The sequence below is a fragment of the Macaca fascicularis genome, chromosome 5 (assembly GCF_037993035.2).
Source record: "Macaca fascicularis isolate 582-1 chromosome 5, T2T-MFA8v1.1".
Classification (NCBI taxonomy): domain Eukaryota; kingdom Metazoa; phylum Chordata; class Mammalia; order Primates; family Cercopithecidae; genus Macaca; species Macaca fascicularis.
The window spans coordinates 14,912,020-15,056,198 of NC_088379.1; the positions used below are offsets into that span (position 1 = coordinate 14,912,020).

Below are 144,179 nucleotides of genomic sequence, written 5' to 3' on the forward strand. Positions count from 1 at the left end.
AGTGAAGGGAGCCAGGTTCTGAAGAGGGCAAGTGTCCTCTTGCAATGCAAGGCTGTGCACAGTTTCCAGGCAAAGGGAGCTGCTATCCTTCAGTAAGACGGGGAGAAAGCGACTCCTGCCAACTTACTGGGGGGTCATGGGAATCTGGGGGTTCAAGGTTAGCCATTACATAGGCAAAGATGTCGCTATCCCATCTCAGAGTCTTACTCCTTCCCCACCAAGGCCTTGACTTTAATGAAGGATATCTGCCAGGGCTGGGAATAGGGAGCAAGTTTTCTTGATTATTCTGCCGTGATCACAATGAACATGCTGTGCTTGTAGGATTTTCAGTCTACCCTCTGGCTGCAGGCGGTGAGGGCTCGTTCAGTGTTGAGGGCCATTGAGGTCTTCTGACTTCACACTACACCCGAGTTGATAGTTGGTAGTTGATCTGATCCTGTTATTTTCTTCCCTCAGCACATGATGGTAGTGGAAAGCAACAGCTAATTCCACATTCCTTATCATTACCATTTTATGACATCTCTCAGTTGCTGTAAATAGCATGTGAGTCAGTGCATCTCTTCCTTTTTTTTCCATCATAGTTCACTTCATGCAAGAGTCACAGTAATTGAAATGCCACAGCACACCAGAGGAAGGGAGGATTGAGACAAGGGAGGGAAGCGGCCCATAAAGGATGCATTACCAAGCAAGTTGTCACTGAGGGCAACTGGAGCTTAATCCTGTGGGGACCTTTGGCTGGCAGTGTAGCACATTTCTCAGAGTTAATTAATCAAAGGCATGGGGAAGCTGAGGCCTCTATCCTGCATTCCTGCCAGTCATTGGTTGCTCCCAGGGAGGATATTAATTCCTGACACTTCCAGGCTGCCCTGTGTGGGGGCAGAACAGGTGTTGGAAGTCAGAGAAGGCTCTCAGGCAGTCACAGGTGCTTCCTATTGGAAGCCGGGAGGATGTGTCCAGAAATGGCCATTGCCAAGATGGATAAGCACGAGACACCAGCACTTTCTGCTACAAGTGGGTTTTCTGTCACTTGATCCAAATGCTTCCCAGTTGAGAGTCTGGATTTTATTGTTGTTGTTGTTATTTTACTTTATTCAGGGGATCTTTTCTGGGATCCTTTCAATTTTGCCTCTACCTCACAATTCATTATTGCTACAGATCTGCCTTCATTAATGAAAGAGTTACTACTCTATCACTCTCCTGGTCATTTTTTTATTTTTTCAAAGCAAAGAATACCTCTGGAAATAACTTCTTCAATTAGGACTAAAGAGCTTCCCTGTTTAGTAGCGTAACAAACCTGAAAGGTAGCAGATGTGGCATTCATGAGCAAATGACAGTAAAGAGTATTTTTCATTATTTGAAATTTCTTTTTTGTGGGTACATAGTAGCATATATTTATGAGGTACATGAGATGTTTTGAAACAGGCATGCAATGTGAAATAAGCACATCATGAAGAATGGGGTATTCATCCCCCCGCCGAGCATTTATCCTTTGAGCTACAAACAATCCAATTAAACTTTGTAAGTTATTTTAAAATATACAATTAAGTTATTATTGACTATGGTCACCCTATTGTGTTATCAAATAGTAGGTCTTATTCATTCTTTTTTTTTTTTGTATCCATTAACCATCCCCACCTACCTCTCATCCCCTCACTACCCTTCCCAATCTCTGGTAACTATCCTTCTACTTTCTATGTCCATGAGTTCAAGTGGTTTGATTTTTATTTTATTTTATTTTTGGAGACAGAGTTTTGCTCTTGCTGCCCAATCTCCACCTCCCAGGTTCAAGCGATTCTCCTGCCTCAGCCTCCTGAGTGGCTGGGATTACCGGTGCCCACCACTATGCCCGGCTAATTTTTGTATTTTTAGTAGAGACGGAGTTTCACTCTGTTGTCCAGACTGGTCTCAAACTCCTGGCCTCAGTTGATCCACCAGCCTCAGTCTCCCAAAGTGCTGGGATTACAGGAGTGAGCCACTGCGCCCAGCCTGGTGTGAATTTTAGATCTCACAAATAAGTGTGAACATATGATGTTTGTTTTTCTGTGCCTGGCTTATTTCACTCAACATAAGCAAAGAGTATTTGAAAATCCATTCCCATCCCTTCAGGTGGAAGACTTTTAATATGTCTCTGCTTAGAACTAGAGAGATGTTTATTAATTAACTGTGAAAGAGAGCTGGGCGAATAAGACAGATGTTGCTCTCAAGGAACTACTATCCAGAGTTATGCTGTCCAGTATGGTAGCCACGAAACACTTGCAGCTACTGAGCATTTGAGATATGGCTAGTGCCAGCTAAGATGGGCTGTAAGTGTACAATGAACACCGTATTTCAAAGACTTAGTACAAAGATAAAAGAATATAAAATATCACATTAATAATTGTTATATTGATTATGTGTAGAAATGATCATGCTTCTTTTGGATATGTTGGGTTAATTAAAATATATTTTAACATTAATTGTAACTGGGTTTTTTTGTTCCTTAATAATATAGCTACTTATAAAAATGTAAAATTTTATACATGGCTCACATTATATTTCTATTGGTCAGTGCTGATCAAGAAAAAATTATCAGGTGGTCCACCATGAATTATAATATCAGTCAAAACTCATTATAGTAGGTTCTGGAAATACAAAGGTGAATCCACATGATTTTCTATCCTGTAGTAGCTCTCAGCCTAGTGTTTGGAGAACACAAACAGTAACATTTAATTGAGAAGACAGGCCTACCAGAGGTGTGAATCAGGTGTAACAGAGTTCATGTTCTAAAGAGACTTACACTAGGGTGGGGGTGGTGCATGGAGTGGATAGGCAGGTGGGTGAGCAGGTTAGAGAAGATTTTAAAGAGGAGGGGATATATGAATTAATTTGTCGCAAGAGTGGGGTTTTACAAGGTAGAAAAGTGTGTAGTGTGTGTGGTGTTAAGCCTGTGAGTTGAAATAACTTCCCCTTACAATCCCCTTTAATTGAAAAAAATCTCAGGGAACATTCTGATTGGCAGGGCTGGAGTCACATGATCACCATGGGCCAATGACTACAGCTAGCTGAGTTGACTATTATAATTGACTAGCTATGACCAGGAAGGTGGTACCATGAAAGAAGACAGGTATTTTTATTCAGAAGAGAAAGAGAAGAAATTCCTCAAAAGAAAGGTAGCACTGGTCCAAAAAAGGAGGCTGCTGGGAAGATTCAATACTCTTGCTACATAGTGGAGATCTAGATATATACATTATAGTCACTACTGTGTATACAGTATATATAGATATACACTATATCCATGTATGTAAATCTATGTGCATACACTATATGTATATCTATAGATCTATATTTAATTACTGTATGTTTATCTTATAGATATACATAGATATAATGTATACATCCACATATAGTATGCATACATCTATGTATATACATCTATGTATAGATGTACTGTGTATAGTGCATATAAATATACACTGTAGTCACTATTTTCTTTATCTTAATATGTTTATGTCTTAGTCTCTTTTCTCATCACAGCACACAAAATCCAGCACTTCTTCTCCTTTGTGTATTATGACAATTTATTTCTTGCAACGACTCATGGCAGTGGGGAATGTGGCTTGCGTAAGACTAGAAAATGAATTACTGCCGTTTTATAAACATGTTAAGGAGAGTTAGTTTTGTCCTGAAAGCAATGGAAAACCATAAAAGATTTAAAAACTTTGACAAGAGAGATGTATGATCAGATTTGTGCTTTGATCCTTAATTCATTAAACAGATATCATTGTTTGTTTATGAGTTCCAGGTGTTCTTCTAAGTGCTAAGATCTACTCAGTAAATGGGCAATTGTGCATATGTTCTTATAGGGCACATACTAGTGGGTGGAGATAATAAATAGCTTGTATAAGGAATAAATTGTATTTTCGAAGGTGATGCATGCTCCAGGAAATAATACAACATGGAAAGCTAGGCTGGGGGCTATGGTTTTAAATGAGAAGTCTGGATAGGCCTCATCAAGAAGATGATGTTTAAACAAAGATTTGAAGGAGTGAAGGAATCAAGCCTTTTTTTTTTTTTTTTGGAGACAGAGTTTCGCTCTTGTTGCCCATAATAGAGTGCAATGGCACAATCTCGGCTCACTGCAACCCCCGCCTCCGGGGTTCAAGTGATTCTCCTGCCTCAGCCTCCTGAGTAGCTGGGATTACAGGCGTGCACCACCATGCCCAGCTAATTTTGTATTTTTAGTAGAGACAGGGTTTCTCCATATTGGTCAGGCTGGTCTCGAACTCCTGACCTCAGGTGATCCACCGACTTGGCCTCCCAAGCCATTCTTATATCTGTAGAATGAACATTTCAAGCAGAGGGAGCAGAAGCAAAGGCCCCGTGGTAGCCACGTGTCTGAACTATTTGAGGAACGGCAAGGAGGCCAGGATGGCAGGATCAAGGTGAGGGAAGAAAATAGGCTAGATCAGGTCAGGCCTTGCAGTCTATTTCACTGTCTTTTGTTGGAATGAGATGGAAAGCCAGTAAAGGCCCATTGGAGACAGCCTTCTGGCCACTGTACATTGATGCTGGTTGACAATGTAAATAGTAAATATAAATCACTAAGAAGATATAAATCACTAAGAAGATAAAGTGATTTAAATATAAATAACAAAGAAATATTTAAATATAAATCACTAAGAAATATAAATATGAATCACTAAGAGATATTTAAATATAAATCACTAAGAAGATAAAGTGGCTATTCTCTTAGCATGTCATCTGGCAATATATCACCCTCCATCTTCATCTCTCTGATATAAATGTCATATCCAAAATACACCACACTGCATTCTTCTCTAAAATTTCAGATTAGATATGTTCCGGCCTTTGTCTAAGCTGTCTCTATCTCTGGGGCTCAGATACATCAGGGCTGATAGCATGGGGCTTTCAGAAGTCCATTTGTAGGAGGGACAATTTTCAGATAAAGGCGGTCTGGAAAAGGGAGAAGAATTAGAAGGTATCCATCATATCTGTAGCAGATATTTGTTATGTATGTGTGTGCTCCTGTGTGTATATGTAGAAACCAAACATCCTGAATGGCTCCTGATCGCGCCAGTGGGTGTCCTCTGTCCTTGCATCATTATTAGTAGCATCCCTCTCCATTAGGTGAGGAGATGGAGTAGGGTCTTTAAGAATGTTACGAGACACAGAGCCACAAACAGCATTGGAATAAAACCCGGCTCTCGAAGTGTGGCCCAGCCATGGCACAGCTGGAGGTTCACAGAGATGGTGCCCATCCAAGGCAATGATGGGACATACATAAACTGCCTTGCAGGCAGGGAGAATCCAGTTCGGTCAGGCCCTATCCAGACACACAAAAGGCACACTCAAATCAGGAAAATTGGAGGAGGTTTAATAGGGACTATCTGCAAAGCACTGATGTGTGCAGAGATGCACCAACGCCTCACGGAGTAAGGCATCAGGCAGGTCGTGGGAATCTGGAAGGAGAGAGTCCCACGGAGAGGTTACCTCGAGAAGAGCAGTGGCCTCTGTCAAGGAACCCAGTGGCCTGAGGCAACCCTGCAGGGAGGAAGCCAGCTGAGGGAGTGGATAACGGGACTTCAGCCACCTTCCTTCCTCTGGGAGAGCCTGCTGGGGCTGGATCCAGGGCAGAGAGCCAAAGGGAGAGGCTGGAGGATCTGGAAGGCCAAGCGGGGGGTGTGAGGTCACAGCTTCTTCATGTGTATCACCAGTGGGGATTGAGAGGAGAGGAAAACCACGATGGAGGCCATGGGACTGTGGGCAGCTTTTTTGAGCACAGGTGAGATAATCCCTGCGATGACCCCCAGAAATATTGAGAGGGAGGCTCTTTGAAAGGGGATGGTGTTCTGCAGAACAATACAGGCTTCATGAGTCACTGAAATAGAGGTTGTTGGATTAGTGTGACCCCATTGTGAACCCTGGCCTAAAGGGACCCAAGGAAACAGGGGTATGTTTAGTTTAGGAACATTGCTGAATTTCCAGATGTTCTTCTCTGAAACATGCACAGATCTATGATTGTCTCCTCTCTAAGGGTTGTGTGCAGTTTCTTACCTTCTGTGAACCGGCTGTGAACTCAGTGCCCCTGGGTGGTAGCAGAAGCATGAATGCTGAGAGGAAGGATGTGGCCGTCAGCACTGTGTGGTTTTGAATGAGATAAAGAATCAGCGACGGATGTAGCTGCACACATACTTTATTTTGTTGATTTTCCAATTGATGAAGTATTTGATAAGCATGCCTGATAAGATGGATAAAACGGGCTCTTTCCCAATGGTCCATTTTTGTAATTTAAGTACATCGATTTGTTTTAGATTACATTTGGTGATTTTTATGTTGTTTCTGAAAAAGGTAATATAGACACATGGCTTAAAAATAAAACACTATGAAAAAATCTCATTCCCACTCCTGTCCCCTGTTCTGTTCCCACACCTCTTATTCCGATGACCATTTGTTTAAAGATTCATGTAGATCCGTCTAGGGTTTCTTTGCAAAAAGGCAAGCACATAAACACATGTTATTACTCCCTACCTTTTCTTACACAGAAGGAAGCATTCAATACAAAATACTTTGTACCCCTTAATAGTACATCCTGGAGATTATTCCGTATCAATACATACAGAGATCCCTCACTTTATTTCTTACAGCTGCATAATATTCCATGGGAGAGATGTTTTGTAATTTATTTAACCCACCCCGTTAGGAACATCATTCAGGTTGTTTGCAATCAGTTTTTCTCTTTAAAAAAAATTTTTTTTGAGATGGAGTCTCGCTCTGTTGCCCAGGCTGGAGTGCAGTGGTGCAATCTCGGCTCACTGCAACCTCCGCCTCTCAGGTTCAAGCAATTCTCCTGCTTCGCCTCTTGAGTAGCTGGGATTACAGGCACGTGCCACCATGCCTGGCTAATTTTTGTATTTTTAATAGAGACGGGATTTCACCATGTTGGTCAGGCTGGTCTCAAACTCCCGACCTCTCGATCTGCCCGCCTCAGCCTCCCAAAGTTCTGGGATTACAGGCGTGAACCACCGTGCCCAGTGCCAGTTTATCTTATAAACAATGCTGCAATGACTAATCTGGTATATTTATTATCTTTCATGTGGGCAGAGATATTTGTAGGTTGAATTCCTAGAAATGGGGTCAGTAAGTCAAAGAGTAAATGCATTTACAATATTAATGTATTCACTTTTCACTGAATCTCTGTAGTTTAGCAATGAATTGAACAACTGCATATTATTTATGGGTGAAAATCCCCAAAGAAAAAAGAAATGCTGTGTCCAGATGTAACTTTCAGTCAATGTAGAGTGATGGTTACCACCAGTGATGAATGTCTCGGAGTGTTTGTGCATCTGTGAGGGTGTGTGTGTGCTCACTTGTGTACTCTGAAACCCTATTTGGAAAAAAAAAAAAAAACACTTCACCATCGGGTTATTAGACAGATAATCACTTCACTCCACTTTCCAATCAATGAGTTTCTTATTCCAGCTTATATTCCGATAGTCCAGAGTTTCCAGGGAATAAACGTAAAACAATCCGAGAGCTCTGAAGTTCTCCACAGGGCAAGTACCATGTAAACTGATAGATGATGTTAAGGTTCTCAAGGTGGAGACTAAACAGTTCTCCCATTCTCTGCGACATAAACGTAAACTTAAAAATTACATGGTAAGCTAGATCTTCATTTTGAAAATAACCATGGAATTTAAAAAAATAAAACTAAAACAAAACATACCACCATGAACAAAAAAACCCACAACAAAACAAGGGGAAAAACCGACTTTCTGGTGTTTTTGCTAAAAGACAGCAGGGTGGATTTGGGGAAGCTCTTCTCATAAAAGTGCTAGACAATCTGGCCTTTTAAAGGGTCTTGAAACAGAGTATGCAGTAAAACTGAGCTGTCGAAGACCCTCAGAGATGGTCTCACCTGGCTAGTTCTATGAAGCGCCTAGCAAGAGGAAAGTTTTTCTTTCTCATTTTCGCTAATGTGGTTTGTGGTTAAAGAGGTGCATACCAACAGCAGGTCTGGGATGTGAGATGTGTTCGAAAAATTGTTGAATTTATATTTTACAATACCAGCCTGACTCAGGAAATGACACTCAACTGCATTTTCTTGACCTGAGTGGAGATTAGTTGAGGATATGTTTGATAGGTTAACAAATGTCGAGAAACATTTTGACATAGGCCGTGTTACATGTAATTAGTTTTGTGAAGAAGATGCCCTTAATGGGTGTATTTTCTCTGAATGACTCAGGCCTTCATCATGGGCTTGGGTTATTGTAACATCCAGCAGGTATGTTGGGCTGTGGAGAGCTGTTTTTCCCCTAGTGGCCTTGGAGGGTGAGGTTTGGAGGGCTATTCACATTTTTCTGTGCACGGCACAGCTGTGCAGTGGCCAACCATATCTTTCGAAGATGCTCATTTGTTGGGGTTCAGGATGCACCACCTCAAAACATACTGTGGGACATAAGATGTGCCACCCCAAAATACACTTCTTGGCATATTTCAAGCTGGTTACTCAGATAAACTGCAGACGCAGGAGTATCTGAAAAGCTGCCCTTTGTAAAAGAAATTTATGCCTATTGTAAATTGAAAGTTACGTTTCTTGTAAAAGAAATCTACATTAGTAAAACTAGCTGTATCAGGAAGAGGGCTGTTCCTAGATAATTTTTATTACCTGAGATACTTCATTTGCATAACAAGACAAACTTTTACTCACCTTATATTTCCTCCCTCCCCTTCTCATAGCTTGTCTCTACCACCCCGGGAAGCCCCAAGCTCCTCCTATTCCTTTCTGTAGCTCAGGCTACTATATAAGCTTCAATCATCTGGTCTTTCTTCAACTCTCACATTTTCATGGGATCCCTGTGCCAATGTATGTAGTTAGACATAGTTTTTTTCTTGCTAATCTGTTATATGCCGATTTAATTCATAGCCCTGCCGAAGAACCAAGGAGGGTGGAGGAAGACAATTTGGTTCTCCCTGCACGAACTGCAGTGTATTTTTGTGGGCCCAAGGTCAAATACCAGCTCCACTGTCCTAGACCTGTGACCTTGCCTGAACGGAATAATAATCCTCCTGTCTAGAAAGAGGACAAAAGCACACACCTCCTAGACTGTTCTGAATAGTGGTCCCCTGTTAAAGAAAACTTCTTCTCAACCTCACTCCCTCTTCACCACTTCTTTCCATTAATATTACAGAGAATCCTTTACAGGGAATTTCTTTTTTTAAAAAATTATTTATTTATTTTGAGACAGAGTTTCACTCTTGTTGCCCAGGCTGGAGTGCAATGGCGTGATCTCGGCTCTCTGCAACCTCCATCTCCTGGGTTCGAGCAATTTTCCTGCCTCAACCTCCCAAGTAGCTTGGACTACAGGCATGGGCCACCACCCCTGGCTAATTTTTGTATTTTTAGTAGAGACAGGGTTTCTCCATGTTGGTCAGGCTGGTCTCGAACTCCCGGCCTCAGGTGATCCGCCCTCCTCGGCCTCCCAAAGTGCTGGGATTACAGGCATGGGCCACCACGCCCGGTGGGAATTTCTTAAACATTAAATGTTTAATGTTTTAAAAACCCAATAACATCAGCATTTTTAATAATAATTTTTATTGTAAATTGATAATTTATAATTGTGTATATTTCTGGGGTACAAAATGATGTTATAATTTATAAATACAATGTAAGAAAATTAAATTAAGCTGGTTAACATATCCATCACCTCAAATATTTAGCATTTTTTTTTCAACTTTTATTTTAGTTTCAGGGGGTACATGGGCAGGTTTGTTACACAGGCAAATTGTGTGTCACTGGGGTTTGGTATGCTACTGATCTTATCACCCAGGTAGTAAGCATAGTACCTGATAGCTGGTTTTTCAACCCTCCCTCCCCTTCCACTCCCTCTCCTGTAGTAGTCCCCAGAGTCTATTGTTTCCATCTTTATGTCCATGTGTACTCAATGTTTAGCTTTCACTTAAACGTGAGAACATGTGGCATTTGATTTTCTGTTCCTGCATCAATACACTTAGGACAATGGCCTCTACTATCCTAAGCTGCATCTTTTGCAGCTGTATCCATGTTGCTGCAAAAGATGTGGAATACTATGCAGCCATAAAAAAGAATGAAATCATATCCTTAGCCTTTTTTGTCATGAGAACATTCGAAATTTACTCATAGCAATTTTGAAATGTACAATACTGTTTATTAACTATATTCACCACACTATGCAATAGATCTCAAAAAAACTTCCATATTCCTCCTGAGATTTTCATATCTTATTCATCATCTCCCTAATACCCTTACCCTCCAGCCTCTGTAACCACCCATCTATTCTCTGTTTCTATGAGTTTGATTGTTTTAGATTCTTCATTTAAGTGAGAATATGCAATCTTATTTAAGATCAATTAGTTAAGTTTCAGTGTGTATAAAGTATTTGGTGTCAATGCCTATACATTTCTATAGAATGAAACAGGACAAAACCTTTCCCACCTGAGCCACAACCTGAATGCTGGTGTTGTCTTCACTGCAGGTGGGCCATGGAGCTACGGCCTACACACCTCACTGCCTTTTGTAGGGAATCATGGCTAAGAGTCAATGCTTGGAATCAGGTGCACAGGGATCAAGTCCCATTTCCACCACATATATGTGTGTGTCCTCAGTTAAGTTACCTGACCTCTGTCTGCTGTAGGCAAAATTCTTAGTTACAAATTCTTAGTATATCAAAACCATCTCCTGGTGCATATTACAGAATATTAGGAAGCTCAAGCATCTCAGGGATGGGGAAGGACTAAGGAAATAGCCAAGAATAACATCCAGATTATACTACTGGTCCACTACAGAGCCCACTACCCAGATTTCTGGGTGAAAGAACATGATGTGCTGCTCAAGGTCTGACTGGTAGAACTCCCAGCAGTGGTACCTCTGAAATGCTGTGTTCACCACGCTCAAGTTTTCAAATCTGTAAAACGGGTATAGTAATAATATTTACCTCATGGGGTTATTTTGAAGCTTTAATAACACGGTGTACAGAGACCTCAGTATGGTGTTTGGCACTTAGTCAATGCTCAGTTAATGTTTCCTCTTCATTTCCTCCTTCATTTTCTTCTACCTAAACTTCTCTATTTTCTTTTTTCTGCTTTTCTTTTTCTTTCTCTACCTTCTTCCTCCTCCTCCTGTTTTTCTCACTTTTTCACTTCTCTTCCATCCCCTTTCTTCTTCCTCATTCCTTCTTTCTCTTCCTAAGAGTTGGTAAGAGGCAGCGTATGACTATTCTGCCAATGGAAACAATTTTCCCTGTTTCTGTGACAGGGGGTGTCATGGGGTACAGCGCCAAAGAGCTACTATTTAGTTGGATAGTACCATAAATTAATAAATGCTCAATACCCCGCTTTCTCCTTTTCTTTCCCCCCTCCACTCCCAGTATTTACCCACTGGCATCAAATCTGGAATGGGCTATCTTCATATCAGAACCAGGAAAAATGGTAGGGAGTTGCACCAGAAACTATAAACCCTATGCGAGGAGGGATTTTGTTTAACATCTTTTTTTGAGATTGAATTTACAAACATAAAATTTACCCTGAAAGTATATGATTCAGTAGTTTTTAGTATATTCAGTTTTGTGACTATCACACACGTTTACAACATTCCTCTCAACCCCAAGAAAATCCCATTCCTGTTGGGCTGTCACTCCTCATCCACCACCATCCAGCCCTAGGGAACTTCTAATCTACTTTCTGTCTCTATGGATTTGCCTATTCTGGATATCTCACGTAAATGGGATGATACAATATGTTACTTCTTGTGACTAGCTTCTTACACTTAGCATGTTTTCGAGGTACGCCCATGTTGTGGTATGTGTAAGCACTTCATTTTTTTTTTTTTGGCTCAATAATATTTCACTGTGTGGGCAAATCACATTTTGCTTATCCATTCATCAGTTAAGGACATTTGGGTTGTTTCTGTTTTTCAATTATTATAATTCCTTTATGAACCTTCATGTACATTTCTGTGTGAACATATGTTTTCATATCTCTTGGGTAGATATCCAGGGGTGGAATTTCCAGGTCATGTTCACTCTGCTTAACATTTTGAGGAATTGCCAGATTATTTTCCAAAGCAGCTGAGGACAGAGATTTTTGTCTGATTTGTTCACTGCTGATCAAGTGCTGACATACGGTAAACTTAAAACTATTTATTAAATAAATTGAATAAATGAATTAATAGTTGTCTGCTAAAGATATTATTTTTCCTTATAATATGTAAGCATGCATAAACGAATATATACATATATAAATATAAATGTAAGAAATATAAATACATATAAATATATATGTATATATTTATTTATTTTTCCAGATAAGATCTCCCTCTTTTACCCTGGCTGAAGTGCAGTGGTGTGATCTTGGCTCACTGCAGTCTCCGCCTCCTGGGCTCAGGTGATCCTCCTCCTTCAGCCTCCTGAGTAGCTGGGACCACAGGTATGCACCACCATGCCTACCTTTTTTTTTTTGGTATTTTTAGTAGAGATGGGGTCTCACCATGTTGCCCAGGCTGGTTTCAAATTCCTAAGTACTCTGCCTGCCTTGGCCTTTCAAAGTGCTGGCATTACAGATGTGAGCCCCTGCACCCAGTCAACATATTTTTGTTTAAACGTTACATATGGCATATAGTTTTGTTTTGTTTTGTTTTTGAGACGGAGTTTCACTCTTGTTGCCCAGGCTGGGGTGCTGTGGCGTGACCTTGGCTCACCTCAACCTCCGCCTCCTGGGTTCAAGCGATTCTTGTGCCTCAGCCTCCTGAGTAGCTGGGATTACAGGCATGCGCCACCACGCCTGGCTAATTTTCTGTATTTTTTAGTATAGACGGGGTTTCTCCATGGGCAGATAGTTTTTTAAAGTGGCAATTGCTGTTTGTTAAAAATGGAGTTTTAAAATTCTACTGTAGCTGTGCATTTCTAGGAAAGAGGTTTTTTTTGGCATGTTGTCCTGAGTGCCACCTTCTCACTTGGAAAGGAAAAGAAATTAACTGAGCATGAAACTTAAGTGAGATAAAATTGTATGTGGCAATACATGTATACAATAAAACAGGGAATGTATTGAAGTGCTAAAAAATAAGAAAGTAGTTTCTTTATTGTTATCTTCCAGTCTGTTGCTAGCTTGGTAGCTAGAAAACCAAGCTTTAGGACATAAAATATGATAAAATAATTTATGAATGAGAATCTGGATGAAGTTGTAATTTTAGTTCATTCACCATTCTCTCACGTTTGCCACCACATTTCTGTGCTTGAGCTTGCATGATGGTGTGCACAGTGATAGATTATTTTTATGTGATAGAAATTCCTTCTCCTGGATAGAATATAGACATGCACAGAACAGACACCTTGTCTTGAAGGTCTTTATATTCCTGGAACCCGGCCCACAGCCAGGTAAATAGCAGAGGCTCAACACAGGTTTTGAGTGTATAAATGAATGAATGAGTGAGCTTTTGTTACATGATTTTCATGTTTATGTGCTATTTTCTTTTTTTGTAGATGGTTTTAAGAACTTAATTTGGCTGGGCGCAGTGGCTCATGCCTGTAATCCCAGCACTTTAGGAGGCCAAGCCAGGCCGAGGCAGGCAGATCAGGAGCCTGGCCAATATGGTGAACCTCCGTCTCTACTAAAAATACAAAAATTATCCAGGTATGGTGGCATGTGCCTGTAGTCCCACCTACTGGGGAGGCTGAGGCAGAAGAATCGCTTGAACCCAGGTGGCAGAGGTTGCAGTGAGCCGAGATCGCGCCACTGCTCTCCAGCCTGGGCGACAGAGTAAGACTCCATCTCAAAAAAAAAAAAAAAAAAAAGAACTTAATTTCAAAACTGTGCATACATATGCGTGTGTATGTATATATACAACTTTCCTTTCCTTTTATACACATATACCCATATATACATATATACACACACACACATAAGTAGAAGGATAAGTAAAAACATAATTTTCTCTAGGTACTATGATTATGGGTGGTTTTTATAATCTTATTTGTAACTGCTTATATTTTATTATATTTAAAGTTTATTTCATTTAAAAATATTTAATTAAAAATAAAGATTGAATACATTCAAAGCATACAAGCTTACAACAATCAAATGAACACATCCATCACCACCCATGTTGTATATTAGATTCTCTGAACTTAGAACTGAAAGTTTGTACTTTTTGACCATTTCTCCATTTCTGCCAACCCCAACCTGCTGACAATCAACATTCTACTCTCTGCTATGAGTTTGGTTTTCTTAGAGTCCACATATGAGTGCAATCATACAGTATTTATCTTTCTGTGTCAGGCTTATTTCACTTAGCATAATGTACTCCAGGTTCATCCAAATTGTCACAAATGGCAGGATTTACTTTTTTTTTTAATGGCTGAGTGATATTCTATTGTATATATGTACCACAATTTTTTAATGTATTCATCCCTTGATGAATACGATGGATACTTAGGTTGATTTCAAATCTTGGCTATTGTGAATAATGCTATAATGAACATGAGGTTATTTTCCTATTACTTTTCAAAAAACCACGCATTACACTATTGATCTGGAAATGTATAATAAATGCATTTTTGAAAAGAAAAAATGATTTCTAGGTACTTGATGATGTTTTTGACAATCTAATTTAAAGAGCTGAGTTACTTTTTTCTACATGAATTTTAAAGATTATAGCTTTAGAATATGTTTTTAAATCAAATAAATAAAAATGCTATTTCAGAAGAATATTTGTCCATGTATGTATAGAGGAGGAAAAACAATCAAAAAGGAAGGATATTTAAAGATAAGCTAAAATATGTATCATATAATGTGGAGTTAAAATCTTAGGATATAAATTCCAGGAAAAATGTATATATAATACACCAAAATATTAATATTAATGCTATTGATTTCTGATTCTTGAAGTTACAAGTAGTTGTATTTTTTCTTTGTACTCTTATTTTTCAAAATTATATGTAAGCACACAATTGCTGTTACAACCTGAAAAATTATTTGTAGAGCTTATTACTTTTTACAAAGGAATGTCTTTCTGAAATATACATTTGAACTTTGCTTTGATTACTAATTATTTAGTAAAATATTAATAAGCAGAATTTTACAATTTATTAGAGTAAGAAAAATTTACTGTCAGGAAACAAAACAAAATAACCAAGACATTCTTCAGTTGGTAAGTGGATAAACTGTGGTACCTCCAGATAAATGAACATTATTCAGTGCTAAAAAGAAATGAGCTCTTAAGCCATGAAAAGACATGGAGGAACCTTAAATGCATATTGCTAAGTGAATGAAGCCAATCTGAAAAGGTTACATGTTGTGTGATTCCAGCTGTATGACATTCTGGAAAAGGCAAAACTGCAGTGACAGTAAACAAACAAACAACAATGGTTGTCTGAGGTTGAAAAGAGGAAGTGATGAATGAGCAGTTTAACAATTCTGTATGATACTATAATGGTGTGTGGAAGTCACTCTACCTTTCTTAAAACCTCTAGAATGGACAATATCAAGAGGGAGTGCCAGTGTAAACTATGGGCTTTGGGTGATAATGACATGTCAATGTTGGCTCATGGATATTAACAAATGTACCCCTCTGGGTGGGATGTTGATAGGAGGGGAGACTGCATGTGTAGGGAGAAGGAAGAACAGGAAAACATTCTGTATTTTTTGTTGGATTTTGCTGTAAACCTAAAGCTGCTCTAAAAAAATAAAATAAAAACACAGTGAATGATATTCAGTATCCTTATTTTCAATGAATTATACTTGGGGCTTTCTTTTGGAATTTTTGTTTGCGTTTGTTTTTCGCTTGCTCTGAAAAATGCTGCATTGAGAAAGCATTGCACAGTCGCTTCTTAAATATTCAAGAATGTGTTCCTCCCCTCAGCTGAGGTATTTGACCTTCAGCCTCTTTGTGTTAGAATATAAGAATGGCAAGTGTAATTGTCTCAGGGAATCAAGTAAACATCTTATTAGAAAATCTTTTGAGAAAATTTTGGCACAAGTTGGTGTTCTGGGTGTGTTTAAAATGCATATAAAGAATGGATCATATATAAACTTTGTCCATGTGCTATGATGGGCTAAATTGGATATCAGAATGGGTTTTAAGAAATAGATATATTCAGCATCTATTCACCCTATTTCTGGTGACGACACCCTGATTTTCCTCTGGACAGCTGCTCATTACTTTACTCTCAGCCGATGTGAGGCTCCACCCCCAAGATCAGGCCCACAGAAAGTGACTCGGACCCAATCTAATTAGAGCACTCCAGTCCCTTGCCACAGTGACGGGCTCATAAATGGGCTCAATGAATGCTCATGGCAAGAAATTTATTAAGTGACTAGAATGAGGTGGTGTGTGTGTGTGTATGTGTGTGTGTTTTGCAAAGTATAGAAGAGCATGAATTCCGGAGCCCTATTGCTTAGGTTTGAATCCCAGTTCCCCACTTCCACCACCAACCAGCTAGGTAAACTTGGAAAAGTCACTTCTCTGGGTTTCAGGCCTCAGTCTCTTTCCTGTAAGATAGGGTCAAAAATACTACTTATCTCATGGGGTTCTGATGAGGATTGAACAAGTTAACTTTTGTGGAGCACAGCACGGTGTTTGTCTCAACATTTTCACTTGGATATGTAACAGGCATCTTAAACTCGACATACCTCAAATGAATTCTCCTTTCATAGTCTTTCTCCACTCAGTAAATGACAACTCCATCCTTTCAATTGCTCAAGCCAAAAATCTTGGAGTTGTATCTGACCACTCTCATTGTCTCTTTACTCCATCAGTAAATCCTGTCTGTTGTACCTTTAAAATATATTCAGAATTTAATTGCATCTGCTGATGCCAACCCAGTTCAAGGTACCATCATCTCTTGTCTGGATTATGGCACCATGGCTTCCAAAATGGCCTTGTTGCTTTTGTCCCCGCCCCACTTCCGTTTCTGCTCAATAAACAGCCAGAGTGAGCCTGACAAAACACGTCAGGACATGTCACTCTTTTGCACCAGTGCCTGTCTATCTCCGGGTCCCAAACACACAATTACATCTCTATCCTTATCTCCCACATATTTCCTCCTTGTTCTTCCTGTGCCATATACCTGTTACTTGACTTCTGCTGTTCTCTGAACACACCAGGCTTGCTTCTAACTTAGGGCCTTCGCAATTCAGAAAGCATTGCATAGTTGCTTCTTAAATATTCAAGAATGTGTTCTTGAATACATTCTTCTGTCTGGGGCCCTCTTCCCCCAGATTTCACCTCACCTTCTTCAGATTCTTACCCAAGTGCCACCTTCTGAGTAAGACCTTCCTTGGTCCTTTACCCAAAATTGCAACCTTCCCCCCAGTCCTTATCCTGTTCTCTGCTGAGTTTGTTTCTTAGCCCTCACCATCACCTCACATGTGCTATGGTTTACTTATCTTGTCTATTATATGTCTATTTCCCTTTAAAACATAAGCTTCTGGCGACTGAATTTGTTTAACTGCTGTAAACCCAGTACTAAAATAGTTCATGGTGCTCAGTAAATATTTAATGCACAAATGGCTGAATAAGGGGATGCAAGTAAAAAGAATAGGATTACAGTGTGATACTCATCAACATATAGTTGTGCAGTGCCCTCTAAGCACCAGGGACTTGCTTGCCACTGAGGATGTACCTGAGACAAAGATTGTTTGGCATCCTTCTACAATGTAGTTGGGGATGGAGGTGGGGTGGAAAAACTGTCCCAAAAAATCAGGAAGTGTAGGATGCATATGTTTATCCATGATATAAGCTTATAATCCAGACATGAAGGGCTGTAAAAGATGTCTCAGATTTGGAGTGTCTAAACTGTCACCTGAAGGTTAAGGAATAGCAGCTGGGTGAAGGAGGTGGGGCAGTGGGAGAGCTGAAAAGTCACCAGCTCTGTTAAGCTGTGGTCAGACCTAAGGGAGGATGTGGCTGAGAAGTTGACTGCTGATGAACTATCTTTACTCTGATGAAATAAACAAGGAAGCCTAGAATGAAGGGCAGGCAGCCCAAGTGAATTAAAAGCATTCTGAGGCATCTTGCCAAGTTCTATTTACTCTTATTTCATTAAAAATACAGAAAGAGTAGTAAATACAAGATTCAGCCTTGCTCAGTTTCAGGATGTGGGAGGAGAAATCATGCAGCTGTCTTACATGAATCTGCTAGAAAGAAGCAGGTCACAGGTGCTCTGTGTGGCATCAACGAGCATGCTTTTCTGCTGTTTTTGATATTCAGCATTTATCTATTAGTCTTTTCGTGATTGTATCCTGCATTTCAGGAGGCACAAAACATATTAAGGAGACAAAGACCTCCCTAAAAAAAACCAGGTTAACCCTGAGCTTCCTGGTGACACTCAAAGCCTTCTGACCAGGAGAAGTGTGAAGAAAAGGCGAGAACAATCCCTGGACCAACCAAAGCCCACACGCTGCTGCATCTCGCGCCCAGTGGCCACGTCCCACCGCCATTGCCAGCATGCCCGAGAGAATGGCGGAAGGGGATGCTATAGGAGATAAGGCCAAGGTGAAGGATGAACCACACAGTAGATCTGCAAGTTGTCTGCTACGCCTGCCCCTCCAAAGCCAGAGTCGAAGCCTAAAAAGGCCCCTGCAAAGAAGGGAGAAAATGTACCCAAAGGAAAAAAAGGGAAAAGTTGATGCTGGCAAGGAGTGGATAACCCTGCAGAAAATGGAGATGCCCGAACAGACTAGGCACACAGAAAGCTGAAGGTGCTGGAGGTGCTGAGGAAGTGTGTGCATTTTTGAAAACTATGTACTTCTGGTGGCTGCACAGTTTGAAATGCTGCTTTTTATCTTTTTTTAGGTTTTTTTTTGAGACGGAGTCTTGTTCTTTCGCCAGGCTGGAGTGTAATGGTGTGATCTCAGCTCACGGCAAACTCTACCTCCGGGTTTCAAGCGATTCTCCTGCCTCAACCTCCTGAGTAGCTGGGACTACAGGCACGCGCCACCACGTTCAGCTAATTTTTTTGTATTTTTAGTAGAGACGGGCTTTCTCCATGTTGGCCGGGATGGTCTCAATCTCCTGATCTCATGATCTGCCCACCTTGGCTTCCCAAAGTGCTGGGGTTACAGGCGTGACCCACCGTGCCTGGCCCTACTTTTTTTTTTTTTTTTAAATCCAGTTTTATAAAAATCAGAATTTTGTTTTACTCTTTTAAAGCTATGTTGTTAGTACACAGAACACTTTATTGTCTTTTGGGGAAGGGGCATATGTCACTAATAGAATGTCTCTGAAGCTGGATTGATGTGGGGAAAACATCTTTCCCTTCTAGTTTTTAATTTTTTTTTTTAATCTTTAGTAGACATGGAATTTCACCATGTTGGCCAGGCTGGTCTCGAACTCCCGACCTCAAGTGATCTGCCCATCTCGGCCTCCTCAAGTGTTGGGATTACAGGCATGAGCCACCATGCCCAGCCCCCTTCTAGTTTTGAAAGATTTCCTCTTGGCTGCCAGGAGGAGGGATTCCCTGACTTTGACCACATGGTCACCTTGGCACAAAAGCCTTGTAGTGTGGAAAAACAAATTCATTCATATTTAAGTCCTCTTCTTCCTTTCCATCTTTCAGCATAGACTTATCTCCCTTAAATCCAGACACCTGTTGGGACCTGGCCCCCAATAATTGGTTACCAGTGTGTCAGGCAATCTGAACTTTCCAGTGATGCCACTGAGATGGTGCCCCTCAAAAGAGCAGCGGTTCCGATTCTAGATTGTGGGTCTTCAGATAACCCTGACTTTTAGGAAGTGAAATAAAAATGACAGAATTCAAAGTTGTTAAACAATGTGCTAAATGTGAAATGTCAACCCTCACTCTAAACTTTCTCTGTGCAGAGCATCAGTCGAAGACTTCATGGGTTTTACAGTGGCTTTCTGATTTTTGGTAGTCCATGGAAGAAGAGAGTTTGAAAGTTGTTGCATACTGTTAATGACTGTCTGCCCATGTGCTGCTGAAATACCATGAGTGCTGATGGACAGTATCTTTAATAAAGCTGAATACAGTTTGGCTTGGGGGGAAAAAAAGGCTTCCTGAGAGCTGCCACAGATCTGTACCCGAGAGCATGTTTCCAGAAGTTCCTACTATGGACCGTAAGTCCCATTTGAGAACAGACTGAGCCTGTCAACTGTAAGCCTTTGTTTTCACATTTACAAGATGAAAATCATCACATGTTTACATGATGGCAGTGTTGTGAGGGTACCGTTCACAAAGGACCTGACGCTCAAAGATGTTAGCAATTATTGTTGAAAGAATAAAACAAGAATTATGTATGAATTGTAGCATCTCCCTTTTCTCCCTTTAACATTGTGCTTTATTCCTCAGCAAATGAGCCAACAGATTCTTGTTGATAGATGGTTTTAGCCGGTGAATCCGATGAAGACCTTGGATCTGTTGGTGAATGTCCAGCCTGTTGTCACTGAGTTTGAACTGTGGGAGAGGGAGTTGTTTATTCCGCCGGCATTGCTTGAGTGCCAACCACATACTGGGCACGGTTCTGGTGCTAGGGACAGAGAACTTGGTATTTCTGGTGAACAAAGCCAGGCAATGGCCCTGTTGGCATGGAGTTGACCTTCTAGTAGGGGAACTGAAGACAGGAGGCTCCCCCATTTCTAGAGGCTTTCCCAGGGACATTGGCTGCTTTTTGCTTGACATATACACTCACATATTCTTGCAGCAAGCCTGAGCCACAGGGAGATTACATGAGATGCTCAGGCTCAAAGAGCTAGTGGGGGTGGAGAGCTGGTATTGGAGTCTGGGCTCTGGGTTTTATATGGACTGGCAGGAGCCATGTATACACAGTGAAGTAGAAAGAACAGAATTTCTCTCTCTCTCTCTCTCTCTCTCTATATATATATATATATATGTATGTGTGTGTGTGTGTGTGTATATATGTGTGTGTGTATATATATATGCCTCTTGTCCCCAGGTGTCCCCAGATCTGTTGTTCTCCCCACCGTTCTGCTTAAATGCTGTTCCCTCCTTTCTGCAAACCTTGCTTGCCCTTCAACAGCCTGCTGTGGTGTCACTATATTTTCAAAGACTTCCTAAACACTACTCCAGGCCAGGTGTGGTGGCTCACATCTGTAATCCCAGCACTTTGGGAGGCTGAGGCGGGTGGATCACCTGAGGTCAGGAGTTCAAGACCAGCCTGGGCAACATGGTGAAACTCCGTCTCTACTAAAAATACAAAAATTATCTGAGCACAGTGGCACGTGCCTCCCAGCTACTCAAGAGGCTGAGGCGGGAGAATCGCTTGAGCCCAGGAGGCAGAGGTTGTGGTGAGCCGAGACTGCATCATTGCACTCCAGCCTGGGCAACAGAGTGAGGCTCTGTCTCAAAACAAACAAACAAACAAACAAACAGCACTCCGATTCCTTGTGATTCCCCCATTTTCTACATCACCACTGCAATATTAGTGCTTATTTGTTGAATACTTGCCAGGGGCCAGACATTCAGCTATGTTCTCTATACACATTACCTGATTCAACTCTCAAAAGAATTCAATGACGCCCACAGATATTTTGCAGCCTGTTCGACAGATGAGAAACTTGTCCTTCAGAGAAGCTTTATTATTTGCCCAAATAGCAAAGCCTACCCAGGTCTACCTGACCACAAAGTGCTCTTAAGTGCTGGGCTATATAGGGATTCCTCAAAGCCAGTTTATTTCTGTGCTCTCAATACCCAACACAGTACCTGGCCCATAGTGGGTCCTTACTATTTGTTGAATGAATGAATATCAGAATATGCCATTTTTCAAGCCTCAGTGCAGTGTAACTATGTACAAATAAGTCTGCAATAATGATACTACCATATGTTGAGTGTCTAGCCTGGTCTAGGTGTGTATATTATCAATTAATCCCCACTTCAAGCTGATGAGTAGACGTTGCACTGTACCTATTTTACAGATGAGAAAATAGAAATTAAAAAATATTGATAACGTGCCCCAAATCATACCACAGAAACAGGGTGTGGTAGGAGGATCTGGGTAGTTTCTTGTACATTGTTATCTTCTTACTTCCCAAATATACCAGAGTGTTAGAAGCTTGTAACCAAGCTTCCTGCTGCAGAAAGAGAAAATGCAAAATGAGAATATTCACAAACCAAGTAATGCAGCAGAAGTAAAGGGCTATAGGGTTCCTTTAGATTTTATTTCCTCAAGTGTTTATTACATTTCACAGAAAGAGAAACTAACATCTGTAGTTGCCCCAAATCCCTGATGATTAATAATCAGAAATGAAATCAAAACAAACTTGAAACTGTAACCGTGTGAGGGTTGAAAAACCAACATTCTCAGGCACCGTCAGTGAGAGGGCCAACTAGTACCACCCCTTTGGATGGCAATATATTTCAAAATTTTAAGTGCTTGTGTCTTTTGACCCAGGGAGTCTACTTTTAGGAGTGTATGTACTTGGACACCTAAAAAATATGCCGCCACAAGAATATTTGTTGTAGTATTCTGTGCTTATTTATATAGGTCTAGTTAAGTAAACTCTAGTATACTATATGATAGAATTCTAGGGGTCATGTAAAAGAATTGGGTAAACAATACATGCTGGTATTTAATGTCTTCAACACACATTACTATGTGAGGAAAGCTAGGAAAACAACAGGATATGTCTTACGCTATAATTTTAATGAAACAATGAAGATCTCTCTCTCTCTCTCTCTCTCTCTCTCTCTCTCTCTCTTTCTTTCTCTGTGTGTATATGCTGCTTGTTCATTAAAATGGGAAGAGGGGAGTTCAGGGAAGAAGAAAGAATCATTTTCTGAATCTAGCACTTCGATCTATTTGACATTTATTCCATGTGTGTTTATCATATTTATTGTCAGAAACAAATAGCCCTTTCAAAGGGGTGTGTTTTGTGGCAGGTATTAGATGTTTCATTTCACAAGCTGGAAAGCTATAATTTCCAACGGTTCAGTTTCATAAAGAGCAGGTGGCAAACCTTCTTGCATGGTAACTGATTTTGAACCTTGCACTACAGGGATCATGAAAGAAAGCACATGCCCAAGAACAAGAGAGTAGAAGAAGGCAGGGAACACAGTAAGGTCAGAAATTACAGAAATGAATCCAGAGGCAAAACCCACATTTCTGTCATTCACTAACTGGTTTGTTCAACCAGCATTTAGAGACATCAACTTGATCGCAGGATACTTAGAGAATAAATTTCAATTGCTGACAACCTAGCCTTGTGCAAACTCCTAGTTTCCTGAGGAGGAGACACCTTGAAGAAATTCTCAGAGTGTGCATTCCCGGGCTAAGTGGTCCAGACCAGAGCCTCTGAGATGGGTATTGTCTCATGAGATCTGCTGGCATCTATGTTATTCAGCGAGAAGAGTGCACAACAATTTGCAGATCGAACTTATCTTGGGAGGTGAGTGGGGTTAGAAAAGGCTTCCTAAGGATGTCTCATTGAAGTTGAGACATGAAGGGTCAGTAGGAGTCAGCAGGGTGAAGGCATGGCATCTGTGAAGGCCCAGAGGCAGAGGAGAGCTTGGGCTCGCTGGGGGCAGAGAGAAGGCCAGCAGGAGTGGAGAAGCATAGGAGCTGTTGGGGACAGAGGTGCCCATGGAGGCTGGAGAAGCAGATGTGGGCTGATGACAGGCTGCTTGCCACGTCCAGAGCAAGAGGGGAGGGAGTCAGAATTATGTTGTAAAAGTTATGTCTTTAAAAGGAGTGACTTGGAAAAAAAAACCCCCCACCAGCCTATACTAGTGGTACAGACAATACATGGAGGAAGGTGGAAAGAGTGGAATCAGGAGAACGCTGGGGAAACTCTTCCTAGGGAAGAAAGGAGGTGAACTTTTTCTTGGACTAAGGTAGTGGTAGTGGAGATGAAGAAATGGATATTTAATGAATAATTTGCAGGCAGTAGGAACTGTCGTCCATGTGGATACGTGGAATGAGGGAGAGGGAAGAGTCAAAGACTGGGAAACTTCTAGCTTGAGTAACTGCAGGAGATGTTGGTTCTTATCACTGAAATGCAAAGGACCAGAAGAGGAGCTGGTTTGACGCAGAAAGATTAACAGTTCAGTTTTGGACAGAGTAAATCTGCATCGCCTATGAAAGCACTCGAATGCAAATGTTGTCTTTTCTAACAACTCTTTGGTCCCTTCAGGACCTCCCAGCCATGAGCTCTCTCATCTTTTCGTGATCTCTCACCCTTCTTTTGCCCCTGCTTCAGTTTCTGTGGGTCTTAGATGCCACGGATCATTATTAAAATCCTATCCTTGAGGTGAGTGGATGGCTTGAATCCAGGAGTTTGAAAACAGCCTGGGCAACATGGGAAAACCCCATCTCTGCAAAAAAAGACTATAAGTTAGACAGGTGTGATGGTGCACACCTGTAGCCCCAGCTACTCGGGAGACTGAAGCAGGAGGATTGCTTGAGCCCAGGAGGTTAAGGCTGCAGTGAGCCATGGTCTCAGCACTGCTTTCCAGAGCCTGGGTTACACAGCAAGACCCTGTCTCAAAAAAATAAAACAAAACAAAAACAAACAAACAAACCAAAAACCAAAAAACAAAGAACAAAAAACAAAAACAAAACAACTCAAAAAAACCAAAACCAAAAACAAAACCCATTCTTGCTTAAAGTTTCTGCTTCCTTGACCTTTTATTCTCCATTATACTTACCAGTGTTAGGGGCTGAATGGTGTACCCCCCAAATTCATATGTTGAAATCCTAACCCTCAGTGCCTTAGAATGTGACTGTATTTGAAGATAGGGTAATAGCTTTAAAGAGGTAATTAAGTTAAAATGGGTCATTAAAGTGAGCCCAAATTCATTATGACTGGTGTTCTTATAAAAACAGGAAAACTGGACAGAGGAGTTCACAGGGAAGACCATGTGAAGACAGAGTGAGAAGACAGCCACTTACAAGCCAACGGGAGAGGCCTCAGAAGAAATCAGCCTGGTGACGGCTTGATCTCGTACTTCTAGCCTCCAGACCTGTGAGTCAATACATTTTTGTTGCTTAAGCCACCCAGTTGTGGCACTTTGTTATGGCAACCCTGGAACACAAATACATGCAGCAAATCCCAACCCTGTCAAATCCAACTCTGTTCACTTTCACCCTTTTGTTTAAACAGTGGTGAGTGGCTGGGCAAAAGAACACAACCTACTAACTGACCTTTTAAAAAATTCCTGACCACTTGATGATACCCTGAGAACCCACAGTCCATTTGCTCTCCTGGTCTCCTTCCAGGTCTACCAGCACCCCACCAACTCTTAGAAGACAACTTTTTTTTTCTCATTTCACTGAGAAGCAGCAGAAAAGTACATCCACATCATCATCATCAAATCCATGAACTTCCCAACCCTGAAAGCTGTTTTCCAAATTTCTTCTGTGAGGTGGTGGAGCTCCTACCCACACTCTCACCTGTGCTTTGGATACCTACCACCAATATATGAGTCCAGGAGTTCAAGACCAGCCTGGGCAACATGGTGAAACCCTGTCTCTACATAAATAAATAAATAAATAAATAAATAAATAAATAAATACAAAAAATTAGCCAGGCCCATGGTAGTACGTTCCTGTAGTCCCAGCTACTTGGGAGACTGAGGCAGGAGGATCACTTGAGCTCAGCAGGTCGAGGGAAATTACTGGAGCAATTGTCAGTTGTTGCCTGCCTACTGAGTCATCCCAGCATCCTGCAAACGTACTGTGATAATCTCATCTTAGAACAAAATATTCTCTCCTGCCTTGACTGCCCAGCATCCTCTGGCTATGGCTTTATTTCTTGATTCCATTTTACAGAAAAGCTCTCCACACACACACAAACTCCAGCTAACTTACTGATACCACTTACCTTCTCACATAGTCTCCTAAACCTACTGTGGGTGGGCTTTGTCCTCATCATTCCTCTAAAATTATTTCTCTTGTCAATATCATCAATAACTTTCAGGGTACCCTTCCTCTTGTCTCAGGGATCATCCTTCCCAGTTCTCTTTGCTGAAGCTCTCTCATCTTTCTGACCTCTGCCACAGGAGTAGCCCATGGCTGAGCCTCTGGAACTCTTCTGTTTCTGCACACACTCTTCACATGATCTTATATATACTCTTGGCTTTAAAAACTGTCCATAGCTAAGACCTCCCTTATTAGTGTCTCCATCATTAATCCCTTGCTCAAACTCCAGAAGCTTATACCCAAGTGGCTCCTTGATGCCTCCTGTTGGGTGTCTAATAGACATCTCAAACTTTGCACATCAAAAACCAAATTCTTGATTCATGCCTCTTCCCAAGACCAAATCTACTTCACCTCCCATTTTCTCATCACTGGAGATTGCAGTGCTTTCCTTCCTTTGGTCAGTTACACAAATAAAAAATCTTGGCATCATCTTTGACTCATCTCTTTCTTGCAAATGCTACATCCAATTCATCAGCAAATCCTGCTACTGCTACCTTCAAACTCTATTCAGAATCCATCTTTTTTTTCTTTGCCACCTTCATTACTGGTATTACAGCCATTGTAACTGTTGTCCATCCTTATCCTCCTACAATTTATTCTCAATATCAAGCCAGATTGAGCCTTTAAAATAGTATGTCAGATCAAGTCATTTGGTGACCTTGTATGGGTTAAAAATAAAATGCACACGAATGGGTTAAAAATAAAATACAAAAACAGACACACAGACCAATGAAACAGAATAGAGATCTCAGAAATAAGACTTCACATCTACAACCATCTGATCTTTGACAAATCTGACAAAAACAAGCAATGGGGAAAGGATTCCCTATTTAATAAATGGTGCTGGGAAAATTGGCTAACTATATGCAGAAAATTGAGACTGGGCCCCTTCCTTACATGTTTTTCAAAAATTAACTCAAGATGGATTAAAGATTTAAAATATAAAACCCAAAACTATAAAGGCCCTAGAAGAAAATCTAGGCAATACCATTAAGGACATAGGCAGTGGCAAAGATTTCATAATGAAAATGTCAAAAGCAATTGCAACAAAAGCAAAAATGACAAATGGGATCTAATTAAACTCAGGAACTTCTGCACACCAAAACAAACTATCATCAGAGTGAACAGACAATCTGCAGCATAGGAGAACATTTTCACAATCCATCTGACAAAGGTCTAATATCCAGAATCTACAAGGAACTTAATTTACAAGAAATAAATAACCCCATTAAAAAGTGGGCAAAGGACACGAACAGATATTTCTCAAAAGAAGACATTTACACGGCCAACAAACATATGAAAAAAAGCTCAACATCATTGATCATTAGAGAAATGCAAACCAAAACCACAATGAGATACCATCTCATGCCAGTCAGAATGGTGATTATTAAAAAGTCAATAAACAACAGATGCTGGTGAGGCTGTGGAGAAATAGGGACACTTACACTATTGGTGGGAATGTAAATTAGTTCAACCATTGTGGAAGACAGTATGGGGGATTCCTTAAAGATCTAGAACCAGAAATACCATTTGACCCAGCAATCCCATTACTGAGTATATACCCAAAGGAATATAAATCATTCTATTATAAAGATACATGCGTGCATATGTTCATTGTAGCACTATTCACAATAGCAATGACATGGAATCAACCCAAATGCCCATCAATGACAGACTGGATAAGGAAAATGTGGTATATATACACCAGGGAATACTGTGCAGCCACAAAAAGGAACGAGATCATGTCCTTTGCAGGGACATGGATGAAGGTGGAAGCCATTATCCTCAGCAAACTAACACAGGAACAGAAAACCAAGCACTGCATATTCTCACTCATAAGTGGGAGCTGAACAATGAGAACACATGAACACAGGGTGGGGAACAACACACACGGGGGCCTGTTGGGGAGAGGGGAGGGAGGGAGAGCATCAGAAAGAATAGCTAAAACGTGGGGCTTAATACCTAGGTGATGGATTGATAGGTTCAGCAAACCACCATGGCACGTATTTACCTAAGTAACAAACCTGCACGTCCTGCACATGTATCCCAGAACTTAAAATACAATAAAATAAAAATATAAAATATAAATAAAACGCACAGTCCAAAAAAGTCATCCTGTCCTACAGGGCCATGGGTGATCTGGCCTCCTGCTACTTTCCGAACTTCTGTTCTGTTTTCCTCAATGCTCTAGCCTAACTACAATTGGCCTCCTTGCTGCTCCCGAACAGGCAAAGGGCTTTTCTGCCTTAGAGTCTTTGCACCTGCCATTTCCTCTGCTTGGGAAATGTTTGTCCCAAGGGAGTTGGGTAACTTGATAGCTCACATTACTTAGATCTCTGTTTGAATGTCACAGATGTTGTCTTAACAAAGAAGAGGCAAGAAAAGCCACTTTATTATTTATTAAACTCCCACAGAGTGCAGTATTACTGTGTGCCAGACCCTGCTTCAAACACATTTCATGGACTATAAAACTGCAGGCAACTCCATGGAGCTGGTAGGAAAAACTTACACTTAATGGGTGATTACCATGTGCCAGGTATTATGCTAAACACGTTGTAGATATTAACTCACTTAATTCTCGTAACAATCTCATGAAGTAGGTACTGCTACCATCCTGGCTTTACATCTGAAGTACAGAGTTGGGTAACTTGCCCCATGTCATCCCAGATGAACTAAATTTGAACCCGGAGCTTAGCCACTGATGCCACTTCAGAGAAGGAGTCAGACTTGAGTCTTGAGTCTTTAAAGGTGGTTGACCAGGCATTTGTCAGAGTTAAGAAGAAGACGTACGACGACACCCTTTTCCAGGCAGAGGGCATTGTGTACACACAGGTATAGAAGCGGGCAGCCCGCCCTCATGCGTTCCAGGAAGCAAATGTGGCTCAGGTGTAAAGTGCCCAGTTGATGAAAGGAATTAGGGGAGGGAATATAAGGATGTACTGGCTGCCCTCTTACCACATCTGCAGAGGATTAAGGTGGCTATTTCTCCCTAGAGGTGGAGTGGGTGGGTCACTGCACAGGAGCCTTGGTCTTTTAAACTCTTATTGGTGTAACCAGCCACTGAACTCTGAGGCAGGGGGTTGGGGGTGGGAAGGGAAACAGAGAAAAGGCAAGTGAAAGAGAAGGGGAGGTGCAGTTTCAGAACCCAGCCAGCCTCTCTCTTGCTGCCTAGCCTCACGCCGGCCTCATCTTCGCCCAACCGACCCCACCTGGAGTCCTATGGCCAACTGCGAGTTCAGCCCGGTGTCCGGGGACAAACCCTGCTGCCGGCTCTCTAGGAGAGCCCAAGTCTGTCTTGGCGTCTGTCTCCTGGTCCTCCTGATCCTCGTCGTGGTGGTCGCGGTGGTCCTCCCGAGGTGGCGCCAGCAGTGGAGCGGGTCGGGCACAACCAGCCGCTTTCCTGAGACCGTCCTGGCACGATGCGTCAAGTACACTGAAGTCCATCCTGAGATGAGGTGGGTTGGCGACTAATGCCCACCGGTGGGCACTGCGGGGACAGCAGGGCTCGGCGCGCGGGGGAGGCGCCCAGATCGCCCGGAACCGAGCATGTTCCGTGGCGGGTCAGCCGAGAGCCCGCTGGGTGGTGCTGAGTAGGGAGTCCCGGGCTCGGGGCTCCGCGGGCCGCTTGCAGGAGCAGCTGACCTTGGCATCGAGCGTGCCCACGGGGGGGAGGGGGGCGCTGCTCGGTGGCTCTGCTGCGTAGCCGGTGAACACCTGGCACCGATGCCTGCCTTCTGGGCAAGGTGCCCTGAGCCCAGCCCCTCGCCGGGCTGCAGCCCACCCTCGGCACGCTCAGCCCCACTTCACCGCTTTAGGGACAGAAAATAACACGCAGACGCAGGCGGTCGCTGACATTTTCAACTTTTTCTGCGGTTTGCGCCCTCTGTCTCTGACCCGAAAGTGCCAGGACTGTTGCAGAGGACACTTGATTGTAGCTTGCAAAGCCTGTGGTCGGAGAGGAGGGTGTAGAAGGGCTAAACCACGGAAGTTAGTTTTATTCATTTACATAAAACAGCATTCCGATTCTTTTTGCGCGGGCTGAAATACATGTGACCAGAGAAGTAATTAACAAAACAATGTCAGCTTCTAAAAAGTGAGACATTACTTATATGATAAGGCGCAGCAACTCGGTGAATCTGTACAAACCTCGGGAAAAAACCACCACATGGGACCTTCCAGTTTTCTCATGCTTCTTCCCAGCTACTAACCTCTCCTAAAGGGAACTGCTTTTTAGATTTGATTCCCAGGGCTTGCTTTCACAGGCAGGACTCATTTTCGTTTCTTGTAAAACAGAACAAGCCGGGAAGGGGGGAGCTGCTACTTTAGGTTGTGTGCTTGTGATAGCAAAATCCCGCATTTAAGCAATCCCAGGAAATGAGGGAAAAGACCTCCCTCGCTTCTCCGAGCACACGCAACGGTTCCGGTTGCAAAATGTTCGCCTTCTGGGATTCCCAGCGTCCCGTTAGTTGTTCTATTTACACATAATTAGATACTTAACGGAGAGAGAAACTAGAAGTTGAGGCGTTCCTCCAGGCTGCATTGTAAAGTATGAAGTGAAATCCAAAATGAAATGGTAATGTCAGAAAGCAACCTCATGCCAAAACAAACAAACAAACAAAAAAGGAAACTAACACTGGAAAAGGAAACTAACACTGGTCTTGAAGATCTTTCAATGTGAATACATATAGATTTATCTCATTTCTTTTAACAGCCCATAGTATTTCATAAACTAGATGTAACCATTTCCTATTGACAGGAAATTAGCTTATCTCCAATTTTTCAATCCCACTCATCCAACAAGTATCTGTTGAGCACACACTCTGTTCCAGGCAGTGATCTAGCTGCTGATGACACTAGTAAATGACAAAGTTCTCGCTCACGAAATTTTCACCTTAGTTGGGAGAAACACCATGTAATGAAAATCTTCATACATATATTGTGTGTACATATGGGAGTATTTCTGTAGGATAGATCTCTAGTGATGAAATTGCTGAGTAAAAGGGAGAATTAGGCTTATTTTAAGTTTTGATTTTTCCAAATTCCAGGTATTCCAAATATCCTCCAAAATAGTTGTGCCATTTTACTCTCCCATCATCAGTCTATCAGAGGGGATGCTTTCCCACAATCTCTTCAATGCTGAATATTTTCAACTTTTTTACGTAAGAGAAAAAAAAGCATCTAATTGTTCCCTCAGTATCAGTGAGTCTAAACATCTTGTGTATGTTTATTTGCCACTTATATTTTTTTCTGTGATTTTCCTGTCCAGATACTTGATACTTTCTATTGAGCTGCTTATTTATTTCTTCTTGTGGGAGCTTTTTATATATTTTAGATAATATTCACACACACACACACACACACACACACACACACACACACAGAGTCTTAGATCCCTTTTGGGATCTTGGGGAGGATTCTGCTGGTGAGAGAGTGTGAACTTCATCTTGGCCTGTCCACACCTGGACCTTCTCAGCACACAAGAGAGTATAAGGGTGACTATTTTGCACAGGACAGAATTCCAGCATGTTTGCCCCCTGGAGTGATGGAATGGCCACGTGCTCAACATCAGTGTCCCCACTGAGACCATGAGATTCATTAGAGCACTGGAAAGCATCATGCTCACCTGTGCTTCTCAATGCTTAGTGTTATGATTGAAGGCTTCCTTCAGTCCTACCTTTTGTTCTGGGGTTCTAAGAATCTTAGGTGCAGGCCAGGCACGGGGGCTCACACCTGTAATTCCAGCACTTTGGGAGGCCGAGGCAGGTTGATCACGAGGTCAGGAGATTGAGACCATCCTGGCAAACATGGTAAAACCCAGTCTCTATTAAAAATACAAACATTAGCCAGGCATGGTTGTGTGCACCTGTAGTCCCACCTACTCAGGAGGCTGAGGCAGGAGAATCGCTTGAACCTGGGAGGTGGAGGTTGCAGTAAGCCAAGATCATACCACTGCACTCCAGCCTGGGTGACAGAGCAAGACTCTATCTTAAAAAAAAAAAAAAAAAAAAATCGCAGGTGCATCTGGGACAGATTGAATGTGGAAGGGGAAGGCCTTCGAGGTGTGGGGCCTGGGTGCTGCTGTGGTAACAAACGGGGAAGTGAGACCATAAGCCTCAGTTGTGGAAGGAAAGGTGGAGTACTTATGCAAATTAGCTGATTCTAGGGGCTTAGGGTGCTACCACCAGAATATCAGGGAATAGAATCTTCTAGAAGCAAAAGCTATTTGGAAGCCCCCAAAGTGGATGAAAAAGCTGAGTGGGAAACAACAGAGATTTCAGGAGAGGGAGAAGAAGATACCTACTTCTGTGCCTTTTGGCCTCGTGTTTTACTTCAGACATTGTTCCCAGGAAGGTCAGTGGAACCCACTGCTCAAGACACACACTTGCTCCTTGTTCTGGTGTCATAATAGCTGCAGAAAGTGGTGGTGTTTAGCCTGGAGAACATTTCTTTCTTTCTTTCTTTCTTTTTTTTTTTTTTATCACAATGAACACTCATGGCTTCTCTGCTTCCTCCTTTTCTCTTTATCTTAGGACTCTTGAAAAACAGCTGCCAAATGTCAGTTTAGATATTTTGGAGGGAAAAAAGTTGAGAATCAATGTTTACGGGTTGCCTGCAATGTACTGAAACTACATAGTTGGTTCTTTTCAAACTTTCTCCTAATCCTGTCAGGAAAGTCCCAGGAACCACATTTTAGGGTTGGGGAAATGGACCCCGAGAGAGATGAAGTAACTTGGTGATATGCTTTAGTCCGGCTGGCTATGCAATTTATGGAGCCTAGTGCAGAATGAAAATGTGGGGCTCATTTTTCAAAAAGCAGGAAACAGCTTTTCCTTTCTTCCAGGGTCTTTTCCTCCAATTGCCATGGGGGTGTTTGGTTGCTATTTAATGTTGAGCCCCTTTGGGCACAGTATGTCCGGAATTGGTGGGTTCTTGGTCTCAGTGACTTCAAGAATGAAGCCAAGGACCCTCGCAGTGAGTGTTACAGTTCTTAAATATGGTGTGTCCACAGTTTGTTCCTTCAGACGTTCAGATGTGTCTGGAGCTTCTTCCTTCTGGTGGGTTCGTGGTCTCGCTGTCAGGGGTGAAGCTGCAGACCATCAGGGTGAGTGTTACAGTTCTTAAAGGCAGCGTGTCTGGAGTTGTTCGTTATTCCCGGTGGGTTCCTGGTCTCGCTGGCTTCAGGAGTGAAGTTGCAGACCCTCATGGTGAGTGCTACAACTCATAAAAGTAGAGTTGACCCAAAGAGTGAGCAACAGCAAGATTTATTGCAAAGAGCAAAAGAACAAAACTCCCACAACATGCATGAGGACTCAACCGGGTTGTCCTGGGCTGGTGGGGGGTAGCCTGCTTTTATTCCCTTATCTGGCCCCACCCACATCCTGCTGATTGGTCCATTTTACAGAGAGCTGATTGGTCTAATTTACAGAGAGCTAATTGCTCCATTTTGACAGAGTGCTGGTTGGTACATTTACAATCCTTGAGCTGGACACAGAGTCACAGAGTGCTAGTTAGCTAGATACAGAATTAGCTAGATACAGAGCACCAATTGGTATATTTATAAACCTTGAGCTAGACACAGAGTGCTGATTGGTGTATTTACAAACCCTGAGCTAGACACAGAGTGCTCATTGGTGCACATACAATCCTCTGGCTAGATATAAAAGTTCTCCAAGTCCCCATCTGGTTCAGGAGCCCAGCTAGCTGGCTTCACCCAGTGGATCCTCCACTGGGGCTGCAGGCGGAGCTGCCACCAGTCCCGAGTCACGCCTGCACTCCTCACCCCTTGGGCTGTCGATGGGACCCGGCGCCACTGAGCAGCGGGCAGCGCCCGCCGGAAGCTCAGGCCTCGTGGGGAGCCCACCACAGGGGGAGCCCACCACAGGGGGAGCCCACCACAGCAGGAGGAGCTCAGACATGGCTGGCTGCAGTTCCCAAGCCCTGCCCCGCCGGGAGGCAGCTAAGGCCCTGCGACAATTTGAGTGCGGCGCCGGCGGGCCGGCACTGCTGGGGGACCTGGCGCAACCTCCGCAGCTGCTGGCCCGGGTGCTAAGCCCCTCACTGTCCTGGGCTGGCCCGGCCGCTCAGTGTGCGGGGCCCGCCGAGCCTGCGCGCGCACCCGCGCCCGCCGGAACTCGCACTGGCCCGCGAGTGCCGTGCGCAGCCCTGGTTCCCACCTGCGCCTTTCCTTCCACACTTCCCCACAAGCAGAGGGAGGCAGCTTCCGCCTCAGCCAGCCCAGAGAGGGGCTTCCACGCGTGGCGGGCTGAAGGGCTCAAGCGCCGCCAGAGTGGACACTGAGGCAGAGGAGGTGCTGAGAGGGAGGGCTGCTAGCACTTTGTCTCCTCTCAACAGGGATACTTGCAGGGACAGGGTATCTGCTCCTTGTTCTGTAGACCTCAAAGGTGAGTCCTGAGGCTTCAGGGTCACTGGCCTCCTTTTAGGGAGCCACAACGCCTTGTCTTTGTACTTCAGGAATGATTACGAATTTCTGCAGGTAAAGCAGCAGAATGCCATGTCCTCTCCTGGTTGCCAGGACGTATGTTTGCCGGGTCTGTCCTGCAGACCCTGACTGAGCGACAGATGAAAGGAATACTCAGACACAGATATGCAGTGAAAGAGTGGCTAGGGGACTGCCTGATGCTGCTCGCTTTTATTCAGTACAGACCTAATGCCGAAAACCTGGAGCCAACCCAGTCTGTGGGTAATTAACATGGTTGTTCCCCCTTGCAGGGAGCAGTCTCGCCCAAGGGTGACCAAAGGTCGGTTTCCGGAAGTAAACAAGCTTATGTAGACAAACCCCCTACATTCCCTTGTACCTACTCCTCGCCCTCTGCCTCAGGGTAAGAGAATAGCTGCCTTCAGCTTATCCTCTCCAGAAGCTTTGCAGAGCCTTCTGACCTTTCAAAAGGTCTGCTTCTTTCCCATAGCTTCTCCCACCACTCTGACCTATCTCCTATATTTGATCTCACGTGTTTAACAATAACTTCTTAGAGCTGGGTCAGAAAGTATGCAGCATGCACCTGGCACTCCTAATACTGTGCCCATGATGGGCATTGCTGATTGTTCAGAACATGTTGGATGAGCCTGAGTCTGCCTAAGAATCTTCCACCCAGCGCACCATGGAGATGCTACCAGTTGGTTGGCGTTGCTCTGAGGTGACATTTCTTTGTGATTCTGGGTTAGAATCATGTTGTTTGTTATCCGAGACAGGGAAACCTAACACATTATCCGCCCCCAGGAAGATCCCATCATCATTCCATGCACCTTGAGTCCTGGGAGCTTACTTTAAAAAAAGTGACCGACACATGAATGCAGGTCTCCAAACAGAGGGGCGGCAGGATGAGGAGCCAGATGAAGAGAGTCAGGGGCCTGGGGCTGCTTGGCTTGGATGAATCTGATGGGAGGTGGGGTGCATCCAAGTGTCCTCTGCTGATGAAGAACAGACTTGTTGCAAGGGGGTAGGTGTGTGCTGTGTAAACAGACACCTCAGAATCAGGACCTCAAATAATAAATAGGCAAGAATAACAGCTGAGTTTGCCCAGCTCATCACAATTTAAAATCGGTTTTCAAAAAGTTAAGAGCATGGCTTTCATAGTATGCAGAATCAACACACATCAAAGATTTATTTACTCATTTATGAAAGAATCAGCAAAATGACAAACTTAGTTCAAAGAATATTTTGAGGCACTGAGTAGATATAAAACTGGTTAATGTTTCTCGGGGCAATAAAAAGCCATAAACTTTGGGGATTTCTTTTTTATCAGACAGAAATTATTTGCATCCTTAACAGAAAAGATCTCCAAGTTACCATCTAACTTCGTAAGGTTTGAGTTATTAATCAATGGTAAATAGAAAAGACAAACAAATATATGTTTTGCCAGATAATTAAATAGTTCTTGGTAAACCTGGCAAACAGTGCCCCAGTGTGACTCTGAAAAGACATGCCTGCCCATCTTTTTGCCTTATTTCCATGTTTTAGGTATTTTTGTAACATATTTATTCAATAAATATGTATTGAGCTCCTATGGTGCCCCAGAAACTCTTTTAGATCCTGGAGATATAGCACTAAACAAAACAGATGAAATTCTTGCTCACATGGAAATTGTATTCTAGTAGGGGAGACAGACATTAAGTGAAACAGAAAAATATATCGTATGGCAGATGGTGGAAAGTGTTAAAAAGAGTACTGTGTGGTGTTTACAATTTACCCATTTATGAAGGAATTTGCAAGATGATAAACTCAGTTCAAAGAACATTTTGAGGCACTGAGTAGATTTAAAAGTGGTTAGTTTCTCAGGGCGATAAAAAGTGATAAACTTTGGGGATATCTTTTTTAGGTATGGTAGTAAAATAAAGAAGATGCTATGGTTTGCACGTTTGTCCCCTCCAAAACTCATGTTGAAATGTAATCCCAAAAGTGGCAGGATGAGAGATTGGCCCTTTAGGAGGTGATTGGGTCATGAGAGATCTGCCTCATGATTGGATTAATCCATTCATGGAATGCTGATTAATATGCTAACGGGTTAATGGATTGGGTTATCATTGGAATGAAATGGCAGGCTTTACAAGGAGACGAAAAGGGACTTGAGCTAGGATGCTTACCCTCCTCACCGTGTGATGCCCTGCCCTGCCTCAGGACTCTGCACAGTTCTGGTAAGCAAGAAGGTTGTCACCAGATGTGCCCCCTAAACCCTGGATATTTTGGCCTCCATAACTTTAAGGAATAAATTCATTTTTAAAATAAATTACCCAGCTTCAGGTATTCTGCTATAAGCAACAGACAGAGACTAAGACAGAAGGCTTTACTGGAAGGTGGCATTTTAGCAAAGACCTAAAGAAAGAAGGCGAGCAAAACATAGAAATATCTGGGGAGAACATCCTAGGTAAAAGGAACAGCATGTACAAAGGCCCTGAAAAGCAGCAAGCCAGCCAGTGTGTTTGGAAAAATTTTCTCTTATGGAAAATTTCAAAGATATGTAAAACTGGGGCTAATAATACAATTAACCCCTACTTACCCATTACCCAGCTTCAACAACTATCAACATTCTGCTGTTCTTATTTCACCTATTTACCCATTTTTTAAAAAGTGTACTTTAAAGCAAATTCCAGGGTTTATATAATTTTGTCTGTAAATCTTTCAGTCTGTATCTCTAATTCTTTCAGTCTGTAAATCTTTCAGTCTGTATCTCTAAAACGAACATTAAAAAACACGACTATCATACCATCCTCCTACCTGACACAACTAATTTTTCATATCAAACAATATTGCTCATGTTTAATTTTCCATGATTTTCTTTAAAATGTAGTTTTATAACTGATTTGTTCTAATCAAGATTTGCACATTGCATTAAAAATAAATGTATCTTACATTTCCTTTAATTTACAACCATTTCCCTCCCCCATTTAAGAATGCATATTAATTTATTAAACAGAGTGGGCAATTCATCTTGTAGAATTTCCAACCTTCTGGGTTTGGCCAATTACATCCTTGTGGTGTTATTTAAAAATCCTTCTCTATTCCCTTTATTATCTGTTGACTGAGAGCTTGGCCAATCAGAATCACTTGAACGAGCTGATTACACCCCCTCTTTCTGAAATGTTTTCTTCCCTTGAGTCTATACACACTGTTGACTTCCAAATTTATATTTCTAGCCCAGACCTCTCTCCAGTACTTCTGCTTGCTACTGTGTTTTTCATAACTTTCTGATTTTTTTTAGTATCCAATGCTAGAAAATACATCCATTTCGAGAAAGAGACACATTATGAGCTCATATTGATAATTTCATTTCAAAGTAAAGGGCACAGAGCTTTTATTTAACATTTTAATTTTATGCTTGTTTCTCCTTTACACTGAAAATCTTAGTTCCCAATGACATTAATGTAATTATGTATTTACTTCCCATATATATGTTGTATATAATTGTTTTATATATACATATGTGTATATATACTATTGCTAATGAAATGTCTACTGAATGATGTAAGTTTTCTCTGTGTTTCTTTTGGTCCTTGGGATACAGGACTTATCCCAGTAATGATGTATAGTCAAAATACTATGTACCAGTGTCTGGTACCTTAATTAAAGGATCTCTCTGTCTGCTGCATTGAGAACAGGTGGTAGCAGGACAAGAACATCAGCTTGGAAGCCATTTGGAAGCTCTTTAGTAATTCAGATAAGAGGTGATTTTGGCTTGGATGGTGATGGATGATGCTGAGAAGTGGGTGGATTCTGGATATGTTTTGAAAGTAGATCCCATGTGATTTGCCATGGGCTAATATATGGAATGTGAGAGAAAAAGAAGAAACAACAATGCTTCCAAGATTTTGGGGCAGAGGTGCTGAAAAAAATGAATTTCCATTTATCAGAAAGAGAAAGACTGTGGTAAAGCAAGTTGGGAAGGAAGCAGCAGCTCGGTTTTCCACATTCAGTAACCCTCCCTTATCTAGGGTTTCACTTTCTGCAGTTTCAGTTATCCATGGCCAGCCACGGTGTGAAAATATTAAATGGAATATTCCAGAAATAAACAAGTCATAAGTTTTAAATTGAGCCCTCTTCTGAGTTAGCGTGATGAAATCTCATGATATCCCACTCTCTTCTGCCCTGGATGTGAATCATCCCTTTGTCCAGCATATCCATGCTGCATATTTTACCTGCCTGTTACTTGCTTAGTATCCATCTCAGTTATCTGATTGAAAAAGCAGTACATATACACAGGGTTTATATGTACTATCTGCAGTTTCAGGCATCACTGAGGGGCTCGGAACATAACCCTGGCAGATAAGGGAGACTACTGTTTTAGTGGAGATGTTGATCAGAAGACTGGTTCATATGAATATGGGAGTCCTGGAGAGAGGTCTGGGCTGGAGATATAAATCTGGAAGTCAACAGTGTATGCAGACACAAGGAAAGAAAACATTTCAGAAAGAGGGGGTATAATCAGCTCATTCAAGTGATTCTGATTGGCCGAGTAAGATGAAGATTGGAAATTGACCAATGGATTGGTGACTTGACAAGGTCAGGTTGGGAGGAGTGGTAGTGATGAAAGCCTATGTGGAACAAATTCAAGAAAAAAACAAATGAGAAGAGAGAGGAATTAGAGACTGTTGCGCATAGACAACTCTTGCAAGAGGTTTCGCTGGCCAGGAGAACAGCAATACAAGTGAAGTAGTGGCTGGATGTTTTCCAAAACATGCAACTTAGTTTTCATAGAAAAGAAATGGTTTTTCTTTTTCTACTTATTCAGTTTTGTGCACAATTTAATTAAATTATATAAGTAAAAACCACAAGCATGAACATGTTTATAAACAGGTAAATAAATAACAAAGTAGATAGAAACAAAAATTCTCAGGTGTGCAAAAGAGTAGTTTATTAGCTGTGTAGAAGATAGAAAACTTGCTTTTATAGAGGGAATGAATAGTGTTGATTAGTGTAGTGAGTCAGTTAAATAGGTATCAGTTGAATTTTTGAGGCAATAAGTACATTTAGAATTGGCTAGGTATTATTCTTACCATTAAAGGAAACTCTTAAAAATAGATCAGGTCAGAAAACCACCAAGACAGTTTTCTTAAATAAGGGGGTGGTGGAAAAAAATGGATGTAAGATGCTGAGAAAAAAACAGGAAACTCAACAATAGGTGAAATCAAGAATTAGTTTCGTGTGTGTGTGTGTGTGTGTGTGTGTGTGTGTGTATTTCACAGAAAGGGGCTGAAAGGGGAGGAATGGTTATATTCACAGATTTTTGTGGCTGATCTTAGTAGGGAATAGGAGATTATCTTTTTTCAGCAAAATATTACCAGCAAATGTCTATTCTGGAAAAAGAGGATAAGAATCTTGTATTTAAATACCAAAAAGGTGAAAATTGAGGTCAGAAATTTAAAGAATAAATGTAGCAAGATGCTAACATTCTTGTTCCATCTAATAACTCTTCTTTTTAAAAAATTATAAAGTAAAAACATGCCCATTGAAGAACATTTGGATGAATACAGAAGTATAGAAAAGAATGTAAAATCTCTTAAGCCTCAAAGTAGAATTCTAAATAGTGGAGAAACCCACAATTTAAAAAAATAAATAAGGAGATCCACAAAAGGAAGATATATACCTGCTTAAATGGATGGCCTCAACATAAGTAGTCTTATAGATATAATTAATTTTTTTTCTATTACGTGATATTTTTAAAAACTGCTAAGCTCAGTTGTCTACTCCCTGTTGGAATATATCAAACATGGTGCATCCACATTGTGGACAGTTATTCTACATTTTTAGTCTTTGGATGTTTTGAAGCAATTAGCTAAGTTTGATTTGAAGAGACATTATAAATTTCCCAGGGCATATTTTCCCTGGTTATGATCCATATTCGCCTTGATATTGTCCAAATGTTCATTTTCTCTTATGACTGTCAAGCAAATATTTTAAAATTATTTGTGAATTTGGCACTTGATAGATGAAATATTGTGAAATTATGAATAAAACTGCTTCATTGATTATCTTGGTTCCTAAGAGAGATAGTATATGAGTCAAATTATCTCTAGCAGTGTCTAAGTTGGGAGTAATTAAATCTCCATGGGAATTCTTCAAAGGCAAAAAAGGACTGAAAACACCTTGTTGAAACTGAGAGAGATTTAAAACCACACACAAAAAAATCTAAGATTTGGTTCACTGTTCACGTTTTGGGGACTTGCTTTTATGTGTTAATACTTCCAGATAAAATTTTTTCAAAGGTACTTTTGAACCCTAGGAGCTGAACATATTAATTTATTTATTTCTGAAAACTGCACACTTTGTATTTCCCAGGTCTGGCTTTCTTCATTTTTCCTACTTGAGGGAACTCCTTTTCCTCCTTCAATATCTTCATATCCTCCTTCAGTGCTTCTCAGTCAATGTCTCCTCTCAATTTTTCCTTTTTAAAATTAAAAATGTTAAATTATTTACATTTTAAATACACTGAAATGTTAATGGAATAGTAATACAAATACCCATTTACCCACCACACAGCGTTAACAGACAATAAAAATTTGCCATATTTGTTTTACATCTTTTTTCTAGTTTTTAAAGAAATAACGTTACAAATAAAATCAAAATACTCCTTCCCCCAATTTCTTTGTCTCCTCTCAAAGAGGCAAATAATGCTACTTGCTTCTCTTGTATCTTTTTAGAAATATTCTCTGCATATATAAGCATATATCCATGTATTTTTCCATACATAGTATCTCTTCCATGTCTTACTTTTTTTCATTCTACAATATATCTTGATGATCAGAGTAGCTTTGTTTCATTCTAATAATTATATAGATTCCACTTTACAAATTTACTCTACTTTAGACTTGTATCTATGAACATTTAGATTGTTTTAAGCCTTTGGCAACATTACCGACAATGCTGCAATGAAATCTTTCTGTATGTATGCATACGTGGATCTGTGTATAAGATAGAATTCTGGAAGTAGAATTGCTAAGTTAAAGCATATGCTGCTTGCAATTTTGAAAAAATTGTCAAACTTCTCTTCACAAGGCAATTATCTTCTTGAGGTAATGAGAACTCCTATTTCCCTGTACCCATGCTACATAGAGTATCTTCAAATGTTCTGATTTTTGCCGGTCTGATAAGGGAATGTTACCTCAGTTTAATCTTTATTTGCATTTACTATGTGTTCTTGCCCTGTAGAGTGAACTTTACTTTTCCAGCTAACAATATATTGTTGGGATTTTAATGACATCACTTTTGAGATTTACCCCTGCTAACATATAAACTCTAGTTCATCAATTTTAAGTGCTATATGGTATCCTATTGAATGACCATACTACTCATTAATTTATTATTATCTATTTATTAATTAGTCTTTTATCTTTTTTGTCAGTTTTTGCGGGCATGAACAATGCTAAAGCATACATGTCTACTTGTGCATATGATTTTTTCCCAGTGTGTTTAATAGAATGACTAAGGTAGAATGACTAAGGTTGTGAGGTGTGCCATCTTCACCTTTACTGGGTATGCTAGTGTGCTGCAGCTGCTGTGATAAAGTACTGCAAGCTGGGAGGCTTCAACAATAGCAATGTACTGTCTCACAGTTCTGGAGGCTGGAAGTCTAAAATCAAGTCAGGAGGGTCAGTGCCTTCTGAAGGCTGTGAGAGAGAATCTGCGTCATGCCCTCTTCCAGGCTTCTAGTAACCTCAGGCATACCTTGTGTTGTTGATGGTGTTGTCCCAGTGTCTTCATATTGTCTTCTCTCTGTTTGTGTTTGTCTCAATGCCCAAATTTTCCCTTTTTATAAGGACCCAGTCATATAGGATTAGGGTTCACCCTAATGATCTCCTTTTAACTTGATCATCTGTAATCTTACTTCCAAATTAGGTCATATTCTGAGGTACTGGGGGTTAGGATTTCAGCATCCTTTGGAGGAGGGTAAAATTCAATGAATAACAACAGGTATACTAATTAACATGCTTTTGGCTGCAACTAACAGAACACTCAACTGAAAAGGTTTAAAATATATTTTAAATTTTAAACAAATGTTTTATAAAGATGAGGTCTGACTGTGTTGCCCAGGCTGGTCTCAAACCCCTGGCCTCAAGCAATCCTCCCACCTTGGCCTCCCAAAGTGCTGGGATTACAGGCATGAGCCATAGAGCCTGGCCACTTTAAAATGTTGTTGACACACATAACAAGACATCCAGAAGTGGGGTGGTCATAGGGTCGGTTCAGCAGCACAGTGATCGCCAAGGCTCTTTCCTTCCACTCTTCCATCTCCCTTGAGTGGCTTTCAGCTTCTTGTCACAAGACGGCTGCATTATGCCCTCATATACCTGGAACAGAGGGCAGGGAGGGGGGCAAGAGCACACCCCCACTTCAAGTCTCTTGAATAACATATTTCCCAGCAGCCCTCTTTCAACCTTCTCTAGGCTTCTCCTTAAATTTCACTGGCCAGAATCGAGCCACATGGTTACCCAAAGCTATAGAAGAGGCTTAAGAAGTGAGAATTTGATATTTTGAATCATAATAGGAGACATGCTTTGCCAATAGGAAAGAAGGGTAAAAGAAATCTTCTGGAGTGAGGGAACCAACTGCATCTGCCACATTGCATATGGCCAAATGGTCACCAAATTTGTTATATCACTTTATTTTCACAAAAGCGGTGTAAGGTCCTCATTGCTATTCATCCTCGTTATCATTTGGAATTCTCAAAGAAAAAAAAAAAAGCCCATTTCCTTGTTGTTTTATCTTTTTAATTCCCTGATCATTAACACAAGTAATTATCTTTTTATGTGTTTATTTGTCATTCAGGTCATTCTGTGAAAAGCCTGTTTCTGTCTTTTGCTTGTTCTTATGTTGAATTGTCTCGTTACACGTTCAGGATAATCTTCTGTCAGTTATGTGGATTGCAAATATAGTCTCCCAGTCTATGGCTTAACTCTTGACTCTATATTTATCATGTCCCTTATTTACTAAAGATTTAAATATGATCAAATTTATGTTTTCTTTTATGGTTTTGCCTTTTGTATCTTATTTAAGAACTGATTTCTTTAATGTGAGATCACAAAAGGGTTATATATATTCTAAAAATGTTAAATGTTTGCTTTTCATAGTTAGATCTTTGATCCACTTGGAATTTTTTGTGTGTGGTGAAATTAGGAAGCCCATTTCATTTTCCCCCAGATGGATAGTCAGTTGTGTGAGTACTGTTAATCAAATAATCCATCCTTTATCGAGGGCTTTCGGATACCACTTCCACTGCATCTTGTGTTTCTTTATGTATGTCAGTTTATTTCTGGACTCTCCAATCTGTTTTATGGTCTGTTTGTTGCTATACCACTGCCACGTTGTTTAAATTACTAATGCTTTGATATCCAGTAGAACATGTCTGCTTTCTGTTACTGGAGATAAATTTACATTTTTAAGAAGTTTATATAAATGGAATACATATCATGTACTCTTTTGTGTCTGAGTTGTATGTCTTTGTCATGATGTTTTTGTGATTCATCCATGTTGTTGTATGTATTAATAGCTTGTTTCTTTTTACTTTTGAGTCTATTGTGTGTATATATCACAATTTGTTTATTTACCTGTTGATAGACATTTGGCTTGTATTCACTTTTTGGATACAATGAATATAGGTTCATTGAACATTAGTGTACAAGTTATTGTATGGACATACTGGCAGAGCAGGAGCACTGTCATCGGACAAACACTGCCACTTTAAGTTCCAGCTCCATTTTTAGCCTCATGCATCTCAAGGAAATCACTTCTCTTCTAACTACAAGTAGCCAGAAAGAGCAAACAGTAAAACACAGATAAAACAGCTCAGGCACAGAGGGAGGTGGGAGAAAAATCTCTTGGGTAACTGCCAAACTTCACCCTCATACAGTGGGCCCCAGTAAGACAGTGGGCGTTAATAAACACATTCTTTTCCCTTCAGGTGCACTAAAATAGGGAAGCGAAAAGCAGACTCGGGGGGTATGCCTGCAGCTACAGAAAATGTATAAAAACAGACACAAAACTCTCCCTCCCAGATAAGCACAACAAAAAACACAAAAGCAGTCCAAGCTTCTAATAAACTCTCCCATCCTAAATCCTTAAAAACTCTTAGTCTGTAAGAGAGTGTGCCTCTTACCTAGCTCGGCCAAGAGCTCCTTACGGGTTTTCTCTAAAATAAACCTGTCTTAACTGGCAAGCTACCTTTCGTGTTTCTTTCCTCTTTCTTTAATTCTTACACATACGGTTTTATTTCTCTTGAGTGAACACCCAGAAATAGAATAGCTGAGCCATATGGTAGATAAGTTGATTAACTTTTTGAGAAGCCATCAAACCATTTTATAAGGCAATTGTATAGTTTTACATGTGTAGTATCAGCGTGTGGATATTCTGGTTGTTCTATGTCCTTGTTAACATTTGGTATTGTCAGACTTTTACATCATAGCCATCTAAAAATTTATAATGTTATTTTATGGTGGTTGTAGTTTGCATTTCCCCCATGACTAATGATGCTGAGGATCATCTCATAGGCTTTTTGAAATATGTGTTCAAATCTTTTGCCCATCTTTAAAAATTAGGGTTTTTTTTTTTTGGACAAATACTTGGAAATTAAGCAACATACTCCAGAATGACCAATGGGTCAATGAAGAAATTAAGAAAAATAAAAAAACTTACTGAAAAATGATGAAAACATGCCTACCAAATAAAAATGGATACACAACGTACCAAAATCTATGGAATACAGTAAAAGTAGTACTAGGAGAAAAGTTCATAGTAATGATTGCCTACATCAAAAAAGTAGAAAGATTTAAAACAAACGACAGTGAACCTCAGGAAACTACAAAAGCAAAACAACAACAACAGCAACACCCCCAAACTCCTTAGTAGAAGGAAGTAAATAATAAAGATCAGAACAGAAATAAATGAAATAGGTTGGAAAAGTAATACAAAAGATCAACAAAATGAAAAGTTGTTTTTCAAAAAAAAATTGACTAAGCATTACCTAGACTAAGAGAAAAGAGGGAAGAACCAAATAAATGAAAAAGGAGATGTTACAATTGATACCACAAAAATATAAAAGAGCATAAGAGACTATTATGAACACCAATAAATTGGAAAACCCAGAGGAGATGGATAAATTTCTGGGCACCTACAATCTACCAAGATTGAACCAGGAAGAAATACGAAATCCAAACACAGCAATAACAAGGAGGAACCTCAATAATAATATTTATTAAATAACAACAAAATGTTTCCCAATTTTTTTAAAAAAAACAACTCACGACTGGATGGCTTTACTGCTGGATTATACCAAAATTTAAAAAATAGCTACCAATTCTTCTCAAACTATTCCAGAAAATTGAAGGGAAGAGAATTCTTCCAAACTCATTCTATAAGGCCAGAATTAACCTGATACAAAACCAGACAAGGATACAACAACAAAAAAATAATATTGCAGGCCAGTATCCCTGATGAACATAAATGGAAAGTTCCTCCACAAAATACTAGCAAACTGAATCCAACAGCACATTCATAAGATTATTTAGTAAAACCAGGTGGGATTTATTCCAGGGATGCAAGATTGGTTCAACATATGCAAATCAATAAACATAATACATCCCATCAACAGAATAAAGGATAAAAATCATGATCACCACAATAGATGCAGAAAAACAGTTGATAAAATTCAACATCCCTCCCTGATAAAAACTCTCAAACAATTAGGTTTAGAAGAAGAAACACACTTTATCTTAATAAAGGCCATATGTGACAAATCCACAACTAACATTGTACTGAACAGGGAAATGTTGGAAGTTTTTTCTCTAAAACTGGAAGAAGACAAGAATGCTTACCCTCACTACTCTTATTCCACGTAGTACTGGAAGTTCTAGCCAGAGCAATTAGGCAACAGAAAGAAATAAAGACATCCAAATTTGGAAGGAATAAGTCAAATTGACCATGTTTGCAGATGACATTCTCTTATATATAGAAAAATCTAAAGACTCCACCCAAAAACTCTTAGAATTGATATACAAATTCAGTAAAGTTGTGAGATACCAAATCAACATACAAAAATCAGTAGCATTTCTATACACCAATAATAAACTATCTGTAAAAGGAACCCCACTTATAATAGCTACCCCCCCCCCAAAAAAAAACCCACCTAGGAGTAAATTTAACCAAAGAGGTGAAAGATCTCTAGACTACAGAACACTAATAAAAGAAATTGAAGAGGACATAAAAATTGGATAGATAGACTACGGAACACTAATAAAAGAAATTAAAGAGGACATAAAAATTGGATAGATATCCCATGTTCATGGCTTGGAAAAATCAATACTGTTAAGATTCCATACTACCCAAAGCAATCTACAGATTCAATGCAATCCCTATCGAATTTTCAATGGTATTTTTCACAGAAATGGAAAAAAAAAAAAACCTCTTAAATTTGTTAGGAACCATAAAAGACCCCAAATAGCCAAAGCAATTGTTTGTTTTATTTTATTTCATTTTATTTTTGAGACAGTCTCCCTCTGTCACCCAGGTTGGAGTGCAGTTGCATGATCTCATCTCACTGCAATCTCTGTCTCCCAGGTTCAAGCAATTCTCCTGCTTCAGCCACCTCAGTAGCTAGAATTACAGGCATGCACTACCATGCCCTATTTTTAGTAGAGATAGGGTTTCACCATGTTGGCCAGGCTGGTCTCAAACTCCTGACCTCAAGTGATCCACCTGCCTCAGCCTCCCAAAGTGCTGGTATTACAGGCATGAGTCACTGCTCCTGGCCAAGCCAATGCAATTCTGAGCAAAAAGAACCGGAGGGATCACACTATTTTACTTTAAAATATACTATAATGCTATAGTAAAACAAGATTGTGTTGGCATTAAAGCAGACACGTAAACCAATGGAACAGAATAGAAAACCCAGAAATAAATTCACATATTTATGGCCTACTGATTTTCTACAACAGCACTAAGAGTATAAACTGAAGAAAGGACACGCTTTTCAGTAAATGTTGCTGGGGAAACTGGATATTCATATGCAGAAGAATGAAACTATGCAGAAGAATGAAACTGGAGCCCCATCTATCATAATATACAAAAAGTAACTCAAAACGAATGAAATCAAAGACTTAAATGTAAGGCCCCAAATGAAACTACTAAGAGAAAACGTAAGGGAAATGTTCTGAGCAAAGATTTTCTGGATAAGACCTCCAAAACACAGTCAACAAAGGCAAAAATAGACTAATGGGATTATGTCAAACTAAACATTTCTGTGCAGCAAAGGAAACAGTCAGCAGAGTAATGTGACAAACTACAGAATGGGATAAAATCTTTGCAAACGATTTCTCTGACAAGGAATTAATATCTAGAATATACAAGGAACTTAAACAGCAAAAAGTCAAATAATCTGATTTTTAAAATTGGCCATTGATCTGAACAGATGTTTCTCAAAAGAAGACATAAAATGGCCACTAAGTATTTGAAACAGTGCTCTGTGTGACTAATGATTAGGGAAATGCAAATCAAAATCGGTGAGAGATTATCTCACGCCAGCTAGAGTGGCTATTATCAAAAAGAGGAAAAAATAACAAAGCTAGCAAGAATGCAGATAAAATAAAACTTTAAAAAAATTCAGCTTTTACTTTAGATTCAGAGGGTACATGTGCAGGTCTGTTACAAGGGTACGTTGCATGATGATGAGGTTTCAGAGTATGACTGAACCCATCTCCCAGGTAGTGAGCATAGTACCCAATATGTGGTTTTGCAACCCTTCCTTCCTCCTTCTCTCCCTCCTCTTATACTCCCCAGTGCCTAGCATTGCCATTTTTATGCCCATGTGTACCCAATGTTTAGCTCCCACTTATAAGTGAGAAACTGTAGTATTTGGTTTTCTGTTTCTGTGTTAACTTGCTTAGGATAATGGCTTCCAGCGCATTCTTGTTGCTGCAAAAGACATGATTTCATTCTTCTTTTTATGACTGCATGGTATTCCATGGTACATACACACCACCACATTTTCTTTATCCAATCGGCCATTGATGGGCATCTAGGTTGATTCCATGTCTTTGCTATTGTGAATAGTGCTGTAATGAACATATAAGTGCATGTCTTTTTTTTGGTAGAACAATTTATTTTTCTTTGGGCGTATACCCAGTAGTGGGATTGCTGGGTTGAATGGTAGTTCAGATTTTATTAACAGTTCTTTAAGAAATCTCCAAAGTGATTTTCACAGTGGCTGAACTAATTTACATTCCCACCAACAGTGTATAAGCGACAAAGAAAATTCTCACACAGGAAGGAATGTAAATTAGTACAGCTATTATGGAAAGCAGTATGGAAGTTCCTTAACAGGCTAAAAATAGAACTACCATATGATCCAGTAATCTCACTACTGGACCTATATCCAAAGAAAATAAAATCATATGTCAAAGAGATACCTGCACTCCCATCTTTACTGCAGTTTCATTTATAATAATGAAGATATGGAATCCACCTAAGTGTCTATCAACAGATGAAGAGATAAAGAAAATGTGGTATATATAGACAATAGTATGCAGCCATAGAAGAGAATAAAATCCTATCATTGGTGGCAACATGGATGAGCCTGGAGGACATTATGTTAAATGATATAAGCCAGGCACAGAAAGACAAGTTTCATATATTCTTACTTACATGTGGGAGCTAAAGAAGCTGATCTCAGAGAAGTAGAGAGTAGAACAGTGGTTACTAGAAGCTGAGAAGGGTAGGGAGATAGAGGTTGATCAATGAATACAAAATTATATATAGATAGGAGAAATAAGTTTTAGTTTTAGTTTTCTATAGCATTGTAGGGTGACTATAGTGAACAATAATTTATTGTATGTTTTTTTTTAAGAAGTACCACTATTTTATGCGTTCTATGAAGGTAACAATTATAATAGCATAAATTTAGTGACAACTTGCAGGATAAAAGGAGAAAAAGTACTACTACATTAAATGTACACCAATGTTAAGAGGTATCCTGATTACAATATGAAAATGTGAGAAAAATACACCTCAGAATGAAGGAAATACTACAATTGTTCTTTCAAACCACAATCCTTTTCTTCCCCCTTAGAATGCACTCCCCTTGTGGCATGAAGTCCAGCTTGAAGAACATCACTTTAACAAACTATAAGACCAATTTCTAAGATGTTCAGTAAAACACTTACAAATAGCAATAAGATATTAACATTGTATTAAATGCTGTAAATTCGGACACAAACTAAGCCTGTAAGGACTTTTCTATAACCCTTTCCAGCCTCTAAATCATACTCCCTGGAGAATATCACTCACCTTCTAAGTCACGACTATAAACAAGTTTGTTAAGTCAAACAGAAAACAGTATTTAAATGGAAAACCTAAGCTGCATCCATTTGCTACCCAAGTTCTTCTGACACGCAGAAATCAATTTGAAAATATTTAAGAAAACGTGAGCTTCAATCAATCCCCTTGTCATCCTTGTTCTTCTGATACATGGATAATTCATAGTATGACCTGCTTTATTTCACTTACTTATTTATAAAATAATACACCCATCCAATGACTATTTCTAGAGCCATATCATGTCAAGCATTGCTTTAGGACAAAGATATAGCAATAGTTAAGGACCTATATGTCCCTGACTACACTAAGGATACCTATGTCTCTGCTTTCCAGGGCATCACATGATCCAGGTATCTCTCCCTAGTATGGTCAACGAGGAATAAATAAGATGCATTTCTTGGTTAGAACTGTTGAAGCTTACATCTGCCTCTTCCTAACCCCTTCTCAACCAACCCAGCTTAATTCTAGCACAGTATGCAAATCATGCCAAACATGACTCCATGCAGAGAACTATCAAAATGACACCACAGTGTATCAACCTTAACTGATTTTAAGGGTTCTTAGTTTCTAAGATTCTCAAGCAGATCAGTATAATGTCCTAAAGGTAAATAAACCATTCTTGCTACCTAAAGAAAATGTAGCCCATATTCAGATTCACAGCACACAGTCTGTATTCTGATAGAAGTAGTTTGAGATAACCACCTACGAGTGGTGGTTCCCAAACTTGGCTACATTTTAGAAAGCCTGGAAAACTTAAAAATCACATTGTTCAAGTGCACTCCAGTAAGCAGCCAAGTTTGAGAACCACTGATGCAGAAACCTTGGGAAAGGAGCTGCTTTCCAATGATCTATGGATTAAAGGTACACTAACATTTCCTTCCACCATGAGCAGTGAGCTTCCAGAACACTGCTTCACTAAGAATTATTATGGACCTACTTGGTATTTAAGGGAAGTGTCAAATGTAGGGGAGAAAGCACAAACCTGAACATATAGAGGGCCAAATATTATCTCAAACTAAATGCCAGAAAATAAAAATAATAAAGCTTTAAAATTTTATCTCAAAGTTTGTTAGAAATTGATGTTATCAAGAGTTAAGTTCCCACTCCTCAGTATCTGAAAAGTAAGAGACAGAGGGAAAATAACAACCCTCAGGCTGGCTTGTGGAAGGTTTTTGTTTGTTTAATACATCTGAAAAGAATGCATATACAAAGAATTGAGACACGAGAAAGCATTGGTTCAACACTAATGAATCTACAAGAATTAGGATTGGGAAGGTGGGAAAGATTACCTCAACATTTTTAAAAATTGGAAACTGCAACCAAAATAAGCTGATAAAATCCCTATTAACACTTATTAAGAGTCTTCATTAAGACCCTTTCCATGATTTTTATTAAACTAGAGAGCCTCACCTGGCTGCTCTAGTGTTCCTCATATGCAAAACAGAAATAAGGGGATTCCCCTGACTGGTCCCCATGTTGTTAAGTGTTCTCCCCACCCCCACCCTACCCCCAGCTTCTTAATGAAGCAGGCCTCTATCCTCCTAACTTGAGAAGATGTGAATCATTCCACAGATGTCTGTCTTCTAGCACCACCCCTCGTATTTCCTCTACATACCAGGTCTTCAGCTGCGTTCTAGGAACACCATATACTACTGAGCTGCAAATCTATGCTAAGCATATAAGATAATGACTGAGAGGGAAAAAAATTTTTAAATTACAAACTCAATTCATTTGGTGCATTTCAAAGGTGCAATACTTTTCTTCATTTATCAGTGAAAGAAGTTAGAAATCAACTTCCCCAAAAAAACAGTGAATGGCAAACAAATTGTCCTTGAAAGTCACAGTCACATATAGTGTGTCCTAGAAAAGAGGAGGGGCAAGACAGGCTCCACCCACTTTCATGAGTTTCATCAAATACTGGATCTACTCAAGGGTGGAGAGAAAAGGCAACTTTCAAAAAGGAGTATGTTATTAAATGAGGCATTTACTATACTCCTTCCTAAGAGCACCGGATGGAGAACCTGTTTTCTAAACTAGATCTAGGAAGTGGAGTGTGGAATCAATCCATCCTCCTCCCCTTAAGGGCTATCCACTGGTTAATGAATTAAAAAAACAAGACTAAAAAACCCCACACACACTCCCCCCCCAAAAAAAGGAGAAAAAAAACAAAACAAAACACTAAGATGTGCCAGATGTCTCCAGAGTGGAACCAGGGAGCAGCTTCAACAATTCCAATTAGTCTGTTACAGTCATCCACAAGCATGCCTTGCTTTTAAACAAAAAAACAAACAAACAAACAAACAAACAAAAAACCCTTTTTTGTTTTGAAACAACAAAACAGAAACTAGTACTAATCACTTTTCTGACAACACACAATTACTCAAAGTTAACTAGTACTGGGAGGGGAAAGGGGGGCCATACCTATGGGCCTTGCGTGTGGGTAGGTGCAGGGCATTTGTCATTATTGCAAAAACGAATTTTAATTTTTAATCTTTAGTTTGATTTAAACATTGCTTTTAGTATGATGCTAACACCAGCTGTGCAGAAAGGGCTCTGGAGAGATGGTCATAGCAGCACACACCTGCGGCTCTTCGGTTCTGGAGGCTCCAGGGCAGCCAATATTTCTTCGTCAAATACATTCTTGAGGCCTTTCTGTGTAAGTGCAGAACATGCCACATACTTGACAGCCTTCAGGTCACGGGCCAGCTTTTCAGCAGTCTCTGGAGGGATAGGCTTCTGTTTGTTCTTGGCAAGTTTCTCAATAGTGGAGGGGTCATCTCTGAGATCAATTTGAGTCCCAACAAGCAAGAAAGGAGTCTTTGGACAGTAGTGAGTTATCTCAGGCACCCACTTTTCTTTCACATTTTCAAATGAAGATGGAGAGAGCACTGAAAAACAGACTAGAAATAACATCTGTTTGTGGATAACTCAGCAGTCATAATCTGTCACCATCCTCTGGCCCTGCAGTATCAAAAAGCCCAAGAGTATATGGTTCTCCACCAGTCATAACTGTGACAGCATAGTTATCAAAAACAGTTGGTACATATTCCGATGGAAATTTGTTTGTTGTGTAGGATATCAGGAGACATGTTTTACCAACAGCACCATTGCCCACAACACCACACTTAATTGTCTGCATTGCTGAAATAGTTTTGTATCCACTTTAAATATTTCAAATCTGATGTTGACCTCAGCTTCTCCACCGGGGCGTATTGTATGTGTTCAAGTACTGAGAGGAGAAAATTTTGTACGTTACCAGCACAAAGAAATGATAAACCTTTGAGATAATGGATATGCCAGTTACCCAAATTCGATCATTATGCATTGCATGCACGTATTGAAATGTCACCCTTTACCCCATAAATATGTGCAATTACGTGTCTTTAAAAGTGATAAGAAAAATTAGTTTTTTTGATGTTATTATTGACTTGTAGGAACCTTATATATTCTGAAAACAGGTCCTTTTTCAGATGTGTACTAGAAATATTTTCTTTCATTTTGTGACTTACCTTTCTATTTTCTTTAATGGAAACTTTTTAAAACTCTTAAAAAGCAAAGTTTTAAAAAAACCTACTTAAGGTCCAATTTGTTAATTTTTTTCTTACATGGTTTGTGATGCTTATTCTGCCTAGAATGTTCCTGAGATGTTTGTGGAGCTAAGTCCCTCGCTTCTTTCAATTCTTTACTCAGATATGTCCCCCCTATTTAATGTCAACTGTCCACCGTATTTAATGCCACCCTATTTAATACCACTGACACCTCCTCCCCCATCACTCTTGACATTCATTCTATTTTACCTTTTTCCAATAGAACTTATAAATTTCTAACATGCTTTATAACTTACATATTAATTATGTTTGTTGTTGATTGTCAGTCTTTGTTCCAGTAAAATGTCAACTCCTATAAGGACAGAGACCTGCGTTTTGTTCACTGATATACCCTAAGTTCTCATAAGTGTTTCTAGCACCTAGTATGTACTCAATAAATATTTGCTGGGTTGATGACTTCTAAGCTAATTAATGATTTCTAAGCTTTCCTTCAGCCTGAAGAGTTTTCTGATTTTAAGATTCTACTTAGATAATACTAATTGTCTCAGTGACTCTCACCAATCATTCACTTCTCCCACAAGGTGGCAGTCTTTACCTTAAACACAGGTTCTGATAGCCTTAAATTTGAGAATTAATAGCTTTTAACCTGCTTGTTTTCTTTGAGCCCAGACAGCCTGCTCTATGGGAATTGACAGCTGTAAAATTCAAAGGATGAATGTAATTACCCTGCAAGATCTGAGTGCTTTTAGGCAAGAGGATTTAGGGTGTGAGAGTTTTCCTGGAGAGGGACACATTATGAAGGTGATGTTTTTTAATTGACAGGGATTTTGAAGCATAGTTGCTCTTTGTGAGAATGGTACAGGTTTAGAGAGAGGTGTCAGCATAGCACTATGACACCTGAAGTAGGCTGACAACAGACAAACTGGATGTAACCATTGAATAGATCTGTTTTCACCGCTTCCTGCCCTGTGCCCTCTTGCCTGACTCACTTTACCCCAGCACTGGGGAATAACTCTGCCCTATTCTGGTCTTGAACCTTTCGTACCATCTAGGGGAACGAGAACTCTTGGAGTCTCAGATCCTCATTTCTGTTAGAACCAATCCTATTCTGCGGGTAGGGCCATGATTGTAAATTTCCTGTGGGAGGCAGCATTGCTTTGCAAAAAGAACAAAGTTTGGCATGTAAGGCAGCTCTGCCACTTGGACAAGGTAATAAACTTCTCTAGCTTTAGTCTCTTTATTTCGAAAACAGGGGTGGTGCTAATACCCCGCCCATGGACTAGTGTGAGATTTAAATGTGGCAGGTGGTGAATGCTCTTTGGTGATCATGACTTTCCCTTTCTCCTGGTAGTGCTGCCTCCTCCCTCTGAGCACCTGGAGTCAATCCACCTTGGGTAGGTCAGAGAAGGTAGAAGGAAGTGGTAGGAGGTGAACTCGAGGGAATGATGCACAGGGGGATAGGGTGAGTGAGAGGTCTGGGATCTGTTGGCAGGAGCAGAATGGTAGGAAAGGGGAGAACATGATATTGACCTTGAATCTTGACATTTATGCCCAGCCTATGCTGTGTTGAGCCTCAGGTCACCGTTTGAGGAGGTGAGCAGAAAACTGCTAACAGATGAAGACTTGTCCAGTCTTCCAGGATGAAAGTCTTCCAGGATAACTTTCATCAGTGGGTTAGTTGTCTTGTTCAGAAGGTGATCACGGAGTTTTGGCCAAGCATAAACACTGATTATGGCAGTCTGATTGTCATAATCCTTTTGATTCTTAAATATCCCATTCAAGATTGTTTGTTATTGTCAATGCCTCCACAACCTAAGACCACCAGGAACACACTGTAATTGAAAAAGATGGGTTTATTGCTGTCTGCAAGAAGGGAGGACACTCAGCATAGGGACCCATGAGGGTGGGACAGGTTTTATCTGATGACATTAGAAGGACTTACTGAGGATTTGGGCTTGTTTTAGGAGATGTGGGGGAAAGGTTCAAGGAGGCTGGCTTTTCCTGGATGCTGCTAGGAAGTAGGGGGATGGTGGTAAGTCTGCGGTAGGATGTTTAAATAAATTTCCTCTACTGGGCTGCAAGAATGAGAAGGCTGAAGCTGTAATAAGTAAAGAAGCTGCAGTCACTCCTACAGCTGTGATAAAAGGATGTTTGGCTGTTACTTTGTGGTTTGGATGCCATTTTTGCTTGTGTTCACATCATGGCCTATCATGGTGACAGACCACGTACACAGTGGCCTTGTCTGATGCTAGTGTCCCACGGAGTTGATTATGCTCAGGTGGAGAACACTAACGCCCAGCTGTGGGGACCAGGCCAGCTCCTGAGTGTCGGGGGGTTGCACTGCTTTGTCATTACCAACATCTCCACTTACAATACAACCCGTGCATGTGAGGTTCCAGAAGGAAGGAGCTAAAACAGCTAGACTGGGATCACTTTACTCAATTTGAGGAGAGAGAGAGAACTCGAGGGAACCAGAGGAAGGCAGGTGAGCTGGTCTAATCTCCTTTTCTATTGGAGCTCTAGGCAGATAGACTGAAAATATTTGCTAAAACAAAGAGATCCATCTCTAGAATACCCTTAGCAGGATGTCCTTGATTAAAGGATTATTTCTGAAAACTAAATACAGAATCCATGAGGCATGATTCCCTGGAAGATCACGTAAACTGTACAATTCTCTCTGAAATAAATTGGAGACTTCATCCCTTAGATCCCTTTGACTGTGTGAGGAACCCCACGAAACCTCACTTAGTGGCCATATTCATTCTTCTGGGCCTGAACACGTGTCCCATGCAGGAAGGAAGGCAGGACCAGCGGGGCTTTGCAGGTCGTGCCATTCTTTCATTCTCTGCTTGCTTTGTTTAAGCCTCTTTATTCCCTGTCTCCCTGACGTTATTCGTACTGTGATTCTGGGTATGTTCTGTGATTCTTGTGTGATTTGGTATCCAATTTTGCTTAAGGATGCAAGGAAGTGTTTGGGGAGAAAGCTGTATTGGAAGAGGTCTGTAGTCCTAGCCTCCCACTCCACTCCACATTTCACATCATTAGACTTCAGCACATGGGTCTGGGGCACCAACATTGTCTTACCTGGTTACACAGTATGGTCTTTATCTGGATGAGGGATGCGAAAGGATATATCATGGCCAAGAGACCTGGGAGAGGCACAGAAATAACAGGTGACCACCAAGGGTGCTTGGACCTGAGATGTTCCCATTTCCTAAGACCTTACCGCCAAGATTCTCCAACATTTGGTATAGTTGTCCAGGCAATTTAACAAGAAAATCAAAGTTTTGTCATGACCCCCTTTGTAATATATGCTTATCACAGAAAAATTGAGAATATAAGAAGGAGAATAGAAGATCACAAAACAACTCTATACTACTGTCCGGCGATAGCTATTCTTAAAACATGGATTGATCAGTGTGGGGTGATTTCTCCAAGTTTTTTTGTTTTGGACAGAAAATCATTGACGATGCCCTGGTTTTAAGGTATTAGGATGAAGGAATTATAGTTGAACAGTTCAAAATGATGTTATGAATTACTTTCAGATTTGTTTGCTTGATTGCATTAGCCTTGTCTGGGCTCTCTGGTAACTATTTGGTTCCATCATGGTGGCTGGGTCAGGTGGCTCTGGAAAAACAGCTATTTAAAAAAGCTTTTCTTTCTCTAAAAATATTGTAGAGGGCTCCTCTCTGTTCTTGGAAGCAGTGTTTGGGATGGCCTCTTGGGAGGCTGTCTGATGAAGTGTTTAAGGGTATGTGGTCTGGACTTGGACAGTACAAGATGCAAATTCTGGCTGGGATATTCTAGTTGTAGAGTGTTGGGCAAGTTATTTGGTCTTCTGAGTTTATAGGTAAACTGGAGATAATAGGTTTGTGTGAATGAGGACCCAATGAGATGCCTGTAAGACGCTTAGCCAGATGGCTACGTGAAGAAAGCACTTGGTAAATGTTAATCATTGTGGTTGTTATAATTGTTACAATGATTAGTCATTGCTGATTGTTGGCTAACTGGTTGTAAGAAATGGAAGTAAAGTAAGGCAGTAGCAGCGGAGGGAGGTGGTGGAGGGAATCAGGAGACACTTGTGGGTTCTAGTCTGCCTAAGTGCTGGGGAAAACTCAGTTGAATAACTGGTTGTCTAACATTTAACAGCTGTGTGACCTCGGGCTAGTCACATTTCCTTTGTAAACTTCCTTTTCCTCATTTGTGAAATGAAAGGGTTTCATTAGGTTACTTGTCATCACCCCTAGTTGACCATTAGAATCATCTGGGAGATCTCTTTAGAAATTCTTAGTTCTGGGGTCTTCCACTTTCCCCATTCTGACTTGGTGGGTCTGAAAGCAGGCACTGCATCTTTTCCAAAGCTCTTCAGGTGAACTTGAAGTGTGGCCAGGGATGAGAACCTCTGACTTTCAACAGCACTTCTGGTTTAGGAAGAAGTGAATCACAGGCACAGAATGAGCTCTCAGGAACGGCTGCTGAGCTAACAATTCCCATGACACTGTCTCCCCGTCCCAACTGCAGGTATTCCTAGACCTCTCCTGATGAAGGTTTCCAATTTTGGAACAGAAGAATCTTTGAAGAAAAATATTATTGAACTTCCAGAAATGACTCAGTCCTTCTCTGCTGCTTCTTTAGTCGGAAAGATCTGCCCCCATCCCTGTCTACTGCAGTCCCAATCCCTTTTTATTTCAACATATATATCTAAACCAACAACAAAAAATTGACTTGCACAACCAAGGTGAGGTGTTTGGCTTTAGGATAAAAGAAATAGCTTCATAAAACCTGCCCCCAGATTTCTCATTGGCTCTCCTCGTTTTCTCTAATTTGTAGGGCACACTGAAAGCTTGGATTCATAAGATGTAGAAAGGGCAAAGAGTTAAGTTACAAACTCTTCCGAGGTCTGTTTCAACTCTAATGCTCTATAGCTCTGCTCCATCTAAACAAGGAATTCTGTTAAATTTGTAACCTGGACTTTTCTTGAATGCTGAGGTAATGTTTCTTGAAGTAGGGTATATATACCCAAGAAGAATAAAAATAATTTTGGAGGTTTTTTAATTCTCTGTGGGACTCAATACAAGTTTTGGTGATTATATATGAACACACTCTTGAAAGCATCTGGTACATGTAGGTGCTCAGTGCACATGAATTTCTCTTTCCGGCCAGATCTTTTATAGCAGAAAATTATCTTATTCTTCCATCTTTGTCTGCAAAGATGCTGCTAAGGAAAGATGTAGAAGAGTTTTATGAGGGAGTTGGAGTATGGGAACAGGAAGTTCCCGAGAAGGCCACTGCATTAATTAATGGAATCAAAACAAGATCCCCTAAAGCAAAATTGATGCCAAATCTCTTTTCTCTAAACTATCCACAATGGTGCCCCATAAAGTTTGATTGACATTGAAATACAAAATGTAATAAGCTTTTTTTCCCTTAAATATATAATGTACAGAGAAAACCAGGTTAATAATGGTTTCCTGGCAGGGCTGTCAAAGGCGAGTGTGGATCAAGTAGAAATATGGTGCTCAGATATTGGAAAGAAACCACTGTTGAACTCTTCACATTTTCGTGTATAACCCAATGATTCTCGAACCTAAACTTGCATCAGAATTGCCTGGAGGGCTTATTAAAACATGATTGTTGGATGCCACCCTCGCATTAATTAATTACACCTGCAACTGTTCTATTTTTAAACGGTCACATTTTAAGGTACTGGACTGAGGACTTCATCATGTGAATTTCAAATGGGACATAATTCAACCCCTAACCCAATCCTAGTGAGTGGGTAAGTGGTATCTCTTGGTTTTGATTTCTACTTCCCTAGTGACTAATGATGTTGAGCATTTTTAAATGTGTTTATTAGCCATTTTTGTATCTCTTATAAAAAAGTGTATAAAATTATTGGCCTATTTGTTAATTGGGTTATCCATTTATTATTGAATTATAAGAGCTCTTTATTATTCTGGATGCAAGTCCTGAAACATAAATAATATTTGCAAATATTTTAATCCATTCTGTGAATTTTATTTTCACTTTCTTGATGGTGTCCTTTGAAGAACATAGGATTTTAATTTTGATAAAGTGTAGTTTATATATTTTTTCTTTTGTTGCTGTGCTTTTGATATCATATTTAAGAAATAATTACCTAATCTAAGGTTATGACAATTTCTTTATTCTATGTTTGCCTCTAAGAATTTTTAAATTTTACCTCTCATACTTAGGTCTTTCATTCATTTTGAGACAATTTTTGTATGTGATGTAAAATAGGGGTCCTAATTTATTCTTTTGTATGTGGATATCTTGTTGTCCCTGTACCATTTGTTGAAAAGTGATTTTTTTCCCCCATTGAATGGCCTTGGCACTCTTGTCTAAAATTAATTGATGATAACTCTTAAGACTTTATTTCTGGACTCTTTATTCCATTGATCTATATTTCTGTCATTGTTACTGAACAATGTGCTTGCTGCCTGACAGATAGAGAAGCCAATATTATGGAACTGGTTTTTGAGAAAAGCAAAACCTTTATCGTGAGGTTGGCTTGCAAGGAATTAGGAGGCAAAGTTCAAATCTGTCTCCCCATCTGGGATCTGGGACAAGTTTTACGGGTTAGGGAGGGTAAACTAGTATGCAGAAGCACTGGTGGGGCAGGTTTCGATTAGAAGGACTTTAAACAGGACCATTTATGGTAAGGTTTGGTAAGGGGTCTTAACACTGGACATGCTTGGGCTCAGGTTTCTTGCTTTTAAAAATGTTTGGGCCCTCAGGTTCCAGTCATGTCTTGACCATTTGCTTCTGTGGTGGGGAGGAGAGGAATTTTTCTTCTGGGTGTTATTCAAGGTTGACGTCTTCTTTTCTGCATTCTTCGGCTGCATGACTTACAACTTTTTGGCTTTGTGCCTGTAGAATAACTTGACATACTATTATCAACAGAGTAGGGCCAGTTAGAACTGGTCCTGTGATTACATCATTATGCCAGTACCAATTGTCTTGATTACGAGCATTGTAGTAAGTTTTGAAATCAGGAAGTATGTGTCTCTTCAGCTTTGGTCTTCTTTTTCAGGATTTTTGGCTCTTCTGTGTTCCTTACATTTCCATATGAATTTTAGGATAAACTGTCACTATCTGCAAAAGAGGGAACTGGGATTTTTATGCTTATTGCTTCGAAGCTGTAAATCAGCTTAGAGAATACTGTCATCTTAACAATATTAAGTCTTCTGGCCGGGCGCAGTGGCTCACGCCTCTAATCCCAGCACTTTGGGAGGTCGAGGCGGGTAGATCACGAGGTCAGGAGTTCGAGACCAGCCTGGCTAACATGGTAAAACCCCGTTTCTACTAAAAAAAAAAACAATAAAAAACTAGGCATGGTGGTGTGTGCCTGTAATCCCAGCTACTCAGGAGGCTGAGGCAGGAGAATTGTTTGAACCCGGGAGGCGGAGGTTGCAGTGAGCCAAGATTGCGCCATTGCACTCCAGCCTGGGCAACAGGGTGAGATTCCGTCTCAAAAACAAAAACCAAAAAACAAACAAAAAAATACTAAGTCTTAAGTCTTCTGATCCATGAATGTAGAATGTTTTTCCATTCTTTCAGGTCTTCTTTACTTTTTAACAGTGTTCTGGATTTTTCAGCATTCCCGTCCTACAGTTCTTTGTTATATTTACTCCTGAGAATATTAGTTGTTTTGCTGCTATTATGAATGGAATTTTTTAAATTTCAGTTTTATATTTTTCATTGATAGTATATAGAAATGCAATTGACTTTTGTATACTGATTTTGTAACCTGAAACCTTGCTGAACATGTTCATTCGTTCTAACAGTTTCCTTTTTGTGGATTTCTTAGAATTTTCTATATACAGTATCATGTCATCCATTAAGGGGATAGATTTACTTCTTCCTTTCTAATCTGGATGAGTTTAGTTTCTTTTTCTCACCTAAATTCCTTGGCTAGAACTCCAGTACAATGTTGAATATAAGTAATGAAATCAGACATCTTTGGACTGTACTTGATCTTAAGGGGGAGCATCCAGTCTTTTGCCATTATGTATAATGTTAGCTGTGGGGTTTAATAGATGAATTTTATCAGGTTGAGGAAATTTCATTTTATTTGTAATTTTCTCACTGTTTTTTTTTTTCATCAGAAGAGTGTTGGATTTTGTCTAATATTTTTGTGTGTCTCTTTAGAGATGATCATATGGTTTTTGTCATTTATTCTACAAAATACAGCATATTAAATTGATTGATTTTTGAGTTATCTTTTTTTAAAGTTTACTTTAAGTTCTGGGATACATGTGCAGAACGTGCAGGTTTGTTACATAGGTATACATGTGCCACGGTGATTTGCTGCACCTATCAACCCATCATCTAGGTTTTAAGCCCCACATGCATTAGGTATTTGTCCTAATGCTCTCCCTCCCATTGCCCCCAACCGCCAAATAGGTCCCAGTGTGTGTTGTTCCCCTCCCTGTGTCCATGTGTTCTCACTGTTCAACTCCAACTTATGAGTGAGAACATGCAGTGTTTGGTTTTCTGTTCCTGTGTTTTTTTAGCTGAGAATGATGGCTTCCAGCTTCATCCATGTCCCTGCAAAGGACATAAACTCATTCTTTTTTATGTATTCCATGGTGTATGTGTGCCACATTTTCTTTATTCAGTCTATCATTTATGGGCATTTGGGTTGGCTCTAAGTCTTGTAAATAGTGCTTCAATAAACATACGTGTGGATGTGTCTTTATAGTAGAATGATTTATACTCTTTTGGGTATATACCCAATAATGGGATTGCTGGGTCAAATGGTATTTCTGGTTCTAGATCCTTGAGGAATTGCCACACTGTCTTCCACAGTGGTTGAACTAATTCACACTCCCACCAAGAGTGTAAAAGCATTCCTATTTCTCCATAGCCTCATCAGCATTGGTTTTTTCCTGAGTTTTTAATGATCATCATTCTAACTGGCATGAGATGGAATCCATTGTGGTTTTGATTTGCATTTCTCTAATGACCAGTGATGATAAGGTTTTTTTCATATGTTTGTTGGCTGCATAAATGTCTTCTTTTGAGAAGCATCTGTTAACAACCTTTGCCCACTTTTTGATGGGGTTATTTTTTTCTTGTAAATTTGTTTAAGTTCCTTGTAGATTCTGAATATTAGACCTTTGTCAGATGGATAGATTGCAAAATTTTTCTCCCATTCTGTCAGTTGCTTGTTCACTCTGATGATAGTTTCTTTTGGTGTGCAGAAGCTCTTTAGTTTAATTAGATCCCATTTGTCAATTTTGGCTTTTGTGGCAATTGCTTTTGGTGTTTTAGTCATGAAGTCTTTGCCCATGCCTATGTCCTGAATGGTATTGCATAGGTTTTCTTCTAGGGTTTTTATGGTTTTAGGTTTTACATTTAAGTCTTTAATCCATCTTGAGTTAATTTTTGTATAAGGTGTAAGGAAGGGGTCCAGTTTTTGCTTTCTGTTTATGGCTAGCCAGTTTTCCTGGCACCATTAATTAAATAGGAAATCCTTTCCCCGTTGCTTGTTTTTGTCAGGTTTGCTGAAGATCAGATGGTTATAGATGTGTGGTATTATTTCTGAGGTCTCTGTTCTGTTTTTTTTTTTTTTTTTTCTTTGAGACGAGATCTTGCTGTGTCACCCAGGCTGGAGTGCAGTGGCATGATCTCGGCTCACTGCAACCTCTGCCTCCCTGGTTCAAGCAATTCTCCTGCCTCAGCTTCCTGAGTAGCTGGGATTACAGGCACGCACCACCACGCCTGGCTAATTTTTGTATTTTTAGTAGAGATGGGGTTTCACCATGTTGGTCAGGCTGATCTTGAACTCCTTACCTGTGATCTGCCCGCCTTGGCCTCCCAAAGTGCTGGGATTACAGGCATGAGCCACTGTGCATGGCCAAGGCCTCCATTCTGTTCCATTGGTCTATATATCTGTTTTGGTACTGGTACCATGCTGTTTTGATTACTGTAGTCTTGTAGTACACTTTGTAGTCAGGTAATGTGATGCCTCTGGCTTTGTTCTTTTTGCTTAGAATTGTCTTGGCTATATGGACTCTTTTTTGGTTCCATAGGAAATTTAAAGTAGTTTTTTTCTAATTCTATGAAGAAAGTCAATGGTAGCTTGATGGGAATGGCATTGAATCTATAAATTACTTTGGGCAGTATGGCCATTTTCACGATATTTATTCTTCCTATCCATGAGCATGGATTTTTTTTCTATTTGTTTGTTTCCTTTCTTATTTCCGTAAGAGGTTTGTAGTTCTCCTTGAAGAGGTCCTTTATGTCTCTTATAAGTTATATTCCTAGGTATTTTATTCTCTTTGTAGCAATTCTGAATGGGTGTTCACTCATAATTTGGCTCTCTGTTTGTCTATTTTTGGTGTATAGGAATGCTTGTGATTTTTGCACACTGATTTTATATCCTGAGACTTTGCTGAAGTTGCTTCTCAGCTTAAGGAGGTTTTGTACTGAGATGATGGGGTTTCCTAAATATACAATCGTGTTGTCTGCACACAGAGACAATTTGACTTTCTCTCTTCCTATATGAGTACCCTGTATTTATTTATTTTGTCTGATTGCTCTGGCCAGAACTTCAATATTATGTTGAATAGGAGTGGTGAGAGAGGGCATCCTTGTCTTACACCACTTTTCAATGGGAATGCTTCCAGCTTTTGCCCATTTAGTATGATATGGGCTATGGGTTTGTCAGAAATAGCTCTTATTATTTTGAGATATGTTCCATCGATACCTAGTTTATGGAGAGTTTTTAGCCTGAAGGGATGTTGAATTTTATTGAAGGACTTTTCTGCATCTATTGAGATAATCATGTGGTTTTTGTCATTGGTTCTGTTTATGTGATGGATTATGTTTATTGATTTGTGTATGTTGAACCAGACTTGCATACCAGAGATGAAGCCTACTTGATCATGGTAGATAAGCTTTTTGATGTGCTGCTGGATTCAGTTTGTCAGTATTTTAGTGAGGATTTTTGCATTGATGTTCATCAGGGATATTGGACTGAAATTTTCTTTTTTGTTGTGTCTCTGCCAGGTTTCAGTATCAGGATGATACTGGCCTCATAAAATGACTTATGGAGGAGTCCCTGTTTTTCTATTATTTGGAATAGTGTCAGAAGGAATGGTATCAGCTTCTCTTTGTACCCCTGGTAGACCACATGTGAGATGAGATGATAGGTATGGACTACCTGGCATATGATAGATGCTTCCTAAATGAGATTCTAAAAAATAATTATGCTCCAAAAATATTTTTAAATAGAATAATTTATGTTTTATTTTCTGTGTTTTATCTCACAGACATGTAGACTGCCAAAGTGTATGGGATGCATTCAAGGGTGCATTTATTTCAAAATATCCTTGCAACATTACAGAAGAAGACTATCAGCCACTAGTGAAGTTGGGAACTCAGACCGTACCTTGCAACAAGGTAATTGGGGGTATGCCATTGATTTTAAAACTGGGGATAAAAGCCAGTGGTAAAAATTCATGGGTCCAAATTTTGATTAGAATGAAGGAAGAGGAAAAATCCATACATTATAGTGTGAGTGTGGTTGGTAGGAATGGAATTTGCAGGCCATTGAGGGGCCATGATATAATCAAGATTTAGTACTTCTGGAGAAGGGAGATAAGAGATAAATGGGGATAAGATAAATGGGGATACAGAAATAGGAAAGGGGCTTTGGCCAAAAACTAGGCAGAAAAAACCTAACACCAAACCCAACTCAAACAAACAAATTAACACAACCTATATAATAACAAAACTTTCCCCTGACTTAATGATAGTAGTAGTAGTAATAATAACAATGCCAAATTACACTTGCAGAGTGCTTTTTTTCTTTTTCTTGCTTACAAAAGACTCTCCTAATCCTTATCTTCTTAGGCCTTCATAGCCATTCTGTGGAATGGGCAGGTCAGGTGTCAGCATCCCCATTTTACCAGTGAGAAAACTGAGGCTTGGTGTGTTTAGGTGACCAGTGTTGCCCAAGTGTGGCAGGCTTGAAAGTGACCAGTTTAAATGTAAGTAGTATGAGACTTGGAGCCACAGAGGCCTGGATTCTAATACATTGGTTATATTGGAAAAGGTCTATCAGAGTGCACCTTTTCTATAGTCGATGTTTAAGGCAAAATTCCGCATGCCTAAAATTTTCTTTGTGAAGCCCTTAAAACCACCCAGAAATTTCAGCCTCTCATTCCATTGTTAGTGAGCTGGAGTCATTGTGAAACTTCTCCATTCACCAGGCATGATGCCCTATGCAGAAAAGGTGTTTGGCAAATAATAACCCAGGCTGACATTTGTCAAATAAGTGACTATGCGATGGATAGTATGCTAAGCAATTTACTTGCATTTATCTCAGTTAATTTCCCTAGCACCCCAGTAGTTTATTTCAGTCATTATCGTTACCATTTTACAGGTGTAGAAAGTGGGGCTTAGTGATGTTTTGGTTGCTCAAGGTGAAACATGTGATAAGTGATGATGATGCTGGGCTTCAATGAGGACTGGGGTTTTCGGTCCCATGCTTTAAACCAGTATCCTTCACTGACTCCCATTAAGAATGAATAGGGGGAGGAGCCAAGATGGCTGAATAGGAACAGCTCCAGTCTGCAGCTCCCAGTGAGACTGATGCAGAAGGTGGGTGATTTCTGCATTTCCATCTGAGATCAGGAGGTTTCCTCATGTGTCTACACCACCAGGGCCCTGGATTTCAGGCACAAAACTGAGCTGCTGTTTGGGCAGACACCAAGCTAGGTGCAGGAGTGTTTTTCCTACCTCAGTGGTGCCTGGAACCCCAGTGGTGCCTGGAACCCCAGTGGGACAGCACTGTTTACTCCCCTGGAAAGGAGGCTGAAGCCAGGGATCCAAGTGGTCTCGCTCAGCAGGTCTCACTCCTACAGAGCCCAGCAAGCTAAGAACCACTGGCTTGAAATTCTTGCTGCTGGCACAGCAGTCTGAAGTTGACCTGGGATGATGGAGCTGGGTGGGGGAGCAGCATCCACCATTACTGAGGCTTTAATAGGCGGTTTTCCCCTGATAGTGCTAAGGAGGCTGGGAAGTCTGGACTGGGTGTGGCAACGTGGCTGTGGCCAGACTGCTTCTCTAGATTCCTCCTCACTGGGCAGGGCATCTCTGAAGGAAAGGTAACAACCCCAGTCAGGGGCTTGCAGACAAAACCTCCATCTCCCTGGGACAGAGCACCTGGCAGAAGGGGCGGCTGTGGGCGCATCTTCAGTGGATTTAATCATTCCTGCCTGCCGACTCTGAAGACAGCAACTGATCCTGACAAAAAGGATTCTCCTAGCACAGCACACCAACTCTGCTAAAGGACACATTGCCTCCTCAAGTCAATCCCTGACCCCTGTGTCTCCTTACTGGGGGAGACTGCCCAACAGGGGTTGACAGACACATCATACAGGAGAGCTCTGGCTGGCATCAGGCCGGTACCCCTCTGGAATGAAGCTTTTAGAAGAAGGAGCAGGCTGTCATCTTTGCTGTTCTGTAGCCTCCACTGGTGATACTTTCAGGTGTGGGAGGAACCCAGGTGAATAGGGTCTGGAGTGGAACCCCTGCACACTGCAGCAGCCCTATGGAAGAAAGGGTCTGACTGCTAAAAGAAAAAACAGAAAGCAACAACATCAATGAAAAAGACCCCACAAAAACCCACCCAAAGGTCAGTAGCCTCAAAGATCAAAGGTAGATAAATACATGAAGATGAGAAAGAATCTGTACAAAAATGCTGAAAACTCAAAAAACCAGTGTGCCTCTTCTCCTCCAGATGATTTTAACACATCTCCAACAAGGGCATAGAACTCGGCTGAAACCCATAAAAAAGAATGAGTTCATGTCCTTTGCAGGGACATGGATGAAGCTGGAAACCATCATTCTCAGCAAACTATCACAAGATCAGAAAACCAAAGACCACATGTTCTCACTCATAAGTGGGAGTTGAACAATGAGAACACATGGATACAGGGAGGGGAACATCACACAACAGGGCATGTTGGAGAGGGGAACTAGGTGAGGGATAACATTAGGGAGAAATACCTAATGTAGATGATGGGTTGATGGGTGCAGCAAACCACCATGACATATGTATACCTATGTAATAAAACTGCACATTCTGCACATGTAACCCAGAACTTAAAGTATAAAAAAACTAAAGATACTAGCTACATTTACCCAATGTTAAAAAAAAAGACCTGGGCTGAGGCTGAGATGGATGAATTGACAGAAGTAGACTTCAGAAGATGCGTAATAATGAAATTCACTGAGCTAAAGGTGTATGTTCATACCCATTGCAAAGAAGCTCAGAACCATGATAAAACACAGGAGCTGTTAAAGAGAATAACCAGTTTAGAGAGGAACATAAATGACCCGATGGAGCTGAAAAAGTTCCAACATGGGAACTTCATGATGCAAACACAACTATCAATAACTGAATAGATCAAACGGAAGAAAGGATATCAGAGCTTGAAGACTATCTTGCTGAAATAAGACAGGCAGACAAGATTAGACAAAAAAGAATGAAAAGGAATGAACGAAACCTCTGAGAACTATGGGATTATGTAAAAAGAACCTATGACTGATTGGGGGTACCTGAAAGAGACAGGAAGAATGGAACCAAGTTGGAAAAAACACTTCAGGACATCATCCAGGAGAACTTCTACAACCTAGCAAGACAGGCCAACATTCAAATTCAGGAAATCCAGAGGACCCCAGTAAGATACTCCATGAGAAGATCAACCCCAAGACACATAATCATCAGATTCTGCAGGTCACCTATATAGGGAAGCCCATTAGACAAACAGCAGACCTCTCAGCAGAAACCCTACAAACCAGAAGAGACTGGGGGCCAAAATTCAACATTCTTAAAGAAAATAATTTCCAACCTTGAATTTCGTATCTAACCAAACTAAGCTTCATAAATGAAGGAGAAATAAAATCTTTTTCAGACAAGCAAAAGGTAAGGGAATTCATCACCACCAGTCCTGCCTTGCAAGAGCTCCTGAAGGAAGCACTAAATATGGAAAGGAAAAACCATTATCATCCACTACAGAAACACACCGAAGTACACAGACCAATGACACTATGAAGCAACTACATAAACAAGTCTTCAAAATAACCAGCTAGCATCATGATAACTGGATCAAATTCACACATAACAAAATTAGCCTTAAGTGTAAATGGGCTAAATGTCCCAATTAAAAGACATAGAATGACAAGCTGGATAGTCAAGATCAATTGGTGTGCTGTATACAAGAGACCCATCTCACATGCAAAGACACACATAGACTCAAAATAAAGGGATGGAGGAATATTTACAAAGCAAATGGAAAATGGAAAAAGCAGGGGTTGCAATCCTAGTTTATGACAAAACAGACTTTAAACCAACAAAAATCAAAAAATAAAAAACGGTATTACATAATGATAAAGGGGTGAATTCAACAAGGAGAGAGAATAATCTTAAACATGTATGCACCCAATATAGGAACACTGAGATTCATAAAACAAGTTCTTAGAGACCTACAAAGAGACTTAGATACCCACACAATAATAGTGGGAGAATTTAACACCCCACTGTCAATATTAGACAGATCATCAAGACAGAAAATTAACAAAGATATTCACGACCTGAGCTCAGCTCAGGATCAAGTGGACCTGATAGATAATCTACCAAACTCTCCATGACAAAGCAACAGAATAGACATTACTCTTGGTGCCACATGGCATCTACTCTAAAATTGATCACACAATTGGAAGTAAATTACTTCTCAGCAAATGCAGAAGAACTAAAATTGTAACAGTCTCACAGACCACAGCACAATCAAATTAGAACTCAAGATTAAGAAACTCACTGAAAACCAATTACATGGAAATTGAACAACCTGCTCCTGAATGACTCCTGGGTAAATAATAAAATTAAGCCAGAAATTAACAAGTTCTTTGAAATTAATACGAAAAAGACCATGTATCAGAATCTCTGGGATGCAATAAAAGCAGTGTTAAGAGAGAAATTTATAGCACTAAATGCCCACATCAAAAAGCTAGGAAGATATCAAATCGACATCCTAACGTCACAACTAAAAGAGCTAGAGAACCAAGAGAAAACAAATCCCAAAGCTAGCAGAAGACAAGAAATAACCAAGCTCAGGGCAGAACTGAAGGAGATAGAGACACAAAAATCCCTTCAAAAAATAAATGAATGCAGGAGGTGGTTTTTTGAAAAAAAAATTAATAAAATGGATAGATGACTAGCTAGACTAATAAAAAAGAAAAGAGAGAAGAATCAGATGGATACAATAAAATGATAAAGGGGATATCACCACTGATCCCACAGAAATACAAACAACCATCAGATAATACTATAAATACCTCTATGCAAATAAACTAGAAAATCTAGAAGAAATGAATAGATTTCTGGATACATACACCCTCCCAAGACTGAACCAGGAAGAAGTTGAGTCCCTAAATACACCAATAACAAATTCTACAGTTGAGGCAGTAATAAATACCAACCAGAAAAAAAAAAAAGCTCAGGACCAGACAGATTTACACCTGAATTCTACCAGAGTTACAAAGAAGAGCTAATACCCTTTCTTCTGAAACTATTCCAAATAATTGAAAAAGAAGGACCCCTCCCTAACTCATTTTATGAGACTAGCATCATCCTGATACCAAAACCTGGCAGAGATAAAACAAGAAAAGAAAATTTCAGGCCAATATCCTGAAGAACATCGATGTGAAAATTCTCAATAAAATACTGGCAAACTCATGATCCTATAACTAGAAAACATGTCATCTGCAAACAAAGACAATTTTATTTCCTTTCTTCCTATTTGAATAGACTTTATTTCTTTCTCTTGCCCGATTGCCCCAGTCAGAACATCCAATACTATGTTGAATAGGAGTGGTGAGAGAGGGCATCCTTGTCTTGTGCCGGTTTTCAGCCCCAAAGCTTTTTAAGCTGATAAGCAACTTCAGCAAAGTCTCAGGATACAAAATCAATGTGCAAAAATCACAAGCATTCCTATCCACCAACACACAGGCAGAGAGCCAAATCATGAATGAACTCCCATTCACAAAGGGAATAAAATACCTAGGAATACAGCTAACAAGGGAAGTGAAGGACCTCTTCGTGGACAACTGCAATCCACTGCTCAAGGAAATCAGATAGGACACAAACAAATGGAAAAACATTCCATCCTCATGGATAGGAAGCATCAATATTGTGAAAATGGCCATACTGCCCAAAGTAATTTATAGATTCAATGCTATTCCCTTTAAACTACGATTGACATTCTTCACAGAATTAGAAGAAACTATTTTAAAATTTATATGGAACCAAAAAAAGCTCATATAGCCAAGACAATCCTAAGCAAAAAGAATAAAGCTGGAGGCATCATACTACGCAACATCAAACTGTACTACAAGGCTACAGACACCAAAATAGCATGGTACTGGTACAAAAATAAACACATAGACCAATAGAACAGAGTAGAGATCTCGGAAATAAAACTGCACATATACAGCTGTCTGATCTTTGACAAACCTGATGAAAGCAAGCAATGGGGAAAGTATTCCCTATTTAATAACTGGTGCTTGAGAACTATTTAGCCATATGCAGACAATTGAGACTGGACCCCTTCCTTGCAACTCATAAAAAAATTAAGATGAATTAGAGACTTAAATGTATAACCCAAAACTATAAAAACCTTAGAAGAAAATCTACGCAATACTATTCAGGACATAGGCACAGGCAAAGATTTCATTATGAAATTGCCAAATGCAATTGTAACAAAAGCAAAAATTGACAAATGGGATCTAATTAAAGTGCTTCTGCACAGCAAAATAAACTATCATCAGAGTGAAAAGAAAACCTACAGAATGGGAGAAGAGTTTTGCGATCTATCCATCTGACAAAAGTCTAACATCCAGAATTTACAAAGAACTTAAACAAATTTACAAGAAAAAAATAAACAGCACCATCAAAAAGTAGGCAAAGGACGTGAACAGACTCAAAAGAAGACATTCATGTGGCCAACAACATATGAAAAAAGCTCAATATCACTAGTCATTAGAGAAATGCAAATCAAAACCACGATATCATGCCATTCAGAATGGCATTATTGAAAAGTCAAGAAACAACAGATGCTGGTGAGATTGTGGAGAGATAAAAATGCTTTTACATTGTTGGTGGGAATGTAAATTAGTTCAACCATTGTGGAAGACAGTGTGGCAATTCCTCAAAGATCTAGAACCAGAAATACCATTTGACCCAGTAATCCCATTACTGGGTATATACCCAAAGGAATAAAAATCATTCTGTTATAAAGATACATGCACGCATATGTTCATTGCAATGCCATTCACACAATAGCAAAGATGTGGAATCAACCCAAATGCCCATCAATGATAGGCTGGATAAAGAAAATGTGGTACGTATACACCATGGAATATTATGCAGCCATAAAAAGGAATAAAATCATGTCCTTTGTAGGGACATGGATGGAGCCAGAAGCCATATCTTCAGCAAACTAACACAGGAACATGCAAGCACCACATGTTCTCACTTATAAGTGGGAGCTGAACAATGAGAACACATGGACACTGGGAGGGGAAAAACACACACTGCAGCTTGTTGGGGTTGGGGTGAGGGGAGTGAGAACATTAGGAAAAATAACTAATGCATACTGGGCTTAATACCTAGGTGATGGGTTAATAGGTGCAGCAAACCCATGGCACATATTTACGTATGTAACAAACCTGTACCTCCTGCATGTGTACCCTGGAACTTATAAAAATAAAAATAAAAAAATAGATTCATAAAACAGAATATAATTCTGAACTTTGACTCTCTGTACCTTTAAGAGGAACCCTTAAATACAAAAAATCTATTGTATTTTTTTTTTTTTTGGTAGGGGTAGGGAATATTTAGGGAATTTGGAAGGGGTTATATAGTTCTTTAAAAATCAAAGAGCACATCTTCTTGAAAACAGCATGTAGACAAAGTTTTTTTGGAGATAAGCTTAGGAATATTGTAACTCTCTAATGCCACCTCCAGATGTGATCCCATGTTGATTATAAGATTTTGATCAGTGACTTTCAGACTTTTTTGACTGCAACCTAGAATAAAAATGAACATTTACATTATGACCTAGAACACACGCGCACACACACACACGCACACCCACACTCTCTCTCTCTCCCCTACACTCTCGTGCACTCAGAAATCATTGATGCATACAACAATTCTTATTCATACTATGGGTGATTTACTTTGATATGCTCTGTTCTCTTTTCGTTTACAAAACCATGGATTTATTTTGTTTTGTCATGCTAAGTTGATCTCAGTAATAGATTGTATTTATTCTTCCTTAGACTCTTCTTTGGAGCAGAATAAAAGATCTGGCCCATCAGTTCACACAGGTCCAGCGGGACATGTTCACCCTGGAGGACATGCTGCTAGGCTACCTTGCTGATGACCTCACATGGTGTGGAGAATTCAACACTTTCGGTGAGGCTCTGGGCCCTGTGGGATTGCCCAGGGATGTCTAGGGTGAACAGAGTGAGTTCTGCTGGGGGCCCTGAACGGTCAGTGTGGAGGACAGAGCCACAGGTACCCACCCTGATGCCATCTATACTTATCTTAGTCCGTTTGTGTTGCTATAAAGGAATACCTGAGGCTGGGTAATTTATAAAGAAAAGAGGTTTATTGGGCTCGCAGTTATGCAGGCTGTACAAGAAACAGGGCACCAGCATCTGCTTCTGGTGAGGGCCTAAGGCTGTTTCCATCATGGAGAAGGGGAAGGGGAGCTGGCATGTACAGAGATCACACGGTGAGGGAGGAAGGCAAAGAGACGTCAGGGGAGATGCCAGGCTCTTTATAATGACCAGCTCTCCTGGGAACTAGTCGAGTAAGAACTCACTCATTACTACAAAGACAGCACCATGACATTCATGCGGGATCATCCCTATGACCCAAACACCTCCTACTAGTCCCCAGCTGCAACACTGAGGATCCAATTTCAACATAAGGTTTAGAGAGTTAAATATCCAAACTATAGCACTATCCTTAATGGCATCTCAGGCTGATGTAAAGTAGCATTCCCTGTTTTCTTGAAAAATTGACTTCAGAGTTTGGGATTGCCCATGCCCCCTAATTCCCTTCTTTTGAGTGCTCACATAGCCTGCTTCTGAATTCTTGGTATTTTGCTCTCTATAAGGTCATCATTCAGGTCCAAAGAATTCTAGAACGGGATGAGGTCTCAGTGGGACCTAGACCAAGGTTCTTGTTCTTCAGAATTATCACAGTAGCCATGGACTGGACTCTTCCATCTCAGGCACTGGCTTTGCCATCATTTTTCAAATGTAGCCTTATCCTGCCCAGAAAGTCTCAATACCTCACCATGGGAAGGGATTTCCTACAACCAAAACCCTATTGCAGTTTTCACTTCTTTTTTTTTTTTTTTTCCTTTTTGTTTGTATGGTGGATATTTTTACTTTATATAGTTTTATTCTTATTTTTACAACTTTTCATTGTTTGTTTTTAAAAGCTTATCTTATTATAGCTTCTTCGTCCCAGGTTTGCATTATTTTCAATTACAAAAATAGACCATGATTATTTGAAAAAAAAATACTTGCACATTACAGAAATGCATAAAAGAAAAAAGCAAATGTCACTCTGAATTTTCCCTTCCTGTCCTACCTCCACATCACTTCTCAAAGCATAACTATTGTCAACAATTTGATATAGATCCTTCCAGACTTTTCCCTATGCTAATGTAAGCATGTATGTTTAAAATGTACACATACTGTTGTGCAACTTGCTTTATTCACTTAAAATTAGTAGGTATAAAGATAGCTATACTTTTTAAAAAGGCTTTATGGTTAAGAATCCTATTAATGGATATTAAGTTGCTTTAGCTTTGGTTGCTATTGTATCACTGTTGTAAGAAACACTTTTGTGTACACACACGCACACACATACTTGAATGATAAATTTTTATAAATGAAACTTCAATGTTAAAGGATAAATTGTAATAGAAACTGATAATGTATAATTTAAAAGATGGTAACTATACCTTCATCAAGAGTATATATGAGGCCAGGTACAGTGGCTCATACCTGCAATCTCAGTACTTTGGGAGGTGGAGGAGGGAGGATCACTTGAGCCCAGGAGTTTAAGGCTGGCCTGGGCAACATAGTAAGACCCCATCTCTATTTTATACTAAAAAAAGAAAAATAAAGAATGTATATGCGATAGTTTATTTACCTATATGCCCACTAACACCAGATGTTGTTACTTTAAATTTTTTTGGCTCATTTGAGAAAAAAATAATACCTCAATTTAGTTTGAACTTCTTTGATGGTGAGGCTACTATATATACATAAATGGTAGATTTTCTGTTTCTTCGGTGAGCTGGCAGTTCATATATTTCGACCATCTGTACTGGGATATCTATTATTTTCTAATTAGTAGAAGTTCTTTATAAATTAATAAGAGCTACTATGTATTAAGTACTTAAAAAGAGCCAGTGTTCCACGTGCTATGTATGTAGTCACTCATTTAATCCTCCACGGCCCCACGAGCTCATATGGTGATCCCATTTTAGAGATAGGAAGTCTGAGACATGGAGTTAAGTAACTTGCCAGCCAGTAAGTGGCAAAGCACGAAGCAAACTCAGACTAACTTGAGAAACGTTGCTCTTAACTGCCACGTTTTTCTGCCCACTTTCTGGCTCAAGGTGGAAATCTGTTTTTCTTACTCTGGACTTTACATAGTGTTTATGGTCTGTCTTTTGCCACCCAGAAATGCAGAAACCCCCCCCCCACCCAGGGAAAGGGAGACTCCCTTTCCTGGTCTGCGCAGTAGCAGGTGTTTTCCTTGGCACTGACGCTACTGCTAGACCACGGTCTGCTTGGCAACGGGTGTCTTCCCAGATGCTGGCGTTACCACTAGACCAAGGAGCCTTCTAGTGGCCCTGTCTGGGCGTGACAGAGGGCTCACACTCTTGTCTTCTGGTCACTTCTCACTATGTCCCCTCAGCTCCTATCTCTGTATGGCCGGTTTTTCCTAGGTTATGATTGTAGAGCGAGGATTATTATAATATTGGAACAAAGAATAGTTGCTGCACACTAATGATTAATGATATTCATATATAATCATATCTATGATCTGTATCTAGTATAACTATTCTTATTTTATGTATTTTATCATACTGGAACAGCTCGTGCCCTCGATCTCTTGCCTCAGCACCTGGGTGCTTGCTGCCCACATGGCTATTTTGAATTCTCTGTCTCACATAGCTCTGTTTCTTCAGGATTGATCTCTGATGTCTTATTTAATTCATTTGGTGAGGTCATGTATTCCTGGATAGTCTTGATACTTGTAGGTGTTTTTCTGTGTCTAGGCATTGTATTTATTGTAGTGTTTACAGCCTGGGCCTGTTTGTACTTGTCCTTGGAAAGACTTTCCAGATATTCTAAAGGACTTGGATGTTGTGATCTACGCTGTATCTGCTGTAGGGGGGGCCCTGCAAGCCTAGTAATACTGTGGGTCTTTCACACACTCATAGAGGTACCACCTTGATGGTCTTGGACAAAATCTGGAAGAATTCTCTGGATTACCAGGCAGAGATTCTTTTTCTAGTCCCTTTACTTTCTCCCAGAGTCCCTCTTTCTGTTCTGACCCACATAAAGCTGGTGACACACTCCACCACAACTAGGACTTTGCTGGGTAAGACTTGAAGCCAGTACAGCACTGGGTCTTGCCCAAGGCCTGCTGTAACCACTTCCTGACTGCCATCTATATTTGCTCAAGGCTCTGGGGCTCTACAATCAGTAGGTGAGAAAGCCAGCCAGACCCGTGTTCTTCTCTTCAGGGTTGGTCCAGAGGTACCATCCAGGAGCCAGGAACTAGAGTAAGAAACCTTAGAAGTCTACCTAGTATTGCACTGTACTGTGACTAAGCTGGCATTCAAACCACAAGACACAGTCCTTCCCATACTGTCTTCCCCTTTTCTAAGGCAGAGGAGCCTCACCTCATGGCCACCACCACCACAGGCCCACAGGGAGTACTGCCAGTGTACTGCTAATATTCCAAGGCCCAAGGGCTCTTCAGTCAGCTTGTGGTTAATGCTGCCTGGCCTGGGACTCACCCTTCAAGGCAGTGGGCACCCCTCTGACCCAGGGCAGGCCCAGAAATGCTATCCAAGGGCCACATCCTGGAATCATGTACCCCAAGTCCAGCTAGTGCTCTACCTCTCTGTGGCTGTACCTGAAGCCAGCAAGTCACAGAGTCTTACCCAAGGCCCATGACATACTAATTGGGTATCACTTCTGGTTTTTCAGGGCCCGAGGGCTCTTCAGTTAGCTGGCGATGAATCCCGCCGGGTCTGGCTGCTTCCCTTCAAGGCAGCAGGTTCTCTTCTGGCCTAGGGTGTGCCTAGAAATGTCATCTGGGAGCCAGGGCCTGGAAATGGGGCCTCATAATTCTGCCGTATCCTGCTGTGCCTGGAGCTGGTATCCAAGAATGCAAGACAAAGTCCTCCCCACTTGTCCATCTCCTCTTCTCAAGCAGAAGGAAGGGGCATCTTTTGGATGCATGAGCTGTCCAGCCTGGGGATAGGGGAGGGGCAATGCCAGCACTCCCTTGGCTACCCTGGCTGGTGTTTCAGTAGGTCACATGTACCCCTAGTCCACTGGCTTTGGGCCCAGTTCAGCATTATGACTAGCCTAGGAGTTGCAGTCGTTGTGGCCTAGGCTGCCTTTTAAGTTTACTTAGAGCCCCAGGGCACTTTAGTCTGCAGTAGTAAGGCTTGTTTCTAATGCTGGGATTGATAATTCCTTTCTGGCTAGGGCTTATTTAAATGTTCCCTCCGGGGACAGGCATCAGTTGAGTTTGGTCTGGTATTGCTTTCTGCTATAACAGGGCAGCCCTGAGTTCAATGCCTCGGAATTGCTATGCTTTCCCTCTCCCTGGCACACAGAATCACTCTCCACACGGAGCAGCCACTGCTTGGAGGGTGGGAGAGGGGTGGCATTGGTGATTTCAGACTGTTCTTCCTACCTCTTCAGTGCCTCTTTCAGTGATAGGAAGTTAAAACCAGGTACTATATGTGCCCCTCTGATTCTTGGTTCTTATGAAGGTGCTTTTCTTGTGTAGATAGTTGTTAAATTGGTGTCTTGTGAAGGGGATGTTTGGTGGAGCCTTCTATTACTCCATCTTGTTCCACTCTCAAGTCTGAGTTCCTTATATATTTTGGATATTAACCCCTCATCAGATGTATGGTTTGCAAATATTTTCTCTCAATTCATAATCCCAAGTTTGTCTCTTTATGCTGTTAATTATTTCCTTTGCTATACAGAAGCAATTTAGTTTGATGTAATCCCATTTATTAATTTTTGCTTGTGTTGCCTGCACTTTAGGGGTTAAATCCAAAAATATCATAGCCCAGACCAATTTTCTGTAGTTTTTTCCCTATGTTTTTGCTGTAGTTTAGATATTTGATCCTTTAAACTTCATGTTGAAATTTGATCCCCAATATTGGAGGTGAGACAGCTGGAGTCTTTAGTAGGGTTTTTAAGTATATAAAATTATGGCATCAATAAGCAGTGGCAATTTCACTTTTTTTTTTTTTTTAGTTGGATGCCTTACCTTTCTCTCACCTAATTACTCTACAAGAACTTCCATTATTACGTTGAACAGTAGTGACAAGAATGGCATCCTTGTTCTAGATATTAGAGGAAAGGCTTTTAAATTTTCACCATTGAGTATAAGGTAGCTGTGGTCTTCTCATATATGACCTTTATTTTATTGAGGTACATTCCTTGTATACCTAATTTGGCGAGAGTTTTTATTATAAAATGATGTTGAATTTTTCAAATGCTTCTTCTGAATCTAATGAGATGATCACATGGTTTTTGTTCTCTAGTCCGTGAATGTGATATATTACGTTTATTAAAGTTTGTGTATGTGGAACCATCCTTGTATCCCACGGATAAATCCCATTTGATCATGGTGGATGATCCTTTGAGCATATTGTTGAATTCAGTTTGCTAGTATTTTGTTGAGTATCTTTGCATCTGTGTTCACCAAAGATCTTGACCTGTAATTTTCTTTTTTTGTAGGGTCCTTGTCTGGCTTTGCTATCAGGGTAATGCTAGCCTAATGAAAAGAGTTTGAAAATATTTTCTCCTCTTCAACTTTTTGGAAGAGTTTGAGAGTTTGAGGAGGATTGGAATTAGTTCTTTAAATGTTTGATATAATAGCACTCAACAGTGAATCCATCAGGTCCTGGGCTTTCATTTGATGGCTTTTAAATTACTGGTTCATTCTTATTCATTATTCCTATTCAGCTTTTTCACTGCCTCAGGATTCAGTCTTGGTAGGTTTTATGTGTCTGGAAGCTTATCCATTTCCTCTGTGCTATTTAACTTGTTGGCATATATTAATAATTGTTCATAGTGTCTCTTACAACCCTTTGTATTTCTGTGATATCCATTGTAATGTCTTTGTTTTACATTCCTCATGTTATTTATTTGAATCTTCTCATTTTTCTTAGTTAAGCTAGCTAAATATTTTCAGTTTTGTGCATCTCTTCAAAAAAAAATTCTAAATTTTGTTAATCTTTTGTATTATTTTCCTAGTCTCTATTTTATTTATTTCTGTTCTAATCTTTATTATTTCCTTCCATAATGTTGTGTATTTTTTGAGATCTTTCTTCTTTCTTAATGTAGGTATTTATTACTATAGCTTTTCTCTTAGAACTGCTTTTGCTCCATCCCATATGTTTTGGTATATGGTATTTACGTTTTCATGTCTCAGTGTATTTTTTAATTTTCCTTTTAATTTTTTTATAGACCCGTTGGTTTTTCAAGAACATGCTGTTTAATTTCCATATATTTGTGAATTTTCCAATATTTCTTATTTTATTGTTTTCTAGTTTTCTACCATTGTGGTCAGAAAAGATACTTGATATGACTTTAACCTTCTTAAATTTGTTGAGGCTTGTTTTTGTGTCCTAATATGTGCCCTAATCTAGAAAATACTCTGTGTGTGCTTGAGAGGAATGTGTATTACATTGCTGTTGGATAGTGTCGATGCTGATGTATAAGGTCTGTTAGGTTCATTTTGTCTAAAGTATTGTACATGTTTGTTGTCTCCTTATTAATTTTCTGGTTAAATGATCTGTCTGTTGTTGAAAGTGGATATTGAGGTTCCCTACTATTTTTGCCTTACATGTATCTCTCCTTTCAGATCCTTAAATATGTGTTGTATTGAAGTTCGCTACTATTTTTGCCTTACATTATATTTTTCCTTTCAGAACCTTAAATGTTTGTTGTTTTTATTTAGTTGCTCCAATGTTGGGTGCATTTATATTTACAATTGTTTTATTTTCTTGATGACTTGACCCCTTTATCATTATACAGTGTTCTTTGTCTCTTTTTACAGTTTTTGACTTAAAGTCTATTTTGTCTGATATAAGTGTAGCTACTCCTGATCTCTTTTAGTTTCCATTCACATAGAATATGTTTTTCCATTCCTTCACTTTCAGTTTATATGTGTTCTTAAAAGTGAGGTGAGTTTCTTGTTTGCAGCATATAGTTGGATCTTAAAAAAAAAAATCTATTCATTCCCTCTTTTTGTTGAAGAATTAATCCTTTTACATTCAACATAATTACTGATAGGTAAAGAATTGCTACTGCCACTTTATTAATTGTTTTCTGCTTTTTTAGATACTGTGTTTCTTTCTTCTTCTCTTACTGTCTTCCTTGTGGTTTCATTGTTTTATAGCTGCTGGCTGGGTACTGTGATGGCTTCTAGTCACATCATTCATAGGTTGTATTTCCTGGCCAGACAGTTATGATATTTGGTATCTTAAGTTCAGCAGCACTTCAGGCTGGGCTCCAAGGTTAGGTAGACAGGCAAGATAAGAGGCTATGCTCCTTAGAAATGTGCAGCTGAGGATCACCTTCCTGAGAATGGAGCCATGCGGTTGGCTTTGGCTGAAGTGAGCAGCTGTTTGACCTTCCAGATCAACTGGGACTAACTCTGATGCTTCTCCAAAATGCACTGAGGTAAAAGTTTCCCTGCCTGGGTAGGTCATTGGCAGGCATTTTGGCTGAGTGGAGCCACTGCTTGACTTCCTGGATCAATTAAATCTAGCCTTTATGTTTCTTTAGGATGGGCAAAGGCAGTCATCTACCTGCCTGGGTTGGGTCACTGGGTTGGTCTCTGAGTCTAGGCATGGAATCTAGCTATCTAGGAACTTAAGCTAGACTGAACTTCCCCAAGTGGTTCTGAAGGAGACCAGCTCAGCTTGTTTGGGGCCATGAAGTTGGCTGCTGTTTCCCATAGGATGCCACAGCTGGCAGAAACACAGAGATACCATCAAGGTCCACGTGCTGACCACTGTGACTTCTGCATCCTTTCTTTGTTTCTACCTAAGCTGGTGCAGTCCAGTTGTCCTGGTATCCTCAGTGTTCCCCATGAGAGGAGACTGGAGTGAGCTTTCCTGGGAAGCATCTTGAAATGCTAGGGAAGATGGATGACTGCATCTGGTTCTCCTTCCCCTTATAGAAACCATGGCCCAGGAAAATTCTCTCCATCTGGCTTTGTGTCCTCTTTTGAGGGAGGGGAAGGGGTAGCATAGTCAAAGTGAGATCATTCTTCTTACCCATCCAATTTGATTTTCATTCAGTTCTATGGACCATGTAGGTGTCTCAAGTTTGTTTACAACTATTGGAGCCTTTAGAAAGACATCCTAGTCTGTGGATAATTGCTAGTTGAACTTTAGTGGGAGTAGAGTCTGAGACTTTCTACCCTGCCATCTTGCTGATGTCACTCCTCTAGGCTTTAAGTATTCAGTTCTGGAGGCTAAGAAGGCCACGATCAAGGCACTGGCAAAGTCAACGTCTGGTGAAGACTTGCTTTCTGCTTGTGGCTACGTCCTCACGTGGCAGAAGGCAGAAGAGTAGAAAGACCTGATTTTTATATTTTAATTTTTTAATATTTTGGCTTACTTTTTTCTCAACATTTTAACCAGATTTAGTTTTGCCTTGTTTATTATTTATGTATTTGTTACCATTTTTTCATTGTTTCTTTTATCTCTTTCTTTCTCTCCTTCCTTTTCTTTTCTTTTCTCTTTTCTCTTTTCTTTTCTTCCTGTCTTTTCTTTCTTTCTTGTCTCTCTCTCTCTCACCCAGGCTGCAGTGCAGTGGCACAATCTCAGCTCACTGCAGCCTCAACCTCCTGTGCTCAAGCAATCCTTCTGCCTCAGCCTCTTGAGTAGCTGGAACTACAGCTGTGCACCACCATACCCAGCTAATTTTAGTATTTTTTATACAGACAGAGTTTACCATGTTGCTCAGGTTAGTCTCAAACTCCTGGGCTCAAGTGATTCAACTGCCTTGGCCTCCCAAAGTGGGAATACGGGTGTAAGCCACTGCATTCAGCCTATTCGTTTTACTATGAAGTTCTTAATTTATTCCATAACCTTCTAATCTCCTTTTTTTCTCTTGCCTTTTTTATATTCTTGATTTTGTTTCTGTTCCTTGTCAAATTTTCTTCTTTTTGTTTTTATTCCTAACTTTAAATTTTTATTTAATGGTATGTTTTTATAATGGCAGACAGCAATGGGGAAGAATCCTGTTAGGAGAGGAAAGATGACAAACTGAGAGAATTCTCTCCAGATGTGGTTGTGAAGATAAAAGAGGTTTATATTCATGAAAACATATATACTTAAACCACATTACAAAATGTATGTCCATTTCACCATCAACATCTTTACCTCTGTTGGGAAGATAATTCCTTTTGACTCCACAATAATTATTTATATCTATACACGGGAATGTTTCTTTTATATTTGTGTGGTTTTGGTTTTAAACATTTAATCATAATAAGACTCCTAGAATTACTATATTATGTGCTCTCTGAAGGCAAAATTCGCATCTATTTTATCTTTCTATTTTATCTTTCTACCTCTAAGAACTAAAACTCAATAAATGTGCATTAAAGCAGATATCCTTGGGAGAAGTGACACAGAAACTATGTATTCATGTTCTATGTCTATTGTACTTCGCTCAGGGATAAGACTGCTTTGATGAGGGCAAGTGTAGGAAGACCCTGAGGCCATCTGAGAGTAAGTGATGAAGACTTAAGAAGGTGGGACAGGAAACTCAGCAAGAGAGAGTTGTCAGGAAGCAGAAAAGCAGTTGGCAAAAGCAACCACTGAAAGACTGGTTTTACCTCTTAATTCTTCCTGGACTGGGGATAATGTGGAGGGCTTGTCTCTGTCAGATGAACTTTTGCTAGCATTTCCCAGAATCATGACTCAAAACTTGCCACTGTGTTCCCATCTGGGATTTGGAAGATTAGGTAAGAACTTGGAAGGAATTCAGGGGACACTTAGTTTAATTGGGTCAAAATGTGTCCATTCTCCAGCCTCCGTCTTGGCAGTGACACATTGGAAAATGGTTTCACTATGATTGAACAGCCAGGGAAGAGTAGAGCTTATTTATACTCTCTCTTTTCCACTTTATTTTCTCCAAACTGTGTCTTTTAGAAATAAACTATCAATCTTGCCCAGACTGGAGAAAGGACTGCAGCAACAACCCTGTTTCGGTATTCTGGAAAACGGTTTCCCGCAGGGTAAGTACCAAGCAGTGAAATTCTAGAGCTTTGGAGACCACAGAACTTAAGATGTCATCCAGTCAGTGCTTGGTTTTAACACTTTTGGATTACAGATACTTTTAGAAATGAAAATATAGGATTCATTCCTGAGAAAAAGGTTCAGAAGCACATGCCAGAAAATTTACACATCCAATTTTAGAACATTCTTAGAGGGTCCATGGGCTCCAGTTGCAGAATCTTTGTGCGTACACATGGTGTCTGACTTTGGCACAAGCAACCTGGGGCTTGATTTAATCCTCTGATTCGGGTATTAGTCAATCTTAGATTCCTGGGACAGTAGTAACAATCTACATGTATAGACCCCTTACCATGTGGCAGGTACAGTCCTCAGATATTTACATGAACTAAGAACTTGCATCTTCATCAGAACCCTGTGAAGCAGGTGCCGTGAGTATTGTGCCCATTTAACACATAACAACGTGAAGGTACAAGTAAATAAGGAATCTACTAAATGTACAGAATTAGTAAGAGGCATATGTGGGAGTTTATCCCAAGCTGTCTGACTCCAGATTCAGAATCTAGGCTGGGAAATACTCACCACTCCGCCCTCTACCTATTTTTTTAAAAAACTGATACATAATAATTTTACATATTTATGGGGTATGTAGTGATGTGGTGATACATATAAGGTATAGTGATGAGATCAGGGTAATTAACATAGCTATCACCTATGGTGCCTTCTTGCTGTGTCCTCACATGGCAGAGGCAGAGGGACTAAAGGAACCTAGCTAGTTCCCTGGAGCCCTTTCATAAGGGTATTAATCTCATTCATGAGGACAGAGCCCTTAGGGCCTAATTATCTCCTAAAGGACTCACCATTTATTAGCTTCACATTGGTCTTAGGTTTCAACATAAGAAACACTTACATTCAAATCCTAGCAGCATATCTGTGACAAGCCTTGAAGTGCGTTCCTCTGTCATTCCCATTGAGTCATCCTCATAGGTAGTGTGACAAATCCCCACATTAAAGGTGAAGAAACTAAGACTCAGAAGTTAAGTGACTCATCCAAGTTCCCTGGGCTAATAAGTTGCAGACCCAAGAGCCTAACCTAGGTCTTCTTGATTCCAAAGCCATGCTCTTCAATTTTGTTCTTTGAATCTGCTTATTGGTTCTATCTTTTACAGGACAGGTTTGATCTTAACTCTAGGTTGGTACCTAGCTAAACCTGTGTCTTAGGGGGATTTATGTAAACCCTGGTATGATGGAAACAGAAAAACAGCCTGGAAGTTGTAAGGTTTAGACTTGGGCAGATTCCTTTACTCATTCTGATCTTCTGATTCCTCATTTGTCAAATGGAAATCAAAATTTGCCTGTTCCATAGGGTTACTGCAATGTTTAAATGAGATACCACTATCCTATAATGTAACTCAAAATCCACCCACTTCGAAAATAATTTATTGAGTACTTACTATCGACAGTGGACAGTCATGGGTACTTTATGGTTTTTGTTTGTTTGGTTTTTCTGAGAATAGTTTCCATTTCACTACTCTATGGTATGTTTTAGGACAGTGCTGGTGCTAAAATCTTTTAAAGCCAAGTCACATTTTATGTGTATCAAGAACCTCCTTGTGTTCCCCACTCAGTCCCTGGTGCTAGGAATACAGAGTTGCATGTGATTGAAGGCATCCTGCCCTTGTGAGCTACCAGCACCTTTATTTTGCCAATCACTCATGGACATATGTGGATGGCCGCCTTTTTTCAGACTTGTCCCTTTCTTTTTCTGATAACAGAGGCAGGGTTTTTTTTAATTTTTAATTTTTGTGGGTAGGTTAAACCCATCATTATAATATAATACAGTTGGATAATGTGGAGAGAATGTAGGATGCTGTCAGAGTCAGAGAAGGGGACCTGAGCTAGTCCCAGGGGTTGGGGAGGCCTCCTGGAGGGAGCATATAGAACACTTTATTTTGTTCATTTCATTTTTTCCAAAGTCTAACAAAGATTCCTGCTGAATGTTTCTTGCATGAAGAAATAAGACTCTTTGCTCAAGCATATTTATTCATTCATTTATTCAGCCCTCCTTTCTCTCTGTGCTTTTCTTTTCTTTCTTTTTTTTTTTTTTTTGAGACAGAGTCTTGCTCTGTCGCCCAGGCTGGAGTGCAGTGGCCGGATCTCAGCTCACTACAAGCTCTGCCTCCCAGGTTTACGCCATTCTCCTGCCTCAGCCTCCCAAATAGCTGGGACTACAGGCGCCCGCCACCTCGCCCGGCTAGTTTTTTGTATTTTTAGTAGAGACGGGGTTTCACCATGTTAGCCAGGCTGGTCTCGATCTCCTGACCTCGTGATCCGCCTGTCTCAGCCTCCCAAAGTGCTGGGATTACAGGCTTGAGCCACCGTGCCCGGCCCTCTCTGTGCTTTTCTAGGCCTGAGGGTCCCCTGTTCTCTCCTCAGTTTCCCCTTTTGTGGTGTTCCCATTTCCCTTATCCCTGAATCATCCACCTGCTTCCACTAAATGAAGCATAGTGTCCGCAGTGCATGACACTGAGAAAACACTTTCATCTTCGCCCTCTAGACATTCCTCTTATTCATTTGGACTTCTGACTTCTGAACCACTGAACCACCAGCTCTATGAACTATCACACTGAACATTGTTCACTTACAGATTGGAGCAACTGCTTCAAGAACTCTGATATGAAGCATAATCTGTCCAGTGGCTTGGAATGAAAATTGTGTAGACCTGACATTCCTGTGCTAAAACCATATAGAATATCCTTCCTTAACCAGCTATTGCTAAGTATTGTTTTGAATGAAACTGCTGGAGGTTTGTGATTAAGTTTGCATGATGAATGGTGAGCTTTTTTTTTTTTTAAGTTTGCAGAAACTGCCTGTGGTGTGGTCCATGTGATGCTCAATGGATCCCGCAGTAAAATCTTTGACAAAAACAGGTAACACATTTATTTTGCATCTTGTTTGCAAGTATCATGCTGCAAATATCACAGTGGATATTTTATCTCTAGAAAGAATATGCTTTTCATGTTTCAGGTCAGTTCTGAAGATTTGGGCTAAAAAAGGTAAAAATTTTGAATTCTGTGGAGAGAGTTGTCTTCTAAGTCAATGTGTTTGTCTGATTTCTCCTTTGCCAAAAATCATCTACCAGGTTCTAATGACCACTGCACTATATCTAGCCCCTGCTCTTAACTCTTCCGGTCCTGGTGTAATTTTCTCAGCTTTCTCTGCCATTACACTCCACCCTACCTGTTGCTCACCACTGTTCACACAGTTCCCCCATATGACCTACTTCCCCTGCTCCCTTCTGTCTAAATCCTCGCCATCCATGAAGACCTGCCTTGACTCTCCTCTCCTCCAGGAAAATTGTGTACCCCAGTTCAGTAGTAAAACTACTACTGGGAAATCGGGAACTGTGCTGGGCTCTTGGCCTTCACTATCTTTTTGCAGACATTGTCAGCAATGTACTGTAGTGGTTAAAAGCAATTACTGGAGGTCATTACATATTATCTGTGTGACCTTAAGCAGGGCAGTCAACCTCTGCGAGCCCCTGTATATGTACCTGAAGAGTTGATGGTGATGGGAAGATTAACTGAGACAACAGATGAAAATTGCTGAGCTCTGTGCCTGACAACAGAGGAAGTGCTCAATGCGAATCAGTTATTATTCTCATTTGAAAATGATCCTCGCCACTGAATCTGGCCATACCCGTGCCTTTCTTGTCTGATCTCCTTCTATACTTAAGTTTTTACTACACTGATTGCCTTTTTGGCCTTTGTTCTCTAATTTTTGTTCTCTAATCCCACCTAAGGCTGACTGAAAGGAGGAAGCATATATTAATTTGCCTTGTAAACTCTAGGTGCCCCAAATTAATTTTTCTTCTCTCCTGTTTTAATATTTAATTCTACAAGGAAGCATTTGTCCTTTTGTCTTCTGATCCCAAATTTTTTGGGTAAAAGCATTAACATTGCAGAATTTTATAATCTGATGTTATGGTTCAAGTACTTGCAATAGGAGTGTCAGTTGTCAGAGACTAACTGGGAAGAGTTTAGGAATGGGATTAGGGCAGGCCACAATAGTCTTTCAAAGCATTGCCTCTCAAACGTCACTGAGCATATGAATCATGTGGGGATTAACTGCAGATCATTTCAGCAGGTAGTGGTGGCTGAAATTCTACATTTCTTTCTTTTTTTTTCTTTTGAGACAGAGTCTCGCTCTGTCGCCCAGGCTGGAGTGCAGTGGTGTGACCTCGGCTCTGAAATTCTACATTTCTTTCTTTCCTTTTCTTTCTTTTGAGACAGAGTCTCACTCTGTCACCCAGGCTGGAGTGCAGTGGTGTGACCTCGTCTCACTGCAAGCTCCGCCTCCCGGGTTCACGCCATTCTCCTGCCTCAGCCTCCCTCAGCTGGGACTACAGGCACCCACCACCACGCCCAGCTAATTTTTTGTATTTTTAGTAGGGACGGGGTTTCACCCTGTGTTAGCCAGGATGGTCTCGATCTCTTGACTTCATGGTCTGCCTGCCTTGGCCTCCCAAATTGCTGGGATTACAGGTGTGCACCACCGCACCCGGCCGAAATTCTACATTTCTAATGAGATCCCAGGTGATGTTCATTAGGTCGGTCTAAGGACCACTCTTTGAATAGCAGATATTTAAAGAATCAACATTAATGCACAACTTAAGAATTTTATTTTGAGAATCTTGTTAACCAAGGGTCATGCTGAATAAGAAACGGTTATTGATTTGCAATTTGATGCGTCAACTCCAAAGGATAGGTCCTAGCCAGTGCCTTTCTGCCTGCTGGTTTTTAAGTGGGGGCGTGGATGCTTTTGTTTGGGGTTGACGTTTGCGGTTCTTTGTTTCTTCTGTTTTAGCACTTTTGGGAGTGTGGAAGTCCATAATTTGCAACCAGAGAAGGTTCAGGCACTAGAGGCCTGGGTGATACATGGTGGAAGAGAAGATTCCAGGTATATCTTACTACTTTGTACCCAAGGGTTATTTTATGAATCAGTCCACAAAAGAATCCACAGTCACAAGAATGCATTGGGAACAAACTGACTCAGGAAATGAATGTACATGAATCTCAACAGCCTCTTAACTTTATCTCCACAAACGATATTTAACTGCTTGACATTTCAGCTCCCCTGCTGACCCAGGAGCTCTTAGAGGCTGGGCCTTTACTCTGCCTCTTTATCCAAGGGCCTTGTCCAGGGCCTGCTACAGAAACAGAGAGACTCCAAAAATGTTTGTGAGATCTTATAATTTTAATACTTTCTTCTTTCTTCCCCAGAGACTTATGCCAGGATCCCACCATAAAAGAGCTGGAATCGATTATAAGCAAAAGGAATATTAGATTTTTCTGCAAGAATATCTACAGGTAATGAATTTCTTCTTGAATGAAAAAACGACTGTCTTGTCAACTGTAGAATGTCCTTTATTCCTCAGCCTCCTCTGAGCTTGGAGGGCTGTGTGAATCTTTCTTGGGCCTTGATGATGATCACAGATGGCAACCTCTGGTGATCTCTGTCCCTCCTTCCAAGCCTAGTCCAGAAGGTATCCTAGCTAGTGGCCTTCACTTGGCCGCCTTTCCTCATCCGTCTCTACTGGTCCCAAGTAGGACTTGCCTCTAAGGCTGATAGCACCTTTGACGGCATATTTTCTGATTCCCAGTGTGAGTGGCCCAGCCCAGGGTTCACTGGCCTACTAAGTTTCAGGGGAGAAAGGGAATGTTTTGCTAAGCCCTTTCTTCCAAGTTGTAAAATGCTTGTGATTTGACATCATTTTGCATGTGACGCTTCCTTAGTTGGATCTGAGCACAGATGCCTAACACCTGATAAGGTGTCACATGGCAGTCTACCAAGATCTATCTTTTTTAAATTAAAAAAATTTTTAAAAATTGTTTCTAATAATTTGCATTTATTAGAAAACAGTTTAAAATTACAGATAGATATATATTTCTAAAAGTCACCTATAATTCTAGTTTCAAAACTGAGACCCCTCACTCACTTTTAAGCAGTTGTGACCAATGGTGTAGGTAGGGACTCATTGGTAGAAGCATCTTTGGAGATTTTCCCACATGTAATAGCTTGGAACAAGATTGATGCAGAGAGAGGAAAAGCTGTTCAAAGGAGGTAGAAGCTGAGATGCTAGAATATTGTTCCTGTCTCCATGTCACTACCTTCTCCCACTAACCATATCAAAAAAGCAGAAGGATAGAGTCTGGGGACTCTACTGATGGCTTTTGTTTCCCACATGACCGAAATTCCCCATCAGTCAGCTTGCTTCTATCTGGAAACTGCCAGAAAAGGCCATGAGCAATCTACAGCAGTTACACAGGAAAACAGAAAGAATGAATGAAGGAGCAAGTGTAAAAGAAATTTTGCAGATATCTGACCAGTCTAGGCTGTTCAAAGATATGTTGCATGGAGAAAATAGAATAGTAGAAACCTAGACAAACGCTGGAAAATAAAGATGGTCTTATCCCCAATACTCTTTTATCTTTTTTGTCTTATTAAACATTAACCTTTTTCTCATAAATGCCCAGAAGACTTTTATATTATAATTCATCAACTCCCCTCTTTTGTGTCTGCTGTAGGCTCCAAGTGAGCTCACTCATTCTCCATCTGGAAAGAAAATATGGGCATGGCTTCCATTTGGACTTGTACAGACAGTGGCCCATATGGGAACCAGGTCATTTATAAGCCAACACTTGTTATTCAGAGCATCAGATCATGTGACTTTAAACTTGGGGATCATCTTTGAAATCACTGCTCCTTTTCTCTGACCATGAAGTTGTAATATAGTCAGTATGACTCTTTGAATGACTGGACTGGCAGGACCCCTTGTGGTGTCTAACTGCCGTGTGGCTTTGAAGAACAGTTGTTTGTCTCTAGGGGAGCCCAGGGTGAATGTCATGGATACAGACATAGATTGTAGTTTAAATCTCTCCATCCCAAGCACACCTTCTAATTTTAGCAAACTTCTGTCTAGCTGTTTTGGTGTGATTATTTAATAATTAAACAGAAGTATAATTAAATATATATGTGTATATATTATATATGTATATAATATATGTGTGTATATATTATATATGTATATATATGTGTGTATATATTATATATATATATAATATATGTGTGTATATATATATATATAAAAAGACCTATACAGGTTAGACTTCCTAATGACTCTAATATTGACCCCTTAATAAATTTCATCACTCAGAGACAAACACTATTAACATGTATATTTCCAAGACTCTTTTTTTTTAAATATACACACTCATGGTCCTGATATGATGTATATGGAATTTCTTAACACATGTTTATATGTTTTAACCAGTGGAATGAACAGAAGGTAACAATACTTTTTGTGGATATCATAAAATTAGCAAACGGTCAGCGTGCTTTATCTGGCTAGTGCCCTCTAGTGGTGCTTAAAAAAAACCCTAGAGGGTACATTAATTCTTTTATGTTGCTTCAAAACACAGGGCACGTCCATTTTATGGGGATATTGGATATGAACACTTACATGGTCATGGAGAGAGATCATCTTGACAGCATAATTGCTACTTCTTTTCCAAAACTGAATTCCCAATTAGAAACTAGAATTAATAAACATACTCACATTCTCCTCATTTAATATAAAGCAAAGGTAGCTTCAAAAATCCTAAATAGTCTTTGAAAGATTTCTTTTCTATAGCAGCATTTCCTTAATAAAGAGGATACTTTGTGTTCCTAGGATGTCTTCATGTGGGGATCCCAGGTTACCGTATTGGTGAGGATGGAGTAAGTCTATACTTAGAGCTGCTGTGTCCAGCTGGTCATGACAGTTGACTAGGGATGGGCCTGAGGTGATCCATCACAAGGGCAGGTTCTGACACCTCTTCCTTCCAGAAGCCCAGGGGTGCTGGCAGCTGCTTCTGAGGATCTCTCTCTTCCTTGGCTCATATTTAGCAAAATCAAGTTTAAAGAATCTCATTCCTCACTATCCACCATACCCCGATTCACGTGCCAGCCACTCCCATTGGCTCCTGTTGCTTTAGCTAATTTTTATGCAAATAAGAGTCATTCGCCTGGTAGGTACTTATCTAAGGTTTGTTTCAAAGCAAGTTTGGTCCCCTTGCTGAGGGTCTCCAGCTTTTTCCCAGATAGTCTATAACCTCTGCCTCTGACCCTGGGTTCAATACTCAGCCTCAGGAAGCTTCTGAAGAGAGGAAAGCAAATTAGCCACAGAAGCTGTGGGGGTCCCTGGCCTTGGTTGCTGCTCCTGCTGTTTTTTGACCACAAGCTGACATGGACAGCTCCCCTCCTGACACGTCACTGCAGGAGAGGAGTTTGTATGGATGCTCAGTGGTCTGTGCATCTTGTCGTCGCTAAAAAAGGGGCTTCCTTCATTAGCGAATTGGACCACAGATGTATCCTATGGCCTCTTGATTTCCTTCTTTGCTTTCTTGTCACAGACCTGACAAGTTTCTTCAGTGTGTGAAAAATCCTGAGGATTCTTCTTGCCTATCTGGGATCTGAGCCAGTTGCCATGGTGGTTTTAGCTCCTTGACTCCTTGTGGTTTATGTCAACAATACATGACTTGGCCTACTTGCTGGTGCAGAGCTGAAGATTTTGGAGGGTCCTCCACAATAAGGTCAACGCCAGAGATGGAAGCCTTTTTCCCCAAAGTCTTAAAATAACTTGTATCATCAGCATAGCTTTTATTGTGATCTATCAATCATCAAGACAAATTATTGTATAAGATTAGAATGAAAATTGTGTATTAAGTTACTTCATTTGATTCTCATGTGATCCTTTTATGTTGTTTATATGTTGGTAACATCCTTTCTACTGAAAAATGACCACACCAAACCTCTCTTACTAGAACAGTCAAGTGAAGAAAAACGAATGCTCAAGTTTTTCAGAAAGCATTACATTTTCAAATGAATGACCTTGTTGCATGATGTATTTTTGTACCCTTCCTACAGATAGTCCAACCATAGACTTCATGGCCATGGGTGATGTTGGTGAAAATTACTCTGTAGGATATAAGCTACCCATATACTTGGTGCTTTACCTCTAACCCTTCCAACAGTGCTGTGAGGTTGGTATTATTGAATTTTTTAGATGAGAAAATAGGAACTCAGAGAGGTTATATATTTAAGTTGGTGCAAAAGTAATTGCAAGTTTTGCCATTGGAAGGAATGGTAAAACCACAATTACTTTTGCACCAACCTAATAATTTGCTGTAAGTCCTACATTTAGTATCAGGCTAGAGACTGAATCTGAACTCAACTCTGTCCAACTCCAAAATTCATGTGCTTTTTCCTTCTAGGCCTTTCATACCAAACTAATAGTAGTTTCTATTCTCTTCCAACAAATGCATGTTGGATTAAATTGACTAGAATGGAATCTGGAATGTAATTCTTCTGGATGGCTCCAAAACACGTTTTTCTTCTCCTGTCGTCCTCCTCCTCTTCATGCTCAGTGTTTTATATATGTAGTATACAGTTAAAATATGCTTGTTCCTGATACTGGTAGCTTATGTTTTCTCTCTTTTTTCATGGATCAACCTTGCTTGAGGGCTTTAACAATTGTATTACTTTTTCAAAGAACCAAGCTTTAGCTTCATTGATTTTTTTCTATTTAATTGGGTTTTGCTCTCCCTTTATCATTGGAAACATAGAAATGCTTTCTAATTTCTTTGGGTAGATTTACTTATTCAGCTTCTTGAGATGGAAGTTTAGATCATTGATCCTGCAGCTTGTTTTCTTTTTGTATACATAGATTTTAGGACGATACATTTTCCTTTGAGCTCTGCTTTAGCTGCAGCTCTTATGTTTTGATATGCCTCTCTTTATTATCCTTCAGTTAAAAATATCTTTCAGTGCATTGTTATATAGAAATATGTGCTTAGTTTTTAACATCTGGAGTTTTTCTAGTTTTGAAAAAACAAGCCAGGCATGGTGGCTCACACCTGTATCCCCAGCATTTTGGGAGGCCTAGGCAGGAGGATCGCCTGAACCTAGGAGTTTTTACACCAGCCTGAGCAAAACAGTAAGACATTATTTCTTTAAAAAAATTACCTGACTATGGTGTTGTGCACCTGTAGTCCCAGCTACTCCAGAGCCTGAGGTGGGAGGATTGCTTGAGCTTGGGAGGTTGAGGCTGCAGTGAGCTATGATCACACCACTGCACTCCGGCCTGGGTGACAGAGTGAGACCCTGTCTCAAAAAAAACAAAAATAAATAAAATAAACCATATGTGTAGAATAAAGAATTAATAAGTTAATTTGAGACTCCTTCGGGGAATGACCACAATTTATTGAACATAGCCTAAATGTTGGAGTCAGGCATTTCTGGATTCATATTTTGACATCATGCTGTCATCTTGACCAAAATACCTAAACTTTCTGACCTTCAGCTTCCTTGCCACTCAAATAAGGATTACAAAACTTTCCCCTGTTAAAATGTGGTAAGTACTAAAGATGACAGCAAAAATGGAGTCCAGCACAGAGCTTCCTAAATAAGCAAGCACTCAACAGTGCTGCTTCCTTTCTACCTCCCCTGCTTGACAATCCAGTTTCCCACAGGAGCCTTTGTAGCTGTAGCCACCATGATCGGTCCAGGGATTCTTCAATAGCCCCTTCTCCCCTTGCAGACATCCTCGTGGGAGTTTAGTCTCGGCTCGACATGAGGATAGGAGTTTGGGACCAGGTCTGAGTGACATTCAGACTTGCCCAAAGTTGCCATTAGCTCCCCCTGCAGAATGTCTTCAGAAATGGGGCCTGGTCAGTCTACCTGGTGACCTGGCAGTTTTCCTCTTAAGACCCTTTCCACTTTGGTTGCTGCTTTCTGGGCTCATCGTGTCCTTGCTCAACAGGATACCCCTTGAAGTGGCTGCCTGGGTCACATCCCCTTCCAAACAAGAAATGGAAATATTAGAAATCAATTTTTGAAATTTCCCCTAAGAAGACTCATTTGAGTGTTCAAGTTCAGAGCCAGTGGAGACCTTAGGGGAGGCTGGTCACAAGGTTTTTGCACCGTGCTGTAGAGGGCCCCAGGGAGCTACAGAGGTGGTGAGGGGCTGGGTGCTCTTTTCTCCGTGCAGGACCTTGTATGTCTATCTTCATTATCATGATGCCTCATCTCTACCTCCTTTCCCCCTGTAGTTCCAACGTGGGTATCTTTGCCATCTCTGACCCGAAGGACTTTCTGACCTACATGTATAAATACCCCCTCACAATATGTATTACTCTTCTTATAAGTGACTTCTCCACTGGATTACTGGTTGCTCATACACCTATTTTACTTGTAAATCTACTACTCACTGTCTCCCTACTCCATTCTCATTTGCTGTAGAAAATTCTGTTACCATCCTAACTTTCACCCACCATCATGCTTACCCAAAGGCTGTGGGAATGACCTGGGCCCTAATGCCCCTTTTCTAAGTTCCTAAGGCTCACCATTTTCCTATTGTAATGGTTCTTGACCTTATAATGTTTGAGGCATATTTTCAAATATCGTCCTTTGATTTCAGATGGAATACTTGAAAAGACACACACACACACACACATAAGTGCATATGACTGTATATACACACATACACACACGTGCCTGTATACAGCCGTATGATATATATACAAACACACACACACACATGCCTGTATACATCTTCTGTCACTTAACAATGGGAATATGTTCTGAGAAATGCATCATTAGATGATTTTTTCATTATGTGAACATCATAAGAGTGTACTTATACAAACCTAGATGGTATAGCCTACTACACACCCAGGCTACATGGTGTCACCTATTGCTTCTAGGTTACAAACCTATACAGCATGTGACTGTACTAAATACTGTGGGCAATTTTAACCCAATGGTAAATGTTTGTGTATCTAAACATAGAAAAGGTACAGTAAACATGCAGTATTATAATCTTATGAGACCATCATCATATATGTGGTCCATCATTTGGTCCATCATTGGCTGAAAAGTGGTTATGCGGCACATGACTGTATATATACTTTCCTGTTACAAAAACAGTGTCTCTCAATCCACAGTAATTGCAGTATTCAGTAGGTCTACTTTAGCCCTGAGTCATCATTTGTGTCAAAGTGTTTAGTGCCATGTCCAGGTCTCTCATGTAACTGGAAGAGCTATCAAATATTTTGGCAAAACACATTGTTTCTTTGGCTTTGTCTTGGCAACTTTCTGTGCCTTTTGTAGCTCTTGTCTGGAAGAAGCTCAACCCTTGTCTGCACACTGTGATACAAGGGGGACAGCCTCGACTTACTTCTTGGTGCCTTAGTCCTCCTTAGAACAATTCCTAAATCTGTAACTTAAGTTTCTCAGGAAGATTCCATACTGCACAGAAAAACTGCTTTTGTGGGTTTTTAAAAGGCAAGTCGTTATATGTGCTGGATAATTTTTATGTATGACAGATAAAAATTGTATAAAGTAAAATATTAAAGTACACCTAGAATACTGTATAACTTTGGGTCATTTTATCAACACATTGCTAATCCAGATATTTTCCCACAGTTTTTCTTAGAATAACAAAGCAATTAATTTACTTATACTATGAAGGTCATCATTTTAATATATATTTTAAGCAATCCACCAAGAACTCAGTAGGCAGCTGAGAGGTGCTGCCCAGAGAGGTGGTGATTAGCTTAGCCTTAGCTCACACACAAAAGCACAACAGACTTTGGACTATCCCCTAACAGGGCATTTACTCTTGAACTTGATTCAGAGAGGCACACATTACCATTCTCTAATCAGAATGCAAGTAGCATAAGGCAGTGGAAACTATGGAATTAAGAGGCAGGTGATGCATTGGGCAAGTTTATTAACATCTGTGACTCTTTAGTTTGAAATATATTTGTAACAGACAAAAATGAATTATACAAACAATAAAGAGCCATGTTGAATAATTCTTTTAAAAGGAGTTGTCTGCAGACTTGAAAGAATTAAGGGACATATTCAGTGGGTGGCACACTGCTGAAGACAACAGGACTTCCCACCTACTGCACCCCACGATTGAGTGAGTTAGGTAGCTGGGGAAAGGATGGGTCACTGTCCTGGTGTGTCTCACTGGTGGAATAAGTGGAAATAGATGCCAACAAGAGTCCAGTGCTGCTGTCTACAAAGACCTGAAAGTCCTTACTCACACCTCTTTATTCTTCAACACATTGAAGAAGAATGTTGTTTGCTTTTCAGTAGGAGTCTCACATTCGAGAATCACATGACACATCTTTTATTCTCTATGAAAGAGACTCACCTTGAGATCTCGCAGGATTTAACATAATGACAACAAAATGTGTGATTCTTTTTTTTCAAACTTTTATTTTAAGTTCAGGCATACAGGTGCAGGCTTGTTACATAGGTAAACTTGTGTCATGGGGGTTTGTCATACAGATTATTTCATCACCCAGGTATTAAGCCTAGTACCCATTAGTTATTTTTCCTGATCCTCCCCCTCCTCACACCCTCCATCCTCAAATAAGCCCCAGTGCTTGTTGTTCCTCGCAGTGTGTCCAAGTGTTCTCATCATTTAGTGCCCACGTATAAGTGAGAACATGAGGAATCTGGTTTTCTGTTCCTGTGTTAGTTTGCTAAGGATAACGGCCTTCAGCCCCATCCATGTCCCTGCAAAGGACATGATCTTGTGTGTGATTCTTAATAAGTGACATAAACATGAAACAACACTTAAAAGACTTGATGCAAAAGACCTGGCGGGGTGGCTTGTGCCTGTCATCCCAACATTTTGGGAGATCGAGAAGGGAGGATTGCTTGAGCCCAGGAGTTTGAGACCAGCCGGGGCAACCTGTTGAGATCTCATCTCTGAAAAAAACTAAACAAAAATTAACCAGGCATGGTGGCATATTCCTGTATTCCCAACTACCTGCGAGGCTGAGGTGAGAGGATTGCTTGAGCCCAGGAGGTCAAGGCTGAGGTGAGAGGATTGCCTGAGCCCAGGAGGTCAAGGCTGCAGTGAGCTGACATTGTACGACTGCACTCCAGCCTGGACAATAGATATTTAGATGCTGTCTCAAAACAAACGAACAAAACAAAAACAAAACAAAAAAACTTGATGCAAAATGCCAACCTGCAGAAAAGAGAAAACCAATGTTTATTGTAAAAGGCACTTCACACATTGTATCAGCCGGTGATCTCAGCTGTAACAACAGAGCATCACTCTGGCTGTGTATTAGGGTTCTCTAGAGGGACAGAGCTAAAGATAGATGTATATATGAAAGGGAGTTTATTAAGGTGTATTGACTCACATGATCACAAGGTGAAGTCCCACAACAGGCTGTCTGCAAGCTGAGGAGCAAGGAAACCAGTCCGAGTCCCAAAATCTCAAAAGTAGGGAAGCCAACAGTGCAGCCTTCAGTCTGTGGCCAAAGGCCTGAGAGCCCCTGGCAATCCACTCGTGTAAGTCCATGAGTCCAAAAGCTGAAGAATTTGAAGCCCGATGTTCGGGGGCAGGAAGCATCCGGCATGGGAGAAAGACGGAAACCAGAAGACTCAGCCAGTCTAGTCCTCCCACGTTCTTCTGCCTGCTTTTATCCTAGCTGCACTGATAGCTGATTAGATGGTGCTCAATCTAAGCTGATTAGATTGAGGGTGGGTCTGCCTCTGCCAGTCCACTGACTCAAATGTTAATCTCCTTGGGCAATACCCTCACAGATGCACCCAGGAGCAATACTTTGCATCCTTCAGTCCAATCAAGTTGACACTCAATATTAACCATCACAGAAGGAAAGTGAATTTTCTAAAATATATCAAGAGCTTATAGATTGTCTAGGAGGGTGAGAAAATAGTTTAGAAGCCACTTAGTCAAGAACAACACTCCAAATTACTCCACTGGCTTGTCAGGTAGAAAAGTTGCCACTTGCCCTGCGGACACTTGGCTGTCACTCTATCACGGCCAGAACACAGACGTGGCTATTTCTGGGAATAGAAGTAACCAAAGAGAATGGTGGATGGTGCATGACGCCTGCTTTCCTTCCTCACCAGCCACAGATTCATGGTTGCACAGATATGTTCAATGTGTAGGGCCTGATACAGGTAAAATGCTTAGGACAGAGCTCAGTTTCTCTGTCTGTAAAAGGGGAGTGATAAGACTGTCTATCATTTTGGGTTGTTTTGAGCATTGAGTAAGGTGATATGCGCAAAATTCTTAGGATAATGCTTAATACGCATGAAGAACTGTATCAATGTTAGGTTTTTAATTTTTTAATTTTAATTTTTATTTTTTATTTTTTGAGCCTGTTTTTATTCTGGAGGAAATTCCTTGACAAGCCTACCTAGTTTAGATGCTGAGACTGTGAGACCTTGGGGACAATGGAGAAGAGGGTAGAGAATGGCTCTCTTGCCAACCAACAGGATCAGCTATAGTCTGTCACAAGCTTTGAATCATCCTAGATGGTTAGAACTTTCCCACCTAAGAGAGAAATGGGCCAGATACCTTTAACTAAGAGCTGGCCCATCCCAAGCTGGAGGCTGACAAAATGCAGCAATAGACTCCACTGCTCCCAAATCTAAGAAGTTCACATGTATAAATTTCATCCTTCAAGCTGATCAAGAGTTCAACAGCCTCCTTTAGCATTGCCAGTTCAAGCCCCTGCTCTCCTAACCAGGTACTTACTGCTCTGATGATGCTTAAGGCCTGCAGCCTTCCTTGGTGCAAAGAAGCCAGAAGACAAGATGTGCTGAGAATAGAAATTTCCTCCCTGTGGAATCAGTGAACTGAAAGGACATTGAGAAAGCAGGAGAGCTAAGAAGAAATGGGACAGCTAACTCTGACCTTCTGCACAAGAACAAATCCCCTGTTGTGAATAATATTTAATAATTGGTTCAGTTTTCCCAGTCTTGTCTTCCAGAGAATTTTCCTGCACTGGTAGAATAATCAGATACAAGCTGAAGGGAAAGACACCGTGTGGGAGCTGCTGCTAAGTCCCAGATTCTTCTTAGACACTCAGAATTTGATGACTTTGGCGCTGGGCCACGGAAGTCATGAGCTTCTCCAGGCACAGCTTGTTTGGCCTGGTGATGTGAGAGGAAGGAAGCAAGGTGGATCTCATCAGGTGTCCTTCCTGCTGTCAGCCTTTTAGAACACGGGTGACTCTGTGCTATCAGATGGGATTATTTTTAAAATGTGTGTTTTTTTGTTGTTGTTGTTTTGTTTTGTTTTATTTTGTTTTGTTTTGAGATGGAGTCTCACGCTGTAGCCAGGCTGGAGTGCGGTGACATAGTCTCGGCTCACTGCAACCTCCGCCTCCCAGGCTGGAGTGCGGTGACATGGTCTCGGCTCACTGCAACCTCCGCCTCCCAAGTTCTGGCAATTCTCCTGCCTCAGCCTCCTGAGGAGCTGGGACTACAGGCATGCACCACCACGTCCAGCTAATTTTTGTATTTTTAGTAGAGACAAGGTTTCACCACGTTGGCCAGGATGGTCTCTATCTCCTGACCTTATGATCCGCCCACCTTGGCCTTCCAAAGTGCTGGGATTACAGGCGTGTGCCACCACACCTGGCCTCTTGTTTTTCAAGTGTCACTCGTGACCATTAACATGTCAAATACTTTCACAGTAAAAGTAACAAAATAGACATTTCTGTAATAATTTATTACAGAATCATGAAAGAATCATGGAACATGATGGTGGCAGATCAGTGGCTCATCTACTTTACTTGACAAGTGAAGATACTAAGTCCTTCTTCTGGGGTTGTGGAGGGTATGTGTTGAGTTGTGAGCAATAGTTTAGGAGTCAAGGTTTTCTCCTTCCATGTCTTTCTTTCCTATCAAAAAGCCTAAGAATTCACAAACAGGTGTGGTGGAGATTGCTAACTGTTGCATAGTATCTGTTCTTTTTTAAAAAAACTAAACAGTATTTCCCCATCTGCCATTTTTAATCAGGGCATGACTTCACAGCTAGAGAACAGATCCCAGCTCTGCAGCTGGCTCTGACCAATAGGGTGTGAAAGGACATGATTAATTCAATTGCCCAGTCACTTTGAAAACACTCACTTGCTCTAAATTTTCATTTTATTTTTATCATACTTTAAGTTCTAGGGTACGTGTGCATAACGTGCAGGTTTGTTACGTATGTACACATGTGCCATGTTGGTGTGCTGCACCCATTAACTCGTGATTTACATTAGGTATATCTCCTAATGCTATCCCTCCCCCTCCCCCTACCCCACGACAGGCCCCGGTGTGTGATGTTCCCCATCCTGTGTCCAAGTGTTCTCTTTGTTCAGTTCCCATCTATGAGTGAGAACATGCAGCGTTCGATTTTCTTTCCTTGTGATAGTTTGCTGAGAATGATGGTTTCCAGCTTCATCCATGTCCCTACAAAGGACATGAACTCATCCTTTTTTTTTTATGGCTGCATAGTATTCCATGGTGTATATGTGCCACATTTTCTTAATCCAGTCTATCATTGATGGACTAAATTTTCATTTTTATCTCCTTTCCTTTGCGGAAAAACAATGAAATTTCAGCAGCAGCCTTGGACTTAGAAAATGGAAACCATAAGCAGAGGGTACCAAGCTCTAGAGAAAGACACTTCTCTCTTCCTCTCTTCATCTGATCAGTTTCACCCAGAATCTCATTTCCATGATGGCTAGACCTGGTCTTTTTGTTCCTTGCTTTATCTGCAATCCCAGACACATAGCAGAAACTCAGTCAGTATTTGCTCTTAGAGCTCTTGTCTCCATAATGCCCTCTTTGATCCTCACCTCTTAGCTCAGTTTCTTCGTCCAGACTTGGCTTTGCTGGCCACTTTAGCCTCACTATTAAATAATTGACCTATTGATTTTTTGATCACTTTTCTAGGTGCAAGGTGCTGATGATAGAGTATTAACAGAAATCGACATGGGCTATGCTGTGGAGCAGATGGCCCACTCCCTGTGTATTCAAGGGGGAATCTCTACTTCAGCCTGAACTTGGTTAAAGTCACTTCCCCCATACCCCTTCCCAGTTGCTGCCTACTGTGTTGTCTGGAAAACTCTGGTCTTTTAGGAGGACTGAGGATGAGATGGTTAGGACTGTCAATGACACAAACATGCCCCATGAGCACAAAGTACAATTTAGGGTGATGTGAGAGGAATGATGAAAGCTTCCCCAAACAGGGGAGATTGAGAGTTTTCCTTTAAAATGTTTTTATTTTTAACCAAGTTATCATTTCTTTGATGTAAGCAATACAGATAATAAAAAATAAAGATAAAATCATTGAAATGTATCAGTGCTATCCTTCTACTCATTGATAATCTTACCACCCAGGGGTAACCACTGATAACATCTTATGTATATATTGTACACTTTTCCTATAAATCATATTTTTCATAGAAGAACAATCCTAAAATTCACATGGAACAAAAAAAAAAAAGAAAAAAAAAAGAACCAAATAGTCAAAGCAATCCTGAGCAAAAAGAACAAAGCTGGAGGCATCACACTACCTCACTTCAAAATGTCTTACAAGGCTATAGTAACCAAAACAACATGGTGGTATGGCTCATGCCTGTAAACCCATCACTTTGTGAGGCCGAGGTGGGTGGATCACGAGGTCAAGAGATCAAGACCATCCTTGTCAACATGGTGAAACCCCATCTCTACTAGACATACAAAAATTAGCTGGGTGTGGCGGTGCAGGCCTGTAGTCCCAGCTACTTGGGAGGCTGAGGCAGGAGAATCACATGAACCCTGGAGGCAGAGGTTGCAGTGAGCCGAGATGGCACCACTGCACTCCAGCCTGGTGACAGAGTGAGACTCTCTCTCAAAAACAAAAACAGAAACAAAAAACCGACACGTAGACCAATAGAACAGAATAGATAACCTAGAAATGAATACACATATTTATAGCCAACTGACTTTCACCAAAAGCTCCAAGAACATACATTGGAGAAAGGACACCCTCTTCAATAAATGGTGCTGGGAAAATTGGACATTCATATGCAGAAAAATAAAACTGTACTTCCATCTCTCATCGTATACAAAAAATCCACTCAAGATGCATTAATACTTAAACACAAAACCCTAAGCTATAAAATTGCTAGAAGAAAACATAGGGAAAACACTTCAAGACATTGGTCTAGGCAAAGATATTATGGCTAAGACCTCAAAAGCATAGGCAACAAAAGCAAAAATGGACAAATGGGACTATATTAGAATACAAAGCTTCAGCACAGAAAATAATCAACAGAGTAAAGAGACAACCTGTCAAATGGGAGAAAATATTTGCAAACTATTCATCTGATAAGGGACTAATATTCAGAATATAGGAGGCACTCACAACTCGACAGTAAACAAACAATCCAACCCACAATTAATCCCATTTAAAAGTGGGTAAAGGATAGGAAGAGACATGACTCAAAAGAATACATACAAATGGCCAACAGGTATTTGAAAAAATGTTCATCACTAATTATCAAAATGCAAATGAAAACCACAATGAGGTATTATCTTACCTCAGAATGGGTATTATTAAAAAGACAAACATTAACAGATGCTGATGAGGATGTGGAGAAAAGGAAACTCTTATACACTGTTGGTGGAAATGTAAATTAGTACAGTCACTATAGAAAACAGTATGGAGAGTTTTCAAAAAGCTAAAAATGGAACTATCATATGATCCAGCAATCCCACAACTGCATATTTATCCAGAGGAAAATAAATCAGTATATCAAAAGACACTTGCACCTGTATGTTTATTGTAGTGCTGTTCACAATAGCAAAGATATGAATTAACGAGTTATCTATTAATAAATGGATGAAGAAAATGTGGTATATATACACAATGGAGTACTATTTGGTCATGGAAAAGAAAGAAATCATGTCACTTTCAGAGCATGAATGAAACTGGAGGTCATTATGCTAGGTGAGATAAACCAGACACAGAAAGACAAATATTGTATATTCTCCCTCATATGTGGAAGCTTAAAAAGTTGATGTCATGGAGGTAGAGAGTAGAATGATACCAAAGGCTAAGGGTGTGTGTGTGTGTGTGTGTGTGTGTGGTGGAGGGGATGAAGAGAGGTTGCTGAATGGGTACAAACATGCAGTTACATAGAAGGAATAAGTTCTAATGTTTCATAACAGAGTAGGGTAGCTATAAGTAAACAACAACGTATTGTATCTTTCAAAATAACTAGAAGAGATAACTTGAAATGTTCCCAACACATAGAAATGATAAATAATCGAGGCAATGGATACTCTGATTTGATAAATATACATTCAATGCACATAACAAAATATCACATGTATCTCATAAATATGTACAAATATGTATTAACAAATTTAAAAATAATATTTTTATATCAACCACATACACACAAGCTAAGAAACATTTTTAAAAAAGATTTTAGAATTTCTGACATCAGGCTGTATCTTAGAATCAATGTATTTAGAGAGTAACATATGACAGTTTAAGTGGAAGCATCCTTTTTCTTAGTAATGGATAAATTAATAGTCTATCTTATACTTGATGACATCGTAGATCTAATGAAATAGGTATATGTTTAGAGAAATGCGATCATAGGTTTAGAGAAATGCTATCTCACCCTACAGTGACTAGCTTTTTTCAAACTAATATGTTTTGAATATCTTTCTAAGTCAATAGAGCTCTGTGTTGTTATTTTTCATTGGCAAAGAATATTGTTGTACCATGATTTATTCATCCCCTATTTTCGTACATTTATTTTATTTCCATTTTTTATAAAAACCATGGTTGGGATGACTGTGCACGTGTAGGGGCAGGGATTATATGGAGGCTGTACTTTCTACTCAGTTTTTTGTGAACCTCAAATTACTCGAAAAAATAACATTTATTAAAAAGAAAAACAAACAAGCTGTTATAAACACTGCAAGTCCAACAAGTCACAAGTCACATGGCCAACCTCAGATTCAAGAGGTAGAGAAATAAACTTTACCTTGTGATTGGGAAACTATCAATTCACATTGCAAAGGAATGTGTATACATATGAACCGATGTGATACGGTTTGCTGTGTCCCCACCCAAATCTCATCTTGAATTGTAGTTCCCATAATCCCCACATGTGGTAGAGGAACCTGATGGAAGGTAATTGAATCATGGGGGTGGTTACCCTCATGCTGTTCTCATGATAGTGAGTGACTGCTCACAAGATCTGATGGTTTTATAAGGGACTTTTCCCCCTTTGCTCAGCACTTCTCCTTTTTGCGGTCCTGTGAAGAAGGAAGTGTTTGCTTCTCCTTCTGCCATGATTTTAAGTTTCCTGAAGCCTCCACAGCTATGTGGAACTGTGAGTCAATTAAACCTCTTTCCTTTATAAATCTCCCGGTCTCGGGTAAGTCTTTCTCAGCAGCGTGAAAACAAACTAATACAACACGGAATTTGTGGAAATTGCTTTTACTATCAAAACACTTGGGAAGATTTTAAACATGGAAGAGACGTGCATTATAGAAACAGTACTCTGGTGATTCTATAGAGAATTAATGGGAAAGTAGCTTCACTGGACACAGAGAGACTGTGAAGAAGTTCTTCCCACAACCCTCCTAGGCAGTGGGAGTCCAAGGAAAATGTGTGAGTAAGAATCTGAAAGGTAACAGCCAGAGGGGTAGAAGGAAAGCCACTTATGAAAAGTGAGGGGAAGGGAAAGGTTCATAGATGGTCGAAATGTTAGAAATTATCAAGAAAACCTCGGGCAGAAAGGTAGCCCTTGAAACTGGCAACAGGGAAGTTAATGACATCCTTTCTGGAATACTCTTGAGAGTTGGGGGTAGTTGAGGAATTTAGAAGTTTAATGCATTAAAGGATTTCAGAATGCTCTAAATCTACATAGAAAGACTTAAGAGGTGCAAGACTGCTTGTGGTTCCCCTCGACTGAGGAAGGTTAGTATCGCAAATCCTCACAGTGGCTGTGTGCAGGTGACCAGAACAGGGTGGACAAACAGACTCCACTGCAGATGAGGGAAACTGATAAAAGAACATGTCTCACCCGGGGAGCCATTTTTGAATAAGAAATTCCCTCTTTTTGTCCTTGAGCAGAGAGAAGCAAGGTAATAAATAGGATCAGTGGTGACTACTCTGGGAAAGGTGTAGCCCTGCTCATCCTTCCACTCTCGCACTCTCTCTCCCTCTTGCCCTCAACCCCAGCTTCCTCCATGCCTGCTCTTCCACCACCCTCAGCACACACTGCTTTCTGGCTGGCACACTCTTGTCTGGCAGTAACATTTAGTGGTTGAATGAGGCTCCGGGCTGAATTACTGAGCTTAAATTCTATTGCGACTCTTGTGAGTTGTGTGACCTAGGCCAACGCGCTTAACATCTCCAGTCCTCAGCTTTCTTAAGCAGAAAATACTAAGCGCCTAGCTTGCCATAAGGATTCAGTAAATAGCTGCTATTAGTATTACTACTTTCTAAAGCCTGTACTGCCTTGTAGAGTTCCAATTTGAGAGACAATGAGTAAGAATGAGAACAGGGCCTTCATGGAGCTCCTGTTCTGGACTAGACTGTGAGGATTCCAGCTCTTTCTCCCTTTGGCTGTAAGCTTTTTTGTGCTTCAGTTTTCTCATCTGTAGAATGGGAATAATAGCAGTAATTTCCTTTGTTGGGTTGCTGTGAGGGCTGAATAAGAATTAGTAAAAACTAGGCTTATCTCCAAGAGGCAGGAAATCTGTAATCACAGTGAGTTAAATCTGATAGATGTTTACATCTCTTTGGTGGAAAAGCCCAGAGGCTAATTGTCTGGGACCTGTAGGACAGCTCTGTTCTGTAAGATCCTCAGAATACTGGCTGTCTTTCCTTATCACTAAAAATCATCCTTTAATTTTCATGGTCCAAGATGGCTCTCCAGTCATCAAACCAATGCTCCAAGTAATGGAAGGGAGGAAAAAGCATGACAAAGAACCAAAGAGCAACTAACTTTGCACTGTCTTTTAAGGCAGTTTCCAGAAAGCTGCCATAGGACACTTGTAGTAATACCTCATTGACTAGAAATTAGTCATGTGACTTTACCAGTCAGAGAAGAGGTAAGAAAATGAAAGTTTTATTCTGTCCAGCCATGAACCACCTAAAAATGCTATTCCTTTAGATGGAAGTAAGAATGGGTGTTGGAGAGACAGTCAGTTTGCTGAGACACATGTTTACCATTTTATCCTTGGCACATAGCAAGTGTACAATCAATGTCCATTATCATCATCATTACCATCATTATCCATCTACACACACTTGCTCATATGAAGACCATGTAGCTTCCTCAGAAGAAAGTCTCTCAGCTCTGAGGTTCCTGGGATTTCACTGTTTGGGTTCACAATTATTGTGTTTGAAAGGCTAGGTGTGTTCTTGATGACATCCCTCCTAATGCTTCTCCCAGGTGTTTAAAAATTATCTGAAGGAGATAGATAAAATTGTGTTCTTTCCATAAATTAAGACATACACGCTTTAAAATGTTTTGGGATAGAAATGTTTGTGGTCTTTTTGGTTTAAAATATAGTCTAGTCTCCTAATTGAATCAAAAGATCAGTATATAGTTTTAAAAAGTACCTGATGGGGAGATATTTTATCTGAATAAATTACGTATGAAAGAAAAAATATTGGTAGAGTGAAATGGAAAGCTGCATAAATAATAGAGTGTTTGAAAATGGAGTTTTCCTCTTAATTCAACTCAAGTAAGACATTCTCTTCAAGAACTATCACCAATCTGGGAGTACGCATGTATGTTTTGAATCAGAAACTTCAAAGGGAATATGAAACTTCAGAGCCAGGTAAAGGGTATTTTCCAAGTCCATTCTATTCAGCAGGTTCACGACTGTGGTAAGCAAGAGGGGCTTCGGGAGCACAAAATCGAAGGAAACGTCTTTCTCAGGGTTGCACAAGTACCCTAAGCATCTCATTCATCTCACCCTAATCTTGTCCCTGCCATTCAGCATGTACCTTATCAACAGATGGTGTTTTAAAAGGTTATTTCTTGCTTAATTTTTAAAAAGGCAGTCTTGGCCGAGTGCGGTGGCTCATGCCTTAATCATAGCACTTTGGGAGGCCAAGGCGGGCGGATCACCTGAGGTCAGGAGTTCGAGACCCGCCTAACCAATATGGAGAAACCCCGTCTCTACTAAAAATACAAAATTAGCCAGGCGTGATGGTGCATGCCTGTAATCCCAGCTACTCAGGAGGCTGGGGCAGGAGAATCATTTGAACCCAGGAGGCAGAGGTTGTGGTGAGCCGACATCACCGCACTGCACTCCAGCCTGGGCAACAAAAGCAAAACTCCATCTCAAAAAAATCCCCCAAAAAACAAAACACAAAACACAGGCAGTCTTTAAGGATTTTTTTATAGAAGAATTCTAAATGTATAAAAGTTTTTTAAACACACTAACATATATTTAAAGAAACGATAGAAAGAGACCAATCCATCAGAAATAATCTCAACAAATGAAAAAATTCAGTTAATACTATTGAAACACTGCTAAGATGATTCCAGGAAATGTGGTTTATACAATACAATAAAACATCTTATATGCTGTAGGATAAGAAAACTGACTGCTTTTTGGTTTTTAAAGTGGTGTAATAATTAACTGTATTTAATTACTTCTGTTCATAAATTCATCGCTAAATAAATATTAATATACCAAATAATAAACGAATATATCTTCTCTTTCAATGTTTCTTAAAGATATTTTTATTTGTTTTGTTTTTTTTTTCTGAGAGATTTTTTATTTACAAGTGGAACAACAACCTATCCAAAGGGAACTGATGATCTATTAGTTCTTAGTGCTAACAATGAGTTTAGGATGGCAGCAACTGTTATATCTAAAACACACAACAGATAAAATTCTCAGAAGATCCATGCAAAAAGCTCTACTATGCAGATGACTGCAGAAAAGTGACATTTGACACTTTTACTGACAATGTCAATGAGACTCCAGATGTTCCCAAACTCTGCTAATCAATTTGACCCTCATTTTTGCCTTTGTATTTTGCTTTTCCAATTTTGCTAATGACACAAACGTGATTCAAATCCTTAAAGTATTAATTATAGTCAAGGACATATCCTACAACAAATGGGTCTGGAATTTCACTTCCATCTCCGTCTGGTCTGTACCCAACAGTTCCGGTGCATATCCCTCTGGCAATGTTGATCATCTTTGGATTATTCTGCTTGGTCAAGGGAAGCCAGGTTTGCATTGTTTTGTCAGGGACAATTGTATCTTTTTCAGTCAAGACATTCTTCTCATTCCCATCGAGATTGAGGATGGTGAAAATAAAGTAATTTTTAAAAAAAGACATTCTTTCCAGTTAAAGTTGTAAAATCATCTTCCTAAATTACTTTTCTGTCCTGAATTGACTGGCCATTACAGTAACTGTTTGGTCTGATAAAATCTGCAGTCATAGAATGGATATGTCCTTATTTCTGCTAAGTGCTTTGCTGTTCATCAAATCGGCAAATAATTTATGGTCTCTTGGCATACACAGAGGGCTGCAATCTGATTGCCTCCTACCTCCTTCACAGAATTTCAAGAACAAGTCATTTTGTCCCATCTGTGATTAATCTATGAGGAATAAATACCTTTTCTAAATCTTCAACATAATGATTAGATATAGAAAATCATCCAGGCATGGTGGCTCACGCCTGTAATCCTAGAACTTTGGGAGGCTGAGGCGGGAGGATCACCCAAGGTCAAGAGTTCAAGAGCAGCCTGGCCAGCATGGTGAAACCCTGTCTCTACTAAAAATACAAAAATTAGCTGGGCGTGTTGGTGGGCACCTGTAATCCCAGCTACTCAGGAGGTTGAGGCAGGAGAATTGCTTGAACCCAGGAGGCGGAGGTTGCATGAGCTGAGATCGTGCCACTGCACTCCAGCTTGAGCGATAGAGTGAGAACCAATCTCAGTCATAACCATGATGTGGAGCTGTGGGCCGCCATGATACAACTGGCTAAAAGGAGGAGCATGAAAGTGTACTTTTAACTAGGTGTTTGAAATTCCCATGTTTTAAACACTGGTTGGATGACCAGACCACCTCACAGCAGCCCATGTAACCCCTTAACTAGAGTTGTCTGGTAGAAGGAGCACAGGCCTTGAATAGACAATGGCCTAGTTGTCCCAGTTTGCACCCCCAGAACTGTCCCGGTTTTAGCACTGAAAGTCTGACGTCTGGGAAACCCTCACAGTTTCAGGCAAGTGGGATGACTTGTCATCCTTACTTGGAGTCAGAGCCATAACCTAGTCGTGGGACTTTGAGCACATCACTTCATTTCTCAGAGTTTGTTTCCTCATGCATAATACAGAAAAAGTGGCACCTCTGTCCCAGGCCTGTTGTGGAGATCTCATGTGCAAATGGTGCCTGGGACTCAGGAGGAGCTCAAGAACTCATGGTTTATTATTGACTTCTATATCAAGGCATTTATCCCTCCCAGTGACTGTAATGCTCTGCCACTCAGTGAAACGGGATCCTCCACCCCTCAGATATTTGTAACTCAAGGACGCCTTTCCCTTAATTAACAAAAGAAAATTCTGAGCCTTAGTAGATTAAGCTATGACCCAAGCTGAGGCCTGACATCTGATTATGCTGGTAAATGTATCTTGTGTTTGGTTTCAAGGCTGTAGTATATCTTTGAGTTTTTGAAGTATTCAATGTCATATCAGGGAGATTTATAAGACAAACCATTAATGTTTAATTTCATTTGCAGAAAACCATGTTTTTGAGTTATAACATGGGTGTCACCTGATTTCCTTGAAAATCAGGAGAAGCAAGGCCATGCTTCAACTTGAAAAAGGGATCTAGGCTTTTTCATTTTCTGTGTCATTAAGAGCACTGACCTGGGCTCATTAAAGACATATAACCTGGAAACTCGTTACTAGATGTCCTGCAGATTGATATGGAAGGGCAATTGGTCAGTTTTTCTGCATGGTGTTTTAGAGTTTCATTTCTTTGCTGAAGACTAATGATTATTTTTCAGCAAAAGCCAGATAGGAGAAGGCAGCAAGTATTGCTGAGCAAGTGAGCCAAGTGAATGGGGTTTGGGTATAAGAGCATTCTGGAAAGTTAGAAATGCCACACAAAGGCAAGCTCTTACCTGATTTCTTCAAATCCAAGAAGCCCGTTCATTTTATATGATCCCATTTCAAAAATTGGGAGTGTCTTAAAATTGATGTGATTATTTTCTGTTTTTTTTTTCTTCTGAAAAACTTTTATTAATGACACATCTAGCAACGAAAGGTCACTTACAATAGAGGAAATACGTTATTCTAAATTCTGATATCCTACTGCTTCCCATGTTTATCCAAGCCAAGATAAGCTCAGTGGTTTTTTAAATCCATAATATCCACATGCAAGAAAGATAAAACTTACAAAGCTTGGTGAAAGAAAAAAATATATAGCAGATAGTCATTAGCTTTATGGGAGATGAATGTCAAGGCCATGAATCTGCACCAGGCTTAGAGGTCACAAGAACACTGTGATCTCGTGGTCACAAGTGTCTCTTTAACTCACCTGCCTAAAGACAACTCACCCAGACCTGTAAACTCTCTAAACAAGATGTTTCTTTACAGCCTCCATCCCCACCAAAAAAAGACCTCTTTGGATGACTTAGAAATTCCCTCAATGACAAATGAAAATGTTAACTTTGAAAACTTAGCAATTAAGATAGATTTTAAAAAGTAAATTTAAAAAAGAAAACGTAGAATTAGTGTGAGATTTTCCTGTTCAGTTATTCTGACTTAAAACCACCTGGCGCAGACATCTCCCAGAGTGGGTGCTCAAAACACATTAGCTCCGTTCCCTTCTCCCTCCCAATTCAGCAGCTTCTCTCTACTTCATATTATGAAACCGCCAGAGGGAATGTGTCTTTTCATACAGTCCCACTCAGGGCCTCGAAGAATAACAAAACAATGATAATAATTGCAACAAGGACAGATATTTGTTCAACACTAGATGGTGTGTGCTGACAACTTTTGACATACTCATTTTCTCACTTAATCTTCATCGCACTCCTAAGAGGTGGCTGCTATTACAATTTCCTTTAAAAAAGGGAACAGAAGAGGAACAAGGCTTACAGAGATTCAGTAAAGTGCCCAGGGACATGAATGTGAACTTGTGGAGCTTGGATTTGCATCTGGAGAGTCTGATTCCAGAGCCTAATTCTTAATCACAGTAGAGTCAACACAAAAGAGTCAATAAGGGTGTGAAGAGCACTGCACAGTTGCCGGTAGGCTTTTATGTGCATCATGTCATTAGGTTCCCAGAAGAACTCTGTGACTAGAATTAATGTTCCTATTTTGTTTTGTTTGTTTATTTATTTATTTTTTAGAGACAAGGTCTTCCTCATCACCCAGGCTGGAGTGATGACATGATAATAGCTCACTGTAACCTTGAACTTCTGGCTGGAGCGATCCTCCCATCTCAGACTCCCGAGTAGCTGGGACTACAGGGCCACGCCATCATGCCTGGCTATTTTAATTTTTATTTTTGTAGAAACAAAACCTGGTCTAGAACTCCTTGCCTCAAGCAATCCTCCTGCCTCTGGCTAAATATGTTGGCCAGACTGGTCTAGAACTCCTTGCTTCAAGTGATCCTCCTGCCTCGGCCTCCCAAATTGCTGGGATTACAAGTGTGAGCCACTGTGCCGGTGGAGTGTTCCCATTTTATGGATGAGAAACTAGAGTCCCAGAGATTTAGAGCGACCTGTCCCATGTCACACAGATAGTAAACAAATCTGGATTTTAAATGTGAGCCTTCTGATGCTTAGTTAAGGGAGATTTTCCGGCCAGCAATTAGGTGAGCTTTATTTTCCTCACCTATAAAGTGAAGACAGTACCTACCTACACAGTAACCCGACACAATAACACATCTCAGAGCACAGGGTAGACACAAAGCCAAAAAGTCCTAGGAGTCAATACAAGCTTGCAAAAGATCACCTTCAATTGGTATTAGAAGTTGTCTATTTGGAAGGAGAAAGTGCAACAGCTTTCTGAGAGAGACGTGCCCCCAGCCACACTGTCTAGGAGTCAGGGTGGTGATAGGCTCAGATGTCCAGATAGGAAGAGAAAGCCACAGTCTGGGATGCTGAGAAAACATTGTGAGGACTGTAGACCTAGCTTCAAATCCCAGCTTTGGTGTTTATGTAATAGGTCGGGAACCACAGGCAAGTTTTATATCCTGTCTACATCTCCCAGAGCTTACATGTAAAATAGAATTAATAATGACACTTACTTCATAGAGATGTTGTGGATATTAAATGGCCTGGTATATACTCATTGCAATTAATGCAATACCTGGCATGGGGGAGGGATGCAATAAATAGTCATTATTATTAGGAGAAATTAGAAAAACACTATGTAAGACATAAAGAAATGTTATGGTGGTCTCTAGTTTTGTTTCTATATTATCCAAGGTTCCTGGTCATACAGGGCATATTTTTCTGGAGACAAGAGGCTTGGATTCACGGGAAAACATTCTAGCTGAGTCCTAGAGCCGGCAAGTTGCTTCACGTTTCGGAGCCTCAGTTTTCTCTTGTATGAAATGGGAATCATGCCTTACTGACCTCACAGAGGAGGTGACATCTAATCAGATAAAGCATGGGAAAATTTGGGGGAAAATGTAAGACAAAGGTGGATTATGAGTGTAATGATGAAGATAATGATATGACTTTTCAATTATCTTTTTTGAACATAGGCCAAAAACGGAATTTAAAAAAAAAAACTTTTATTTTAGGTCCAGGGGTACATGTGCAGGTTTGCTATATAGGTAAACTAGTGTTGTGGGGGTTTGTTGTACAGATTATTTCATCATCCAGGTACTAAGCCTAGTACCCAATAGTTGTTTTTTGTGCTTCTTTCCCGCCTCCCACCCTCCACCCTCAGGTAGACCCCAGTGTCTTCTGTTCCCCTCTTTGTGTCCACAAGTTCTCATCATTTAGCTCCACTTATAAGTGAGAACATGTGGTATTTGAAATACAGAATTTTTATAAATCTGCATAAAATGCCCTTATAAAAACTGAATATTTACAGGAAAGCTAGGACAAATATTTGAGGTAAGTACAATATCAGAATAATTAGGAAATAGCAGCAAGGCACACCAGAGCCAGCAGAGGAGGCAGTCCCCTTGGTATGACCCTTCCCCCAACTCAGAAAGGACCTGAGCAGCCCATTGCCCACGGACGGCAGAGCAGCAGAGCATCCGTGGGCTTAGCTTTGCCCTTGCTCGGCACACTTTTAGAATTCAATGGATCAAACATGAACACTAATAATGGGATGGCCATCTCAGACCCCACATTTCAACCGCTCTTCCTTACTCATTCCTGCCCTGGGGTCCCCCCCACTGTCTGCCTTCTCCAGTCCCCTCCCAGAAGGTCTTCATGCCTTCATAGCATCTGGTACTTCTCCTCTGTTATGCTGCTCAACCCCTCTCAACCCCATGCCCAACCCAACAGAAAGGTCAGCTGGCTCAACCTTCAAACTACACCTAGAACCTGCCTGTGAATCACCACACTGGTAGAGCCCCCAATTTCCGCACCCAGACTCCTGCAAAAGTGTCCTTGATCGGTTTCCTGTTTCCACTTCCTCATGGCACTTCTCCCCTGAGCAGCTGGAGTGGCCTTTTGGAACACAAAGCAGACCCCGCCACTCCCCACCAACACTCTCCAAGAGCTCTCAGTGCACTTGCAGCAAAAGCCAATTTCATGGATTACACAGCCCTCTGAGGAGCTCCTCTCCCATCCATTCTACACCCCCTGACTTTATCCTCGCTTCTCTCCTTGGCCCAGCTGCTCCAGCCTCACTGGCCTCCTCACTAATCCCTTGTCCCCATTTGGGGTCTTCCACAGACTCTTCCCTCCATCTGGAATGCTTCCCAGATAGCTGCATGGCAGTCTCCCTTCCCATGTCTTGACTTAAATGTCTTCCCCTCGATGAAGTCTTCCTTGACCACCCTACACACGTGGTACCCTCCGTGCTCCTTAAAGCCTCTGCCCTTTATCTGCATTATTTTTCTCCATATTTAACGTAAAGCTTTCATGGTGCTTCTATGTGCTAGGTACAATTCTAATATACCTCACTCAATTCTCACAAAAATCCCCATGAGGTAGGCCTTACTGTTATTTGCATTTTACAGACAACTAAAATAAAGCACAGAAAAGTTGTGTATATTGATCCAAGTTCCAGAGTTAGTGTTGGGTGGAGCCTGACTTCAAACACAGGAGGTCTGGCTATGAACTTCCTGCTCCGAACTCTACATGGGCTGCCTCTCATTGCATGTAGGATCACGTGACATATTATTCAGGCACCTTCGTGTTTATTTTCTATCTCCTTTCATTAGAGTGTAAGCTCTAAGAGGGCAAGGACTTTTGTCTTTTTTATCCATTGCCATATTCCTGGTACCTAGAAAAATGCTGGCACACATTAGGTGTTTGGTAAACATTTGTTGGATGAATTAATAAGCTCATCCTAAGTAAACTACATAGTGAACATTGCATAAGGTCCATGAGGGAGGAAGTATCTGTGTTGCTTGCTGCTAAAACCCCAGGATTTATCAGTAAATGCACTAGGTGGCAAGCCTGCATTGCTTTAATTTGTGCTTACTTTCATATAACAAGCATTCGGGGAGAGAATAACTGATGACATAAGATGGGGGCAGTCATAATCCCCTTCTGCACAGCTGTGTGGACTCTGCTGTGGATTGGAAGGAACAAAAGCAGAGGATGGCGTGGACCAACAGAGGTGCCACAGAGATCCAAGTGGGAGGCAGGGAAGGCAGAGGCTATGAGAGGCAGTGCAGGAGTACCAGTGAGTTCTAGGTACAGGGCATTGGCAGTGCTTTGAACTGGGGTGACAGAGTGAGGAGAAGATACCTTCTTGGAGGGGTGGAGGGAGAAATTGGTGCTGGGTGTGCTGGGGAGGCTCAGTAGGGAGGTGGGAAATTAAAACCAGACCTGGGAGAAGAGCTTTGAAGAAGTAAGAGTAGATGAGATTGTTGGAGAACAACTTGAAGAAAGAAAATGGAGGCAGAAACCATAATCTTGAGGGACTGCCCAGTTTTAGGGAATGGTAGAAAGATCATAGGAAAGACAGCAGGTGAATTAGAGTATAAAATGCTGAGGAAACCAGTTGTGAAGATGTTTCTTTCCACAAAGAGAGAGGGAGGCACAGCATCAAAATCTGCCAGGAGATCAAGACAAATATGCTCTGAAAAGGTAAGCCATTGACAAGCCTCAGCTGGAGAGAGTTGTGCTGGTGGGTGCCGGAGTGCGAGAGTGAAGGAGAGAGAAAGCAGCTGATGGAGGCTTTCTTTGCTATTTTCTAGCTGTGACTTTGGGCAGGTTACATATTCCATGGACTTCAGGGTTTGTTTGGTTGTTTTGAGACAGAGTCTCGATTGGTCACCCAGGCTGGAGTGCAGTGGTAAGATCATAGTTCGCTGTAGCCTCAAACTCCTGGGTTCAAGCAGTCCTCCCACCTCAGCCTCTCTAATAGCTCGGCCTGGTTAGTTTTTTTTTTAAACTTTTTTCTTGGAGTTGGGATCTTGCTAAGTTGCCCAGGTTGATCTAGAACAACTAGCCTCAAACAGTGCTCCTGCCTTGACCTCCCAAAGTAATGGGATTCCAGGTGTGAGCCACCACTCCCAGGATGGGTTGAGTCATGAGTCCTGGGTCTGGATGGAGTCAGTTGATGTCCAGAATGCAAAAGGCTGACAAACATCCCAAAAGACCAATCTTAGGTTCTCCAGTTGCGATGTTATCTATAGGAGCAGTTGAGGAAGTCACAGATCTTGTGCCCTCTGGGTCCATGACTCCTGAGCAGCAAGAGATTATAAAAAGGTAAGACAGGGAACAATGGCTGGTTATCATTTAGCTACACCTACATTTTAGAAGGATGCATGTTCCTCTTATAATCCAAATCTTGTGGCTTTTCATTTGTCTTAAAAAGGCAGTTTTGGTCTCTGGGCAAGGGGCGGGCGTTCATTTCAGGGAGGCACTAGTATCATCCTTGCTTCCAAAGTTAAACTGTAAACTAAATTCCTCCCATAGCTAGCTTGGCCTGAGCCCAGGAAAGGACAATCAGCCTGGGAGGCTTAAGGCAAGATGGAGTCAGCCATGCCAGGCCTCTCTCACTGTCATCATCTTTGCAAAGGTGGTTTCATGATCAAATGAGCACATAGACGACATATTTACAAAAGGGGGGAAGATGAGGAAAACAGTGTAGTGTTAGGTTTAAATCAGTGGGATCACCGTGAACTCATACATTTGCAGATGCAATATCACTTAGCTACACTGCTATTTTGCCATATTGATTTTAATTCCTCTGACATCTAATTCAACAATATTTGTTGAGTGCTTACTGCATTCCAGACATTGTAGTGAGTACTTTACATGAAATATTTCATTTAATCTGCCCCACTGTGCTATGCAATATAAACAACTGGTATTTAAAAGGTGAGAAACTTGCCCTAGGTTCTGTAGCTGGTAAAGGCAAAGCCCGACTGAGATCAGGTTTTGTCTGACCCCAGAATTGTGTTCATAATGACAGGGATAAATAAAGTGAGTTAATGAAAAACTTTTAAGGGCTGTATGCATTTGTGACACTAAACTTGATCTGCCTCCTAAAGTGAACAAGCTGTATGGGGAAACAAAAGACCTTTGGAATCACCTAACTGGTCAATAAAAGTGTTTGTGCTCATTTGCCATGGAGCATATCCTCAGGCACCAGAGAGGCAAGAACTGGGGTTTTAGAGCCAGCTTGGCCAATCCCAGCTACACTGCCCTGTGCAAGAACACTGGACCTCTCTGGGCCTTTGTTTCCTCCTCTCTAAGTGAAAGCAGCTGGACAACTGGAGGAGTCACAGGCTCCAATGTCTACAGGGGTTGGCAGGTAACACAAATGAGTAAAATGGCCCCATGACCTGGGTCCCGTCTCTAGTGGCAGTGGCCTCTTGGCTTCAACTCAGTGTCACCAGGCAGATGTGCAGACCTCAGGTCACTGGATCTTCCAGCCCCTCCAGAAAAACCAGGAATCTAGACTTTTACATGACATCTTTCAAATCTTAAGTTAATTTTTTTAAATTACATGAGGTAAAAGAAAAATCTCCAAAATGCTGCAGCATATTCGTATGTGGTCCTTAGGCCAACAGTGTGATTTTTATTTTTATTTTATTTTATTTTACTTTAATTTCTGGGATACATGTGCAGAATGTGCAGGTTTATTACATAGCAATACATGTGCCATGGTGGTTTGCTGCACCTATCAACCTGTCATCTAGGTTTTAAGCCTCGCATGTATTAGGTATTTCTCCTAACGCTATCCCTTCCCTTTCCCTCCACTTCCCTGACAGGCCGCGGTGTGTGATGTTCATCTCTCTGTCTCATTGTTCAACTCCCACTTATGAGTGAGAACATGTGGTGTTTGATTTTCTGTTCCTGTGTTAGTTTGCTTAGAATAATGACTTTCAGCTTCATCCGTGTCCCTGCAAAGGACATGAACTCATTCCTTTTTATGGCTGCATAGTATTTCATGGTGTACATGTGCCACATTTTCTTTATCCAGTCCATCATTGATGGGCATTTGGGTTGGTTCCAAGTCTTTGCTATTGTAAATAGTGGTGCAATAAGCATATGTGAGCATGTGTCTTTATAGTAGAATGATTTATACTCCTGTGGGTATATACAGTAATGGGATTAGTGGGTCAAATGGTATTTCTGATTCTAGATCCTTGAGGAATTGCCACACTGTCTTCCACAATGGTGGAACTCATTTACAATCCCACCAACATAACACTGTGATTTTTAAACCAGATAATCTCTGAAATTCCAACAAGGATTCTTTCTGGGAAAAGAAATGGTCCCTTCAGGTATGGAGCAGCTGTTCTGTGCAATAAGCAGTGATGCTCAAAGCTGATTGTCTGCTTCATCTTCTCAGAGCTTTGCCAGGTGACACTGGCACAGTGGACAGTTCTGGTACCTCTTGGGCCACCATCTTCTTACCTGTAGAATAAAGAGGCTGAAGTTCTCTGGGGAAGAAGGAATGAAACTAGTATCCTTTGAGTACCTGTTTTTTGTCCAGAACTTTTCCCTCTCTCTCTTTTTTTTTTTTTTTTTTTGAGACAGGGTCTCTCTCTGTCACCTAGGCTAGACTGCAGTGGTGGGATCATGGCTCCCTGCAGCCTCCATCTCCCTGGCTCAGGTGATTCTCCCACCTCAGCCTCCCGAGTAGCTGGGATTACAGGCATGCACCACCGCTAATTTTTGAATTTATTTTGTAGACACAGGGTTTCACCATGTTGACCAGGCTGGTCTGGAACTCCTGGGTTCAAACAATCTGCCTGCCTTGGCCTCCCACGGTGCTGGGATTACAGGCGTGAGCCACCACACCCTGCCATGGGACTTTTCATGATTGTGCCATTTGTGTTAGTCTGTGTTCTCCGGAGAAACAGAACCAATGGTGTGTATGTGCATGTGTGTATCTGTGTAGAGAGAGAGAGAAAGAGAAAGAGATGCAGAGACAGTGTGAGAGAGAGATAGACATACTTATTTTAAGGAATTTGGTTCATGTGATTATAAAAGCTGGCAAATCTAAAGTCTGCAGATCCAAGGAGGAACTGATATTGGAATTCATATCTGAGGACCGTCTACCGGCAGCTTCCTCCTGCTCAGAAGGTCATTCTTTCCTGCTATTGAGGCCTTTAACTGATTGAATGGGGCTTACCTCATTATAGAGGCCAAACTGCCTTACTCAAAGTCCACCGATCTAAATGTGAAATCTCGTCACCAAGAAGCTCTCTCCCAGAAACATCCAGAATAATGTTTGACTACATATCTGGGTACTATTGCCCAGCCAAATCGACACATTGAAATAACCATCCCACCAATTTATCCTCACCATGATCCTCATCATTTTATAGATAAAGAAACTGAAGCTCTGAGAAGTTAAGTGACATAAACAAAGTCACAGTTTGGGCCAGAGCTGGGATTCAGGTCACCCAAGTCTGGCTGGCTTCAAGACTCATCTCTTTCACCCAGTTCTAATATTTCATGATTGTAGAAATCAATGTTACTGTCCCATAAGGGTAAGACCCAAGTTTGCATTCGATTCCAGGATCAAGGGAGCCAGCTGCAGAACCTCGAGCTCCTGTGGGAACATCCAGGGAGCACCCCACACGGGAGCATCGTCAACGTTTCCTGGGACAACACAGGGGACGCTGTTTCCTCGGGTCATACAAGGCAGTGACCTGGTGAACCAGAAATCGTCTTCCTGTTGCTGGGCCTTTTTCAAGCCCTGGCTAGACTTTATCCAATAAATATTTACTGGGCACTTTCTTCATGCCCAGCATGGTGCTTGGGACTGTGGACTTGGAAGTGTGTGGGACACAGCCTTGGTATCAAGCAGCTGTGGGTCTAGTCAGGGAGGAAGTCAAAGGAGCAGCAAAGGCAGTGATGTGGATGGAGGCCTGTGGGGCTGGAGAAGAGAGCTGGTCTCTGGTCCCTCAGACTCTGGGTTCCTGGCCTCTCGGATTTATATCCTTGGAGCCTGGCACACTTCCTGGCACGTACATAGTAGGTGTTCAATAAATGCCCACTGCATGTCTCCATGAATGAAGAAATGGAAATTATTGATCAACATGTCTGTATCCGTTACTGGAATGTGACTTCCTTACAGGTAGGGACAGTAGCTAAAGATGTAGGCTCACGTCTTGGACCATCTAGCTTCAAATTCCAGCCACCTCTCTTACCAGCTGTGGGATATAATCTCTTTAAAGCTCCGTGTCTTCAGTGGTAAAATAGTGCTAATAGTAGAAATTACCCATGGAGTCACTCAGAGGATCAAACGCAGTAATGAAATGAAAGTGATTAATAGCATATCAAGCACAGAACACACTCTCAGCAGACACTAGCTATTTCGTTGCAGTAATCATTAATTTCTGTTTTCCTGGCACACAGCAAGGCCTCCATACATAATTATGGGTAGATAAATGGGTGAATGAATGAATTCATCTTGGGCTACTGGAAAAGAGAGGGGCAGGCTGACAGGCTGACCCTCATTCCTTCTTATCCTCTCTGGTTGTTTCATCTCATCTCACTGTTATGCATCCCTTGCTAACCCCTGAAACCTTGGAGACCAGGACACTGGTATATGGAGGGTTGGTGCAGTGAGGACGCAGGCACAGAAAACTCTCAGTGATTCTTTTCCTCACTAGTTTTCATCAGGTCCCTGAATTATTCATATCTTCAGAAGAGTCCGGGAAATTAGGGCATTCCTCAAAGCTTGGAGGGAAAAAGGGCAAGGCAGCCTCTTCCTTCCATGCAAGCCTTTGTTGCCTCCTAAGATGTCTCCCTGAAGCACATTTCGTTAAGAGGAGATCAGCCAAGTTATCCCTTCTTAGGGCAGGCCTACTCTCTATCACTAGTTCCCAGCCCTTCCAGTGGGGCCATGAGGGCTCTCCTGGGCCACTGACTTTCCTCGCTCTTCCATGGGCCATCTCCTCAGTGGTAGGAATATGTCCAGCTGTTTAGGAGAATGGTCTGATGCTGGAGGCATCCCTGCATGGACACAGAGAAGTGGAGCTTTCCTTGTGGAAGGCATTGAGGTAGGGTGGACAGGACCTGCTGTATGGCCTTGGACAAGTCACTTTATTTCTCCAGCCTTGAATTTTCTCATCTGATGAGGAAGGTAGACAAGACGATTTCTTTCGTTGTTGTTTATTTGAAACAGTCTTACTCTGTGCCCAGGCTGGAGTGCAGTGGCACAATCGTGGTTCACTGCAGCCTTAGCCTTCCAGGCTCAAGTGATCCTCTCACCTCAGCCTCCTGAGTAGCTGGGACCACAGGTGCATGCCACCATGCCCAGCTAATTTTTTGCTTTTGTAGAGACAGGATCCTGCTATGTTGTCCAAGCTGGTCTTGAACTCCTGGCTTCAAGAGATCATCCAACCTCCACCTCCCAAAGTGCCAGGATTACAGTATGAGCCATCACACCTGGCCAAGATGACTTCTATAATTTTTTTTGTTCTAAAATTTTATGATCCCCAAACAATGGAGTCAACAAATCATCCACCAGCAAATACACAGGATAGGGAATGCTGCTTTAGGGAGATTAGCAGCAGCTTGGGGATCTGACAGACTCTATAAAAGAGAAAATTAGGTAGATGCACATTAGAATCAAGGAAGGGGACTTCTTGATGTACAGAATCAAGAGACCAAAGTGTCCTGGGCCTCCCCTTTCTCACCACATGCCATTCAATACCACACCCTGTTCGCCTCTAGCAGTTTATAGCAATGAGAACCACCTCCCCTACCCCAGTCAGGGTGGCTTAACTCAAGCAATTCTCTGATGAAGACCTATGATATCCTTGAAATTGGTGAATCCTGCCAATTCCTGGAAGTCCTTGCTATATTTTTGTTTGTCCCAAGACCAAGTCTGGAACACTGTTTAAAGGGTTAATGTTGTTTGAAGAGTTAATGCTGTTAACTCTCCTGATTTCTCGCTTCTGATCTCTTTAGTTACACCATGTTCAATTATATTATACAGTGCCACCATGGGTATGACTTGGCCTGGGATCATCATTGCCAGACTCATAGTTTGGAGTCAATTTATCCTTACATCTCACTCTTTATCTTGGCTTGGCAGGAATGTATAAGCAACTGGGGGAAGTTCCATAAAAGTGTCCACATTTCAATTAACCTTCAGGTTGACCTTGTTTGAATTCAGTCAAAAGTTTTTTTTTGCCAGAGAGATGTAATAAAATATACTCATTTGGGCCAACAGAAACAAAAATCAAAGCAAATATATTTTGGGTAAAGGAATAAAACTCTAAAATACTTTGCCCACATTAGAATGACAGTGTACCAAATTTTCTTTCTGAATTGAAGACCAATATAGTCAGTGAAGAAAGATATTCTAAAGAAACTTGTGGCAAAGAAAAATAAATGAATATAATCTTTGGGTAACAGATTCCAGGTTGGGATGATAAAGAATGTCAGGATGTGTGGAAGTTGGTCCCAAACTCCGAAGTCAAGCTCTGTGTTCTTGATGTCTATGGTGTCCTTATCAAAGACCACACTGGGAAACTTTTAAGTTCCTTCTGTCAGGTAATCTGAGGTCAGCGGGAAGTTCCCAAGAATCCCTTTTCGTCAGCTTAAAAATGCAAATGATTCATAAAAAACTCAGGCTATTTACTGTCAGTACCAGATAATTAATGTCTACTCTGCATATCCCAACTCCTGAAACATTCAAAATGTGCTCTTCCACTTCTGTTGAAATGACATGTCTTATTTTTGTAGGTCTTGGGCTTTTCAGAGAATAGAGAGAAGAATTTGGGAATTCATGTCACATAAAATTACAGAAAATGTTTATTAAAATGTTTGTTGTAATGAATAGGTAAGGTTGATTTAGAAAAACTTTTTATAACTTTGTATCTAATTACAAAGCAAAATTTGGGAAATATTCTGAAAAGAGAAAGAAAAATGTGAACATGATTTCTAACTCTACCACCCAGAGTTAATCACCATTTTCATAGTTTTAGTGTAATGCCTAGCCTGAAGCCTGGCAAAGAGTAGGAACTCAAAAAGTATTAGCGTCTCGACTATGTCCTCAGGCTTTATTATTATATGGAGGGTTGGTGCAGTGAGGATGCAGTGTGCTGAGATTGCACCACTGCACTCCAGCCTGGTGACAGAGCGAGACTGTGTCTCAAAAAACAAAAAATGTTGAAAGCAGTTCTCATGTACCTCTGAGTCTGCCTCTGGGTGGGGTCACAGGACCGGCTGAGTCATGAATCCTGGGTCTGGATGGAGTCCGTTGGTGCCCACAATGCAAAAGTCTGACAAACATCTCAAAAGACCAATCTTAAGTTCTACAATAGTGATGTTATCTATAGAAGCAATTGGGGAAGTCACAAATCTTGTGCCCTCTGGCTTTATGACTCCTAGGCAGCAAGAGATTAAAAAAGGTAAGACAGGGAACAATGTCTGGTTATCATTTAGCTACATCTACATTTTGGGAGGATCCATGTCCCTCTTATAATCCTAATCTTGTGGATCCTTCTCTTACTTTTGGGAACGCCCTACTCTGTCTATGGAGTAGCTGTTCTTTCACCACTTTATTTTCTTAATAAATTTGTTTTTGCTTTGCACTGTAGACTCGCCCTGAATTCTTTCTTGTGCGAGATCCAAGGACCCTCTCTTGGAGTCTGGATCAGGACCTCTTTCCTGTAACAGTTTGGTAACCATTAAGAGAATGACTGAGAAGGTAGAGGCCTGCTTTCGGTTGAAAGTCCTCTCCTTTAGCCTTGATCCAAACGGAGGCTTCTTCTCTTTGCTGTATTTTTTTTTTTTTTTTTTTTTTTTTTTTTTTTTTTTTTGAGACGGAGTCTCGCTTTGTCTCCCAGGCTGGAGTGCAGTGGCCGGATCTCAGCTCACTGCAAGCTCCGCCTCCCGGGTTTACGCCATTCTCCTGCCTCAGCCTCCCGAGTAGCTGGGACTACAGGCGCCCACCACCTCGCCCGGCTAGTTTTTTGTATTTTTAATAGAGACGGGGTTTCACCATATTAGCCAGGATGGTCTCGATCTCCTGACCTCGTGATCCGCCCGTCTCGGCCTCCCAAAGTGCTGGGATTACAGGCTTGAGCCACCGCGCCCGGCCTCTTTGTTGTATTTTTTAAATGAGATCAAAGTGCTCATCTTCAAATGGTAAGATGTATACATTCACCAATTAGACAATACCAGACTGACAAGCAAGACACAATTTCTGGAAGCCCGGGGGAAATTCCAGTTCCTCTTGGAGTATGCCCTGGAAACTACCCAGGTATCCCCTACCCACATTTACATTTTTATTTCTTCATTTTGTTCTCGCTGTAGCACTTTAACAAATATTTATGAAACTTACTAATCAATCACTTTAGCAAGAGTTTCCATTTTCCATTCCTGGTTGTCCCCATGCTAAATATTGTGAGTTGTCACTTAGCAACAGAAACATAACCACCCTTTGATAGCACTAATGGGAATAATTGACATTTTCTTAATGACTCTCTGGATGTTTAGGATGATAAAAGATCCCAAAGGCTGTGTCATACCTCAGTAACTGAGTCCAAGTTCACATTTGGATGGTTCTCACAGCACAAAGCAGAATGTATATTTGGTAAATTTCCAGTTAATTTGATTAATTAACCAGCCAGCACAGCAATCTGGCTTTTAAGCAAGTCCTCCAACCAATGTTTACCAATTTTAAAGGTGATATTGTATTCTCCACCTGCTTTACTTCTTTGTCTATTTCTCAACCAGAGTGCTTTTTCTTGGTCTCCTAAAGTCCTTAAAACATCCTCATTAGAAGACGTTGGGGAACTTCAGAAAAGCCCAAAAAAGAAATAGCATCCATACTTTCACCACCCAAGTACCATTGTTTGGTATGTTTCTTTCTGATCATTTTTCTTTTTAGAATAAAGCAAAACAAACAAAACAAGTAAACTTTTTTCTTTTGTATAAACTAGTTGCTTACCACAAAATACTGTGACAAATCTAGAAATACATAATAATGAAAATAAAACTCACCTGTAAACTTACCCTTGTTGATCCTTAGTACTTTTTCTATGAATTTTATTAGTCTTAAGTAATTGAGTACATATCATACACATAATTTTTGGGCTTCATTTTTTCCCCTCAGTTTTTATTTTTATCAGATTTAATAGATGTACATAGAATTAAATTGTTTTTAAAGACTTCGAAAAAACCAATCTCTTTACCTCACCAACCCAGTCTCCTTCCTCATCAGAAACAATCTTCAACCCTTTTTCTGTGTCTTACAATAGATAGTATTTCTGATTTGATGATTTGAGGTATTTATCAAGAAACATACACTTGACTAGATGCTTACTGTAGTGTCTTTTTTTTTTTTTTTTTTTAAACTTAGAAATACTACCATAGGTCAAATAGATAAATGGTGATATAGGAGTTAAAGAGAAATTACTTAGGCAGATAGTAAGGGTACAGAAGTCCTTGGCAAGATTTTCCTTTTAATGAAAAGCAGCCCCAAGTAACTTTCTTTTCTAACAAAGAGCAGTTTGTAAAATCGAGCTGCAGACATTGATGCCAGCACTTGTGCCAATCATGTTCAAAACGGTGGTTCCATCTTCCCTTCTGTTTGTCAGCCACGTGTACAGTAAGGAGCAGACAGCAGGGCGCTAGTCAGGTAGAAAGCTCATTTGCATAATAAGATTAGGATTGGGTGGCCATCCTTCCCCCCATGCTATGTAAACATCACACCTGCAATCTGTGGTCTACACTAAATCAGACACTGCCTCCTCAGGCTTGCTTGTAAAATCCGGCACATCGGCTGCTGGCTGGTCTTTTCCTTTAGGAAGCACTTCTCTCTCACTAGAGATATGACTGTTCTCCTTTCTCTTTCTTCTGCCTATTAAACCTGCTCTCCTAAACTCCTTGTATGTGTCCGTGTCCTAAATTTTATTGGCACAAGACAACAAGCTCTGGGTGTTTACCTCAGATGAGGAAGCCGTGTCAATAGAACATGATAGCCTTCTGTTAGAAGGTTCACTTATACAGTCATAAAAATTAGCTTTAGGAAGAGTTCCCAATAATTTGGAAAAAATATTAGGTCAATCCTTCCTTTCTGTCTCTTTCTTTTCCTTCTCTTCCTTCTTTCCTTCCTTCATCTTCCTTCCTTCCTCCCTCCCTCCCTTCCTTCCTTTCTTTCCTTATTCTTTCTTTCTTCTTCTTTTTTTCTTTCCTTTCTTTCTCTTTCTTTTCTTCTTTATTTCAGCAGTCAGCACTCTTGCTGATTAGAATAAAGCAAAGCAAATAAGTAATCATTTTTCTTCTGTATAAACTAGCTGCTTACCACAAAAATATTTTTTTCACCTACTTTTGCTGACTTCCAAAACAACACAAAAATTAGAATAATCAAGACATATGTAGAAAGATATGAACCCTTCAGGATACAGACTCTATGAGAAGAGTTAATGGAGCTACATTTTGGCTAGTGGAAGGTGCTGGTTGAGTGGACTTAAATCCAGAAAGCTAAATTAAGGCTAGCACTGAGAAGACCAAAATAGCCTGGTTTTATGTTACTTGTTATGAGATGAATTGCATTTTCCCAAAATTTATACGTTGCTGTCCTAACCCCAGTACCTCAGAATGTGACTCTATTTATCCTAACTCCAGTACCTCAGAATGTGACTATAAAGATGTAATTAAATTAAAATGAGATCATTAAGGTGGGCCCTAATTCAATTTGACTGGTGTGCTTAGAAGAAGAGGAGATTAGGACAGACTCCCACAGAGGAAAGACCATGTGAACACACAGGGAAAAGGCGCCATCTACAAGCTAAGGAGAGAAGCCTCAGAATGAAGCCAACCCTATGGACATCTTGATCTTATACATCCAGCCTCCAGAATTGTAAGCAAACGAATTTCTGTTGTTTTAGCCACCCAGTCTGTGGTACTTTGATATCACAGCCCTAGCAAACTAGCACACTGCAATCCCTCAAAAGGAGTTGATGAAAACAAATACCTCTGGAAGGAAAAGGAGAGTGGTGTGTTAGACCAGAGGACTCCTTAAAGGTCTGATTAAGAATCCATTGACGTTCCCATTGATTCTTCACCCCAGAGATTGTTGAGGTTTATTTCCTTATGAGGATAATGTAGAAAGAATCTGTCGACCAGGGCAACAGTCAGGTGACAGAATAAGCTACAAGACCAAAACAAAACAAAGGATCAAGTAAAGTTTACATTCTGAATGCTGAGACATTGCTCCCAGCCTTCTTTCTTCACTCAGCCTCCAGGATATTGAAGCATGGATTTCAGAATATTGAAACTTTCAGGAGAGATTTGAAGAATTGTCTCTAGTGAATTGAACCAGCCCAAGACATCAGAGGTTTCTTCGATGAAACAGTCCAGTTAGATCACCCTATAATGAAGCCCACATTCAATAAGCCCCCTCATTTTCACCCCTTGTGCCAACTTCCAATTGGTGTTTCAATGCCTCATTGTATAATATGAGCAGATGTGGCAGACTATGGTATTATTCATGAATATTCTGTGTCCCTCCCTAAGAAAGGAGTATAATCACCACCCTAGTGGACTCAGACACAGCCATTTGACCTGCTCTGGCTAATTTAGGTGTGAAGGGAAGTCTTGTATGTCATTTCAAGAAAGAAACTTTAAAAGCCAGAGCATGTTCTCCTTTCCCTGCCTCTTTGCGCAAACATACATGAGAGAGTATGAAATAGACAGGAGCTTGGGGCTTCAGTGAAGGTGATGAGACCAATTCTCTGGCCAATCCATGAAGGACACATACTATGACCAAAAAATGAACATGGTTATTTTACACTATTGAAATTTCTACTCTCTTTGTGACTGCAACATGATCTAATTATTCTGATGGACAAAAAGGTAACTAAGGATCACCAGACATCTAAATAAAATACTCTAGTATAAAAACTAGATACTCAAATGACAGGGAAGAAATCTGGAGGAAAATTTAAAATGGAACAAGAAAACTTTAAAAACAAGAAGCTGTAATAAATATAGGCAGAGATACGAGAATCGAAAAATAACAGATGCTATTTTTTAGAAAGAAAAAAGGAGTATTTGGAGAAAAAGCAGCTTTTGGAACTTAAAAATATTATAGAACAAACGAAAATTTTAGTGGAAGAATTGGAAGATAATGTTGAAGAGAGCTACCAAAAACTTGGATAGAAAGAAAAAGGGTTGGAAAATAAGACAGAGAAAAAAACGAGAGAACCAGACCAGAAGGTCAGCATCCTATAATAAGAATTCCAGAAAGAAAGAACAGAGAGAAATAATGAGGGAAGAAGTCACTGCTAAAAATATCCAGAACATTTTTCTGAACTGCAGGACTGAATTTCAAAATAGGAAGAGGCCATCAAGTACCAAAAACAGAGATGAAAATAGAATTTTGCCAGGGTATGGCATTGTGAAATTTTAGAGTTCAGGGAACAATTTGACAAAAGACAAAAAAGTTTTTTTTCAGTTAGATCACGTAAAAGGAATCAAGAATTAGAATTCTTGATTTTGCCAGGGTATGGCATTGTGAAATTTTAGAGTTCAGGGAACAATTTGACAAAAGACAAAATAGTTTTTTTTCAGTTAGATCACGTAAAAGGAATCAAGAATTAGAATGGGGCTGGGTATGATGGCCCACGCCTGTAATCCCGGCACTTTAGGAGGTCGAGGAGGGCGGATCACTTAAGCTCAGGAGTTCAAGAGCAGCCTGGGCAACATGGCGAAACTCTGTCTCTACAAAATACAAAAATTAGCCGGGTATGATGGTTTACACCTGTAGTGCCAGCTACTCAGGAAGTTGAGGTGAGAGGATGGTTTGAACCCAGGAGGCAAAGGTTATGGTGAGCCAAGTTTGTGCCACTGCACTCCAGATTGGACGACAGAGTCAAAACATGTCAAAAAAAAAAAAAAAAAAAAAAAAAAAAAGGAATGGAATGGAATTAGCTTTCTAAAAGGAATAGAGCAAAGCAAATAATACAAAATAATACAGGAGGAGGGAAATAACCTTCTTACTTACTTTTTTGTCTAAGGACATCCAAGTTTTCAAATCTTACCTCTTTTTTAACTGAGAGAGAATTGTGCTTTCATTTTGTTAATCATTGCAGATGTCCAAGGCCCAGGCAGCCACCTCACCCAAATACAGGAGAGAATAACAGGAACAGAGGCAGGCTCCTCCTCTACCTCCAGGGCTCTTTTTCTTGTCAATATTTTCATTTGTTTTGTTTATGTTCCAGGAATACCTTTTACACCAAGAAACCACTCTACCCTGCGATGGAAGTTATGCAGAACATTTTAAAAGTTGTCATTCATTGATATGGTTTGGATCTGTGTCCACCCCTAAATCTCAAGTTGAAGTAATCCCCAATGCTGGCGGCAGGGTGGTGGGACTGGTGGGAGATGATTGGGTCATGGGGGCAGTTTCTCATGGTTTAACACCATCCCTCCTTGGTGCTGTCATCACGAGTGAGTACTCGTGAAATATGGTTGTTAAAAAATGTGTGGCACCTCCCCTCTCTCTTCTTCCTGCTCTGGCCATGTGATGTGCCGCTTCTCCTTTGCCTTCCGCCATGTTTGGAAGCTTCCTGAGGTCTCCCCAGAAGCAGAAGTTATAAAGTTTCCTGTACAGCCTGTGGAACCATGAACCAATTAAACCTTTTTTCTTTATAAATTTCCCAGTCTCAGGTATTTCTTTAGAGCAGTGTGAGAATGGATTAATACCTTCATTTTATATAATCGTAACTGTCTGAGGTAGAAAAAAGGCCAGGCTACCATGGATTAACATGGCTGAACTCAATCTTCTAATTTAAAGAGATGCTTTAGTGCTTTTTGCTTTTTCTGGTTAGGTACATGTTATTCAGATATATTTAGGCCAATAAACATTAAATATCATCTGATTTAAACAACATGTTTTATGAATTTGGGAACTGAGGCCCAAAGAGAATAAAGAACATACCCAAGGCCTTATAGTTTCTCAGTACAAGGTGCAACCTCTACAAACTCAGTATGTTTGTTTCAAACCTAATTCATTATCTTCTCCAAGCACATGCAATGTTCCTCCTCCTGAATTCCCAATCCCTGAAGAATAGAACCCAGTGGGGCTCTATGCCCCTGCAGAGTCCCGTTTCCCTGGCTTTCTCTGTTGACTGGCTGGTGCTGTGCACTTTCCTCTATCCCTCTTGCCCTGAGAAGCACTGTGATCTGTTGCCCCAATTTAAGGAATGGATTTGATCCTATTACTTAGTTTTGCCAGTTAATACCTGAAAAATATTCATAGTTGGCTTGGCCAGTGGCTCCTGCCAGTAATCCTAGAACTTTGGGAGGCCACAGCAGAAGGATCCCTTGAACCCAGGAGTTCAAGACGAGCCTGGGCAACATAGCAAGACTCCATCTCTATTTTTAATGGAAAGAAAGGAATATGTGTTGCTGTAACAGCTATTTTGAACAAGCATGGCCTGTAGGAAGTGGTTGCAAAGCAACTTGATGCTGGCTTGTCACTGCCCCTTCACTTGTGTGCACAGGGCTATTGTTTTCTTGCCCCTGGATGAGAATTCAGGCAAGGCCCTTGACAATTTTTTTTTTTTTTTTTAGATGGAGTCTTGCTTTGTTGCCCAGGCTGGAGTACAGTGGTGTGATCTCAGCTCACTGGAACCTCTGCCTCCTGGGCCCAAGCGATTCTCATGCCTCAGCCTCCCAAGTAGCTGAGACTACAGGTGTGCACCACCATGCCTGGCAAATTTTTGTGTTTTTTTGTAGAGACCAAGTTTCACTATGTTACCCAGGCTGGCCTCAAACTCCTGAGCTCAAGCAATCCGCCTACCTCTACCTCCCAAAGTGCTGAGATTACAGATGTGAGCCACCATGCCCAGCTCTGTTTACCCCTTCTTAACTCCTGGGAAATTGGAGCTTCAGATGTTCTACGACGTTGCCTTTGGCTTCCCTAAAGACCTTTTTGGATGGGACCTAGGAAGTCGCATGCTGGTCTGCTCTGATTTCACTCGTATTTGGCGCATGCGACACACCCAGGCATCCTTTGCTCCAGTGAACACCAGAACACCAGCAGTTTCCCTCATAGACGCTTCTCCTCTAGCCTCAGCTGCCAGCAACTGACCTTTCAGTTCCACTGACCTTTCAACCTTTAGATTTCTCATGAAGTAATCAGATGGGATATTTCATCCCCCTGCACACCAGGGAAAGTTCGAGCTTTCTGAGTGGCTTTGTGAAAATTCCCCTCCCTTGACTTGAAGTGAGGTTGGGAGAATGCCTTCCTTCCTTCCCTCTTGGGGCTCACAGTATAGCTCTCTCAAAGGAAATTCCCTTCACAGATCCTCCCTTCAATCCCAGCTCTCAGCCCCCGTATGCCCTCTGTATGAGGGCGTGTGTCTACAGAAAACAGAGGCACACTCAGAAGGGTAATTGAAGAGAGCTTAAAGAGGAGTCATTTACGAAATGTGTGGGAGGGTTAATGAGACCAGCCAGGGATGGTGAAGCACACAGAAGTAGCAACATTGGGGAGCTGTTACCACCCCCAGGTATGAGTGCACCTGGAACCTGTTGATAGCTGTGGATATTGGAGAGCAGCCACCTGCCAAATGGCCCTAGGTGAGGAAAGCAGCCACCCCAGCCTGGAAGAAAGGAGCTAAAATGATAAAAAGGCTTATTCTGGCTAGTGTGTAGCTAAGATTAGAACCCCCACCTGATCTCACCATACTGGCATACATGATTGTGTTTCAAAGGACTCACATAAGCACTCTCTCTTTTCTCCTACTGCACCCCTAGCTTCTGCTAATGCTTCCTATTGTCTGAACCCAACCAAAACCCAAAGGGCATTGAAGCCTGGGGCACACAGGCTGTATGTAGAGTTCAATCTTCAAGGGGTGCAAAAAGTTTACAGTAATTCTTTGTTTCCTGATCTTTTGCATATTATTAGGATTGTGGCATCTGACTCGCAATTCCCTTTGATCTCTTAAATCTATTCTATCTAAAACTAAAGAGTTCCACTTTACCCTCTTGTGTTATTTGCCATGTCAGTTATATCATCAAGATTTAATCAGAAAACAGAAAATAAAGTAGAAAGATTTCAAATAAACAACCTAATGATGCATCTTAAGGAGCTGGAAAGGCAAGAATGAACCAAACCTCAAATTAGCAGAAAGAAAAGAAATAGTGAACATCAGAGCAGAATTAAATGAAACAGAGACTAAAAAATACAAAAGGCTGATAAAACAAAAAGTTGATTATTTAAAAAGATAAGCAAAATTGATAAACTACTAGATAGACTTACCAAAAAAAAGAAGAGGGAAGACCCATAGAAACAAAATTAGAAAAGAAACAGGAGGCATTACAACCGATACCACAGAAATACAAAAAGTCATCAGAGACTATTATGAACAACTATATGCTAACAAAATGGAGAGCATGGAGGAAATTGATACACTGCTAGAAACATATAACCTACCAGGATTGAATAAAAACCAAATAGAAAACATGAATAGACCAACAGTAAATAACAATATTGAATCAGTAATAAAAACTTTACCAATAAAGTCCAGGACTAGATGGATTCACTGCCAAGTTCTACCAAACTTAGAAAGAAAAATGAATACCAGTCCTCTTCAAACTATTCCAAAAAATTGAAAAGCAGAGAATACTCCCTAACTCGTTCTATTAGGCCAACATTACCCTGACACCAAAATCAGATAAGAACACAACAATAAAAGAAAACTACAGGCCACAATTCCTGTTAAATGCAAAATCCTCAACAAAATACTAGCAAACTGAATTCAACAGCACATCCAAAAGATGATACTCCACGATAAAGTGGGATTTATCCCAGAGATGCAAAGATAGTTTAACACACACAAATCAGTAAGCATTATATATCACATCAACAGAATGAAGGATAAAAAAAAAAAAAGTCATTTCAATAGATCCAGAAAAAGCATTTGATACAATTCAACATTCATTCATGATTTAAACATCTCTCAAAAAACTAGGCATAGAAGAAAGATCTCAAAATAAAAAATGCCATATATGAAAAACCTACAAGTAATACACTGAATGGGTAAAAGCTGAAAGACTTTAAGAACTAGAGCAAGACAAAAATGCCTATATTCACCGCTCCTATTCAGTATAATACTGGAAGTCCTAGTCAGAACAGTGGGCAAGCTAAAGAAACAAAAGACATCCAAATTGGAAAACAGGAAGTTAAACTGTCCCTCTTTGCAGATGATGTGATCTTATATTCAGAAAAACCAAAAGACTCCACCAAAAATCTCTTAGAACTAACAAGCAAATTTAGTAAAGTTGCAGGATACAAAATACTATAAAAGCAGCATACAAAAATTGGTAGCATTATTAGTACTCTAATAATGAGATATCCAAAAAGAAAATCAAGAAGGCAATCCCATTTACAATAGTGATCAAAAAAAGAAATATATAGTAATAAATTTAACCAAGAAGATAAAATATCTCTGCAAGGAAAACTACAAAACACTGATGAAAAAAACTGAAGATTGCTAAAATAAATGGAAAGACATCCTATGCTCATGGATCAGAAGAATTAGTATCATTAAAATAATGATATTATTATAAATCTATAGATTTATGATATTATTACAGATTTATAATAGATTTATGATAGTATTATTTTCACAGAAATAAAAAAAAAATTCAAAAATTTGTATGGAACACAGAAACAGCCTAAACAGTTAAAGCATTCCTGAACAAAAAGAACAAAGCTGGAGACATCACACTACCTCACTTCAAAATATATTACAAGGTTATAGTAACCAAAACAGCATGGTATTGGTCCAAAAATAGACATATAGACCAATGGAACAGAATAGAGCACCCAGAAATAAATCTACATGTTTACAACCAACTGATTTTTGACAAAGGTGCCAAGAACACACATTGGAGAAAGGACATCCTCTTTAATAAATGGTTCTGGGGAAATTGGACATCCATATGCAGAAGAATGAAACTAGACTCCTATTTCTCACCATACATAAAAATCAACTCAAGATAGGTCAAAGACTTAAACATAAGACCTGAAACTATAAAACATAAGACCTGAAACTATAAAAAAGAAAACCTAGGGAAAACACTTTACGACAGTGGTCTAGGCAAATATTTTATGGCTAAGATCTCAAAAGCACAGACAGCTAAACCAGAATTAGACAAATGGGACTATATTAGACTACAAAGCTTCTTCACAGTAAAGGGAACAATCAACAGAGTAGGGAGACAACCTGTTGAATGGGAGAAAACATTTGCAAACTATTCATCTGACAAGGGACTCATATCCAGAATATATAAGGAACTCCTTCCCACCTTTTTAATTTTTTGGAATAGTTTGAAGAGGATTGACTATACAAGAAATGCTTCAATCTTTGTAGTGTGGGTTTGGGAACTGATGCACTGGACTGACCTGAGCAAAGATTCTGGGTAGAGAAACCCAAAAGGCTTTAATGGTTGAAGACAGTTCTTCTTATGGTTGGCCTAGGAAATTATGCTGGTTTCTGCCACCATCTCTATCCAGTTATTTGTGTTGCTAACAGGACTAGCATTGGCTATTCGAAGTCACTGGCTGCATCAGGGCTCAGCAGCTGTGTTTAACTGGCTTACAGAAGAAGAAATTCATTCAGAACTGAATCTTAAAACCTCATACTTATTCCAGGACCCTTCCTCTTCTTCACACTCAATTGATCACCAAGTTCTGCTAATTCAGTATCTATAACATTTCTCTCCTTTGTCTCGGCTTCTCATGTCTCTCTTCTTTTCTCATCCTTACATATCACATCTAGCCTGACTATTGCAATAGTTTCCTTCATCACGTACAAATGTGTCCAGTTGCAAGTAACAGAAAATCCAAACTGTAATGTCTTAAACAAATATGGATTCATTTTGCTCATATAACTAGAAGTCTAGAGAGAGGTATTTCTTGGCTTTGGTTCAGTGACTCAGTGGCTCCTCCTTATGATCCTCTTGGCCTTCCTCTTATGCTTCCACCTATTTGTTGCAAGACAACCTCTCTACCCCAGGAGATGACATTTGAAGGAGGAAGAACAAGAAAAGTTGGCCTAGCAGTGCCTCGCTTCTTGTCAAACAAACAAACCAAATCAAAACAAAAAAGCCTCCTCAGAATGTCCCAGCAGAATTCTCCTTATATTTCATTGACTAGAGTTGTGCCACATGACTCACTCTAGCTGCATGGAGCTTGAGAAAGTATTTACTTTTCTTCTAACTTTTAGAGTATAAGTGGCATAAGAGAAAGGAATTGGGAGTATCTATAGCTTTGGCCAAAAATATTTTTCTGTTCTGTTTCTTAGTTTTTCTTTCTCTGTCTAATTTTTCCTTCTAAATAAAAATAAAAAATGTTGTAGGTGATGTTAGCTTCTTAGGGCCACTGTGACAAATTACCACAAACTAGGTGGATTAGAACAACAGAAATTTATTCTCTTGCAGTTATGAAGGCTAGAAGTTCACAACCAAGGTGTCAGCAGCGCCATCTTCCTTGGAAAAGTCTTCCTTGCTGCTGCCTCGCTTCTAATGGTGGCCGTCCATCCTTGGCACTTGACTCGCAGCTGCAGCACTCCCATCTATGCCTCTGTCGCCACGTGGCGTTTTTCTCTTCTTTAAAGCCCTCTGTCTTATTGGATTAGGGCTCACTAATGACCTCATCTTAATTACATCTACAAAGACCCTGTTTCCAAACAAGGTCACATTCATGCATAACTTAGGATTTCAACATACCTTTTGGGGGACACAGTTCAGTACATGGTATAAATGTTAGCAGTCACTATTTTTTTCCAGCCCTTACTTTGAGCAAGGGACCATTCTATGCACTGTATACATCTCATCTTTTACATTTGTACCCAAGTTTAAGAAAACCTAACATAAACATCTCAGCTTTCACAACAGAAAGTGACCCTGTAGTGACCCGTCATCTTAAAAAGAATTCAAGTACTATAAAACGTTCACTGCTGATTTTCTTTAAATGGATATCTGTTTCATTAAAATATGATTTGTTTACATAAAGCTTTCAAAATACTGGTTTTATTGTGAAAAGTAAGGCCTATCTGTAATAAATCTAATGAACACATTTCAAAATACTGTTATGAAACACATTCCCTTTCGCCATTTTTTGAGAAATTTTAATTTATAAATTGAAATATGTCTAATGAAGTAACTAGAGAGCTGAGTAAGTCAGTATATAATTGAGAGCTGAATTGTGTGGACACAAACGAATGTGTGTGTCCTTTGATGCCTACCCTTCTGTATTAAAATCTGAAAATTCAAGTTTTTTATGCAATTGGAATGGAGCGTGAGGAGGAAGAGTAAGAATTCTGTCATCAATTTGGTAGAGCCTATGTTGAGAGGAGGAGAATTGTGTTCTAACCCCAGCTCTGCTATTCATTTCTTTTGTGACTTTGGGTAAAATAACTTATTTGAGCCTTGATTGTCTCATGAGTGAAATGAACTGTTTGAGCTGCATGGTTTATAAGATCCTTGTAGCTTGAACATTTACATGTTCTTCTTTACTTACACATTTCTGTGCTCAAAAAAACTAAAAGCCCTATTGGAAACTGTTTCCACCATCTGTTGCTGCATCACAAATCACCCCAAAATGTGGTGGCTTAGAACAATAACCATTTTGTTGTGCACAGTTCTGTGGGCTGGGAATCTGAGCAGGGTCCAGCTAGAACAGATGGGAGCAGAGGCCCAGTGCCCATCTTCATAGATGGTCTACCACAGAATCCAGTGAAGAAAGTCATTTTTACATTCTTCTACCAATTTGTCTTCTCTCAGTTTTAGCTGAAATGCCAAGAGCACTCAAGTCTTATCTAGGGAAATAACAGGGTCATGAAAGGAGAAAAATTGGATAATAAAGGAAAAAAGAATGAAATGGAAGTGAGAAATAATCCTGACAGACTTGTAAACTTTCAAACCTGTGTGTAAACACACAGCCATAGCTACCTCTCCCTAATCCTATAGCCCTTGTAGACAGCATTAATCAACCACAAAACTGTTTAATTAAGTCCTTTCATGTCCTTAGCAGTCTTCTGCATACAAGGGTCTAGGCAACCATGACCAATTGATATGGTTTGGATGTTTGTCCACTCCCAATCTCATGTTGAAATGTGACCTCCAGGGTTGGAGGTGGGGCCTGGTAGGAGGTGTTTGGGTCATGAGGGTGGATCCCTCATGAATGGCTTGGTATTTTCCCTGTGGTAATGAGTTCATGCAGCAACTGGTTGTTTAAAGAAGCTGGCTCCTCCCCTTTGCTCTCTTGCTCCCTCTCTTGCCATGTGACCTGCCTGCTCCAACTTCACCTGCCATGAGTAAAAGCTTCCTGAGGCTGTCCTAGAAGCCAAGCAGATGCCAGCGCCATGCTTCCTGTACAGCCTGCAGAACTGTGAGCCAATTAAAAATCTTTTCCTAATAAATTACCCAGCTTCATATTTTTTAAATAGCAATACAAGGGCAGAATAATACACAAATCTAATAGTTCAAAAAAGAGAAGAAACCTATTTATCCCCTGACTCAGCTTCTGAGGTGTGGGAGAATAAATGCTTTGAAAACACTCCACAGGTTGATTCTGATACCTTCTGCCCTCTCCTTGTTGAGAGCGGCTGCTTTAGCTGTTAGATGGAATAGCAGGGTACTCCTAATAAAGGGATTTCTTGAAGGAGTGTATTTGATTCTCACAACACAGATGAAAGATAGGAAAACTGAGGCTCAAAAATGTTGAACAATCTGGCCACATTCCACAGGAGGATAGTGGTGGCCTCCAATCCATTTTCTACTGCCCTCAAATTGTTACTGAATCTTAAACTCTCAGAATCATAGACTCTGAGGGCAGGAGTGTAATCATCAGGTGCAAGATTTTGGTTTTACAGAATAGGAAACAGGTCCAGAAAGTTAAGTATCTTTCCAATGGTCAGATCCATTAGGACAAGTTTAACCTCAAGGCTAGAACTCAGCCTTGAGCTGAGCCCGGTGCAATTTGGCTGACTTCAAACTTTCAGTTCACGCATTTGGCTAATTCGTTCTATGAAACCTAGTATGGTAGGAGGTGGTTTCTTACAGATTCTGACCTATAGCCCACAGCAGATATTGTACTTTAGGTTTGTCATAAAGGTTATGGAACATTTACATAAATCTTAAGTTTTAAACTAGCTTATCCAGACAGGACACTAAAGACATGAAGTATGATACACTGTCAGATTTTGTCATTGCCTTTGATTTAATATTTTAATAAGATGCATTTTATGTAGTGTCCTGAGGCATTTTATTAAAAGTGGAATGTTTTAAAAGTCTGATGAGTTATGTATGGATAAATCCAGTCTCACTAGCTTCTGCAGTCATCTAATATATGCACATCCTTTCAATGGAGAGGTTCCTAGGTCTGGAAAATTGTGACTTAGGGACAATGTGACAAGTTAGGGATTGCCATTTGTTCGAGTGCTGCTTGAAACCAGACACTCACCTATATTAGCTCATTTAGTCCCCACATCATCTATGTGAGATGAGCATGATAAGCCCCAGTTAGGGATAAGAAAACAGACCCAGAGAGGTTTTCCATAAACCAGCGTCTGTACCCACATGCCCTTTGTTCTCAGCTACCAGCATAGATGATGTATAAAACCAGTCACTTTGTGGACTAGATCCCACTCCTGTTGTCTTTTAAAGACCATTTTCCAGAAATTACCCTCTGTTCTCTATATATTTTTTCCTTTTTGTTAGGTTATTCTCATCAGTATACAAACATGCAGTCAATTCTCACATTTAGCAAAAAATAGGTATACAAATAGAAAATCAGTTTTTCTGGACCCCTGCATTTGGAGGCTCATTTCTTAGCTGTCATTTACTGTCACAGTAAATTTCAGGGAAGAGTTGACTAAACTTACTAATTCCTACTTTTTCCCTTCCCATTCTCTCTTGAACTCATTCTGTCTTCCTTCTGGTCCACTACTCCACCAAGACAGCTTTTGCCAAAGTCATAATGACCTCCGTGTTGCCAAGTCCACTGGTCCTTCATCAATGCTCACTTTGATATTTGCGTAGTTGGTCATTGCATCTCTGGCAATTCCTCCCTTGTCTTTCAGGATGCCATGTTCTCTCGGGTGATGCCCTGTATTATGGCCCACTCCTTCTTTGTCCCCTTTTTGCTGCTGCCTGTTTTTCACCCAGGTCTCATGTTGTAGACCCAAGTCTCAGTCCTTGAACTCCATGTACATTCACTCCCTTTCTTTTTTTTTTTTTTTTTTTTTGAGACAGAGTCTCGCTCTGTCACCCAGGCTGGAGTGTGAGGGTGCGATCTCAGCTCACCGCAACCTCCTCCTCCCAGATTCAAGTGATTCTCCTACCTCAGCCTCCCAAGTAGCTGGGATTACAGGCATCTGACACCACGCCCAACTAATTTTTGTATGTTTAGCAAAGATGAGGTTTTACCATATTAGTCAGGCTGGTCTCGAACTCCTGGCCTCAGGTGATCCAGCCACCTAGGCCTCCCAAAATGCTGGGATTACAGGCATGAGCCACCGTGCCCGGCCCCATTCACTTCCTTTCTTGCCTCTAATCTCATCACTTTATATACTATCCATATACTGATGACTCCAAAAATTGTCTTACTGCTGGATCTGTCCTGATCTACTGCAAGTTGTACTCCCAGTAGTAAGTATCGGAGTTCAGATTTGAGTCCTAGTCTACTCACCTTCAATGTATTCGTACCTTTCCCTTTATTTTAGTACCATAGTTCAACTTGCTAAGGCCCAGGGAGTATTAAAAGTGCTTTCTACGTACTATCTCACTTGATTCCAAAAATAATTCTACAGGACAGATACTAATATTCTAGGCGAGGAAACTGAGGCACAGTAGAAAAGTTCATCATTTGCCCAAGGCGCATCGCTAGTGAGTGGCTGCACCATGACTTGTATGTATTCAGGCACTATGACTCATGAATCTTCCCTCTTACTATTGTAGGACTCTGACCCACCAATGATGACATGGGCAAAAAGTTGGCAGATCCCAGAATGCAAATTAGCAGAGGCAGAAATCCTCCCAGTTCCCTCTACATCACTTTCTTATGTGCCGAGGGACTAAATAGCAATATAGTCCCTCTCCTGTTTTCCCCTTTCCTGTTGCCATTTCCAATTTGATAGTGTGTGGGAAGTAACCCTGATGAGGCTGACAGTTGTTGATGAAACACAGGTGTAACCCACATGCAGAGGCTCAGCAAAGAGCTGATGGATTTATGCTGACTTCTTGGTAGGAACAGCCACAGTTTGAGATTCTGCTACACTTTCTACCATTGTATTATATGTCCTGATTTTTGCCCAGAGAGCAAAAAGTTTTGGGAAAAGCATATAGAAAAAAATAATAAAGGGTAAAATGTCTGTTGTTTCCAGGATAATGGCCCCAAGGGTGGAATCACATCCAGAAACTGTTTCTTCCCAGACCAGTGAACAGACACCAGATCGATCCTTCCTCCCCGAATGCTGCCAGAGAGACTGGAGAATCATGTAGGATGGAAGGTCAGCAGAAATGCAAGGGGCCATTGCGATGAGGACCGAGAGAGGCATCCCCTATCAGGCAGCAGGATGCTCCGTTTGAACAGCACAGCAGGACAGGTGTGTGGTAGCTGAATCACACCCCACAGGAGATCCAGGCCTTAATCCCTGGAATGTGTGAATGATAATTTTATTTGGCAAAAGAAGCTTGGCACATATGCTTAAATTAAGGATGTTGAGATGGGAGATTATCCTGGATCATCCAGGTGGGCCCTAAATATAATCACAAGTGTCCTTATAAGAAGGAGGCAGGGAGAGGTCTGACAAAGAAGGCAATGTGACCACTAGGGCAAGATGCTACTCTGATGCCTTCTAAAATAGAGGTGGAAGCCACCTGCAAGCAGTGTAAGGACTGCCCCTCGAGAGGCTGGAAGAGGACAGCAAGCGATTCTGCTCTTCCGCCACCAGAGGGAGCATGTGTGCTGCCAACACCTTGACTTCAGCCCAATGAAGCTAATTTTGGACTTGGGGCCTCTGAGACTGTGAGAATAAATGTGTGATGTTTTAAGTCACCAAGTTTGTGGTGACTTGTTACAGCAGCCACAGGAAACTATATACCTGGTGACAGAGAGGAAGAGCACAAGCACGGTGAAACCTCGTCTCTACTAAAAATACAAAAAATTAGCTGGGCGCAGTGGCAGGGGCCTGCAGTCCCAGCTACTCGGGAGGCTGAGGCAGGAGAATGGCGTGAACCCGGGCCACGGAGCTTGCAGTGAGCCGAGATCGCGCCATTGCACTCCAGCCTGGGCAACAGAGCGAGACTCCGTCTCAAAAAAACAAAAACAAAAACAAGACAACTGCAGTCCATAGAGAGCACTGGTTAAATAAAGATGCACTCAGTAACTCATTCTTTATTTATGTATGTATCTACTTATTCACTTACAAATAATTAGACTCTAGGGTTATAATGACGAAAAAGACACATTTCCTGCCTTCAGAGAATTCAAGTCCAGCAGAGAAGATAGAATCCCAAATAAATCGTTAGAATAGAGTGTGGAACATGCAGTGACTGAGCCCACAGCAGGGGCACATAACCCATCCTGGGAATAGGTTCAAATGAGCTTTCTAGAGGGGTCACCCTCTAAGGCAGTGTTTAAAAGAATGTTTTCCAAAGGGTGGTACACAGAGAGGTGCAGATACAAATGCGTGTGTGTGTGTGTGTGTGTGTGTGAGAGAGAGAGAGAGAGATTTTAGTAATGACTTATTTTTATGGTTGCTATGTATTTATGGCAAGTGGCATTTCCATTTATGATAGTAATAGGGCTTCTTTTAAATTTTTTAAAGTTTATTTCATTGTTGGGTGATAGGATTCTCCCCTTGGAATAGGCAAGGCATTTACATGATCCAAAAGTCAAAACTATTTAGAAAGATCAACAGAGAAGTCCTTCTGTTCTGTGTCTCCCACCTTCTTCCTTCTTGCCCTCTACAGGTAAAGCATTTTATTAGTCTCTGGTTGATTCATTTATATACATGAATACACATGCATACACACATCTAAAAACATACACATATTATAGATAGTGATCTCTCCCTCTTTATACAAAAGGCAACGTACTCTATGTGGTTAAACACTTTGCTTTTTTGCACTGAACAATATATTCATTCTGGATATCTCTCCATATCAGTATGAACAGACAGTCATCGTTGTTTTTTAATGGCTGTACAATACTTCATTGTGTGGCTGTTCCACAGCTCCTTCAACCAGTCCCTATTGCTACATATTCGGGTTGTTTCCAATCTTGACTTTTCAGACACGTCCACAGTGAATTACCCGGCATTCATGGCGTTTCTTACGTATGTAGTCTACTATAGGATGAGTTCCTAGGAGCTCAGTTGTTGGAACAAAAGGTAAATGCATGAAGAATTTCCCCTCTGCACAGATGGTATCATTTTGCGTTATCATTTAATGAGTAAACGAGGATTTCTTTCTAAATAAACTTACTTAAGTTTAAAAAAACAGAAGATAAATCACTTCAGAAAGCATTTTTAAGTAAAGTCAAGGAAGAACTTTGACTGTACGAAGGCCATGCAGATGATGACAAATTAGTTGCAGACAACAAAATGCAACCAGGCAGATGATGTACCATGAAGAATCCGTCTAGTATAATTAGTTATTTTTTATGGCTAATTAACTGTTAGTTGAATGTGGATGGCTCACTCACACTGAGGTGTGGATTCTTCTAAATTAATCCCTCCAGTTCTATGAGGAAAATGGAGTTACTATTTTTTACTTCAGTTGAGAAAACTGAAGCCATCATGGGATGAAATAACTTGCACCCAGGCTCAAGAATAGTAAACAGTAGACTTGGAATTTGAACACAGACAATCTCTGAAGCACTGTGATTCTATAAAGTGGGTAAAGCAGGTGTCATAAGACTTCATTTTACAGATGATCAAACCAAGTCTCAAGGAGGTGGAAAGACTCATCCAACCCCACTCAGCTAACAAGTAGAAGAGCTGGTATGTAAATTTTTCTTGGGACATTAAATTCATAACCATATTCATATTCATACTGTTTTATATGTAAGATTCTTTTCATACGACAGAAAACTACCATACTATCCATTCATTGGAACCAACAACATTTCAATTATTTTAAAAACATTATACTTTCCTTTTCTAGGATATAGAGCTTTTTTAATGCAGGAGAATCATCTGTAAGAAGGTTTCACCAGGGGCGGTGGCTCATGCCTATAATCCCAGCACTTTGGGAGGCCGAGGTGGGCGGGTGGATGACCTGAGGTCGGGAGACCAGTCTGACCAACATGAAGAAATGCCATCTCTACTAAAAATACAAAATTAGCCGGGCCTGGTGGCACATGCCTGTAATCCCAGCTACTAAGAAGTCTGAGGCAGGAGAATTGTTTGAACCTGAGAGGCGGAGGTTGCAGTGAACTGAGATTGTGCCATTGCGCTCCAGCCTGGGCAACAAGAGCAAAACTTCATCTAAAAAAAAAAAAAAAAAAGTTTCAGGTATGAGGAGCAAATGCCCAATCTTACTTTTACTCATATCATTGGTGTGGGACGGTCCCATATGAGATTTATTTGTATTCTGCTAATAAACTTCATCAGCATCTACAATGAGACTGTTGGCTCCTTCAATCTTGGTTTTGTCCTCCATAGTTTAAATATCGGGGTACCAGGAGTCCACAGAAAGACGCTCATTATTGCTGAAGAACCTTCACCTTCTTCTGCTGGAAGGGATCCTGAAACCCCCATTGCAGGATGGAATAAGGCAGCAGGGGTTTAGAGGGTGGACTTTGCAGATGACAGGCCCAGGTTTAAGTCCTGCCTTCTCTGTTCCTTAGTTATGTGACATTGGGCATATTTAGCTACTCAGAGCCTATTTTCCCATCTGCAAAGTCAGAATAAAATTTCTGCTACATATTGTTCATATTGTTGTTGCATAGACTGAATGCAAAAACATAAGTAAAATGCCCAGCATAGTGACTGTTACCGTGTAATGCATACATGATAAACATTAAATAAACAATAGCAATTTGAATAGTAAACTGTGTCATCTGAAAGCACTGTAATGTTTAGGAGCCAGGAAAAACAATGTGTTCAAAACAGAATTGCTAGCAGTCAATCCATTGAGAACACCACAGTGAAGAGTAGCTTTTTGCAAATTCGCATTTCTTCATTAAACTCTTCCCCAAACTGAGTTTTCTTTTCTTCTGAAGAGCTCTGAAGAATCTCATGAGAATGACCAAGAAGCATAAAGTGAAAACTTTTGCACACAAAATTTCAGACCATTGAGACTGTATTGTAAAGATGCAAAGTGCCACCCTCATTCCAGCTCTACAGGTAGTGTTGACGGGTGACATGGTTTGGATCTGTGTCCCCACGCAAATCTCATGTTCGGTTATAATCCCCAATGTTGGAGGTGGGGCCTAGTGGGAGGGGATTGGATCATGGGGGCAGTTTCTCATGAATGGTTTACCACCATCCCCTTGGTGGTGTTCTTGTGACAGTGAGTGAGTTATCGTGAGATCTGGTTGTTTAAAAATGTGTCGTGCCTCCCCCACCCACTCCCTCCTGCTCTAGCCATGTGAAGCATCGGCTTTCCCTTCACCTTCTGCCGTGCTTGTGAGTTTCCAGAGGCCTCCCCAGAAGCCACAAAGATGTCACCATCAGCTTCCTGTGCAGCCTGTGGAACCATGAGCCAATTAAATGTCTTCTCTTTA

At 40.6% G+C, this 144,179-nt stretch overlaps 1 protein-coding gene and 1 pseudogene across 1 annotated transcript; one reads left to right on the forward strand and one right to left on the reverse strand.

Moving 5' to 3' along the window:
- Positions 1 to 29,052: 29,052 nt before the first annotated feature.
- Positions 29,053 to 95,832, forward strand: CD38 (CD38 molecule). Its single transcript, XM_045392168.3, has 8 exons — positions 29,053 to 29,375; positions 64,584 to 64,713; positions 72,661 to 72,796; positions 82,848 to 82,933; positions 85,788 to 85,861; positions 87,798 to 87,890; positions 88,214 to 88,300; positions 91,385 to 95,832. The coding sequence occupies exons 1-8, from the start codon at positions 29,140 to 29,142 to the stop codon at positions 91,446 to 91,448; spliced, it is 906 nt and encodes a 301-aa protein (XP_045248103.1). The 5' UTR covers positions 29,053 to 29,139; the 3' UTR covers positions 91,449 to 95,832.
- Positions 52,219 to 52,944, reverse strand: LOC102125992 (cell division control protein 42 homolog pseudogene; annotated as a pseudogene).
- Positions 95,833 to 144,179: the final 48,347 nt, after the last annotated feature.

Bases quoted from the DNA above. Each gene is read 5' to 3' on its own strand.
- CD38 (XM_045392168.3), top strand. From the start codon at position 29,140: ATGGCCAACTGCGAGTTCAGCCCGGTGTCCGGGGACAAACCCTGCTGC. The intron at 64,714-72,660 runs GTAATTGGGGGT...ATTCTTCCTTAG, and splicing joins AGACCGTACCTTGCAACAAG to ACTCTTCTTTGGAGCAGAAT. The intron at 85,862-87,797 runs GTAACACATTTA...CTTCTGTTTTAG, and splicing joins AAAATCTTTGACAAAAACAG to CACTTTTGGGAGTGTGGAAG.